Source organism: Rattus norvegicus, chromosome 5 (assembly GCF_021556685.1).
Source record: "Rattus norvegicus strain SHRSP/BbbUtx chromosome 5, alternate assembly SHRSP_T2T, whole genome shotgun sequence".
Taxonomy (NCBI): Eukaryota; Metazoa; Chordata; class Mammalia; order Rodentia; family Muridae; genus Rattus; species Rattus norvegicus.
Window position 1 is genome coordinate 156,963,330 of NC_141538.1, and position 141,088 is coordinate 157,104,417.

General features: G+C 49.7%; 6 protein-coding genes across 41 annotated transcripts in view; 3 read left to right on the forward strand and 3 right to left on the reverse strand.

The window, feature by feature from the left end:
- Positions 1-2,134: 2,134 nt before the first annotated feature.
- Ubxn10 (UBX domain protein 10) lies at positions 2,135-7,972 on the reverse strand. The gene is given in 2 exon segments (NM_001013093.1): positions 2,135-3,770; positions 7,956-7,972. A coding segment is annotated over 1 exon segment (849 nt). The 5' UTR covers positions 3,756-3,770; positions 7,956-7,972; the 3' UTR covers positions 2,135-2,906.
- Positions 7,445-29,801, forward strand: Pla2g2c (phospholipase A2, group IIC). 6 transcript variants are annotated; one of them, XM_087547768.1, is made up of 7 exons: positions 7,550-7,713; positions 7,815-8,003; positions 8,514-8,640; positions 14,259-14,359; positions 17,249-17,393; positions 18,967-19,070; positions 26,451-29,801. In XM_087547768.1, the coding sequence occupies exons 4-7, from the start codon at positions 14,296-14,298 to the stop codon at positions 26,612-26,614; spliced, it is 477 nt and encodes a 158-aa protein (XP_087403894.1). In that variant the 5' UTR covers positions 7,550-7,713; positions 7,815-8,003; positions 8,514-8,640; positions 14,259-14,295; the 3' UTR covers positions 26,615-29,801.
- Positions 29,802-34,195: 4,394 nt separating this feature from the next.
- On the reverse strand, positions 34,196-58,845 carry Pla2g2f (phospholipase A2, group IIF). 4 transcript variants are annotated; one of them, XM_087551224.1, is made up of 8 exons: positions 58,534-58,744; positions 48,936-49,172; positions 41,886-42,094; positions 41,344-41,584; positions 40,639-40,691; positions 37,882-38,026; positions 36,975-37,084; positions 34,196-36,087 (listed from the first exon to the last, which is right to left on the reverse strand). In XM_087551224.1, the coding sequence occupies exons 3-8, from the start codon at positions 41,974-41,976 to the stop codon at positions 35,876-35,878; spliced, it is 852 nt and encodes a 283-aa protein (XP_087407350.1). In that variant the 5' UTR covers positions 41,977-42,094; positions 48,936-49,172; positions 58,534-58,744; the 3' UTR covers positions 34,196-35,875.
- Positions 58,846-61,252: 2,407 nt separating this feature from the next.
- Positions 61,253-70,901, forward strand: Pla2g2d (phospholipase A2, group IID). 10 transcript variants are annotated; one of them, XM_087548473.1, is made up of 7 exons: positions 61,455-61,740; positions 62,838-62,936; positions 63,033-63,173; positions 64,376-64,460; positions 67,643-67,787; positions 68,381-68,487; positions 69,325-70,901. In XM_087548473.1, exons 5-7 carry the CDS (start codon positions 67,684-67,686, stop codon positions 69,468-69,470), a joined length of 357 nt encoding a protein of 118 aa, XP_087404599.1. In that variant the 5' UTR covers positions 61,455-61,740; positions 62,838-62,936; positions 63,033-63,173; positions 64,376-64,460; positions 67,643-67,683; the 3' UTR covers positions 69,471-70,901.
- Positions 70,902-89,212: 18,311 nt separating this feature from the next.
- Pla2g5 (phospholipase A2, group V) overlaps positions 89,213-141,088 on the reverse strand; it is a 68,472-nt gene continuing 16,596 nt past the window's right edge. The window contains exons 1-11 of one of the 18 annotated variants that reach the window (XM_087547743.1): positions 131,421-131,472; positions 130,925-131,162; positions 130,225-130,282; positions 110,336-110,451; positions 105,551-105,664; positions 104,658-104,737; positions 102,840-103,541; positions 97,171-97,220; positions 95,383-95,527; positions 91,314-91,420; positions 89,213-90,550 (exon numbers count right to left, since the gene is read on the reverse strand). In XM_087547743.1, the coding sequence (XP_087403869.1) occupies positions 90,429-90,550; positions 91,314-91,420; positions 95,383-95,527; positions 97,171-97,210 (414 nt within the window). In that variant the 5' untranslated portion in view covers positions 97,211-97,220; positions 102,840-103,541; positions 104,658-104,737; ... (3 more) ...; positions 130,925-131,162; positions 131,421-131,472 and the 3' untranslated portion in view covers positions 89,213-90,428. 18 annotated transcript variants of the gene reach the window in all.
- Pla2g2a (phospholipase A2 group IIA) lies at positions 124,344-126,921 on the forward strand. 2 transcript variants are annotated; one of them, NM_031598.3, is made up of 5 exons: positions 124,344-124,390; positions 125,167-125,219; positions 125,436-125,580; positions 125,829-125,938; positions 126,511-126,921. In NM_031598.3, the coding sequence occupies exons 2-5, from the start codon at positions 125,177-125,179 to the stop codon at positions 126,651-126,653; spliced, it is 441 nt and encodes a 146-aa protein (NP_113786.3). In that variant the 5' UTR covers positions 124,344-124,390; positions 125,167-125,176; the 3' UTR covers positions 126,654-126,921. The 2 variants fall into 2 exon arrangements, with proteins under 2 accessions (NP_113786.3, XP_087403917.1); XM_087547791.1 differs by lacking the exon at positions 124,344-124,390 and adding an exon at positions 124,893-124,990.

Consider the following 141,088-nt stretch of genomic DNA (forward strand, 5'->3'; position numbering starts at 1 on the left):
CCCCTGGAAGGGTGGAGGTGATGTGTTTGGTGGTGGCGAGAATAGGACAAAGACACAGAGGGACGACAGTGTGACCTCTCCCCTGACTCTGGACCTGTCGTAGAGCCACTGAACCGGCCTCAGGAGGAGTGTTCAGCTGTGGGTTTGTATTCTTTTGCTAACGGTCTCTTGGGGTGTCTTGGTTGGATTTTCGTTGCTGTGAAGAGACACCATGACCAAGGCAACTCTTATAAAGGCAAACATTGGATCGGGGCTGGCTTACAGTCTCAGAGGTTCAGTCCATTAGCATCGTGGCGGGAAGCATGGCAGCCTCCAGGCAGACAGGTGCTGGAGAAGGAGCTGAGAGTTCTACGTCTTCATCTGAAGGCAGCCTGGAGGAGGGTCTCTTCCACACTGGTTGGAGGCCTGAGTGAGCATAGGAGGCCTCAAAGCCCGCCTCCACAGTGAAACTCTTCCTCCAAGGCCACGCCTTCTTCAGTAAGGCCACACCTCCTAGTAGTACCTCTCCCTGTGGCCACATATTCAAACCACCCCATGGGGGTTGCTCTTGCCAACCACTATGTTGTTCTAGGGGGAGACCCCCTCAAATGACTCTTGGTTCAACAAACAATAGTGACCACAAACCGAGTAAAGACAGTCAACCAAAGGCCACCAAGATGAATGTACAACGGGGCAGGTCCCATTAGACCAGAGCACCCCGGATGCCACACATGCTGGTCAGAAGCAGAGGCACTTCTGAGGGGGCGTCCACGGTGGATGTGCGCGCGCGTGCGTGCATGCATGCGTACGCACGTGGCCTTGGCTGCAGTGGCCTGCAGGATGCATGGCTTCTCGGGGAGACACCTGAAGCTGAGATTCATGTGCTGCTCTGTGTACTCTTGTCTGGTGGCTCAAGTCTTAGGCTAAAACATGAGATTTCCGCCTCCACACAGTGTTACACACAAATCAGCTTTTATTGTTCGTATCATTCTTTTGTCCAAGAAGGAAAAGGGAGAGGTTGTTGTGATGGTTCAAATCTAGCTTTAATCATGTCTCCTGGAAGATCCTAAAATATTCTTATGCTTTGTGCCTCTCCCCCTTTCCCCACACCACCCCCAAATTCTAAGCCATATAGCAGCAGCAAACCCCTAAATCCAGGAGCTTCTCGCTCCACTGAGCATGCTCTATGTCTCTCTGGAGCATTCTAAAGCTTCGAATCACCAAGCTGAGGGTGGGTGGGATTTTATTCTTACCATAGAGTAGGTGTGATTTTTATAGGCTCCTAGATCGGGGGCAGAATTGTACACTTGCGGGTAAGTGTATGGGAGGGTCCCGAGCTCAAGTCACCAGTCCCCTATGTCGTGGTCACTGGGTAGCTGAGGAGGCCAGCTGCATGGGCTGCCCGTGTCCAAGTCAAGTCCCGGCTGACCTTCCCCGTCAAGTGCCTGCTAACCTAGGTAGGATAGTATATCTTGCAAGTGTTCAGGAATATCCTAGTTGAGGGTGATCTGTGTGGTGTGGGAGGTGTCTGGGGTAGGATGACTCTGTTCAGAGTAATCATTGCTGTCACCAAGGGAGAATGTGCTAGAAGGAACACCTGTAACTGCTGGTGTTGTCTCATGCACAAGACGCCCCTGTTGCTGAGGTAGTGATGCTTTGAGATGCTCCGACACTCCTAAACCCTGCCTTGTCTGGGAACTGAGGGGGTGGGGGCATGTATCAGTCAGTACCCAGGACATGTGGCACTTAGGCTCCAAGTGGGGGACAAAGTGCCCAGAAGGTCTCAGTGTTCCTGACTCTAAATGGGGATTTGGCCGTCAAGGGATGCAGATGACTTGTGGGTGTCTGGTTGAACCTGCAGTACGAGATTGCTTTGGCAAATGGTCTGTATCCCCAGAAAAACAAGACTCTACAGTGCTTGTGACAGCTCTGGTTAAGACGGGCAGGGGCATCCCATGCCAGTCAGCCAGCTGCACAGCATGGTCTCAACGGGGGCACAGGAAAGAAACCTCAATGAGCTGCCTCCTACTTTGGGGCACTGACCTTCCACGTTTGACATGGGTGAGTGAGGCACTGAGACTGGGGTGATAGAACAATTTACCTGTGCTCAAGTAGGCCGAGGGGTTGTTAGTACAAACTCGTACAGACCTGTAGCTGTGTGCATCTTAAAAACAGCGTACTGCATATTTTACTTCCCTTTTGCAAGGATTCTGCACTTAGACAGGAGTTACCAGGCTCCAACCGTCAGTCCACTCAAAAGTAGCCCAGGCTAGTCCATGGCTGTAGAGGCAATTTATACGGGCTAGCTCTAGGACGTTTCAGAGATGTGTGCTGGGGGATTTTCGACAGCAGAGGACAGTTCTACCCCTTGCTGCCACCTCATACCAACAGGGATCCTCATGGATCTCTGCTGGTGTAGCTCGGGAGGGAGGTTGCGTCCAAACACAGGATCGCCAGCCTGTCTCTCACAATAGTGCAAGAAATACCAATGCCAGTGCTGCGATTCCTAAACCCTGGTTCTTTGCTAGACTAGAATCCTCTCTGGGAAGAGTTTAATCTGGTATCCAGTACAGAAAGGCAGAGTTTTGGCTTTGAGAGATTCAGAATTCACTGCACTGGCAGTAGATTCTGGAAGGAGCCAGCAGGGGAAAGGAGATATCCTGGCTGCAGCCACTGTCTTAGGGACAGATGTAGACTTCCCTGTGGCTGCAGGAGAGAATGTGGGGGCTACAAGGGAGTTTTCCAGAGGGCTCTTCCCCGGTGGAGATTCGTCCCCGCCTTCACAAACATGCTATCCAGACAAGGCCCTAGGATCTTTGCTGCATTGGGCTCGTGTGGCACCTGAAACCAAGGTTGTGTTGGAGGCTTCAGGCTGTCCAACATTCTCTTTGCTCAAAGACCTGGGACCCCAGCCTGGTGCTGAGTGCTCAGGGCCAGCCTTCCCCCTCCTCCTGGGAGATGCCCAGTACAGATTTATGAAGGATGCCGCACTCCTGCAGGGACTTGGTGAGGTCAGAGAAACGTCTCCTGGGCACCTCCATTGTTTCAACGATGCAGTGTTGGTAGGTGGCTTTGTTTTTCTGCTCGGCCACCTCGAGGACAGTCTGTAGGTCGTCACTGGGCCTGAAGTAGCGCACGAACCGTTGGCCCGAGGGTGACCTGACGGCCAGCAGCAGCCTCGGCTCTTCGTCCGACGGCTCCTCCATGTTTGAGGCCCTGGAGGAACTCTGTCTTTTGGTTCGGATGATGAATTTCTTCTCTAAGGCACAGACTTGTGTTCTGGAGTCTTCCTGGCTTGACTTTACGGCGGCGCGGGCCTCCTCTTGGTAAAGCGCCTGGACGCTGCTCAGCTGCAGAGAACTGGTCTTGCTGGACACAGTGTCCACAGCCCCGTCCTCCGAGCTCCTCCTGTTGATGGACGGGAGGACTGGGTACCTATTGAGGGATGAAGCTGTCCTTATGGGCGCCTGCTGCAGCAGCTCCGGCATCTCATCGGGAGCTCCCTGAGACGCAGGGGCAGTTGCGCAGACCTCGCGTTTCTGGTTGCTTGGCGACCCGGAGGAGCGTGGTGGAGATGAAGAGGTGAGTCCGCTGTGGGAGCCATCCCCTATGCCTTGTGGTAGGTGCAAATTTGGCCGCTTCCGGCCCTTGGCAGACTTGGGCCTGATGACGTGCATCCTGAGTGAGCTGGGCTGCCAGGTGTAGCTGTCCGCTGCGGTGCTGACCACAGTGCTGTGCTCAGGTGGTGCAAAGTTCACAGGGGCTTCTATGGCCATTGCTTCTCAGGCCCCCTAAGGAAGCAGGCAGAAACAGAGAAGGCCATGGGTTAAGCTTCCTGAGACACTGGGGCTCACTCTTCTGTCATTTATGTCTCACTGGGAGAGTAAGCGCCCCTGGACCAGAGAGTGGGACATATCTCTGGTTTTCTGACATGGGGGAGCAGCTGTGACTCGCCCATTGGAACTCAAATCCTTAAAGTGAGTGAACGGCACAGATCTGCAGGTATTTTCAGGGAATGGTAAGTACTATGAAGAGAAGGAGTGATGCACACTCGTGGGGAAGGGCCTGCATGCTGAAAAACCAGTCTGAGAAGGAACAAGCCATGTGACAAGCCAGAGTCAGGGTCAGACAACTTTCTCCATGGATGCGTTTGTTTACAACAACTGAGTTCTGACTGCTGCGCTGGGACATAACCAGCATGGTCACACGCTCAGGAGAGTGAGCTGTGTTCTGGTGAAATCTGATTGGGTCCAACCCAGAAAAGTGTCCAAGGGACAGAAGGGCCCCAGGGAAGCCCTACAACAGGCAGAACGTACTGGGTTCCAGAGTCCTCGCTGGCTCCCAGGGCGGGAAGCCCCCTTAGGAAGTGGCCAACGCAGACCTCAGACGCAAGGTTGAGAGTGTCAGAGGGACACTGTGTTTGCTCAGAGAGGGGACGGTGACTTTGTTTAGACTCTCCATTGGGCAAGCAGGCTCAGCTGGTAGCAGGGTCACTCACTTCTCCAGACTAGGGGCACTGTCTGCCTTGACATCATTCACTTATGGGCACGCCACCCTCTGGGATTCGCATCTTCCCCCTGCCACGGGCCTTCTTAAGACTCCTTCCCTGGCTGCCTGCACTTTGCCCTCACACACAGGTCACGTGGAACGTGGGTCCCCAGCTCAGTCAGTGTCAAGAGGACAGGGACTGTTCTGATCACTCACTGTGGCTACTCAGGTTCTGGACAAGGGTCTGCAAAGCCTCCACCGGAAGCCCTAGAGAGCATCTATTTTGATTTTTCGGTCTGCACCGTCCTTAGACACCAGGCAGCTCTGCCTCTCTCTGCAGGACAGTCCTGGGCAGGATCCAATGGATGGGTGTGACTTTGTGTTGGTTACAGGCCTGTCTCGTGTGCTTCTGTTATTCTAGGTCAGTGCTGCGCACCTGTTGCTATCCAACGGGAGTTGGCAGCTTTTGACACTGCAATAGGACGCCATCCACAGGTATACAGGCCACATTTGTAACCAGCCCTGGACACGCGTGACCCGTGGGTTCACATGCCTGCTTTACATTTCCCTAAGGTATTGGTTTTGGTTCTTCTACATTTCCCTAAGGTATTGGTTTTGGTTCTTCTCTCTCTTTTTTTTTTTTTTTGGTTCTTTTTTTTTTCGGAGCTGGGGACCGAACCCAGGGCCTTGCGCTTCCTAGGTAAGCGCTCTACCACTGAGCTAAATCCCCAGCCTCTTTTAAATTCTATTTTTTTTTTCGGGGCTGGGGATCGAACCCAGGACCTTGCGCTTCCTAGCCAAGCGCTCTACCACTGAGCCAAATCCCCAACCCCTTGGTTCTTCTCTTACTTAGTGCCACACAGCTGAGAGACCCCAGCTCCTAAATGTGCCCTGTCCGCTGCACAGGCTGACTTCAGAGCTCCCCCAGACCCGCCCCATGCAGTTGCCTCAAGAGGACCAAACGTTTCCTGGGTTGATAGTTTCCTTCTTCCGGCACACTGTTGCTCACCTCAGAATTGACTTCCTCCAAGCTCCTCCATCACGCAGCCCTCAGGGGCGCTAGTCCAGGTCCGTGGGCTTATGGTGACCCCCACTGATCTACATTGTTCTCTTCTGTACTAGGTCACCAGGAGCCAAACCACAAGGAACCAAAACACACTACTTCTATGAATCCAGGGCAGCCTGCTGTTCAAAATCTCTGACCAGGTTCCCCCTCCCCCTTTCATGTGTCCATGCTCTTTATCCATGTGTCCTGTGTGTCTGTGTGTCTTGCATGTTCATGGGCATGCATGTAGGCAGGTACACACGCATAGATGGAGACCTAAGGTTGATGTCAGCGGAAATCATCCTCCATGGCTCTTAGGCCTTATTCACTGAGGCAGGACCTCTCAATCAAACCCAGAGCTCATCCATATGGCTAGTCTTGCTTGATTACTATGGGGATCCTGTCTCTGCCTTCCAGGGCTGGAATTACAGGTGAGCTGACAAACCAGGCATTTACACGGATTGTAGGGATCCAATTCTCGTCCTCAGGCAAGTGCTATGCCCACTGATCCGTCACCAAAGCCCCGTCACGCGTTAAAAGGCTTTGTGGCTGCCCCGTTCTATACAGAACCCAAACCCTCCTCCCCTTCTCTGTTCTCCATGCCCAGTCGGGCTGCAGGCAGCTCAGAAACTTCTTCCTGAGCAAGAAGTTTTGACGCCCAAGAAGAAATGCCTGCCCATTTCCTTGTTCATTTATTTTCTGATCAACCATAAAGAACATTTTTTTTCTTCCCTAGGAGTTTCTCGTTCCGAGTGGCAGGAGAAAGTGATAGCTGTCCAGTTAGGTGGAGAGAAGCATCTAAGTTTCCATCCTTCTCGCTTGGGAATGGCTATTAATTTGCCACAGCTTCTACAGAATTATCACAGGCTTGGCTTCCAACACCCACACATGCCTGGGGAAGGTTTGGCTGTCAGGAAGTTTGGTAACTTAGAAACCTCTCCCTAACAACTTCGATGAGAAAAGTCATGTGTTCTCCTAGGCACTCTGCTGGGTTATTTTTAACAGTCAAACTTGAGTGTGTGTGTGTGTAGTTGCCATACCTTTTGGTGCTCTATATAATTAGCCGTGTTCAGGGGGTGTCATATTCAAGACACCCTGGTCATAAGATAACATGACTGCGAGCTATCTCAAGAGAAAAAAAAAACCTCAATTATGACTAATTCGCATAAGCCCACTCATGGCTATTTAGAGACTAACACCTCCTTCAGGTAAAGCCGTTACACCCAACCTGCTTTTATAACCCACCACCTCCTCCCCAGCTTAGCGACCATCTGTTAACCAGAGGGAACACCAGCTCCCACCCCCACCCAGAACAAGGACAGGATGCTGCAGGAAAACAGGTGTTTGGAGCACTGCATGCACGGTGTCTTCACAGACACACCCGGCGCCCCAAACTCTGCCTTTGCCCTCAGTCCAGGCTCCTGGGCCAGCATAATCCCTGCCTGGCTCATTTTACCACCTCTAGGGCCTGGCAGACACTCAACCACAAAGTGATTTGACAACATCTAGGCTGCCAGCAGAAGAGGCAAGTGGCCTGTTTACTTAAACACAATAGCTAGGAAGCAGGAAACAAAACACTGGCCACCATTTTCAAGATGTTGCCAGAAGCGCAGGTGCCCATTCCTTAGGATTATCACCGCATGAACAGGAAGGAAGGGACATTGGGTAGAAATGAAATCAAGATTCCCGTTGTTTTCCAATGGTGCCCACAAGCCACCACGGGGTCAGACCATGCTACTTCACAGTCCAAATCTAAACCTACAGCGAAAGCAGTCAAATACAACCTCCTACGAACCATCTGCTGGCATATACCGGGACACGTACACGTGCATTGGTCTTTTAAAATTGTTTATCAGTTACTACCGCCCACTGCCGCCACCCCATAGTCCCCAGCCTGGCTTACAAAATTAAACTCTGTAAAGGAACCAAGCCGGGGGATGGAGAGAGAGAGAGAAGACTGAAACCATTCGCAGCTCTACCCCAAACCAGAGATTAGAATGTGGGAAACCACAAGCCACTGAGAGAGCGAAGCTTTGCGAAGAGAACCGGGGTTGATTCCAGGATAGAAGGGCGGGCGAGGGGGTTGGAGGAGAGGCCTCTATTATTTCCGCGGTCTGGCAGGCCTGGAAGCAAAGCTTCAAGTGCAGAAGGAGGAGTGTCGGGGAATGGCAGAAAAGGCTGGAACAGCAATGCAGACCTAGGTAAAGGGCACAGAGCTGAGGGAAGCTCCTGGGAGGCTCCCTGCAGCTCCTGCCTCTGCACATGACCCGGACTCCTTTTCTCTCTTTGGATCTGCGTCCAGGGACTGGCTTGTACACACCCCTCCCAGGAGACCCCTTGGCAGCTGCACACTCAGGCTCCATCCAAGTTGGCTCTGCCCCTGGGGAAGGCTGCTCAAAAGGCCTGGCTCCCAGTTTCTGGGGACCCACAGAGAGCCTCTCACCTCGCAGCTCAGCTCCATCCGCCTCCTGTGCCTGGCTGCGACCAGCTGGTAAACAGCCCCGTCTCCCTGGCAACCGCCAAGGGGTGGGGGCCACGTGCTTCCGGTGGGACCGGAACCTGCCTGACCTGGACCACAAGCTGATTTGGACTAGCTTGGGCACCGAGGTCGGAGGGCCGAGGGCTACAGGCTGTGGTTCACGGATTCCAGGCTCGGGACCTTGGTGTGGCCCTGCCCCATGGAGGCCACAGGGCCCTGGGCCTGGGTCCCTGACACCGGAACTCTTCTTCCTAACCTGGCCTGACTCTGTCTCCCGGGGAGTGTGCGTTCAGGGGAAAGGGAGCCCCGCCCTGGATTGGGGGGTAGGGACCAGAATCAAATCCCTGTCTGTCTTTGGCCTAACCCTGTCATTGCCCTCATTTTTAAAACGGGGTTGTGCAACTCAATCCCGAGACCCTTAGAATCTGAGTGGTGATTTTTTTTTAGGGTTGTCATGGGGGTTCCCACTCCGGGGTCACCAGTCTTGTGATCACCACCCCTGCCTCCTATTTCCTCCTTAAGGGTCTAACTATAGACAGTCAGCAACTTCAGCCACTTCACCGAGTTTCCCAACAGCTTTGAGATTTGGAAGCCGGAAGCCTGACTGCCTTCTCAGAAGCTACGGTCCACTACCTCAGCCATTCTGTTGGTAAGAGTCCTCCTGGCCCTACAGTCATCCCATCCATGTGATGGAGCCTAAGATGAAATCTGTCCACCCACACCAAGCCATGACCTGTCACACACATGGATGGGCTCTGGCGTGAGACCCTCAGTCCTCCCTGGCCAGCCTTCTGTTTCCTGCCCTCTCTCTCCAAAGGCTGTTTCAAATCCTATCTGTCCTTCAAAAACCTGCCACGTGCAGTCTTCCTTCCTCCCTGTGGGAGTCACAGTCTCCTGCCCTCTGCAGAGGAAAATAGAAACCATTGGAAACGAACCTTCTTGGTTGTCTGCTGCGAGCCCCAGGCCTTAGCACACTTGCCTCTGATTTGTTGGAGTGGAACAAGAGGCTGTCCCTGTTAACTGCCTTTGGATGGTTTGTGAGGACACACACACACACACACACACACACACACACACACACACACACCCTCGCGCGCGCACACACACACTCACTCTCCCTAGACTCAACACCCTTGCTCCTGTTGAATCCATAGCTTGAATGAAGGTTCTCCCCTAGGCTAGCCTGTCCCTTCATTTGCCCAATTCCCCCTCATCTTTGTTCCAAGCTAACAAAGTCTTCCTTCCATGCTGGCAGTCAGATGACTTTAAAGCTGGGTGGTGGTGGCACACTCTTTTAATCCCTCCTTTAATCGGGAGGAAGAGGTAGGCGGATCTCTGAGTTCAAGACCAGCCTGGTCTACAGAGCGACTTCAAGGGCAGTCAGTCATGACTACATAGGGAGACCCTGTCTCGGAGGAAAAAAAAAAAAGAGCAAAGAATGCTTTAAAAGGGGTCCCTTTGGGCTCTGCTCTAGACAGACCCTTAGAGGACCTTACTGATTGAACTAGGTACTAATAGACAATTAAGAACCACAGATTCATTACCTAACATTATGGCCACATATTTGTTACCTGCTTTGATCTGCAGGGATGATTTTTCTGAGCACAACTCTAAGACCTTGTCAGCACATTCACAGTTGGGTCAGAAAGACACATGGCTCATGGATCGAGTTATAAATAACACTGTTTTCAGTATGGTTTGAGCCAAGGGTAGGAGAGCTGGCTGGGTGTGATCACCTACGCTGTGACTGGTACCAATGGTACATTCTTTGGGAGCTGGCAATGGAGGCTACTAGCCCGTCTCAGAGAGGAAGCTGCTGACCCCGGGAGAGCACCTGGCCTTGGATAGAAGCCTGGGCTAGGCTGGCCTCCTTTCTGGGAATTCTGTTTCTAGATATCCAGGAGGGATCTATGGCCCCAGGAAGGTACAGCTGGTACTTTTAGAAGCTGGTTGTTTTGAGGCTCGGAATTGCCGGCTCACATCCTGTTAATGATTCTGTCAGAAGTCTCCAGGCAAGGATGCTCTTCAGCCCTTCGGCGCCCACTCAGATTAAAGTAGATCCTTTGTTAGTTATTTTTACGTCACCTAAGAATTATGCGGTCCTTTGAGAGAACCGAGCTGGTTTCAATCCTTGCTCCCCAGCTGCGTGCGAGAGTGGTGTATGTGCCCTCGATGGAGCGTGGCGAAACGCTGCTCCCGCCCGTGGTCCATTGCATGTTCAGTGGCACATGAGTCTTTGTTCTCTGGCGAGGCGTGATGCAGCCCCGTGGGGAAGAAGAGGCAGCCAGCTAGTCTCTGCCTGCCTTTATCTCCTGGCCTGCCCCACAGAGAGTCGCTTCAAAGACTGTCCCCTCTGATGCCTGCGCTGAACACGCACACACACTTCCTAGATTCTCGGAAGATGGCTGGAGGCTACTCTCCTGTCTGCTTCCGTGCCAACTCAGATTCCTTTGTACCACGCCTCCATTACGCCACCCCCCCCCCCTGCTCTCTCCTGGGCTCTAGCCAGCTTGTTCTCCAAATGGGCCTTTGATGTTTTCATCTCCAGTGTCCTGCTTGTCCATCTCCAAGGTGAAACTAAACTGCTTGATCCTTCAGGACCCTTCTTAAAAGTCACCCGTTCTGCCAAGGCTTCTCCTGAGCAACTGTGTCCCCCCTGATCCCTCCCAATGGTCTATCTTAGGTCACTTCTGTAATAACATGCCCAAGATGGCACCATGTACCATTCCCAGGTCAGCTCCTCAGATGTCCACAAATCTCCTCCACAGAGACACCATCCATTGGGGGCGTCTTTGCCTTTAAAAAACCAAACAAAACTGAGTTCGGGGCCTTTTGCCAACGAATAGGAGAACAGTTAGGGAACTTAGAATGGCTGGTCTGACAGCCCACTGTGTACCACCCCACTCCCCGATTTCCAAGTGGCACTTCATCTGGGTCTGCCTGCTATGCTGGTTGTAGGACCTGTGGGTGTGGCCTCTGGAGTTGAAGCAGCAGTTCGAATCCTTTCTCCAGCACTTTCCCAGGAGATGCCTTGAGGGTGCCATTAACTTCTTCCCTAGACTAGTTACATCTATAGAATGGGCATTTTAGACTGGTTGCTCTGAGAGTGAATGAGGTAATCCATTATTGGTCTCGGCCTGGCGCCTGGCACAGGGAAGTACTTTAGTTTCAGCTAACCCTGACACTCACCTTCAGTGAGCGGATACGATGCCTAAGGGCAGGAACTTGCTTGTCCTCCCACGCTTAAAGCGCTCACACAGCCTGCTCGTGGCAGATGCCCAGCACATGAGAAATTGCTGGTGACATTGATTCTAACGACAGTCCCACAGGCCACTAGTTAGCATCCCAAGGCTAACTAGTTTGGGATGTAAATGGCCTTCCTTTGGGGCTGGTTGAAGGCAAGTCCTCCTGGTTTGGGGTTTTGTTTTGTTTTTAGTTTAGTTTAATTTTGTTTTTTCAGCTTGTTTCCAGAGAGTCCTCAGGCCTGTTTAGATCTGGTGACTTCTAGATTTCAGTCCGTAGCCAGTGTTTTTCTCTGTTGATTTTGATCCTGCCAGGCCCCTAGATGGAGAGCACAGCTAGCATTTAAGAAACACATGCATAGGGGTTGGGGATTTAGCTCATTGGTAGAGCGCTTGCCTAGCAAGCGCAAGGCCCTGGGTTCGGTCCCCGGCTCCGAAAAAAAAGAAAAAAAAAAGAAAGAAAGAAACACATGCATAATCCAGTCACAAGGCTAACAGGCCGTACAGCTATGCACAGCTCCTTAGACATCAGCTTCCTGAGAGACCCTCAACAGAGAAATTTCTGGATAATAAAATGGAGCCAGCGAAGAGACACAGTGTTTCATTGTTTCCTGCATCTCTCTGGAACATATACAAGTGTGTCTCGACACTTCCTGTCCGGTTAAAGGGAATCTATCAAACCGTCACTCACCTTAGCCCCTATGTTAACCAAGCGCTTTCACACCAGGAACATCTAGAATCTTCCTGGCGCCACATAAGACAAAGGTCATTGGCTCCACTTCTCAGACGGGAAGCTCGGGATCCTGCAGCTTAGGTCCACTGACAGGAAACATTGGGTCTGCTCCAACTCTCTCTGACATAGACTCAGAGTTCATCGCTCCCCGCCATTGCTGCCTCTTGCACAAAGCCAAAGTCAGCAGTTGTGCTTGGGCACAGTGTTGTTGACGGAAGTCAAGGCCCATATGGGGCTCTTGGTCTATGCCTGGGCTCTGTTCATCTGCAGTCACCTCTGCAGCCTCCTCTGGCCCTTCTTTGAGATCTCGTTAGCTGAGTACACAGTTGCTACTTCAGTTGGATTTCATTACCAGGAACGCAGTCCCGGCCCGTTTGTATCTGAAGTCCCATCACCCGCTGGTTCAAAAGACGCGAGCCCTTTCTTTGTAGCCCAAACCTGGGCCTGGTTTTGTCAGGTTCCCATGGAGACAGAACCTAACTAGAAAAGCCTGTACAGCTGTTGAAATGATGATTGGCCAGGACCAGCCTGGTCAGGACCCCCCTACCTCTCAGCGTCCACCAACATTGTACCAAAGAAGGCAAAGCAACCGGGACACCAGGTGGGCTCTCCCAAAGCTCTTGCCATAGGTCTGGCATTTTGACATTTTCCTGGGAAAGTTGACCACAAAATGAAAACCTATCGGAGGCTTTGGACCCACCAAGTTATCAGGGCTCCACTGAGCCGGTGTGCTGTCTTCAGGACCTTGACAGTCAGATGTAGCCCGATGTTTCACGGGGCTGGTGGCGAACACTTGGACTGGAAGTCATCTGTGTGCAGATGGTAGGGCCAGTCCGTAGAGGGGCAGATGCCCACATTCTCCCCATTGCCTCATGGGAAATGTACCTTACAGTCTTGCTCTCTCATTACAGGTCTAATGACAATGTCACATCTCTGTGTGAGGTTGGTTCTGGTCCCAAGCGTCTTTGTCATTTTCCAGCTGGTCCATTCCACCAGTTCATGGAAATAGACATCTATAGGAATGTGTTCGTTCTCTCTGGGCCTCTGTTATCTTTCTCTAGCCAGCTACCCACCCATCCACCTTTTTTTTTTTTTTTTTTTTTTTGAGACAGGATCCTTCAAACTTGCTAGGTAGACAGGGATGACCTTGAACTCCTGATCCTGCTGTCTCCATCTCCCGAATGCTGGGATTATAGGCATAGTTCACCATGACTAGACAGAGGCCAGGGTTTTGTGGTGTGAGGAAAGCACTCTGACAGCTGGGACATATTCCCAGGCCTACCCTATCTCTTAGACAGGGTTGACGGATTAGCATTATTCACAGAGGTTTGTCCCCGTGTGCCAGCAGGAGAAACTGAGCCTTAGTGGGGCTGAGTTTGTAACTCTGGTACCAGGAGATCAAAGGAGAAACCCCGTAAATGGCAGAGGACGCTGGCAACCCCGGCTTTCCTGAACCACACTCCCATGATAAACACCATACTTGCCGTTTAAACCTGGGATCCCAGGGGCTGCTGACTCCTCCAAAGAGAAAAACACAGGCAGCGATAGTGTTTCCAAGGAAATTAAAACTCCTATAGCACTCACTATTTCAAACAAGGGAGCCCTTCTTACGTTCGCATCTGGGTCAAAGTGGCAGGAAAGGGTGTCATATTCAGACATCACTAAAACCCTGGGCTGGCGGCATCCAAAGGTCTGTTTTGCAGGGGGGTGGTTTTGGTACTGTTATGTTTTCAAATGCTAAAGTCTGTACCCCAAGATCTGATTGCTCCCCCCCATGAGGAGATTCTCACGTATACCAGCTTTTGTTGTGTAAACCTTGCCCTCCAAGTTATCCCTGATTGATTAATAAAGATGCCTCCAGCCTGGGCTGGGCAGAAGAGGGAGCAGAGTGAAGGTTGCTCAACTTGGGGTCTCAGGCAGGGATCATGATGAGGAGAGACAGGAGGAAGAAGTCTCCATGGTAGGTGGATTGAGAGCATGTGACCAGGAGGGCGGGGCTTGTTGGAGGAGGAGTGGCCCAGGTGGAACACAGCAAGTAAATATCTCAGGGTTATTGACAGGGAAGTAGGCAAATAGCATAGAGGGTGGATATCTGCCCAGCTCCAGTGCTCTAAGGCTTTTTATAAATATAAATATAAAGGTTTTGTGTTTTTTATTTGGGATGGTCTCAGTAGGGTGCAAACCCTTAACAGATATTTAAAGGCAACCAGGGGGGTATAGCAAAGCCCCCAAATAAGAATGACCATGACAGTGGTTTGTACCTACATGACCTCTTACTTCCTCCCCAAACAGGAGCTGAACTGGCAGATGAAGGTGAGACCCAGGCACCATGGACCTCCTGGTCTCCTCAGGAATGAAGGGCATCGCTGTCTTCCTTGTCTTTATCTTCTGCTGTGAGTGAAAAACTCTGGGAGAGTGCAGGGAGCTGTGCCTGCCTCACAGGGGAGGCCCCTCCTGGGTAGCACTGAGTGAAGGGAGGGTACATGGAATCCAGGAGAGAACCAGGCTCCCTCCAGAGTTCTCCAGACCTCTAGACCTCTAGACCTCTGGTTGTGCCGTCTCATGGTCCGATGTGCCAGACCCTCAGAGAACACTTGGAATCCACTTGGAATTCACATACTGAAAACACTGACTATGGTGTCTGCACTCCCTGCCTGGGAGGCTTCCTTCCTTCCCGATCTGGTTGCCTTATTTAAAGCTGTGTGTGCTGCAATGCAAAAACAGCAGGCACGATTCTATCCAGCTGGAGTAACTCTCCTTCCGGGGAAGGCATCCTGGCGATGCCTGGATGCCTGGTGGGGTACTCAGTCAAACTGAGTCCCTGCCACCAGGGTTTCAGATTGCACACCTCTCCAAAGTGACCAAGGGCTTCCTGGGAGACGTCTGAGTCTGCTTAACAGATGAACAAAACAAAACAAAATCCCGTGTCTCTTACTGAGTGCCTGGGTGAGCTGCTGGTCCCAAACCAGTCTCATGCTGGTTTCTGCAGTGCCGCAGACATTCGGGGCTCTGTAAGTCAGACATATCAAAGTCAGGTCTCTCTCTTTCCCCAAGTTGCTGGTGAGCTTTGCAGTTTTCAAAACCACACTAAGGGAGGTGGCACAGGCCTGCAATCTTGGCAGGAGGTGGAGGCAGGAGGATGGAGAGTTCGAGTCAGGGCATCTAAGTCAGGGATGGGAAGATGGGAGGGAGCTAGAGAAAACCTCCCTGTCACTCTTACTGTTCTCCTTTGAGTTCATGCCTTTGCTGTATTTGTATTGAAAACCGAATATAAACCTGTAATTATGGAATCAAATGAAGGGCTGGGGACATAGCCCAGTCGGTAGAGTGCTTGCCTACCATATACAAAACCCCGGGTTCGATTCCCACCACTGAATAGAGCCTGGCGGAATGGCACACACCTGTGATGGCGGTAGAGGCAGCAGAGTTAGAAGTTCAAGGCCGTCCTTAGCCACATATGAATTTAAGGCCAGCCTCTCCTGTGAGACTCCAACCTCCTGATGCTGCCTAGAGCAGAGACTGACTGGAACGTCAACCTCTCTGTTGAGGTCTCTCGGGAAGCTGATTTCAAGGATCTGTGCATAGCCATGGGGGCCTGGTGGCCTTGTGGCTAGATTATGCATGTTGTTGATGTTGTTATGTATATACTCTAAAATGAACAGTAATGAGGTACAGCCTTCTTAGAAACCAGCACTTTTCTACACCTAGACATAGCAACTGCTTTGGAGACAGCCCATGCACTCACACATGCACTCACTTGTATAAGCACACACACACTCATGTGCATACAGACACTCATGAGCATACATACTCACACAGTCAGAATACTGTAACAAAATAAAAAGTCCCCTAATGACTGTTCAATTGCTGTGAAGAGACACCAGACCAAGGCGACCTTATAAAGGAAAACATTTAACTGGGGCCGGCTTACAGGTTCAGAGGCTTGTCCATTATCATCGAGACAGGAGCTGGAGAATTGGCTGAGAGCTACATTCTGATCAGCAAGCCGAGTCCTCGGCAGGACTAGGCCTGGTATGGGCTTTTGAAACCTCAAAGCTCACCCCCTCACAGTGACCTCTGACAAGGCCACACCCACTAATCCTTCCCTAACAGTTCCACTTCCTGGTGACCACACATGTAAATATGGTCTGTGGGGACATTCTTATTCAAACAACATGCATGTATATATATATATATATATATATATATATATATATATATATATATATATACACATACATACATATATATATACATACATACACACACATATATGTATATATACATATATATACATACACATATATGTATATATACATATATACATACATATATATGTATATATATATATATATATAAAAGATACATGAAACTATGCAAAATGCACGTGTCCTGGTTCTTTCTCCATCTGCTCCAGTCTTGCTGCCTGGAGCTGTTAAAAAGTGATATATCCCCAAGACACGTGCTTCGGTGACCATCCTCCTGTGGGTGGACATATGGCCTTTCCAGTGTTCTGATCTTACAAACCACACTATCAGCAAACACCCTTGTATATGCATCTCTGTGTGTTGTGTGAGCATTTTGTAAAAGGGGAAAAGCCTACTGATGCCTGCCTGTGAAGTCCAGCACCTCGAAGGCAGAGAGGACAAGTTCGAGACTAGGCCTTCCTGACCAGCCAGAGTTATGTAGTAAGACAAGACCCTGTCTATGAAAACAAAACAAGAGTTGGTGGGTCTGTGTGTATTTGCTGTTTTATAGACTGGATTTAGGGTGTTTTCCTATGTCTTATCCCTGTTTCCTGCTTCTCCTGTGAGACTCTATAATCGCCTGAAGCTGCCTAGAGGAGAGACTGACTGGAATATCGACCTCTCTGTTGAGGGTCTCTAAGGAGCTATGCATAGCCATGCGACCTGTTGGTCTTGTGACTGGATTATGCATGTTCTTCTCAAATGCTAGCTGTCCTCTCCATCTAGAGGTCTGACAGGCTCAAAGTCAACAGAGATAACACTGGCTACAGACTGGAACCTGTGACTTTGAATTTCCCCAGTAAATGTTGATCAGACCTGGATAGTGGTAAAGCAGCCTCTGACAGTTGGGGAGCCCGGGCCCCATCCTGGATAGCAAGATGCTTTCTGAGTGACGGAGTAACACCGTTGATCCTATTTTCTCTCCCGTGAAGGAGGCCTCGTGGGAGGGCTCTGGACTGTCTGCCCCTCTGCAAACCCTCCAGCAAGGCCCGTGGGGCCTCAGACTTTTCTCGTTTGTTGTTTCCCCCTTTGCAGGGACAACCTCCACCCTCAGCAGCTTCTGGCAGTTCCAGAGGATGGTCAAACACATCACGGGGCGCAGTGCCTTCTTCTCCTATTACGGATATGGCTGCTACTGTGGGCTTGGGGGCCGAGGGATCCCTGTGGACGCCACAGACAGGTGATGCTGACGATCCGGGCTAACCCCTACTGCATTCTCGTCGAAGTACAGGCTTACAACCAGGGAAGAGGGGCTTGGGAATCCTGGAGAAACAATTACAAGGCAGCAGGAACCTGAAAAGGATCGCAGGGTCAGTCTTGAGGAAGCCAGAACTGAGCCACCTTCCTCTGCGTGACCTGTGACACTGCCCCGGGTCCCCTCCACCTAGGGTCCTTAGTATGGCTTGTGTGCTGTTGTCATCTTCTGACAGGGTCTTATCTTCCAACTCTGATTGGCTCCTAACTTATTATACAGTCCAGGTTGGACTTGAACTCTGGACCCTCCTGCCTCAGCCTCCCAAGGGTTCAGATTCCAGCATATGCCACCACGTACCGCTCGAACCCAGAGGCTCATCCCTGCTGGACAGTCATGCCACAGGGATTACCCCAAGCCCCATGCCATAGCCTCCGTGCAGAGCCCCAGTGTTACATAGTGTCCTGCCCAGAGCTCTGGAGGCCTTTCCTACTTGCCTAGCAAAGGTAATCTTTGCTCGTACGCTCCAATTTTTTTAGGATTACGAGCCCAGTGAGACTGCCCTGCCAGCTCCCAACCTAATTCCATATTTTAGGAGAGCGAAGCCAAGTGGCCCAGTTCGAAAAAGTTGTCCATCTGGAGGCAGTCACACGGTATACGGTTGGCTTCCAGGACAGCTCAAAGGATCCGAGGGTGGGCGGTGTGGACTTTTAGAAAAAGTGAAAGTTACTACAGTCTGGGTGAGGGCTCAGTGGGGAGACTGGATAGTGTGTGTCTTTTCCCACTTGAAGAAGGGAAACGTCCCTCAGCATGTCCTTACGGCAGGGCCTAGCACAGCGATTCTCAACCTTCTCAACGCTGTGACCCCTGAATACAATTCCTCATGTTGTGCTGACCACCCCCACCATGAAATTACTCCATTGCTACTTTATAACTGTAATTTTGCTACTATAAATATCCGATAGGTAGGATACCTGATATGTGACCCCGCCCCGCAGGGGTCACGACCCACAGGTTGAGAAACACTGGCCCAGCATATAAGACTGGAGTCCCCAGGCTTGTCCTGGCCGTGTGAACCACTAGCGCTTGTGAGATGTTGATTATGTGCCCAGTACTGAACTAGTGACCTGCACATGGGCTTCAACCCTCACGGTGACTATAGGAGGCAGCGTCCCCACTGTAACCCACCTCACAGCTGAGGACATAGAGGATCCCAGACTAAGAGTTGCTCAGCCCCCACCCCTAGGGAAAGCAGCAGAACCTGGCCTGGAACCAAGATCTACCCATTTCTAGGCCCACCCCTGTCATTTCCCTCCTCCTGTATCGTGTCAGTTGGAGACCAAAGGTAGAGTCAATACTGCACACCATTAGCCCAGCGTCACAAAGGGCCCAGAGCCCGCTCCTACATGGGGACAGCCATAAAAGAATAGACGTGTCCGTAACTCATCTCCCCTTCAGGCCTAGAGAAGGGGACAGGTAAGTCCCTCCCAGGTCTCTCCCAGTGTCCTTTTGCTCACCTACGCCTTGGCACAGTGCCTCACCTCTCTCTCCCCACTACTAGGTGCTGCTGGGCTCATGACTGTTGCTACCACAAGCTTAAGGAATATGGCTGCCAGCCCATCTTGAATGCCTATCAGTTTGCCATTGTCAACGGGACCGTGACCTGTGAGTAGCTCTCCTGACAAGGAAAGAATGTGACCTGGGCTGGTCCTTCATGGTCACCTCCTCATTAGCCCACTGACCGTCTTAGGGAATGAGACTGTCCCAAGTGCTTTGCGATCTAGAAAGCAGATGGCAGGGGGCAGGGGGAAGCAGGGTTAAGATATGTAAGTCTGAGAGTCTGATCTCCCCGGAGACCCCTTGCTTGAGTTTTCCTGGTCTCTTTTGCCCATCACTGAATTTCTGCTCCCACCAGGAACCCAGAGCCCACCCTTCATTGTGGGCCAACAAGACTTGTTGACTGTGGGTTCCGTTGACACTGCAGTTTCTCTAGGCAGCCGTGGCTGTTGAGAGCATTCCTCCCCGTCCCTTCCATTTTTCATGTGTGTGTAGTATGGTTTGGGTTTGCTTTGGTTTGGTTTTTTTGAGACAGGCTTTCTCTGTGCAGCCCCGGCTGTCCTGGGACTCTGTAGACCAGGCTGGCCTCAAACTCGGAGATCTTCCTGCCCCTGCCTCCCTCCCGAGTGCTGGGATTACTGGCATGTGCCACCATGTCCACCTAATGTGCATGTGTGTGGGTGTGTGCTTGCATGCCTGAATGTGTGTGCATGTGCATGCATGCACGTGTGCTTACCTGTGTGTGTTGATGTGTGTGAGCACATGTAATTGGAGACTTGAGATTGAGATTAGGGATTGTCCTCTCACTCTTCTACCTTATTCAATTGAGGCAGAGTCTCTCAGTCAAACTCTCAGCTGCCCAATGTGGCTAGTTTTCTGTGGGGATCCTTTAAGGGCTGGTATTATAGGCTGACCACACCCACCTAGCATTTGGTTTCTGGGTATCTGAACTCTGGTCCTTCTAGGTGCTTTAACCACTGAATTACCACCCCAGCCCCGACAATGTCCTTTATATGTCACATGTTAATAAGGCATTTTGGTTGCCTTTCGGTTGAACAAATATTTGCTAAGGGCGACTGCATGCTAGGCACCGTGACCAATGCGGTTAGGGACAGAAAAGTAACCAGTTGTGAGGCACTGGACAGGAGGGGGCTGGGAGAGTAGACACACAGAGTAACTACTGAAAATATGTCCTTGGCCTGAGGGTATGGGCTTGTGTGGGCAAGTTCAACTTAAACCCATGAGGCTGTGGGCATGAGCCTTTGTCTGGCCCTGTATTCCAGCTCAGTGGACCGTTTCTTTCTCCTCACAGAGAGCATAGACCAGCTCCTGCCAGGCCTTAGGGCATAGTGACCCACTTCAGCTGTGTTTCTGGGCATCCACCCACCTCCCCGAAGGTCAGAGGACTACCACTTGAGCCCCAACTCATCCCCGAGGATAGGGGACTTGTGACTCCATATTGGATGCCCAGTCCACCTCCCAGAGCATAGCAAGCAGCCAGAGTGAGGACTGTGATTTCTCTCCGGTATCAGCTTTGAGATAGGAAATGTGACCTTCTGGGAGCTCAGACCCCCACAATAGGAGATCAACGTCAGTTCAGCCTTGTCGCACAGCTGGCAAAGGAACCTGGCACACAAAGAGAGCCTTTGCCATTGAGGCCTGGGCCAACCCTCTGCCCTTCCTCTGCTCCCTGCTAGCTCAGGAGGGTGAGGTAGTCCTGGAAACTGTATGCCCCCACCCAGAACTCCAGGAGATAAGAAGAGTTTAAGAAGGTATCCAGCAACAGATGGCACATCCGCTGGTTGGCACATGCTAGCCAGCGGCAGGAGACAGAAGGGCAGGACCTGGGAGCTTCCCCACATGCAACCCATGAATTTTGCCTCATGCTCCCCAGATGAGAGGCCTGCCCAGAGCTCTGGAGACTGAGAAGACTTCCCCAGGTACCCCAGGGCATCAGTGTCACCCTCAGGGAGCCTAGAACCATGTGGCCTGGGTTCCGATGTCAAGCCTGCTGCTACTGAGGACTGACATACAGAAACAGCCTTTATTGACTAAGCATCTACTGCTGTTGTGGCCCCAAAGCCAAGCACAGAGTGAGGCAGGCCCAGCTCCTGCTCTCCTGAGATCAGTAGCTTAAGGAACTCCAGAGCATCTTAGAGACCATCCCAGCCAACCTCTTGATGATTCTCGCTGGGAGGACCAAGATCCATGGAGGGGAAGGGCTTGATCCAGGTGAGTGGTTGACCTGCAAGATCAAGACTTGCGTTGTGGGCCTTCCCAGTGCTCTAACCTTCTTGCCTGGCTTGAGCTGTGTGGGCCTCAGTTTTCTCACCTGTCACCTGAGAACATCGACTACCCCAGGATAAAGCTGATGCTAAGTGCTTTGCAGCCCTTACCTTGGCTCCCAGGATAGACCGCTGAGATACACACTTTTCTCCCCATCGTTGCATAGGATGTCAAGGCTCAGAGAGGTTAAGTGGGGTGTTCAAGGTCACCCAGCCAGGGAGAGGATGGAGATTTGGGCCCAGGAGGTTCTGCCTCCCTGACCCTGCCCAAAGGGTAGTCATCTACTTCATGGGAGGGTTATCATCCAAAGGCAAGCCTCTGGGCCTCTAACAACTGGTGAGGTGCTCTGTCCTGGCTGGGGAGCAGAGTGAACAGTCTAACCTCAGACCCCAGAACTTCCCATCCAGCCCCACCCTCCCAGCCAAGCCGGAGTCTCCTCATCCATGGAAAGGGATGGAATCACCCACACTGCACTAGGTGGCCAGGTGACCAACAGGAGTGCCCCTCTTGTGATGCCCCCCAGAGAGGCTGGCCCATGCAGGTGTTTAATTAGTGCCTGCCATTTGGACCTGGGGATTTCTGGTTTGGCCCAGCTGTGCTTTTTACTTTGTGGAAGAGCATCAGGACTATTTTTTAAAAAAATTTTAAATCGCATGTGTATAAGCATTCTGCCTGTGTGTGTCCGTGTACCACATGCATGCAGTGTCAATAGAAGCCAGAAGAGGGTGTCAGATCCCAGTCCACCCTCCCCTCGAGTTGTCTTAATTACAGCTCCTTTGACATCTGCCCCGTGCTTGCCCCTCTGGGGCTCAAGTCATTACCATGACCCCTATGGAGTAAGCGCCTTCTTTGCCCAGGCCACACCGCAGTTCAGAGAGCCGCTCTGAAAGAGTTCATGCCTCTAGCAGTTCTGGTCCCAGGTTGCCTAGCAACCAGTGCTGTGAGGCCTGTGGGGCAGGTGTGGTAGGTGATGGGTGGGGAGAGAGCTTGGGGTCCACAACTTAAAAGGCCACTCAGAGATGAGTACACAACAAAGTCTTTGAAGGTGCCCAGGGGCCAGTTTTCTTGAAGGGGACAGCTGCTTGGGCAGGGCTGACAGGGTGGCTGTCCCTCCTCTGAGGTGGTTTACATAAGCACTTGGCATTCACAGAGGGACTTTGAGATCAGCACACTGACACCCCCTTCCACCCACACATGCTTGCATATGTGTAGGGTGGAGCTGGCTGTGGGGGATAGAGACTGGTTCTGGCCATTGGTACCCGGGCCTCCTATATTCGAAGGCCTTTGACTCCCAGGGGCTTGCTTGCAGAAGTGTTAACTACTGGAAGTTTAGTTTGCAAAGGTCTTTCTCATTACCAAGCATATTCTATACACCAGCCTCTACTGCCTGGGACTCACCCTGAAATGTCCTTGTGCCTCCTTCTTTGACTTGTGCAGTGACCAATACCTCCCCCAGCCCCCCCAGCACCCCCAAAAGACTTGCTAAAAATGACCTAGTTCCTTCAGCTAGAACTGCCCCTCAGCTAAAGCCTCCATCACTTTCCAAACAGGCACTGCCAGCCAAGGCCTCGGATCTTCAACACACAGGCCTATGGGGGCCATTTCATACCCAGTCTATAACACTGCGCCTCTGCCCCCCAGAGCCTCAGGGCCTCAAACTCGTTTTTCTGTGTTAACTGGGTTTTCCCATTGGTATGACCCAGTATGAACTTAAATGCTGGGGAGGGTTGATTTTTGGCTCACAGTTTCACATACCTGGGTCCGCTGTCCTGTTGTTTGTGGGCTGGTGGTGAAGTGAATCAGTATAGCAGTGAGAACATAAGGCAGAGACTGTTCAGGGAGAAAGCCAGGGAGAAAGGCCAGGACCAAATTCAGCCTTCAGAATCCCCCTTCAGTGGCCGACCTCCTCCAGCAAGGGCTGCCTCTTAAGGTTTCCACTACTCCCCCCAGACAGTGCCTCCTTCTGGGCACCAAGTGTTTAATACATGCATCCGTTGGGGGAATATTCATATTTAAACATAGCAGGGGTGTGCTTGTCTTGTTATGGGGGCACTCATTATCAGGGTCCACATGGTATGGCGCTCTTGGGCCTGTGCGGTCTGAAGGCAGGCTTGCTTGTGTCTGTAACCCCAGCCTCTAGACAAAGACAAGTCCCGTGCTAGGAGTTTAATACCTGTTTGTTTAATGCATGGTTGGATGAAAACTCACTCAGTCGGCGACCTATTTAGCGACGCCGACATATTTATCTCATGTAAAAGCTAAGGAGACAAGCTTTTGGGGGGAGCAGCAACCTGCCTAAGATTGTAAAGTGTGTGAGTCAGAGACTTGGGTCAGAACTTGGCTTCCAGGGTCTGGGGATGGGCGCCTTTCTGTAGTCCACAGTCTGCATCATTACAGCCTCTAAAGGCTCCAGTAAATGGCGATGGACCTTTGACCAGCAATAGGGCTGGAGGTCAATAATAAGCAAGACACAGTGTCTGCCCTTCACATCCAGAGAAGATTCAGTCACACAGTAGAGAGGACCCAAAGGGAGCAGGGGGTGCATCTCATTTGATAGAATGCTTGCCTCGCACGGATGAAGCCCTGCGTGAAACAGCACGGGTGTCCATGCCTAGAGTCTCAGCACTCGGGAGATGGAGGCGGGGGTGGGGGTGGGGATCAGGAGTCGAGAGTCATCTTTGAGTGACATGGGAGAGAGTTAAGGACAGCCTGGGCTACATGAGACCATGTCTCAAGAAAGAAAAACTAAAAGTGGCTGGGGAGACGGTTCTGTGGTTAAGGACACTTGCTGCTTTGGTCCAGGACCTGCGTTCAGTTCCTAGCACCCAAATGGCAGTTCACGACCATCAACAACAGTAGTTTCAGGAGATCCGACATCCTTTGCTGATGGCCGTGGGCACCAGGCACGCACACGGCGCACAAACATTCATGTCGACAAAACCGCTCATCTACATAGTCCAAGGAGGGTGAGCGGAGAGAATTGAAAAGTAAGGGGAAAGGAATGAAAGGAATAAACAGGACAAGAGAGGAGACAAGTGGGGAAGACACAGGAGAGAACACCTTGCTTCAGGGTTAGGACTTCCTGGGAGGCAGCACCAGGTCCCCAGACCCCCTGTGGCCTTGGCAGCTCAGAGGTATGCTGTGGACAGGGAGGAAGAGGTTCCTGAATGGGGCTACGATAGGAGAGCCTCAGGGGGCTGGGACTTGATGGATCTGGGTAGACCTTCGCAGATGGAGAAGGGGATGTGCGAGCAGGAGGGCTCCACACCCTTGGCTCCTTCCTGAGGGAGTGTGAGGAGGGGCAGCTGAGGCATGGGGTGGGTGGTGTCTGCCCAGAAATCAAGTCCCTGGACAGGAGTGGGTGGACAGCACCAGTGGGATTGTGGGCTGCAGGGAGGGAGGACAGCAGAGAGAGGGAGAGGGAGGGGGGGAGGGAGAGAGGGAGAGGGAGAGAGAGAGAGAGAGAGGGAGAGAAGGAGAGGGGGAGAGAGAGGGAGAGGGAGAGGGGGAGAGAGAGAGGGAGAGGGAGAGAGGGAGAGGGAGAGGGGGAGAGGGAGAGGGGGGAGAGGGAGAGAGGGGGGGAGAGAGAGAGAGGGAGAGGGAGAGAGAGAGAGAGAGAGAGAGAGAGAGAGAGAGAGAGAGAGACTGACTGACTGTGCTGGTCCAGCAGACAGGGGCTCGCTTCTTTGTGTATGTGGAGCCCGAGCAGCAGATCCAAGGCACACGCTCCGTTGGTGAGCGACAGCCACAGTGCCCAGCATCCTAGCAGGGGGCCTTACTATGCTGTTCATTTTTGGACACGGTCAATGTTACTTTATCCAAAGGAGACTCGCAGATTAGCCAGCTGCACAATAACAAGCCCCAGGTCTGGCAGCCTCCTTCCTCACTCAGAGCAGACCTAGGTAGAGTTCTATAGAAGGGGGTTGTGTCTGCAGCGACCCTAGTACGCGCTCATGCATGCGCATGTAAACACACACACAAAGCATGAGGCCTGTGACTACTCAGCCTAAGGCCCCAATCTGCTTGTCCTTCAGCCTTGGGTCCAAAGTCTGCAGGCTTCATTTGCCTCAGGAGCTCCCATGGGCGGCCAAGGGAATCTGCCGTGATGCGGCAGCCTCTTGGAGCCTCACTCTGCAGGGTAGGGAAGGACACATCAGGATGCAAATGAAATCAGCAAGGGGACCTGGGAGGGAAGCTGGGGAGAGCTTTAGACCAGGTGACTTGGGCGAGCTGAACTCAGATCCCTCCCAGACCCAGACAGCCTATGGCTGCATCGTGGAAGACCCAGGAGAGCCGAGATTAGGAGAACAGCACATACAAAGGCCCTGGGACAGGCAGAGTGTGGTACCTATAACTCCCAGAGGCCTAGAGCAGACGAGGTGAGGCTGGCACATTCCAGCTATGACAGGTGGGCTGTGGAAGGCCACAAAGGGAGAGTCACCGTTTCCGCTCAAGCCAGGAAACCACAGCATGGCTTTAAACAGGAGAGTGGATGTGATTCAGGTGACATTTTGAGGCTGCTTGTTTGTCTCCCCTCCTTAAGGAAGGAGAAATGACAGGGACAGCAAGGGGTAGGGGAGCGAGTGTGGGGGGTGGTGCTGGGGTGGCCCAGGATGATGGACAACAGAGGGCAGAGCATAAAGTGGTTTAAATGCGGGGACATCTGTGAGATTTGCAGGCACATGGGAAATGGAGTCAAAGGAAGAGAGGTCTTCTAGAGAGCTGCTGGGGCCCACCAGTCATTCCTAGGGGTGGAGAGTGCAGGCTCGGTGGCCATGGAACATATGTGCAGGGTAGCTTTGAACATCTGCAGTTGGAGACTTTCCAGAAACCACCTGGGATGTCAAGCCAAGCCGGTGTCTGAAATAGGAGATGGGTCTGGGGGGTTGGGAAGTTGAGTCCTGCCTGTTGCCTTAGCCCCTGTGCTGCCTGGGTGCAGTAACCCATCCCCCAGTGTGCAGCCCACCTTCTTGCATCCCATTTGCCTCCTCCTAGATATCTGTTCATTGTGGCTTGGTAGGGTGCGATTGGGGAAGGGCTGTGAACAAAGGAAGAGCACCCCCACACTCCTTCCCTTCTTGTCCCCTGCCCTTGGCCCCTGTAGTTCCTCCTAGGCCCCCAGCCCTTCCTCCACCTTAAACGGAGCCACAAGCCCCGCTCCCCAGTGACGCTCCCCAGTGACTCCGCTGTGTGTCTCCACAGGTGGATGCACCATGGGTGGCGGCTGCTTGTGCGGGCAGAAAGCCTGTGAGTGTGACAAACTGTCTGTGTACTGCTTCAAGGAGAACCTGGCCACCTACGAGAAAACTTTCAAGCAGCTCTTCCCCACCAGGCCCCAGTGTGGCAGGGACAAACTCCATTGCTAGGCAGGCCACCGTCCCTCTGTCACCTGCTCTAGTCTGAGCCCTTCTGAAAAAAACTGTCTTCCCTTCCCCTCCAAGAGTCCCCAGGCTCCTGCAGCTCAGCCTTGCTGTCTAGGGAGTGTCTTCTCAGGCATTAGGGGACCGGAGGTGGAGAATTCCTGCCCTGGAATCAGACCATGGGTACCTGGCAATTAAGTGATACATTCCGGCAGCAGGAAGCAAGGACACAAGGGAGCAGGGGTGGGGGGACATCCTGCAATCCCAGCATTTGAGAGGTGGAGGCAAGAGGTGGGGGGTAGCCTCCACTATAGGGTAAGTTCAAGGCTAACCTGAGCTACCTGAGACCTTGCCTTGAAAAAACTTTTTTAAAAAACGTTTAAAGGAAAAGAAAACAGAAAGACACGGGGACTGGGCTGAAAGGTACTCTCAAACCGATTTCCCAGGAAGAGCGGAGAGCCCCAGGTTCAGCTCCAGCCTGAACTCCCCCATACCCTCAGTCCTGGTCAGGATGTGTGTCTGACTGGGGAACCAAGTCCTCCACCCCGGGTGGAGCTTAGCTGGGAACTACGCAGGTGTCCTAGAAAATACAGTCCTAAGAGCCTCACCCGGAGTCTCATCCCCATTTGCTCCAGGACTGACCTCTGTAAATCTTCCAGCAGGAAGCAGGCTGTACCCATCTCAGGAGGTGGGGTGCTGTTAGAACAATGGTGTGCACCAGTGACACAAAGATGTCATGGTTAAGATGGCATCAAGAAGTGGAAAGGACATTCGGAACAGTGGGTCCAAGGCACCCAAAGTCCTCACCCCAATTTAGAAGCCGTTGGTCCTGTAAGACTTAAATCTACTAAACAAGGAAGGTCTAACTGGGCTGGAATCTGAAGTTCATGGTGCCAGGCTGGGGCGGTGGGTGGGGGACGTGGCCGTGGCCATGACCATGATTGCCTCTCTGCATGGTGACACTTGCCTTTTGCACCCTAGCTCTCAGCACATCTGAAAAGGACAGACTCTCCTGTTCATTCCTTGAATCTGAGACTCTCCTCACTAATGTAGCAAAAATGGAGGTCTAAAGTGCAGGCTTCAGCCTCTGAGGTCCAGGGCAGGAGGAAGCTGGGGCTCAGCCTCCTGGAGGATGAGAGCTTGCCGGGTGAGCATCAGCGACAGCAGACCCTTGGGCTCAGAGAGTCCGCAAGCATGGGAGAGCCTGGCCGAGCCCTGACTGCAGCACACAGAGCCGTGAGCCTCATACAAGAAGCCACATTTTGGGGAAGCTTCAGGGTGGCTGATTCCACAGCTGTTGGGTTCAGAACGGAAGCCGGGAACACTCACTTCAGATATGGAAGCTTTGTTTTACGAGCGCTTAGCACCAGTTCAGGATCTGAACTTCGTCCTGACCGGAGAGTCCGTACCACATTTTTATAGGATGGGAACACAGAGCGAGAGGCGTGGAGTAAGCTGTTGAACGACCGATCATATTTTGACCTAAGAGGTTAAGTAAGGACGTTAACATGGGTGACTGGGCATTAGTCAGGTCACCTGGTTTTGGGGTCTTTGAATCAGCTTTCGTGGCCAGGTCCCTTCCTGGACTTTGGCTCGGAATTTAGAACGATAAGGGAACGAAGAGGTGGGCAAGCTTCGGGCAGTCAGTAAGAGGCAGCACATTCATGACCTGTGTGCCTTGTTTAGATAATGGGATAAGAGTATCTCCTCTCTTACACCCCTTACTGGTTAACAGACAAACACGAGACATCTGAAGAAGCAGGACAGGAGTTAGGTTCTGGGGCACAGGAACATGAACTCGGTTTTGATCCTGCCGGCAAGGTGGATCTTGTTCCTGAGAAGGCTGGACTCAGGAAACTTCCTCTTAACAAGTTAGTTGATGGCGCTGGTCCTTAGTCACCGATACTGTCAGGCTCTCAGCTCTTGGGCCAGACTTGGCGGCCATGGGAGTGTGGTCACTTGCCCCGTCCCCTTCTTCCAGGAGGTACTGGGGAAAATGGTTGGATTTGTGGAGTTGTAGGGCACACTCGTGGCTCCCTTCACTTAGTAGGTCAGCTAACATATGTGTATCGAGTCCATACTGTGTGCCGTGTGCAGTGCTGAGCAGCAGGGAGTCAGAGATTTAAAGAAACACAGACTTCAAGTCTGAGAATTTTGAATCCCAGGGAGAACGCTGAGAGCCATGGCGGCTTCTACCAATGCCAGAGGCTAACACCCGGGACTGAGAAAACTAAGCACGAGGAGACAGCAGGGTCAGCAGAGGGCCTGGGAGCTAGGGCCCTGAGCAGTACCTAGTTCAAATCACAGAGTCGTCTTTCTTCCTCCACCCTACCCAGATACAGCAAGTAGACACGGGTGGGGGCAGGGCAGGGATGCAGGAATCCGAGACCTAGGAACATTAGGGCACACCGATGTGGCTAGGCTAAGTGAGAGCATGTCACCTTCTCAGGGGTCCTGTCATGTCAGAGACTGGTTCCAACCTGGAAAGATGTCTGAGTGACAGCTGTGGTAGAAGAAGAGAGGCCAGGGTGATATCAGCATGAAGGGCTGGATTGCTATGTGAGATCCAGATCTCTTCTGCCACTGGGGTCAGCTTCTACACTGGAAATAGATGGGCTGCGTTATGGAGGGTGGTGTGAGTCCCTGTCTGCGTTGTGCCGGGAATCAGAGCAGAGTGTTAGCGCTGTAAAAGGACATGCTGGTGCTTGCAGGAAATCATCGATTTCTTGGAAGGGCAGCCATTCATCTACACCAGGGATTGACTTTATGCCAGGCTTGTGATGAGGGTAGAAAAGTAGAAATTCTGTCCGCTGCAAGGAGCAGTCAGAGGACACAAGGACCAAATAGCTTGGGAGTTGCGGAAGTAGGTGTCTGCTGAGGGAGCAGTGACCACTGGGGGAAAGGCTCCTTCAAGGAATTCAGGGACAGGGGTGAGGGCTGACATCTTGCCTGAGACCCTAAAGAAGAGAAGGAGTTGAGAGGGCTGAGTATGCTGTGTGGAGCCCCACCCCCACCCCCACCCCCACCCCAGGTATATGGATGGAGGATAATGCGGGGGTCGGGTTCCTCTCAAATCCATCATCCCACCTTCGAGCTGCTGGCACGGCCTTGCCAGCACAGCCCGATTCTGTGTTGACAAAATACTCGAACGAAATGATTACATGCAAATAAAATGCAAGAGGAAAAATCTAAACTCAGCCTCCTGGATTGTCCGCATCCATCGGCGCCTCCCACTCGGCTTCTCATCAGCGGGACACCTGGGCCCACTCTTCCCCCACCTTGCGGTGATTGGTTCCCTTGCAGCCCAGCTCTGTTACACGTGACCTATCAACACGACTAACCCCGCCCCCGGCTCTGCTCCAGCGGTTTTCGCCTCTCGCCCAATGCACCACGTCCACCATTCTTTATAGTCTTTGCCCCCATTAGAACGGAAGTTCACAAGGGCGATGGTTTTGTTGCCCTTGCTATCCCTGATGTGTATGTGAAGCCGGGTGGAGGGAAGAGGGCATCTGGAGAGGCTGGAGAGACAGCATGCGGTTAAAAGCGCTTGTTGCTTTTGTAGAGGACCTGTTTCTGGTTCTGGTGTTCACATGGCAACTCACAACCATCAGTAGCTTCAGTTCCAGGGGACCCAGCACCCTCTTCTTTTGCCCTCGGGCATCAGGCATTCACGTGATCCATATACACACAGACAAAACGTGTGTGTGTGTGTGTGTGTGTGTGTGTGTGTGTGTGTGTGTGTGTGTGTGTGTGTTTTAAAGAGGACAGTGGGATGTGAAAGAGTTTGCAAGTAGCTCTGAAGGGGGGATGGAAGGAGGGGTGTTTTGAGGATGTAATCCAGTCAAATCCAGGAGGGCTTACAGTCAGTGAAAAGTCTTGGTCCTGGGAGCTGCATGCCTGAGATGTTGGGAGCATAGTGTGGCAGCAAGTGATGTGACCCCAACTGCTGCTGGCACAGGTAGCCTCTGAGTGTTGATCCAGTGCACGCCAGCAACTCCTGACCTATCCCAAGGCACACACAGTCCAGTTCCCTTGTCTGCATCACCCAGCTAGCATGCTCCCACCAGCTTCAACCTGACTTCGTCCAAGAATTCCCCTCCTCAGGCTGGTCCCAGAAGAACCCAGAACTGGGAAGGAGAGAACTTAGAGGTCACTCTCAGGTTTAACGCTGCCCCTCTGGAAGCCTTGCTCCTGGTTCTGGCTGGACCCAAAAGAAGTAGCTCGTGATTCAGAGGTGGCCAGGAGAGAGGCTGGAATGAGGGGGACCCCCAGCCTCCTCTAGTTGCCTCAATGTAACTGGTGTTTGTGTAACCCCGTGTGCTTTTTCACGTGTGGTCGTACTGATCACTGGGGAGGTCCCAAGACGAAGGCCTGTGACTGCAGAGCTCCAGAAGGCAAGCCTCTCTTCTGATTTGAAATCTCCGTCACTTCCCGTGATGTCTCCTTTCTTACAGACCATCTGGATTTGGAATCACCTAGGAGACACACCTCACTTCCAAATGCTCCTTTGAGGGTGTTTCTGAGGTAGTTTGAGGAGATAAGAGCAACTCTAAATATGGTAAACACTATTTCATGGCTAGAGACCCAGATCGAATAAAAGGGGGTAAAGGAGAAATCAAATTGGTCACTAGCATTCCTCCCTCCTCCCTCTTCTCTCTTCCCTTCCTCATCCTCCCTCCCTCCTCTCTCCTACACCCTTCCTCCTTCCTCCCTCCTCCTTCCTCCCTAACTGTAAGTCAGTATACCCAGCTGCCACAGGCTCTGGCTCCCAGGCCTTCTCCATCATAATGGGCTGTTTTATGTGAGAGCTCCAAACAAACCCTTTCTTCCTTAAGTAGCTTTTGCCAGGAACTCTGTCCCAGAAAAATGAACTAAGACACATCTCACCCCCCTTTATAGGAGAGGGCTATCGGACCCGAAGCTTTCTGAGACTGAGTAGAGTCGGGGAAATTCTTGGGTGACAATGAATAACTTACGTGGCCTCTTTGGATGTATAAAGGCCTCCTCATTTATAAAGGAAACGGTGAAGTGTTCAAGTCAGGCAGCCGCCAGGCAGGAGGGAGGGATAAGGCAGCTTGGAGTACAGTGTTCGTGTAGTAGATGCTCACTTAATCCTTGACTGACATCCTGGGGCTGACTCCTGCTCCAGGAGGCTGCTCTTGCATGGCGTCCCTTACAGGGAGGTCTGGCTTGGTTTTTCCAAGATCCTGTCTCTGATTCTAGGAAGCTAAAGTATTTCTCTCCAGAACCTTGCTTGTCACCGTCTGTGGCATCAGCTACTCATTAGGAAGCCACAACTGGGGAGCCTGACAGCTGCTGTCGCCTGCCAGCCTCCAGGGAGGAAGGGCTGTGTTCATAGTCAAGGCTGGGCTGAGTAAATAGTGGTGCTCCAGCCCAGCACCTACTGTGTATACACTGAGCCTGGTTCAGTTCAGCCCAGCCCAGGGCAAAGGGGCTTATGGGATTGGGAAGTAAGTGTTCTCCCCTCTCCCTCCTCCTTAAGCTCCCTCCAACTCTCCCAATCAGGACCAGACTGGCTCACTAAACCACCTAGTCCGCAGTCTTCGCTTGAATGCCTGGTGGCTTTGAGAAGTAGTATTGGTGGCAGTGACAAGATGGTTGAGGTAACAGTGGCTGCCTGGGGTGAGATCTGTCTATGGGGTAGGGACCCCACTGTGGTCCCAAAACGGCCGACTTGGTGACTAGCATCAGATGTGAACCACACTGACCACCAGGTGTCACCCAAGTCCTAGAAAACAGTCATAAATCTGGCCTCAGTGGGAAAGGATGCACCTAGCCTCCCAGAGACTAGTGCTAGCTAGGATTAGGGATACCCCCTGAGGGCGGTGGGCATCTGCTCAGAGGAGAAGGGGCGGGAGAACGATTGTGGGAAGGAGTGGCCAGGAGTTGGGCAGTGAGCGGGATATAAGGTCAATAAGTAATAAAATGATAATGCATTTAAAAAACAAACAAACAAACAAACCCCTAAGGGTCCCAAAGCCTGTGACTAGGGGAAGGAGGAGAGAGGGGAGCTAGCTGGAGAAGGACTGGATCAGAGGGAGCAAGGACAGCATCATCGTCAAGCTTCAGTAGACAACCTCAGGGCTCAGAAAGCCTGAGCAGAAGTAACAGAGGAGAGATGGACTGTGGGAGCAAGGTCCTGGTTTTCCTGACCTTCCTTTCACCCCAGTCCCACCGGAATGGCCTCTGGGGCACCCCTGTATGTCCTCACCTGTACTGGCATGGTCCCATACGCCTCCCTCACCTGCCAGGCCTGGGATCTTGGGGAACAGAGGCCGTTCCTGGGGACACAGAGGATACAGAGACTCTGCCTTCTTCCAGCATCTCATGATGAGCTGGTTCTACTGTGCAGAAAGGCTGCTTTACTGAGGTCCGAGGCAGGGGACAGAAGCCATGAGTATCAGCCTCGCCTCCCTTGGGAGCTTCCTCCCCCATACCCTCAGGAACACTGGGCGTTTCGGTTTTGTCCACTTTACATTTCCTTGGGAAAGAAGGAGCTTCAACTGAGAAGCTGCCCCCATCAGATTGGCCTGTAGTCCTGCGAATGGGGCATTTTCTGATTACTGATGGATGTGGGAGGGTCCAGCCTCTGTGGGCGGGGCCATCGCTAGGCAGGGGCGGGTTTATAAGAAAGCTGAGCAAGCCATAGGGAGCGACCCCGGCGGGCGAGCTGCTGCCTTCTGTCTCCTGCCTCTGGTCCTGCTGAAAGCCCTACCCTGACTTCCCTCAATCATCAACCGTGACAGGCAGGGATGTGTAAGACAAATAAACCTTCTGCTCGCCGAGTTGCCTGTTGGTTTCAGCAATAGAAATCAAACTTGGACAAACACCCACGGCTCTGGACACTGTGCACATGGGGAAACAGACATGACGACGTGAAGGGACCTGAATGGGGGAGGAGGCGGGGGCTGGGACCTAGATGGGTTTCTTCTATGGCTTCCTGTGGCCGCCCCACTTTATCTGAGGTATCTGGCCTCGGAACTGGTACCAGGAGGACCCTGATTTCCTGCCTCTCTCTGACCCTCCCACACTCATTCATCTCACTAAGATAGTGGCCATTTTCCTGGCTGGCCTATCAAGCTGTGACCTTTAGGCCAGAGGTTCCACCACAGAAGGGACAACCAGAGACACAGCATTGAAAGAGGGTGGTGTCTGGACCTCAGCCACTCCTTGCTGCACATCAGTGTGGAGGCGCAAGGGAGGGGTAGTCGGATGCCATGTTCATGATTCGGAGCACACCCGTAGCTTCGGAGACGTTGGGACTCGGCTGCTGAACTCGCTGGATCCCAGCTCACTGTCACAAACGGGCAAGATGGATGTCTGAGACAGCCCACACAGGCTGTCATCATCAAAAGTGGTGGGTCCCTATGCCTTTGCCCATGACCTGGGCATCACTTTCCTACCTTCTCAGTCTGTGCCTTTAGCGCATAGGACCATATCTCCCCATAAGCAGGGAAAGGATGGAGCCAAGCCAGCCATGACACCACATGGAACCTTTCTTCCTCAGCCCTAGAGACCTAGGAATGCACCCCTATACCCACCCTGAACCTAAGAAGGACCCAGTAGTGGCAGCCAAGACAGGAGGGCTTTTATTAGTCTGAGGAAGGGATGTTGTATTCTGTGGAGACAGGGGGAGAGGAGGGCTGAGGTACAGGTGAGCTGGATCCCACAACAGTAGAGTCGCATTGGCCTAGCCCACTCTATAGGTATATACCTATGGAGGAGCCCACAAGTCTGAAGTCAAAACTCAGCAGGAAGCTCTCTGAATACCCATCCCAGCTCCACTCCTGGCTTGGTGGGACCAGTGAGGCAGGGAAGAGAAGGGAGGCTTGTTGGCTGAGCTTCTGAGAGGGTAGATGAGGAAAATCCCAAGGCCGGGTCAGTGCACATAGATGACCACTCAGTCACACCACAACCAGCATGAGGCAAGCTTCAGAGCGGTCCCTCTCTCACGCAGTGAGCCTTTCCTCCCAATGCTGCCATGGTAGACACCGACATCTGCACAAACATCTTTCCCTGCCTCTACCACCACCACCCTGCTTGGCTCTCTGTCCCCAGTGACAATGTCCCACATAGCCACCCAAGCCGACAGTGTCCTGACAGGGCCGGCATCCATGAGTCTTCAGCGTTAACATTGGATGAAGGCAGAAGACAGATATGAGGCAGGGATAGACTCTGCTGACCCTGAGATAGAAGGAGAGGTAGGAGATGTGGAGGTACACCTGGAGAAATACAAGGTTGGGGACAGCAGAGGTGACCTGCCAGCAGGAGCCCTCACCTCTGCCCAAGATTCCCAGACCTCTGGGACCCAGCGCCCTCAGTTACACTAGCCTGTTGACATCCTTTCTCTTGCTATCCCCATTGACATGTCTGGCAACTGGCACTACAACTTGCCACCATTCCCCGCTCCTTTCCTTACTACCCCACTTCCTTTCCCCCCAAGTTTTCCTCTATCACTCTCCTGATTTGACTGTCCCTTCCACATTACTGTCTTCCCCAGCAACAGTCTGAACTGGCCTCTCCCTGCTTAGAGAAAGAGGGCGAGCTCCCAGCAGCCCTGACTTGCCACTCTGAATTTGGGTGGGACAATGGCACAGGTGGGTACACACCGCTTCTGTGCAGGAGTCAGAGGGGCAGGAAGAACTGTGGACATGTGACCACCTCCCGCCAGTTCCTGTACATACAGCTACTGTCCACATGGGGTCCCTGTGCCCTCGGAGCCTGCCCGGAGGCACTCTGGATTACAGAGGTCAGGCTTTGGGCCTAGATGCATCCTGTTGACTGGGGACTGGATGGGGTCACCCACTCTGCTAATGAGACTGTAGAGAGCCACGAGTCCTTGAAGCAGAGTGACTCTTTATGTCAGCTTGTGGGGACTCCAGGGGTTCCCAGAACCAAGGTCTCAATGTAACCCTCTGCCTGCCTTACAGTGTAGTTCCAGGCCTGTGAAAAGTCTCAAAGGTTCTTGGAGTTGAGCTGAGGCCACATCATTTCCTTTCATATCCAGGAGAGACCCCAGCAGGTCATGTTTTTTCTGCTAAGACCTGCTCCAGATGCTTACTTAGTATTGAGGCTGGCAGAGTGATGCCACCAACAAGCCCTGACCTTCCAGAATCTTCTTGTACCAAGCTCACTACAGGACTAGGACAGAGCCACAGGACAGTCCTGCACCCTGTCTGGCCCCACACATCAGATGTAGACCCCAGCCGGGCAATCCACCCTCTTATCTCTCGGACCTCAGTTAGGCTAGGTTGAGACAGGGTTTGTTGAGAGGCCATGTCCACAGGTGACTTCCTCTGGGTACGGGTCGTAGATGCTGCAGTTGGGTGTGGGGCCGTGACAGTAGACATTGAGGTAGCCTCGGTACTTTTCGCTGTACGGATGGTCCTTGAGGCACAGAGTCAGGTTCTTGTCACAGTCACACGTCTGCTTATCACACTCGGTCTCATTGAGCTCAGCTGTCATGAAAAGGAGGTATGAGGTCTGGGTGATGCCAAGACAAGAGAAGTGGGAGGAAAGCTGACTCTGAGAACCCAGTAGCCTTTGGGATATGACTTCAAGCCAGTAGGTCTTGTCCCACCCTGACCCTGCTCTAGCTGGGGCCCCATAGCCTCATGAGTGCCTCTAGCACAGGGTAAAAGTGGAGAACCTCTGAAGTCAAGTGTGGCCATTGTATAGTTGGGACAACTGAGGCTACAAACAAGGAATAGGGGAGCTGGAAAGATGACTCAGCAGTGAAGAGCACTGGCTGCTCTGACAGAGAATCCAGATTCAGTTTTTGATGCCCACATCAAGTGCTCAAAACTGCCTGTAACTCTGACTACAGGGAATCTGTCGCCCTCTGCTGGCCTCTATGGGCATATGCACACACACAGTGCACATACAGACAGGCAGGTGCGCATGCACACACACACGCACGCACGCACGCACAGACACATAAGTAAAAATCAACAAAATTAAGAGGAAAGGAGAGGGATAAACCCACCCCTATCTGTCACCTCCTACTCTCCCAGACCCCTCCCTTCAGTGGAAAAGCCAGGCAAGCCCCCACTTTCCTAGGGGGCGATTGGACAGGGCCAAGTATCAAAAGGTAGTTCCCACCCAAATTCATGCTACCTTTTCTCATTCCTCATTTATGCTAATATGAATATGAAACCTACAGCTAGCTTTTAGTGTTTCATTTGAGATACACCCCCCACAAAGAGTGTGTTTCTCATGGTTTGTCTGAAACCTAATTTTAGAGGGGCATCCTGAGTTTGTGTTAGATTTCCTCCCACACCCATACCCCTGCCTCTTTGGGGGGCCAAGGCCCCATTCCAAGCCACGTGTCAGGGGAGGGACTCACTGCAGACAATCTCAGTGTCATTCTCGATCCTGTGGTCATAGTGGTCCACGTAGGGGCGGCAGCCCTGGTCGAAGAGCTTCTGGTAACAACAGTCATGGGCGTGACAGCACCTGACAGGGGCAGAGGTGAGCAGACAGCTGTGGGTAGCTGACCTGTCCTCCTCCCACCCCCAGCAGAGACCTCGAACCATCTGTTTTAGTCCCTGTGATCAGTCCTAAAGACTACAGTCCTGGGAAGAGGGGGGCAGAGTTACATGCCCAAGGTCACGAGGTAAAGCAGAGGTGCCGACGGCACCCTGGATTCTTGTCCTTAATCCTGCCTCTTTGTCAGGGCTCTAGGGCCAGAGTGGAGCTGCAAGAGGAGTCAGGTGTCCCAGCAACCCAGTCAGGGAGGGAAAGTAGGAAGAACGCCATGGCTTTCAGACCCGCAGGAAGTAAGTCAGACTCCATGCAGAGGTCTGATTGCGCTGGATGACCATGGAGGGGATGGGGTAGGGGTGGAGCCAACAGGTAATGGGACTGATGATGAAGGATAAATGCAGAGTGGTTATCCCCTCCTCTTCTAAAAGAGTGCAGCTGACTGCCAGCTCCTTGTGGTGCCAAACTTGGTGCTGGCTGCTGTTAGGGAAGTGTAAGCCGAAGCCATGGCTTCCAGGGTTTTTTAGTCTGAGGGAGGAAGCATGGTCTAATGGGGCGGGTTCCATTACCATTGTGGAGCACCAGCCACAAGACTGGCACCTCCTTGTCTGTAGGAGGACATAAAATGCCACACCTTCCTCGAGCAAGAAGGTTGAAATATGGACAACAAAGAGTGTCTAAGACATCGACAGTGAAGCTCCTGGCCCTTCCTCCTTAGCCTGTCTGTCAGCCATTCCCATCTCTCATCATGGGAGGCCTCCAGAACCTACCAGTCCATCTCATCCATGGGGTGGCCGCGTCCCCCCAGCCCGCAGTAGCAGCCGTAGCCCACAAAAGACAGGATGGAGTTTCTGTGTGTGATGGCTTCCACCATGGACTTCAGGTTGAACAAGCTGCTGTGGGCGGTAGTCACAACTGCAAGGAAGCTGAGAGTGTAAGTCCAGCCTGGTAGTTCCTCAGAGCCAAGACACGGAGACGGGAAAGGGAAGGAGGGATGGGAGGGAAAGAAACATACAAAATCCTGTAGGCTGGGGTGTTACTCACTCCAGCCCGGAGGACCAGATAGGGTTCACATTAGCTGCAGGCCAGGCAGTGTCCTAAGACCTTGCATTTGCTAGCTTGTTGCGTTCTCATTGTAACCCTGATGTTATCACAGATAAGCAAATTGAGGCTTGCCCAGGGTCACACTGTCCCATGATGTAAGAGAACCTGGACCCAGAGTTCCTCAACCCACACTCTCTGCCTCACATGCATGGCTTCTGATGGAGCCACTTCCTGATAAACAGAGAGTAGGGGCTGGAGAGATGGCTCAGAGGTTAAGAGCACTGACTGCTCTTTCAGAGGGTCCGGAGTTCCATTCTCAGCACCCAAACGGTGGCTCATAAACAGAGAGTGACGTAAAAATGCTAAAAGTCAGAATTACATTTCAGCTGGGTTTGATGATATGCGTTCCACCTACTCAGAAAATAGTCTGAGGCAGGAGGATTGAACATGCAAAGGCTGGGTTCAAGACCAGCCTGGGCAACTTAATGAGATCAGAGGCCACTCCTCCAAGAAGTCATTCTGAATGTCTGGTTCACCAGAGAGGCTCACAAATACCACACACTGTCAGGAGTTACACAAATTTGATTCTTTGCACTCTCTTCGTGACCTCCATCTGGTGTCTCTGTGGCTTAAGGGGAGCCAGGGTCCCTATCAGCACTCCTAGAGTGGGCGTGTCTCAGCACAGTGCACACACAGAGGAAGCAATGCTAAGTCACTTCTGTCACCAGCAGACATCAGCTTCCAGGCAGTGGCCAGGCCCTCTCTAGCCATTCACCCTTCCTTCCTCTGTCAACTGCTTCCCTCTCTTGTGGTCCCCTGTAGGGTGTGGCTCTCACTGAACAATCTGTCCCGAGTCTGTGCAGTGAGCCTGGGGCCTGCCGTCCCTACTTGGGTGAAGCTACTCGCCTTGCCCCCCCTCAGCAGGAGGGAGGTTTTATCTCCATTCGCAGGATGAGAAAACTAAGGCTTAAAAAAGTAAAAAGTCGGGGTTGGGGATTTAGCTCAGTGGTAGAGCGCTTGCCTAGCAAGCACAAGGCCCTGGGTTCGGTCCCCAGCTCCGAAAAACGAAGAGAAAAAAAAAAAAAAGTAAAAAGTCTTGCCCAGGTAGCATAGACTGGTAATGGCAAAGTTCAGGTAGGAACCTTGTCTGTTTTTCTTAGTTGGATGCCAAGTCGGACAACGGTGTGGAACCTTTGCACACGCAACCTCCACTCCGGCCTGCTCCGGTTGCACCTGGAGTTAGGCACCTAGCTCAGAACCTGTCCCTTGACCACCCTACATCCTCCGACCTCACAGACAAGGAAATGTTCTGAGAGACAGGAAGCCCAGGATCAGAAAGCTGGAGGCTGGATGGACCCCAGCGGGCCTCGAAGCACCTGGTTACCACTGTGAGGCCCTGGCTGTCTCTTCCCCTGACATGGAAGCTCCGCCTCCTATTGTAGCTATGGGCATTTTACCCTATGGGTAGGGTATATGTAGCACCAGGCCCTGGCTGCCAAATGTCAGCTCTCACAGGGTGAGAGCAAGAAACATATACGATTATGCACAGGATGGGCAAACCCCCTTACACATCCCACTTCAATCGCACGCGCACGCACACACACTTGCTGTGCCTCACAAAGCTATGGTACACGACACTGGGGAGAATCAGTATCCAGGACTAAGGCCGTGTCCACAGGCAGAAGAAATAGCTCATGTTTAGTCTCCTGGGACAGGTGGTTTGGGAGAGACATGACGGGTTGTTTTCAAAATGACAGGTCATTTTGTCTGATTGCAACAGTCCTTTCTTGTGTCCGGCCACAACGAACCCATCTTTGGGGATGCAAGATAGGGTCAGGCTTGTGTTAGAAGCCTCGCTCTGCCGGGCTTCTGACCCATGAAGACCTGGGTATCAGCCCTAGGAAAGAAGTTGACAGGCACACACAAACACACACACACACACTCATGTAAAGCTATGCCACCCCCCACTGTCGCTCACTCCGTGGACACAGACATCACAATGAACACGGACATACACCAAGGTGCCAGCCGTGAGCCTCGCTTTACTGACATGTGGGGCCTAGAGACATCATGTATGCTCAGACACGCCCACACTCAAGCACAGACATGCATCTAGCTGCACACAAACTCATTAACTCCTGCCAGCACGGAAAGTCGATAATACATATGCTCGGGCCCACGATGACAGCAAACACTGCCAGTTTACGAGGCTTGCTCAGCTCTCCCCACCTGCCCAGCATAGCTCATAAAAAGAGGGAGGCTCCTGGCTTGTTTACAGGTGTCCGGACCTAAACAGCCCCCAGAGGATAGGATGAAGCCTGACAGGGAAGTGGAGAGGCCCGGCCCAGAGAGAGGAAGGACCTGCTTGCCAGTGGCACAACACGGGCACCCGTGACATAGGCGTCCACGTTTCTAGGAAAAGACTGGGGGAGTTGGGGGTGGAGAGCAGGTAATCAGAAAGGTCTCCTGGGAGCCATGCTCACCACTGCCAGCCAGGACTGCGATGGCGAAGAATTTCTTCATACCCAGGCTGGACCTGAGAGAGAGGAATAGCCATTCTGAACCCTCCTTTCCAGTTGCCCATAGCCTGTCTCACCCAAGGCACCAACCCTGTTCCCCTCCAGCTGCCTGCAGCTGGTCTCATCCAAAGCCTCACCCATGCTTTCTCTTGACCTAGTTACTGTCACCCAGCCCTGTGATCAGCACCTCCCCACCTGGCCTGTGTCTCCTGGGAGGAACACACCCCAGAGTGGCAGAACCACCAGAAACAATTTCAGCTCCAACTTTGAGCTCCAAGATGGGAAGCCTTTGCCCCACACCAGGGCCAGTACTCTTGAGTCTATACTCCAAGGAGTCTTAGGACCCTAATCATGGGGACCCCCACCTGGCAACTGGATCTTAAAACCTAAAGCAAGAAAACCGGATCTCTAGAGTCTGGTTCCAGCTCTGCAAATGCTGAGTGACCACAGGCAGCTCTCTCAGCCTCTCTGGGCTTCAAGAACAGAGTCAAGTTGCCTAAATGGTCCCTAAGTCCTTCTAGCACTGGAATGCAGCTGGCCATGTCTGCTCAGCACACAGAAACTCAGAGATCTCCTTCCTGGAGAACCGACCCCAGGAGTAGATCCCTTCCTTATCCCTCCGCTGCCTCTCTCCACAGAATGGCCCTCTCCAGGGCAGCAAACACCTACCTGGAGGTTTTAGAAGGAGATGCCCTGAGTCTTGGGTCCTTCTGCCCGGTGGAGCGTTTAACCAACACCTTCTTCCTGAACCCTTTGGGGTTGGCCTGTGCCCCATCTGCCATGTCTTGGATTTTGTGAGGCCAGCGACATAGAGCTTGAGAGATCCTCGATATGCCCAGAAGTCTCTGGAGAGCAGGCCCCAGCTTCACGCTGTCTCGTACACTAGCAGAGTAGTGCTGGGGCGATGCCCCTGGGGAGGAGGCAGATGACAGATGTCCTAGAAACAGCTGGCTCCACCTCCTCCCTCCCACTGCCCTTCCCACACCTGGCTGGTGAGATTCCCACCCCACATCAGCCTCCCCACCCCCTTGGGCTTAGGAGTGGGGTGCATCGATCAAGAACTAGCCCCGCCCCCTGCACCCGAAGCGAGGGCTGAGCGCTCTCCATCCCCAGCTTTAAGATGCTAAGGAAAATGTTACCCAACAACACTGGTCCCAGAAACAAGAGGTAGTTTCTCCAAGGGACCTTTCTGCAGGGAATACCACACTTACGGCCTTGCAGTGAGCGCATGAGATTGGACTCTCTTCCGAATACAAGGCTAAGGGGGCTGAGTTCCCAGAATGCACAAGGGTCTGGATCCATCCGCCGCAGAGACCCATGATAATGCTGACACTTGGGGGATGGAGTCAGGAGAAGCAGGAGTTCAAGTCCATCTTCAGCTACATAGCAAGGTTTAGATTACCCTGACCAGGGTAAGACCCTGTCTCAAGAGAATGGAGGGGATGGGGTGGAGAAGAGCTGAAATGTCGAGTCAGTGGTTAAGAGCGCTTGATGGTCCTGTGGAGGACCTGGGTTCAGTTCCCAGCACACACACTGCAGCTCACAACTGCCTGTAACTCCAGCTTCATGGGATTCTGCTTCCTCAGGCACCAGCCATGCAAGTGGTCAAGACACACACGCGCGCACACACGCGCGCGCGCGCGCACACACACACACACACACACACACACGGAAAGCCTTCATACATATAAAAATAAAGAGGCTAGAGTGATTGCTCACCAGTTAAAGACACTTATTGCCCTTGTAGAGGACCCAGGTTCAGTTCCCAGCACCCACATGGTGTCTCACAACCATCTGTAACTCCCGTTCCTGGGCTCCCCTGCCTCTTCTGACTTTGTACGCAGTGCACATACATGCACTCAGGCACAAATACATAAAATAAAATATAATATATTTTTTTAAAAATCTGGGTGTGACAGTGTGGCTTTTAATCTCAACAACTTGGGTGGCAGAAGCAGGTGGATCTCTGAGTTCGAGGCCAGCCTGGTCTACAAAGTAAGTTTCAGGGCTACACAGAGAAACCCTGTTTCAAAACAAAAACAAAAAAACAACAAAAACACAAGCAAAAAACAAAGTAAACCAGTCAAACAAGTTTGTTTTCTTTCTTTTGTTTGTTTTTTTGTTAAAAAGAAGTCAATAAAATCAGGCACAGTGAAGGGTTCATGGATACAAAATCATGGAGAGAACGTGTCAGGGACAGAGAGAGGTTTCAGTTAAGCTGCCTGGATGGCTTTTCCTGGAGAAATCGGGGTGATCAGGCATTACCTCAGGGGATGCGAGAGCCTGAGGAGCTTCTCAGATACGGAAGATGTCAGAGAGGGACGACAGAGATCCCAGCTGAACCGTCCTAATAGGTCTGTAGCTAGAAGTGGACACTGCAGTTACACACGAAGAAGCCTAAATCATCAGAGCGCAGCTCAGAAGAGAGCTCAGAGGAACCCAAGTCTGTCCAAGTGAAGGAGACATGTTGATGAGGGGGGCTTTGTGGGGACACGTGCCTGTCCCTTGTCCAGATGGACAGAATTTCCCTCACATCTGAAGGGGCCCCAGTCATCCATGAGCATGTTGGTGGCCATCTCCTCCAGGCTGAGACTGGAGGGGCTCAAGTGATCTAGAAAACTTATATCATTAAGAGCAAGGCCTCTCGGGGTTCCTTTTAAACCTGTCCTAGCAGGTAGAGACCACACTCAATGCAGCCATCTAGTATACCCCAGGGCTTCAAATATCACCTCTGGCCTCCAGCAAAGAGCTCTCCTACCTCAGCCCTGAATATTCTCTCTCTCTCTGTCTCTCTTTCTGTCTCTCTCTCTCTCTCTGTCTCCCTCTCTGTGTCTCCATCTCTGTCTCTGTCTCCCTCTCTGTCTCTCTTTGTCTCTCTCCTCTCTCTGTCTCTCTCTGTCTCTGTCTCTCTGTCTCTCTCTCTCATACGCGCATGCGCACACAGACACACAGACACACAGACACACACACAGACACACACACAGACACACACACACACACACACACACACACACACACACACACAGAGCAAACTGTCTTTGAAAACCACTATAGGTTCCCTGAGCGGTACCATCGTCTCTGGTGGAGGGCCTAGTGAATCCGAGTGTTAGCCTCAGTTGTTTGTTTGTTTGTAGGGGGTGTGGTGTTGGTTGCTTGCTTGTAGTGGGCGCGGTATGGGTGGCTGGTCTCTGTCATTACTGTCTACTGTGTGGGCTCAGAAAAGAAGAGAGGGGGTTGGGGATTTAGCTCAGTGGTAGAGCGCTTGCCTAGGAAGCACAAGGCCCTGGGTTCGGTCCCCAGCTCCAAAAAAAAGAACCAAAAAGAAAAAAAAGAAAAGAAGAGAGGGCCTGAGATCCAGGAATTGTCTGAGCAGACTGAGCAGGAACCGATCCTCCATCACCAGGCTGAGCCTTGGCCAGTGGGCCTCCTTCCCTGTTCTGTGCTCCTTCAGCTGTGGGGTCAGGGTACCAAGGCCTCCTTTAAGAAACTCTAATTGCCAAGGGCAAGGACTCATGCTATGGGGTATGCGCAGGACTCAGGGTTAAAGGATGGACTGTGATGAGGGCCTGGAGTGAATTGGGTTGGGGAACCGGTCCTGTCAGAAACGGGTACTCAACGTGATCCCTCATCCACACATCTGTCCTTATCCAGTGTTTCCAATCCTATTGGCAAGGGTCCCCCAATGTGTCTCTTCCTCCTCAGGACTTCCAGACTTCCTCTTCTGGCTGCCCCAAGCCAGTGGGCCTATCTCAGGCATCCTTCATTATCCTCCACCCATCCCCCAACCCATCCTCTTCCAAGTATCCTGACTGTGGGGAGGTCCCTCCTCTCTCCAGGAAGTCCCTCGAAGCCTCCCATCACACATCCACACATAGGAAGGCTCTAATTTGTATTTGGACATTCGTTCCTTTGCAGGTTCCTGTATGTTTTGGTTTGTGGACCTTGACAACGGATTGGGGATCCCGGAGAGGAGGAGCCCTTATTTTTCTCAAAAAGCTCCAGGGTTTTCCCCGGAAACAACGGCTTGCTCTACTGTCTCAGACTGGCAGTGGCGAGGGTGGTATTGCCGTCTGTGTCTGCAGGGAGCTGAGTTCTAGTTTTACACCGGCGTTTGCAACTGCCTCTCACGAAGATCACTGAACTTTAAAGAAGATACAGCACCCAGGCTGCAGGAGCTGGGAATGCCTGTATTCAGGGTGTCACCAAGGCCTGGGACCCCAAAAAGCTACTTTGTGCCCCGCAGTTCTAGTGGAGGTGCAAGTCAAGCAGGTCCTCAGACAGGCCTGGCCCCTCCCTCCTGGGGAGGGGCAGGCTCCTCCACCCCCACCCTCCCCTTCCAAACTGCTAGTGCTCAGTAATGAACAATAAACAGGTCGACCCAGAAATTCCACTTGTGGGATAGCAACCCCAGGTGCAAACCTAAACTGTGTGGGGAAGATGTGTGCAAAGAGACACCGTGGGGGTGACTTTACGGCTTTTGTCTTTACGACAGTCGAGTGGATTAGGGTCCGCTCACGTTTTAACTGACGCACCGCCTTGAAGGCACTCTGCAAGTATAGACACATCCTGAGGCTCTAGGCTAGACTGCTTAGGCGTCTCCGCCCTGTGAATTTTGAGGGAGCACGATTCTGTCCAGAACAAGGATGGATAGGGTTCCCGAATGACCTTTAAGTGAAGAAATGTTGAGTGCCCTCCCCCCAGCCATGCTTATTTTGACCCCAAAGCCGCCACCACCTTAAAGAAAGAGGACAGACCAAAGACCCTCCTGACCACAGACACAGAACTTCTTAACAAAGCCCTGACAGGCAGAAGCTATAAGAAACAGGAACATGGGTACATAAGCCAGCACGGGAACCATAGCCAAGCTGGCTTCTTTCCAGGAATGAAAGGTTGATTTTCGCACTAAGAACCCAGCCCACCGTGTGCTATACCACATTAACATTTAAAAAGGAAAAGCGTACGATATCTCGGACGTAATCAAACCCACCAAGAAACACCGCGTGGCAAAATCCAGGTTCATTCCTGGCAAATAAATCAATAAATAAGTTAGGAAATTGAGATCTGAGTTCAACTTGAACTACGATCTGCAGACAATGCCTTGCTTGAGGCTGAAAAAGTGAATGGCCTTGCTGGGAAGGAGGCAAGATGTCTGCCCATGGCAGAGAGAGAGAGAGAGAGAGACAGGCAGACAGACAGAGACAGAGACAGACAGACAGACAGAGGCACAAAAAGAAATAAAACACACTAAAACCACAAAGGATCCAACTGCCCTTGAACCCGGTGACACATGTGCCCAATCTCAGTGCTCAGGAGGCAAAAGCAGATCTCCCATGAGTTTGAGGCCAGCCTGGGCTACATAGAGAGACAAAAAAAAAAAAAAAAAAAGCTATCACCACCACCAACAACAAAAGAATGCTTCTGTTAGCATTGGCACAATAGCCCCATGAGGATTCTTGACTGACCATTCTTACTGCCCGTCACATGCTTAAGGTCCTGTCCCATCAGGATAGTGTCTTCCCTTGGCTGAACTTGACCTCTGATGACAGGAGGAACATGTCTATAAACTGGCTAAGAAGGTCCCAGCCCCATCCCCAACCAGTGTGACCTCAAAGGACTCACAGGACACAGCACAGTATGCACTGTGGTCATTAAAGAAGCCTCGATCTAGTTGTGTCTGCCTGAAGTCCCAGCCCTCAGGAGGCAGAGACAGGAGGATCACGAGTTCAAGGTCAGTCAGAGCTACAGTGTGAGACCACGTCTGAAAAACAAAGCAAAACAATTTTTCCCAGTCCAAGAAACTCCTACCAGTAGGATGAGGGCACTAAGTTCTGCATGGTTCTGATAGAGAGATGAACCATCCATTGACCCAGTATCACTGGAGTCCTCCCCCATCCTCAGGAAGGTGAATCACCGTGAGCATTGTCCCAGTTGTACACACTCACCTCTGTGCTCGAGTAATGATACCACTGCTTAACATTTTAGAAGAAGTGGTGTCTCACACTGTGATCTCAGCACTTAGGGAGGGGAAAGCAGGAGGAAGGTTCAGTGTTCAGGACCAGGCTAGACTGGCACTGCGTTCCCAAACAGCCAGGGAATGTAAGACTCAAAAAAAAAAGGGGGGTGGGGGATAACCCTGGAGAATCTACACATAGTGAATTCATACTCTGAGTTCAGCCAGGTTGCAGAGTAGAATAAGAAAATTCAAATGAATAACAATTGTTATTTCTTTTTAATTATATATATATATATATATACATGTAAGTATGTAAGTATGTATGTATGTATGTGTGTGTGTGTGTATGTATGAGTACACTGTAGCTGTCTTCAGACACACCAGAAGAGGGTATTGGATCTCATTACAGATGGTTGTGAGCCACCATGTGGTTGCTGGGAATTGAACTCAGGACCTCTGGAAGAGTAGTCAGTGCTCTTAACCACTGAGCCATCTCTCCAGGCCCAATGGTTGTTATTTCTGCATGCTGGAGATGAGTGTTTTAAAAGCCAAAAACCTAAAAGCACATTTATTAAAAAAAAAAAACAACACCCCAAGTATCAAAGATGTATGGACGAAGCTGATAAAGCTATGCAAGACGTATACATGGAAAATTCAAGCAAGTGTGTACATGGAAATCTCAAGCACACGGGTTAATACAACAAAGAGAAAACACTCTTTTTAACAAGTCTACGGAGAGAGCTGGGTAGTTACAGTCCAAAGAATGAGGCCGAACCCCTTCTTCTTGTCACCCACAAAAGATAGCTCCAAGTGGGGGCTGGAGGTACGGCTCAGCAGCAAGGAGTGCATGAGGCTCTTGTGAGGGAACCTAAGTTTGATCTCAGCACCTGAGTCTGTTACATCAGTTAATTAGAGTGTGTGGCAAAGAGGGCCAGGGAGCGACTGTTGTTGGTCGAGCTCATTTGGGGCATCTAAAATTAGATCACGATCATGGTTACATAAACGTGATTTTTCACTAATTGGAGCTGAGCTTGGTGGCACGCACCTCCCATCCCAAAACTTGGGAAGTAGATGTAGGAAGATCAAGGCTTTGAGGCCAGCCTGGACTACAGGAGCCCCTGCTCAGAAAACAAAAAAGAAAATTGAGTTAAAGGCTAGAGACAAAGCTCAGTTGCTAGAGTGTTTGCCCAGCACGCAGGAAGCCCTGAGTTCCGTTCACCACACAAACTGAGGATGCTGGCTCCCATCTGCAGTCTTGGTACTTGAAAGATGGAGACAGGAGGATTAGAAATTCTGTTACAATTGCTTGTAGCCTAACTCCAGCTCCAGGGCATCCACCAGACGCCCTCTTCTGGCCTCTGAGGGCACTGCACTCATGTGTATATAACCACATACAGATACCCACACATGCACGTAATTAAAGACAAAATAAATCTTATTTTTTTAAGGTTAGCTCAAAATGGATCAGAAACCTAAATGTAAAGTATAAGGCTTTAGAAAAGATTCAGGTGGGGCTGGGGATTTAGCTCAGTGGTAGAGCGCTTACCTCAGAAGCGCAAGGCCCTGGGTTCGGTCCCCAGCTCCGAAAAAAAAAAAAACCCCCCCCCCAAAAAAAAAGAAAAGATTCAGGTATAGTGGTTGTGACCCCAGCACTGGGGAAGCAAAGGCAGGAGATTCGCCAATGAGTGGAGACCGGCCTGGGTTGCATAGCAAAATCTTGTGTCAAACAAACAAACAAAACTAGAAAGAAAAAAATGCTTAGAAGAAAGTGTGGGAGTAAATCTCTGTAGTATTGGGTTATGTAATGGTTTCCTAAGTCATGTAACAATAACACAAGAGACATCAAAACTAAATCGAATTGTCACCAGATTTTAAACCCCTGTGCTGCAAACTGTACTATCCAAAAAGTAGAAAGGTAACTAGCCCACAGGGTGAGAGAAAATCACGTGTGTCGTAGAACATACAAGGACTCTCGCAAGTCAGCAGCAAACCGAAAACAACCCGGTTTCAAAATGACAAGGAACTTGAACTGTAGTTTCCCCACATAAGATAAACCAACAGGCACACGGGAAGGTGTTTAGCATCGTTAGTCACTAGAGAAATACAAGTTAAAGCCACCATGAGAAAACACCTCACACCCACTAAGACAACCCTCACGAAAAGGGATGGAGAGAACTTCGCACCCGGGAACCCTCGCGTGGCTGTGAAAAGGAGTCCGGCTCTTCCTCAAAGCCTTAGGTGTGGAGTTTTCCACATGAAACAGAAGTTCCAACCTGGGATCTACACCCAAAGAAACAAAACCAGGTACCCATTGGATGTGGACACTGGAACAGGCACACTGTGCAATATGACCAAGAATGAGGCAGACGTCTCAGGATGGGCCAGGGGATATGTGACATGCAGGCCAGCTACACGAGCACATCTTATCCAGCAATACGGAGGCTGCAATCTTAGGACTCTGCTGGCAAATGATTTCCACACGAGCGTTAAGACCCGAGTTAGACCTTGCCACTCGGCACAGCGGTGCATGTCTGTTGCTCCGGCCCTGAAAGGTAGAAACAGGAGGACCTCTAGCATACACACATGTGCAAATACACACACAGACACACACGCACGCACACACACACACACCTGCATACCCATACACACCTACATACACACTTGCATAAGTACATACCTGAGTACAATACACACCTGCATACACACACTTGCATAAATACACACATGTATACATATGTACATGTGTGCATATACACACGTGTATACATCATGTATACATACACACATGTGTATACATGCATGCATGCATACATACATATAAGAATACACACAGAGATGCATGAAACAAAAAAAAGCAATTCAATGTCAATAAATGCCACAGTATGGGTGGAAAATGTCAGGAAGGGGAAGCAATCATTGAACACTGAACACCGTTGAGTGATTCCTTCACATACAGGTCTGAGATAGGCAGCAGAGACAGAAAACAGGTTAGTTAGCTAGAGCTGAGAGGAGCGGCTGTGTGGCAGAGCCGATCAGGGAGTGACTATTGCCATGGGTAGAGTTAAACTGAGGGCCTCGAATGTTAGATCATGGTCACAGTTACATAAATGTGATTGTAAAAGAGTCGAGGCTGGGCACGGAGTTGCACATCTACAACCCCAAACACTTGGGAAGTAGACGTAGGAAGATCAAGGCTTTGAGGCCAGCCTGGGCTACATAAGCTCTTGCTTAGAAAACAAAAAGGAAATTGAGTTAAGAGGTAGCACACGTGCAGGAAGCCCCAGGTTCACTGCCCATAAAGTGAGGATGGCGGTACACAGTTTCGGTCTTAGTACTTAAGAGGTGGAGACGGGAGGGTCAGAAATTCAGGGTCATCCTGTCCTACATCTTGAGTTTGAAGCCATTCTGGGTCATTTGAAACCTTATCTCAAAAAGAAAAAATAATAGTAAGTTATAGACTTGAAAGAACATTGTATGGGCTCATATATATAGTGCCCTTTGAGGAAGGATCATTTTGCTTGGCCTCAAGGAAGGAAGTCCTAACCCATCTCCCAACATGAACAAACATAAGGCCCTTAATCTCATAATGAAACACTCGAGCTGTCAGTCATAGAGACAAACACCATAGAGTCCAGCTTCTGTGAGGTTCAAATTTACAGAAGCCAGAAGGGGAGAGAAGTGCTCTCCAGGGGCTGGGAGGGGAGCGGGAACTCTCGATGCTCTCGCTGGGTCAGAGTTTCAGTTTTGCAAGATGGAAAGTTCTGTGGGCGGATGGCGGGACAGTTGAGCAACGCTGTGAATATGCTGACGGCCGGGAGGCTGCACAGCTGAAAGGACTATGATGAGAGTTACGTGCATTTTCATATATGTTAAGGGAAAAAGTTGTTTTAAATGGTGTGTGGGCCTACATGTAAGATTTGACTTTAGGGAAAGGTCTGGGCGTGGCGATGCCCACGTGTAGTCTGTCTTTGGGGGTTGGGAGTTCACGGATAAAGAGCTTGTGGCCAGCCTGGGATACATGCCACCCTGTCTCAAAACGAAACAAAACAAAAGCAAAGATGGCTGGAGAGATGGCTCAGTGGTTAAGAGCACCGGTTGCTCTTGTAGAAGCCTCAGGTCTGAGTCCCAGCACCCACACGGAAGCCGTAACTCCAGTCCCAGAGCATCCAATGACCCCTACTGGCTATATGGGCACTATAAACGCACAGTACAGAGACATACATACAGGCACAGTGCCTTACACATAAAATAAATGGAAAAAAAGAAAGAAACCCAGTTCCTGCAGAGGCCCTGGGTTGTGGGGGTTGGGCCCCAACATCCACATCACGTGCCTCATGATCTCTTGTAATGTCAGTTCCAAGGGAGTTGATCTCTCTCTCTCTCTCTCTCTCTCTCTCTCTCTCTCGCTCTCGCTCTCGCTCTCGCTCTCTCTCTCTTTCTCTCTTTCCCTCTCCCTCTCCCCCTCCCCCTCTCCCTCCTCCTCCCCCCCCACAGAGCTAATAAGTTAAATCTTTCAGACAAATGAGGAATACTGGAGGATTTCAGCACGTGTCAGGGAAAATCGCCAGCACATTAGACATCAGGAGCCTTTGACTCCTTGGCCTCTCCAAGATCCCCTCATGAAGATGGACTAGCTTGGTGTGTAGCTGGATGGTAGGGGACTCTCCTCCTATGCTTGATGCCTGGATTCAATCTCCAGCATGGAGAAACAAAAAGAAGGGAAGAGGAGCGGGAAGAGGTGGGGGAGGGGGAGGGAGGGTCGCATTTAAAAATGAACAAGGTATTTGAACAGGCACTTTACCAAAGAAGGTGCATCAATAGTAAATTAGTTAATACATGGGGAAGGTGCTGAGAATATTTTAATACACTTTTCTCTTCCTCCTCTTCCTCCTCCCCTCCTCCCCTTCTCCCCCTCCTCTTCTTTCCCTCCCTCTCTTCCCCTCCTTTCCCTCCTCCTCTCCCTCCTCCTCTTCTCCCTCCTTTCCCTCCTTGTCTCCCTCTTCCTCTCCTTCCACCTCTCCCTCCTCTTCCTCCTCCTCTCCCTCCTCCTCTCTCCTCCTCCTCTCCCTCCTCTTCTCCCTCTCTCCCACCTCCTCTCCCTCCTCTTCTCCTTCCTCCTCTTTCCCTCCTCTTTTCCCTCCTCTTCTCCCTCCTCTTCATCAGCCTTTTCTTTTCCCTCTCTGTTCTTCTAGAGGTCCCCCTCCCCCCGGAGGCACACATGCAAAGCACTTCTAAGTAACATCCCCAGCCCAGAAACTTCCTTGAAATGACAATGACCCGGCCATTTCATTCCTAAACACTTTGCCAAGAGAAATGAAAACCTTTATTCCAAACAGCCCAGTGTCTGGAGACTGGTAAATAGTTAAAGAATCCCATACAGCTGCACCGTGGACTATTACGCGGCGGTGAAAAAGCAGCACGAAGCAGCAAAGATCAGTCTTCAGATAACTCTGCAGACTAAAACCAGACAAAGCATGTAAATGCTGTGAGTGTGTTCCTGCATGATTTCCAGAAAATGCAAATCAACTGTGCTAATAAGCCAATGAGTGGGCACCTGGGAGCCCAGTGGGGGTTGGGGGAGGAATGTGGTCACCGTCTTCATTGTGATGGCCATTTCACAGGTTCATGCAGGCATCACTGACCAAGTGGTATATTATACATTTTTAAATTATGTGTTATGTGTTTGGGGGCAGGGGTGCATGTGAATGTGATACCCATAGAGGTCATAAGGAGGACCCAACCCCTGGGACTGGAGTTGCAGGCTGTGGTGAGCCACCTGACATGGATGCTGGGAAGCCAACTCAGGTCCTCTACTAAAGCCTCAAATACTCTCAACCACTGAGTCATCCCTCCAGCCCTAAACTGGACGTTTTAAATAGACTTTTACTATCCTTGGAGGGATACCAAATACCAATACCAAAACCCATAGGTACTCAAGTTCACTATACTTACATAAAATGGCTTCGTGCTTGCATACAATCTGCATGCATCTGGCCATCTTTAAAAATGCCTTTAAATCTGCTCTAGAAGCTGGGCATGGTGGTGCATGCCCATAAGCCACACACTCAGGAGGCAGAGGGAGGAAGATCACAGCCTGTTCCAGCCAGGCTCAGCTACATAGTGAGGCTCTGCCTCAAAATTCTAAAAATAAATAACTTAATTAATTACCTTTAGATCATGTATAATGTAAATGGTTTTCTGTGTATACATCATATATACATGCATATATATACATATATATATATATATATATTTGCATGCACAGATGTGCTTATCTCTGCAAGTGGGAAGCCAGAGGTATATTTCTCTATCACACTCCATCTAAAAGACAAGGTCTGTCAGTGAGCCTGGAGATTGCTGTGTTGGTGAGACCAGCCGGCCAGTGAGGCTTCAGGACCCGCCTCTGTCATCCACACCCACAGCACTGGGGCTACAGGCATGCACAGCCATTCCTGGCTTTTACGTGAGTTCTAGGGATCTGAACTTGGGCCCTCAAGGTTGACCAGCCAGTACTTTATCCCCTGGGCTATCTCTCCTGCCTCATAAATAGTTACTTTAGGGACTAATAACAAAAAAAGAAAATCTGTTGACTGGAGGCATAGCTCAGTGGTAGAGCACTTCTTAGCGTGCATGAGGCCCTGGGTTCAATCCCCAGCACTGCCAAGAAGAAAAAAATAGGACGAAAGGGGTAAAAATGAGAATATCTGTATGCGCTCAGCACACACACAAACTTTCCTTAAATATCTTGTTTCGTTTTCAATTATAAGTATAGGTGTGTATGTGTGTGTGTGTGTGTGTGTGTGTGTGTGTGTATGTGTGTGTGTGTGTGTGTGTGCTGGTGAGTGCAGTTGCCCATGGAGGCCAGAAGAGGGCGTTGGGTCTCCTAGATCTGGACGTGACAGACAGTTGTGAGCTGTTGACGTGGGTGCTGGGAACTAAAGTCAGGTCCTCAGGAAAAGTCCTACATGCTCTTAATCACAGAGCCATCTCTCCAGGCTCTCCCCAAATATCCCTGATCTGTCGTTGGCCATCGGAGTAAAACTCACAATATGGGAGCTGCCATTAATTTTATCTCAGTTGTACTTCAATGTTGTTATAATGAAGAAAGGAGACAGAGAAAGAAAGGAGGGAGAGAGGCTTCTGTTAGCGTATCTGTGGTTTAAGAATGATGCACAGGGGTGAGCAGGTCAGGCAACTGGAACACACACTTCCAGAGGGAACAGAAATTGAGCAGCCTTTGAAGACGGTGTGGCAATTTCCTACAAAGGTGAACACATACTAAGCACATAACACAGTCCTTCCACTCCCTGGTGCTTACACAGAGAGCAGACCGCATACGCGTGTGCAATCTGGAACCCTACTCACAAGTGTCCCTTGTGACCGTCTAAGTAGGGGAATCTAAACACCCATCCCCTAAGGAAAGGACAGAGGGATGGTGGTATGTCCATATGACAAGACGATGCTCCTCAGAGACACAATTCACAACCCATACATACAACATGGTGGTGAAACTCAGGATTATGTAAAGGAACATTCTATGATCCTACGGGAAGGTGGGCACAGGCAAAGTCCCCAAACTGGATAATTCCATGTCTGAAACTCAACCTATCTAAGGACGGTCAGGTGACACAAGCCTATAGTCCCAATACTTGCGAAGCTAAGGCAAGATCACAGATTGATAATCTGTCCAAGTGACAGAGCCAGTTCAAACCAGCCTGGCCAACTTAGTGAAGCTGGAGGCTGACAGTGACAGCGATGGTGACTGGTGTGTACCTGGTCTTAATCCCTTGTGCTACACACACACACACACACACACACACACACACACACACACACACACACAGGTTCACACACTTGTATGCACACATGTGCACACACACTCACAAACATACACACACACAAGGGGTTTATCAGAGCTCAGCGGTTTGGCAAAATTGGCCAGCAATCCGTCTCCTACCCCACACCTCCCGGGTCTGCCTTGTCTCTGCCTCCTCGTGCTGGGATTATAGACATACTGAGAGAACTTTGCAGGACAACGCCTTCCATAGGTTGGTGGCTGTCCTGCACTGGAGGAGGGAAGATTTGACTTCTCAGGGACTCGAAGGAAACTCTGGCACTTTGGCAGGTGATGTTGAGAGGCAGTGGGGGTAGGAAGTGGGGCAGGAGCAGGGAGGAGTGGGTTCGGGGAAAGGTTAATGCAAATGTTAATGATTATGGAAGTTCCCCAGTTTGGAAGTGTCTTCGTTGGAATTAGCCAAACCACTAGTGGATACATTTTATCGTATACAAATTATAGTCCAAAAGAGGACTCCGTAGCTGTAGATCGGTAAATCCCATGGACCACGCAAAAGGCTCTGAATTCAATACCCAACACTAGGAGAAACCAGGCGTGATGGTACACCCTTGTAATTCCAGCATTTAGGAGGTAGAGGCCAGAAGGTAACAAGCTCAAGGTCATCCTCAGCTACTTAAGTTTTAGGTCAACCAGGAATAAATAAAAACCTGTCTCAAAAATTTTCTTTTAAAAAAACAAATGAAAGGAAGAAAGAAAGAAAGGAAGAAAGAAAGAAAGAAAGGGAATTATACCTTAATAAAACCTATTTTCAAAAACCATTTTGTATTTCTACAGCTAAGTGATTTCTAGTCCTTATCTCTGGAGGAAGGCAGTCTCAAAGGTCATTATTCCCACTTTGTGGGGGTAGAAACTGAGGCAGTGAGCTAGATATGCATCTCCGCCCTACACAGGTAGCTCCCTGAGGGCCAGGCTGCCTCAGACCTGTCTGTCGCTCTGTGGGGACCATGTTGTGCTTTGTGAGGGGGGGTCAAGTGAAAAAAATCAACAATCTACCAGAGCCAAACTCCTCCAGAGGACCTCCTTACATTTACACTGTTTCCTTGGGGCTCCCTAATGTCTGCGTGAGCTTTCTAGAGCTACCATTACCACAAGCCATCAGACTAAACAGGAAACGAGAGCAAAAGAGAGAGAACATGCAATCCACGTGTGTGTGCATGTGTGTATTCATGTGTGTACAGGCAGAGGCCAGAGGTTTCTCCCCCTTCAATTTTTGAGACAGGGTCTCTCACTGAACCCTGGAGCCAAGCACTTCCACTAGCCAACAAGTGGCTAGTGGTCTGGCCAGCAGCCCCTGGGATCTTCTCTGCCCCCACCCCTACCCAGTGACAGGATTACATGTGTGCCACCATGTGGACTCTGTGGATCTCAACACAGGCTTTCTCTAGGGCTTGTGCAGCAAACACGATACTGACTAGATCATCTCCCCAAACCTGGGAATTTCTTTTTTCACAGTTGTACAAGCTGAAAGTCTGAGCTAAAAGGAGGGCAGGGATTGGTTCCTTCTGAGGTCTCTCTCCAGGGCTTGCTTCCTTCCTGGGCCCTTGTACAGTCATTCTCCTGTGTCCTTTGAGGTGTTTTTGATCCTTACAGGAAGAGTCTAGCTACTGGCTGAGACTTAAGAGGTACAGCGGGCTAGCCTGGAACGTGTGATCCTTCTGCCTCAGCCTCTCGTGTGCTGGGATCGCAGGTTCAAATCACTCATGCTCACCTCCAATTCATCTCTCTACTAGAAGGACACCGTCAGCAGGCCAGCCTTCCTATGAGGAACAAGTGGTGCTGGTATAGGCAGAAGCCCAAGAATGCAATAAAAACACAGATGGGCTTCCTGGGGGAAGGGGAAGTTTGTGCATGCCAGAGGGCTGTCATTTCCTATAGACTTAATAGCATGTCCCTCAGCAAGAACCTTGCCTCTAGGTCATAGGCCACTGTGGGATTTGATTAATGATTTTAAACTATTGCCTCTGCTTTCTTGTCCTACATGCGTAAGTTGGCACCCTCTCTGTATCCTCAGGACAAAAACAAACAAAGCAAGCCCTATCATTATTTCTTTATGGTGCTAGTAGCTGTCTGTAGGCCTCAGTCTGACAGTCTGTCCACTCTGGGGCCCTGGCAGACAGGGACTTTTCTATTCTTCCTTGTCTCCCCCCTGCACACAGTAGATGCTCAAGAAATATCCTCCAGGGCTGGAGAGATGGCTCAGTGGTTAAGAGCACTGACTGCTCTTCCAGAGGTCCTGAGTTCAAATCCCAGCAACCACATGGTGGCTCACAACCATCTGTAATGGGATCCGATGCCCTCTTCTGGTGTGTCTGAAGACAGCTACAGTGTACTTATATAGATAAATAAATCTTAAGAAAGAAAGAAAGAAAGAAAGAAAGAAAGGAAGAAAGAAAGAAAGAAAGGGAGGGAGGGAAGGAGGGAGGGAGGGAAGAGGGAGAGAGAGAGAGAGAGAGAGAGAGAGAGAGAGAGAGAGAGAGAGAGAGAGAGAGAGAGCAAGCAAGCCCCACCAAATGGATTCTTCTGCTTGGCTCCTGGGAAATTTCTTGAAAGTGTTCTTACTTCCCATCGGCCAAACCATTAACAACTCTGACTTCTTGTGTACCAGGCACATCGACTACTGTCCCCAGCCCACGGCATGGGACCCTCAGAATGGCCGCCCCACTTCATAAACAAAATGGCAGAAAGGGAACGACCTGGTGTGGTGGCACACACCTTCAATCCCAGCACTAGGGAGTCAGACACAGGAGAATCTCTGTGAGTTCGAGGCCAGCCTGGTCTACAAACCGAGTCCAGGACAGCCAGGATTATTACACAGGGAAACCCTGTCTCCAAAACACCAAAACCAAACCAAAACAAAAGAAGGCAGGAAGGAGTCAGGGTCTGTGGCTGTCAAGGTCAGGGCCTGAGGGACAGCAGAGACTTGACAGGGGCTGCAAAAAAGCAAGAACAGCCCAGCAAGACCACCTCCCAGCTTCTGGCCATGGGGAGTACCAGGATTCTGAAGGAGCGTGGGTTGTTATTATTATTAATTATCTTTGTGTGGGGTGGGCACACACGTGCCAACATAAGCATGTGGAGATCTAACGACAGCTTTCAGGAGATAGTTCTCACCTCCACTGTACTAAGGTAGGATCTCTCTTCTGTTGCCCAGCGTCCCCACTCCTGGCCTGCAAGCTTCTGACTGATTGTCCTGTCTCCATCCCCCATTGACTGGAAGAGCGCCGGGATTACAGATGAGTACCTCCGAGCCTGGATTTTTTTTTTTTTTTAATCGTTTCTGAGAAATAAACTCAGGTTACCAGGTTTGCATGGTTAGCATTTTTACCCACTGATCCAACCCCCCACGAGCAACTGAGAAGTCCCATGGAAATCCCCTTGCGTGCGACCAGCTCTCGTCTAGAAATGAGGCTGGAACCTGGGTGTCACAGCCCTCTCCAGGGGTCAGTCCTAAACCTCATTCCTGGGAAGGAGGGGTCGCCAGGTGACCTCACTAATTTACCAGCTATTATGTGTCGATCACGCCACCAGTAACCTTTCCTACAGAGCCTCCGGGACCCCACTTTTCACACAGGAAACTGGAGGCTCTGAGAACTGAAGCGGCATTGTCGAGATGGTTGTGCGACGAGCCTATCTGCTGATGGAGCAGTGGCTGTTTGCAAGCTAAGACACCTGGCCATTAGGCTAGGCTGACTGTCCGGTGAGCCCGTCTCTGCTTTCCCAGGTCTGAGATTACAAACACAGCCGCCACACTTTTTTTTATGAAGTTACTGGGAACCCAATCTCAAGCCCTTGTGCCTGTACAAGAACTCTGCTGACTGAACCCTCCCCCTAGATAATCTCCCCCCCCCCCCATTTTTTCAGTCATTATTATTCGGATGCACGAGAGACGCATGCTCAGGATAGAGCACAAACCATGCCTGCTTTACAAATTTTGACAGTGCGAACACCCACATAACCATAGCGCCTACCAAGCACCTCAGGCCAGCCCTTGAGACGTCACCACACATACCTGCGGGACAGTGTCATCCTAATTCATACAAGTGTGCATTACCTGTGCCGTTCTGGAATATCACAGAGCTGGAGTCTCTCCCCTGAGCTGACCTCCTTCCTGTCCTTATGTTTGGGAGACTCATCAGGTCCCCGTGTGTCATGGTTCGCTGACCCGGTGTCTCCGTGAGAGGCTGGGTTGACAGACATCCACACACTCTGCAGTAACAGCCACGAGAGTGGCTCCTGTGGGTTGACCCAGTTCCTCAGGTTCTGCTTGGTGGGGATGGGTGACACTGTCACACTCCCACCAAAGGCAAACTCAACCTCCTTCATCTCGGTCTGCCCCACCCCAGGGAGCTCAGCTGCTGTGTCCTCTCTGCTGTTTGCACCTGCTGTGTCTCTGAGTGGCACCTCTGATGCTCTACCAGAAGCTCTTGTCAGGGAAAGAATTAATCAATGGGACCGTCTGGCAAATGGAGCTATGGAAGGAGTTTCTTGGAGGGAAAAACTCTGACCCTGGCTGGGAGGACATGTCTTCGTCCTGTGGGAGGATCTTAGGAGAAGGTCCCCTTGCTTTGCTGCAGTGAATGGAGCAGGCAGCAACTGGGCTCTGCTGGTTCTTCCTATCTCCGCCCCTGTGCATGCTGGGAGGACTAGGAAGCTCCTTCGAGCTGTGACACACACCCACTTGCATCACACTCCGATGAGACATGCTAAACCATTCCCTACACATATAGTAGGGACACCTGGAAGTCTGCGTCTAACCCCAACTCTGCCATGTGACTGGGCTATGTCCCACACATCTCTGAGTCTCAGTGTTCCCTGCTTGCGAAATGGGGATAATAGTTTTCCCGGTGTGGCTGTGAGAGCTAAATCAGGTAACAATACAGCACTTGGTGAAAAGGAAGGCCCAGGCAATGGTAACTTTTTTTCCTATTCTTACTTTCTTTTCTGTTTTGTATGTGCACGTGTGTATGTGTGCATGTTCATGTATGTGGGCACATGCCTGTGAACGTGTGTGGAAGGAGAGGCTGGCATCAGGGGCCTTCCTTAATCTTTCCTAACCTTTTCTTGAGACAGCATCTCATACTGAAAACCTGGATCTCTCCACTTTGTGCTTTATTGGCTGGCCAATAGGACAGGGGGCCTCCCGTGGCCATCTCCCCAGTGCCGGGAATGCAGGTATACACCACTATGTCCGCCATTTTGTGTGGGTGTCTGGGGATTAAATTCAAATCCCCATGCTCTCATGACAAGCCGTCTCACAGCCCCCAGTGGTAAGCGTTCTGTAGACTCTTTTCTCTGACTGACACCCAGGCTCCTTCCTCTTCCCTTCCTCCCACCAACCCTGGAGAGGCTGCTGGACTGTAGCCTAACAGTCTTCGTGAGAGTCTCCCTGGCCGTGACCAGGACAGCAAGGTTTTTTGGCTTTCTGAGAGTGTGCAATGTCAGGAAACACCCAAGGACACCTCAGCCGCAGCAGATGCAGTGGGAGGGGAGTGGCTAAAACTTCGCAGATTTTCAATGAAACCTTTGCACCTTCTGGGTCTGCTACTGACTTTCTCAAAATCTACTCTACAGAAACCGGCAAGCAACAGAAAACGCTACTGAAGCAACCCAGAGGGTAGAATTGGAGTTTGTCACTAAACCTTGTCTGCTCCCAAAGATTAAAAAAAAAGAAAAGCTTAAACACAGTGAAATCACAGAAGGCATAAAAAATAGACCAGATCAATGTATATGAAGAAAAACACATTGAACTAAGACAGACATTGGATAAAATTAACGGATCAGCATATGACTGAAGGATCTAGTGTGCTGCTGCGGATTAGACAATACAAAGGGGAGGTTAACTTTTACTCTGGGTACCTTAAGCAGTGAGGATAAAGAAGATAATACAGGGGTTGGGGATTTAGCTCAGTGGTAGGGCGCTTGCCTAGCAAGCACAAGGTCCTGGGTTTGGTCCCCAGCTCCGATAAAAAGAAAAAGAAAAAAAAAAGAAGATAATACAACAAAGGGGATAACCTCAGCTAACATTTCTTTACCTTTAGCTGGGGACCCAAGCCTGTTCCTGTCCCAGATTAGTTTATTTGTTGTCCGATGAAAGAGCCGAGGCTGGACCCTTTCTAAAGAAAGAGGTGACTGTAGCTCGCACTTCCGAAGACTAAAAGTTCAAGACTGGGTGGCCAGGTGGATTCTTTTATGGCGGAGGCCTGCTTGGCTGGGTCACACCTCCGTGACTGGTGCCATGGAGGAGCGTGGAGAAGTACCCGTGAGAGGGAGAGATAACTTGGCAAGATAAGCAGCCAGAAACAGGGAGGGGTAATAATGACTTCCCACGAGACTTCACCACTTTTTGTTTTGTTTTTGAAATAGGTCTTGCTCTCAGAGCTCATGCTAGCCTAGGTCTTGTTATATAGACTACACGGGCCTCAAGCTTACATTACAACCCCTGCCTCTGCCTCCCTCGTACTGAGGTTACAGGTCTGCACCACAATGCTCTACCCTACCTCTTTTTTTTTTCCTTTTCTTTTTTTCAGAGCTGGGGACCGAACCCAGGGCCTTGCACTTACTAGGCAAGCACTCTACCACTGAGCTAAATCCCCAACCCCTCTACCCTACCTCTTAAAGGCCAGCCTCACTTCTCAATATCTCTGTACAGAAGACCAAACATGAGCTGATGGGGGTATGCTCAAATGCACATACGACACCCCTATTCCGAGGGTACCATCCTCAGTCTGTCACACGCAGGAGCAATGGATGGGCCGAGGGAAGCAACCTGCTCCAGGTTGAGGTTCTGTAACAATGAGAAGACCGGGATCCTTCACCCAGGTAGCCTGGGTTTGAATCAACCTAATCTCCCTCGCCCTCACCCACTCCACATGTCACCACAGTCTGCACACGGCTTCAGCGCGTAGATAAGTGTGGTGTGTTTCAATCGTTTACCTCAGAATCGCCCAGCAACCACAACAGGGAGGAACTCTTGGCTCTGGATTGCAAATGAAGCCTCATGGCAGCCAAGTCTTTTCCCAGCACCCTAGAGCTAGTAAAAGAAAGAGGTAGACTGTGAGCCAGGCGTCTCTGCCAGGCATATCCTGACTCGGCTAAATGGATCAGGAACAACCGTGAAGCAGGAGCTTTGAAGGTTTCTCTGTGGCCTCCTGGAATCAACAGAGAACTATTGGGTCCAGCTACTGGGCCTCCTGCCCAAGATGGGTCAGAGGGGGAGGTGGCCACTATCAAGAACCCAGATCTGGAAGGCTGCTTTCCGGTAAGGACGCTTGTGGGCAGGAGCAGAGGCCTAGTGTTGAGCATGTGCCAAGAGGCAGACAGTCACAGGAAATGCTGGGAGCTATGGGCATGTCTGCAGCCTCCACATGGGCGATGGTTTCACAGGAGTGCTCGTGCCCACACCACCAAGTTTATTATAATTCCCAGAGTGCCCGTCGCCCTTCCGCCAAGTGACTTTCACGAGCAAGACTATGACTGAAGGATCTAGTGTGTCTGCTGCTGACTATTCTTATCATTTTTTTTTAAATTATCATTGGGAGGGGAGCAGTTTTATTTTATTTTGTTCTGCTTCTGGGAAAACTGTGATAGCCCGACACCCTTGAAATGTCTATGCAGCACAGATTGGCTTTGAGCTTGCAGCCACCCTCCTGCCTCAGTCTCCCGGGTGCTGGCGTGAACTGTGTGAACCACTATGCCTGGCTATGCGCACATGCATGGCTCTCTCTCTCTCTCTCTTTTTTTTTTTTTTTTCCGGAGCTGGGGACTGAACCCATGGCCTTGCGCTTGCTAGGCAAGCGCTCTACCACTGAGCTAAATCCCCAACCCCGCATGACTCTCTCATAAAGGAGTATTGGTTTGTTGACTGAGTCAAGAAACGGAAGGGCTGCAGGTGGGGTGCTGGGTGATTCTAGCGCTGGTGAGGCAGGGGCTGGGGGCAGGGGTGCAACTTTGAAACCAGACTGGACCACAGAGTGAGATTCTGTGTGAAACAAAGGAAAAGAGGGAAGGAGGAATGGAGGGAGGGAAGGCGGGAGGAAAGAAAGGGGGAGAGAGAAAGAAGGAGCAAGGGAGAAACAGAGGGAAGGAAGGAGGGAGAGAGGGAGAGAGGGAGGGAGGGAGGGAGGAAGGAAGGAAGGAGGGAGAAAGAAGGAGCAAGGGAGAAACAGAGGGAAGGAAGGAGGAAGAGAGAGAGGGAGGGAGGGAAAGGATCAAGAATAATGACACAAGTGTCTCTCAGCAGTAACTTGTGCTGGCATACTTTTTGGGTGAACTGATCGGCCTGGATCAGGGAGCACTATTGGGCATTGTGTCCCCAGCGGTCACCAACAAGCACCACCTCTGCTCCACCCTCATCAGCTAGGTCCCAGCCACTTGTCCCACTGGGATCCTGCCAAGTAAACTGGGGCAGATCATCTGCAGACTGAGCTGTGAACGCAAGCCAGTTACCTTCTGACGGTAGGTGTTCTCGAGTCAGTGAACCCACAAGGGGCAATCGCTGGGTGTGAGCTGGGCTATCGGAACATCTCTTTCCCTGAACCTGAATGGCAGCAGATGGTCAGCAGCAGCCTATGTGTCCGTCCTCGAGAGACTCATCATACAAGCAGTACAGTGGTAAGGCCGGCTGCAAAGCTGCTCTCCAAACCGCCTGCTGAAGAGCACCGGACAACAGAGAGGCGTGCTCCGCTTGCACCAGTAAGTCAAAGACAAGACTAAGGCCGACCATGGGGCTCAGTTGCTAGACTGCTGGTCTGGTGTGCGTGAGGCCCCGGGTGCCCAACCTGGCACCACACAAACTGGGCATGACGGTGTACATCTGTAATCTGGAGCTTGGGAGGTGGAGGAGGACTGGAAATTCAAGGTCATCTTTGACTAACTGAAGAGTTTGAGGCCAGCCTGGGTTCCATGTGATCTTGTCTGGCTGGCCTGGGGGATGAGCTCTTTAGTACTGCATAGACCATTTCCCTGGTTTGGTAGGGTGAATCTGTGGAGGCGGAAAGACAAAAGCTATATACAGAAGCAAGTAATAGATGGATAGTAGGTAAGTAGAGAGATTGATAGATGCTAAAATGGTAGAGGATAGAAAGATGATAAATGTTAGATTGGTTGGCAATAAATAGACAGACAGATAATAATTACATAGATGGTAAACGATTGATGATAAATTATTGATAATAGATGTTTATGATATTAGATATACAATAGATTATTGAAGATAGATGGTAAGTAGATACAAGGTAGATAGATAGATAGATAGACAGAAGGTAGATGATAGATAAATAGATAGATAGATAGACAGACAGAAGGTAGATGATTGGTTGGCAATAAATAGACAGACAGATAATAATTACATAGATGGTAAATGATTGATGATAAATTATTGATAATAGATGTTTATGATATTAGATATACAATAGATTATTGAAGATAGATGGTAAGTAGATAGAAGGTAGATAGATAGATAGACAGAAGGTAGATGATAGATAAATAGATAGATAGACAGAAGGTAGATGATAGATAGATAGACAGACAGACAGACAGGAGATAGATGATAAATAGATAGACAGACAGGCAGACAGAAGATAGATGATAGATAGAAGATAGATGATCAATAGAGATACATAGGTAGTAGATAGATAGATAGATAGATAGATAGATAGATAGACAGACAGAAGGTAGATGATAGATAGATAGACAGACAGAAGATAGATGATAAATAGACAGACAGGCAGACAGAAGATAGATGATAGATAGAAGATAGATGATTAATAGAGATACATAGGTAGTAGATAGATAGATAGATAGGAAGAAAGAAAGAAAGAAAGGAAGGAAGGAAGGAAGAAAGAAAGAGATAGTACCACAAACCAAAGTGCTAATCATGTTTCCTGTCTTCACAGATGATCTTAAATTTCAGGTTCCATGTTTTTTCAACTTTTCTTCTATGAAGCTGCATTGTGGCTCAGTGACAGAGCGATTGCCTAGGTTGGTGGAGGCTTTGGTTATCATCCCCTAGACCTTGAAGCTGCTTGCCAAATCTCCCATTCTAGATACACGGTTCTTTTTTTATTATTATTAAAAAAATTGGGGCAGGGCCAATACTTCAAAAATAAAAAACAAAAAACCATAACCCAAGAATTCTAAAAAAGAGGAAGCAGGAGGCACGTGGGTTGATTCTGCAGGGGCTGGGAAGATTTGGGTAGCATGGGTGGGGACCTAATACAAGGGACTGCCTATGTAACGGGACCTCTAACAGCTGCCTGCCTTGCTCTGTGCTGGAACCATGAGACTTGCCCTGCTGTGTGGGCTGCTGCTGGCTGGTGAGTGGGGGCAGATGTGGGGCTGAGGAGGAAGTGGGACCGGAGGTAGATCCTGAATTTTCCACTCTAGACTGGGCTGCTCTGATCCTGGGGACACTGGAGCTCCAGTCCCCACCACTTCCACCACCAGTCAGGAGGCATCAGTGGTTACCAGGCATCTAGGACACTGGCTCTGGCTTCAGTCAAAGAGCTGGAGGAGATTGGACTATGTTGCATTCTGGGAAGAGGTCCCCCTCCTACTGGCAGAGAGGGGTCTGGGGACAGTTTCTGCTCACTCTCTAGACAATCAGATGTAAAAATATGGCTGCTTGCAAATTGGCTTTCATTTTCTTAGTCCATCTTCAAGTACACAATTTTTATAAAGATCTTTCATGTTTTTAAAACCGATTTTATATCTGGGCAGTGGTGATGCATGGCCTTTTAATCCCCGCACTCAGGAGGCAGAAGCAGACGGATCTCTGAGTTTGATGCCAGCCTAGTCTGCACAGTGAGTTCCAGGACAGCCAGGGCTCCCACACCCTTAAGGGAGTCACTTCCCTATGTTACAGTGAAGCCACTTAGCAAAAAGGGAGCTACATAAATTCATCCTTCACCCTGGAGACATTGTAACACAGAGGCACTCTTCTTGGTGGATACATCCCCGACCAAGCCCTGGCAGCCAGGGCATCCTAAGCCAAGCCCTATCTCTTCATGTCCTCACCTGCTCAGTGGACCACAGCATCCTCTCTGTACCCCCGAAGAATCCCTAGTGAGAAAACAGTTACCAGGTGTTGCATGAGAGCCGAGCACCAAAATGCCAGTGGTGTCTCTTCTGGTCACTTATTCCTCACCCCTGGGCATGAAGGATGGGGGAATCCAAGACTGGGAAGAGCTATTGAGACAGGAGGCTCTAACAAGCTCTGGTACACACCACTGCTGTTTATTTCCTCAAGCTTGGTTTTCCTTGCTACGGAATGACGAGCAGGGAGCCCACACAAAAGCATACCGACTCTAAACTGAATGCATTCCTTGCCTGCTCCCTTCAGGGAGGGAGTTGAGTGCCTCTTTGTGAGTTGAAATCGCAAGGGCTAGCTTTGAAACAAAGAAATAGAGGGCCAGCCTGGTGTACTATAGCTGACACCTGTAATCCCAGCACTCGGGAGACTGAGACAAGAGGATAACCATGAGTTCAAGTCTAACTTGCAATCTTACCGAGGGAAAAAATTGTCCGGGGTGGAGGGGAATGGAGACACAGAGACAGAGAGGCCGAGAAAAGCAACATTCTGCATTCAGATCTCCAACTGGTACTCAAGGTGGATCCCATCTTTGCAGTTAGTAGCTTTGGGGTTCTTCATCGTGGAATCTGAGATTTTCCTCTAATCCCAGATGGGAATTCTAGGTGATTTTCAGGGATCTGGGGTGACTTAGCACAGTCAAGGAGTAGCAAGGACTCCCTTTAACGTTCCCCATCCAGGAACGCTGTGCTGAACAGGAGCATGTACACAGATTCACACACGGGGGGACACCTCTACCCACACAACAGCCAGTCGCTTCTAATCGCAGCCCATGGCCACCTGATTATAATCTCGTCCTTGTCCACTGCACTAATGCCTTCCAGAGCCCATGCATCACACCTCGTGGCCGCACCCAGCCTACATTCCCTGTGTTTTTGAAGAGTTGTCTTCATCTTGTCTGTTTCTCCCAACTTTCCCCTGAACCCATCGACTCCGTGTGTTTTATTTCTCCTAATTTAACATAATGTGTTCCTCTCTCCCAATAAAGCAGATTTCCCATAAGATCAATTCTAGCCAGAAGCTACCAGGTCTGAAATGAGCAACATTGATTTCTAAATCACCCCGCCTCCCTGGAGACCTAGGGCAGCTGTAAAGCTCTGATTTCTCTGGAGAGGAAGGGTGGGAGGGACATGGGAGAGAGGGTGAGTCAGGCTTCCTCGTCCCATTCCTAGTGGGAAATCAAGGCTCAGAAACAGAGAGAAACCAGACGGCATGGCTTTTGAATCTGGCTCGATTTTCTTCCGTCCAGGACCTTGAGTGAGTCAGAGGCCTCCGCTTGCTCATGTGTAAAATGGGGATTACAAATGGAACTCCTGGGCTTAGGGAACAGTCCAGTTGGTAAAGCTCTTGCCTGGCAAACATAAGAGTCCGAATTTGATCCTCCAAACTGGAGCGGGAAGTACCAGGTGTGGAGACTCCCTCAGGAAGATCCCTGGGCTCACAGGTTAGCCAGTCTAGCTTAGTTGGTGAGCTTCACGCTGAGCATAGACCATGTCTCTGAAGGCACCTGCACTCACAAGCACATGCCTGCCCATGTATACTCGTGTCACACACACACACACACACACACACACACGCACACACGCACACACACACACACACACACAATTTAAAAGTAATAGTAAATCTCATAAAAGGGATGGAATTGGAAACTAATACATGAAAGGCCTGTACTAAGGACTCAGTTCCAGTCGCTGTGGTTTTTTTTTTCATTTAACCTTCTTAGTCTGGGCACAGAACTCTGGGCTGACACATGTTAAAAACGTATGTACTCTCATCACTAAGCTACATTACCTAAGCCAACACCTTTTTTTTTTTTGGTTCTTTTTTTCGGAGCTGGGGACCGAACCCAGGGCCTTGTGCTTCCTAGGTAAGCGCTCTACCACTGAGTTAAATCCCCAGCCCCAAGCCAACACCTTTTAAATAGCGGGAGCAATGGCCGCTGTTTGATAATGCTACCGTGTCAAGTCCCTTGCTTGGCCCAGCACAGATGCCCCGCCCTCCCCTCCCTGACACCCCCGTAGGACCTGGGACCCTACTTCACCTCTTTCCTTGTTGTCTGGCTGCTTGGCAGGTATAACTGCAACCCAGGGAGGGCTCCTGAACCTGAACAAGATGGTTAACCATATGACTGGGAAGAAAGCCTTCTTCAGCTACTGGCCCTACGGCTGTCACTGTGGATTTGGTGGCAAAGGACAACCCAAGGATGCCACCGACTGGTAAACTCCCTCCCTGGCTTACCTGGGACTCTCTTTCCTTCTATATTCACTGATTCAGTTAGCAAATGCACTTTGGTGAGCGTGTACCACATGCTAGGAACTCCGATAAGTGCTAATCTGGTCCTGAGCCTCCCGGAGCTGGCCTTCAAGAAGATTCCACAGAACACCAGAAGCCCGCTTCCTACCTGAGCTCTAATCGCCCATAACCCCTGTTACCATTACACATGTATTCTGAAGCCCAAACTCTTTGCCTGTTCTGGTCTGGTTTTTCACAACCATCTTGAGAGCCAGCCAGAGAAGTGGCATGACCTTGGCCAAGTGTCTCAACCCCCCAGAATTTTGTTTCCTCATCTGTGCTAAGGGGATGATGCCGGCAACCCCATCATGGGGTAGTCAGTCACAAGAGAGATAAAAGAGAGTATGTGGCTGGAACAAGTATGGGAACGCTTAACCAACGGCAGCCCTCACAACCTCAAGGGAACCCCAATGTCTTTGATTGCCCCTGGTGAGCACGGGGGGTTGGGGGGGGAGACAGAGACCAGTGTTGACTAACGGTTCCTACAGCTGTGCTCCCTGCCCACCTCTCCCTGTAGGTGCTGTCAAAAGCACGATTGTTGCTATGCCCACCTGAAGATCGATGGATGCAAAAGCCTGACAGACAATTACAAATACAGCATCTCTGAGGGCGTTATCCAATGCTGTGAGTGCCCGGGGCTATGGACTAAGGGCTAGACCTGGGAAGTCCCATTCTCCCCTGCCTCCATAGACCCAGTGTGGTTCTACACTACATGAAGCAATTGACACCTGATACTATCCCTCTCTCAGTGGGAGTGAGGAAGAGTGAGGTGAAGGTATAGAGAGAACCAAGGGGACACCCCCAGCCTTTTGGCATCCAGAAAGCAGGTCCATCACCGCACAGCCGTGTTCGCAACACTAACCCCACTGAAATTTCACGCCCTCCTCAGCAGTCTGCCTAACCAAGCCAACAGGAAGAACTTCAGAAGGTGCTGGCCACTCCCATTCTCATGGGGGAACACAGTTACCCCTAACATGGTTTTTGACTTTTACTATGATCAGACCCCGTAACACCTCACCTTAAGGTAAATGGAACTGTGGAAGCTAACACAGACACTCGCCTTGTGGTCACATTTGCTCGCTACTCCAGCTTTCACTAGGAGCAGTGGTGTGGGCTGGGGATGGCTCCTTGACATGCCCAGCCCTCTTACACATCTATATCTCCCACACTTCTGCTTGGCCCTGTTCATTCACTCTGTGGCCCTCTGCCACCTGCCTTCCCACCTGTCCGGCTCAGCTTCCTTCCCTCCAGGATGAGCCCCCGAACAGTGCTCAACGGTGGTTCCGTGAACGGATGGGATAATAGGTAGCAGACTAAGAACCCAGAGAGGTGGAGGACATGTGCACCATCCAGTCAAAAACAAGTGGGGACCATGTTGGTTTCAGGGCCCCTTCTGCATCCCACAGGCAGTCTCAGAAAGGGACAGGGGCTGAGAGCTATTCCTGTTGCTTTTGCCCACAGCTGACCAAGGGAGCTGGTGCGAAAGGCAACTGTGTGCTTGTGACAAGGAGGTGGCCTTGTGCCTGAAGCAAAACCTGGAGAGCTACAACAAGCGACTGCGGTACTACTGGAGGCCCCGCTGCAAAGGCCAGACTCCCACATGCTAGGGGAATCCACTCTCTCTGTCCCCTGGATTCCACCCTGTTCCCGGGCATGTCAAGCATTTAAGTCCTGCAGCTGCTGCCTCCTGCCTTGGTGTCTAGTCTCTTGGACCTGCTGGTTTTTAAAGTCCTCCTTGCAAAAGAGCCTGGCCTTGATGATGTCCTCTTGGTGCCTCTCTGCTGTAAAGGACCTTTCTGATCTTTCTATAAGTGACTCTCCTCTCCCTTCAAACTCTGGTCTTTCTGGGCCTAGGATGAAATCTCTTTTATCTGTTCAGAGCCCAGCCCTCTGGCCCTGTGTCCTTCTCCTCAACTAAGCTGTGAGACCCTCCTGGTTGAGCCCTGCCTCATCTCAGATTCAGTGGTACCCTGGTGTCCAGGTAGTTTCCTAGAACCAAGCCCATTGTGGGCGCCAACAACAACAGGACTTACGGGTGGGGGAAACTGCAGCCTTGTTGCTATGGGTGCTAGAACTCGGCCTTCTGTTTCTTGTCTATTATGCTTTCTGTTGGATCTCTTGTGGCATAAAGTTCAGGCCTGGGGCCCATCCTTTAGAAGCCTCTCTTGGCTAGCGCTTCTCCCCAGCACTAAGGACATCATTGTGTTGGACTGTCTGGGTGGCCCAACACCCCACAATTCTTCTGAGACCAGGATACTGACATGTTCTAATACTTTGTCTCATTCCAGGCCTGGTTTCTTTCTCTGCAAACTTTCTCCACAGAGTCCTCTCAATAAACAACTTTCATAAGAGTCCCTGACTCAGGCTCCACCTCTGGGGAGACACATTGTAGCAACATTTATAAATTCTGTGACTTCCCTCTCTCCCAGAACCAAGGGCCTAATTGCAAACCTCAGAAGTGATGCTACAGCTAAGGAAAGAGTGCTCAGGGGCGGCAGATTCAGAGCCAGAATCCATGGAAGATCAGCTTCCCATATGAAGAAGGGGAGGGGAGGGTTTGGGGGTGGCTTCGCTGGCTCTCTTTTTTGGCTCAAACTGACCCCGCCTACCTACATTCTTGCAGCTATAGGCATTGAAGGGACTCTAGCCACCCTGGACCTGACAGACATGGCTGTAGCAGGCCGTGCCCTTCTCTCTCATTCTTTCGGCCTTGCCTAAAACCACTAGACTGCATTTCTAAAGCTAGTTCCCACAGTCTCTTCCCTTATTTAGCCAATTCCTTCCTCCTCCTGAGGCTGACTACCAAGGTCCAGCTGTCAAAGTATTAAAGTCTAGCAATCAAAAGCCCGCTTTGGTTCACCTAATATGCCCAGTCAAAACACACCATTGCCCCCAGCCCATTCTAACACAGACCTCCCCCCTTCCCCCTTCTTATGAATTATGCCTGCAAGGTCCTTTGCTGATGTTTTTCTGTCTGAGTCAGAAAGCAGCCACTTCAACTTTTCTTCCCTGCTTAATAAAAGATCTTTCTGTGAAAACAGGTCTTTGGATGTGATTTGTGACTAATCCAGGGTCCAAGAGGGAGCCCCATCATGAGAGGGTCTCCTTTAGGGATCGCCAAGGCTCCCGAGGTTAGCTGAGCTGATGCAACATCTGAAACAGAACACACCTTGGCAAAAGGTATCATCTGGCAGGGTCCAGGATGGTTTTTTGCCTAGCAACAACTGTTTCAGAGAACATCTGTTATTCTTGTCTGACTAGCTGTGTTTCCAACCTCAGGGCTGCAGTAAACAGAATTGCCCACACCCTCCAGTATGTGGCACACCACAGCAAGACAGAGAAGTTTTCTCAAAACCCCAGTGAGGCAGAGTACAAAGAAGTCCCAGCTATGGGCTTTGGGTTCAAATTCCCGCAGTTGAAATGCTCGTTTTAGTAAGGGACCACGAGAGCAGGAAGCTGTGTGTACTGGAGACAGGGCTTATAATGGGCTTAAAACCACCGCTTTATTTTTAAAGTCTTCTGAAAAAGAATTCCAGGCTGGGCATGATGGTGTCTAAGCCTGAGACAAGAAAATTGCTAAGAAAAAGAAAAGAGAAAAAAAGAAAAGAGAAAAGAAGAAAGGGAGACTGGAAATTAGGGGTGTGGTGGGAGTTGGGTGAGGGGAGCTTGGTTCTCAGCTTGGCTCTTTGGTGGCTTGAAGATGTCTTCAGAGCCTGGTTTCTTTCCTGCCCCTGGCTGGGCTATCCTTACTCACTCTGCCAGTTTCCCTCCTGGGCAGGCTCTCCATGGCTCCAATAGCAGCCATGGTTCTCCAGACCTCTTTGTGATTTTGTCTCTTCCACCACGAAGCTAACTTCCACTAGGGACTAGACCCCTGAGCCTGAGCTGCCTTAAGAGAGCAGGGGTGCCCTGGTTGGTATAGAGTACCTTGAATTTCCTTGTCCTGAGAAGATGCGCAGATTGGGCTTGTGATCTGCACTGGATGGGTCTGCGGACAGCAGCTTTGAAAGACTGCGTCTTTTGTAACGTACTCTAGGTTACAAAGTAGCAGCTCCCTCTATTTTGAGCAAATGCTGAAGCCAGAGTGATACAATCTTGCTGTGGGCCGCCTGTTAAGCAAGAGCCACGAGACACAGAATGATAAACACTTTTCTCATGCTCGGGAGAGAGTCTCGCAGAGGAACTGCAAGGTAAATCAGACAGGGCTAAGACATCGGCAATATTAACATCAGAGAGGCCAGAGATGTTCTCAGACAACAGAATGCTTGCCTAGCATGTGTGAGGACCTGGGTTCAGTCCTCACCGACAAATAAAATGGGGTATTGCAGTGCACGACCGTAATCCAAGCACTCTGGAGGTAGAGGCAGGAAGATTAGAAGGTCAAGGTTCAAGGTTATCCAGTGTTGGTGGTGGTGGTGTGGTGCACACCTTTAATCCCGGTACTTGGGAGACAGAGGCAGGTGTATCTCTGTAAGTTGAGGCCATCCTGGTGTACAGAGTGAGTTCCAGGACAGCCAGGGCTACATAGAGAAAGCCTGTCTTGGAAAACAGGAAGGAGGAGGAGGAGGAGAAGGAAGAAGAGGAGGAGGAGGAGGAAGAAGAGGAAGAGGAAGAGGAGGAGGAAGAGTTATTCGAAGTCATCCTGAACTACTTACTGGTTAAAACTAATTTGGACTACAAACTCAAAGGGGAAAAAAATCACAACAAAACAGAAAATGGCCATGCGCTTATAGAACACATCTGGAAAAGACGAAACGACAACACTCTCCATTGGACCTCACAGAAGGAAGGTCACCTAATACTACAGCCCTTGTCTGGCCATCTTGGTGAGTAACTCAAGAGAACTTATGGCCAGGTCTTTTTGTCTTGCCTCTGCCTCAACTTGTCTTGACCGAGCTCTGTGGCTTAGCTGGCCTCCAACGCCCCCTCTCATCAGCTTCTGAATATTTTAGCGGCCCACCGTCAATGCCTCTGCCACTGTACAAGTGCTCACCCCCACCTCCAGTGAGGCCATTGAGCTCCCAGCTTCTTTGAAGCCTTTCCCAGCCATCTGAACCCTGTTTGAAGTGTGGAGTATAACCCAAGAGTACTTAAGATTGGAATAAAAAGACCCATGATGGCCACCGTCCATTCTACCAAGGGAAATTAGAATTACTTGACAAGTTATAGCCAATGAGCCCAAAGCTGCTGATGTTGCTTGGGAATCTATTGTGGAAAGGCACACATGTCTGTTTGTGACACCGTGACTCACTATTGAGAGGGTGTCAGTGTCTCAGAAGATGAGTAGCTGATAGACTCAGGATAGTGTGTGTGTGTTTGTGTGTGTGTGTGTGTGTGTGTGTGTGTGTGTGTGTGTGTTTTGCCAGAGTGATAAGCCCGGGCTATGGACTAAATTATGCTGATGGGGAAGACAGAGCATGGACCAGAGCTGTGCTTCCCTTGTGTCTATATGGTCACAACTCAGGTACGCAGGACTCAGGGCCAGGAGAGGCAGATGGGGCCTCAGGCAGCCACATCTATGGGCCTCAAGCTAAGAGGAGGCCCACATGTCTGAGGGTTCTCCTGAGCAAATTTTCTATTACTGAAACTGGGCAAAAAGCAGAAAAGAGGGAGAGAATCCAGGGTATGTTTGCCCTCCACTAACTTGTCCTTTAGGTGGATCAGTGATGAAGCCAGAACAAACTATCTCCTAGGTTCCTGATCTCTCCAGTCTGGGTCTACCAAGGAGTGCCCTGTGGGTAAGGGGTGGGCAGCTCTGAATACCTGTCAATCATCCAGGAGCCCACTCCTTCCGCCTCAGACCTGGGGTTGTTACTTGTGCTACTGAAACCTCAGGACTGAGTCAGCTGCTGATATGCACAGGGACTGGAATTCGAACCCAGAGTGCTCTGGCTGCAGGGCCCTGTCCCACCCTTACTCCTACGCTCTTAACTGGGGCAGCTTCTGACTCAGCCCAGACATCCCCACAGTGGATTACCCATGCCTGTGGACCATGCAGTGAGGGTGGGGTGGAGTAACACAAAGGGACCAGGGAAATGGTTATGAGTACACAGCAGTGGTAACGATGTTCAAGCCAAGCCTGGTGTCAATACTAGATTGATGGAGAACACTCGAATGCTGTCTTCTAGCTTCTGCTCTCACTCCCAGACATGCATGCTAGTGTGTGTGTGCATGTACGCACGCTTGTGTGTGTGTGTGTGTGTGTTTGTATGTGAAAGAGAAAGAGAGATGGAGACAGAGACAGAGACAGACAGAGAGAGAGAGTGTGGGGGAGAGAGAGGAAGGAGAGAAAGGGAGAGAAAAACAGAGAAACAGAGACAGACAGACAGACAGACAGACAGAGACAGAGACAGAAAGACCGTGGGGGAGAGAGAGGAAGGAGAGAAAGGGAAAGACAGACAGAGACAGAGAGTGTGGGAGAGAGAGAGGAAGGAGAGAAAGGGAGAGAGAGACAGAGACAGAGACAGAGACAGAGAGTGTGGGAGAGAGAGAGGATGGAGAGAAAGGGAGAGAGAGAGACAGAGAGACAGATAGACAGAGACAGAGAGTGTGGGGGAGAGAGGAAGGAGGGAGGAGGGAGGGAGAGAAAGAAACAGAAACAGAGACAGACAGAGAGACAGAGGCAGAGAGTGTGGGGGAGAGAGTGACAGAGTAAGAGAGCGAGTGAGAGAATGAAAGAGAAACAGAGAGAGAGAGACAGAGAAACAGAGAGAGAGAGACAGAGAGAGATAAAATGTGGGGGGAGAGAGAGGGGAGAGAGCAAGAGAGAGCAAGAGAGAGACAGAGTATGGGGGAGAGGGATGGGAGTCGGGGGAAGATCTGGGTTCCATCAGCAGCCCTTGGCTGATGTAGTCCTTTGGCCTTGTGGATTCAGGGATCCACCTCCAGACCAACTCAAAGTGAGGCGAGGTGCCTGGTGATGGCTTTGACCTGTCCCTGCCTGTTTTTCTAGCTGGATCCAGTCCCAAATACCTGTGTTCCTTCCATGCATCTTCTCCTCCTTAGGACATGCTATATGTGACGGGGCTGCTGTTATCCCGCGCCCTTTACCACAGCGCCCCCTTGAGGCACAGTGGAGTACAGGAGCATTTTCACTTACAATTTCTGTCTTCATTCCTGAGAGTTAGCCAATGCCTCCTCTTCCCAGACTGTCCAGAAAGGCAGAGTCAAGGGCCTGGCTGTTGGGTGACTCAGGTTGCTCTCTGTAGAGTCCTGTGTTGTTCACTGGTTAGTTTCTTTGTGACAGGGACTCAAGGAGCCTTCTCTGGCTTTGAAGTTGCTATGTCACGGAAGATGACCTTGAACTCTAGATCCTGTTTCCCCTTAGTGTGGGGTTTGCTAGTGTGTACCAGCACACCAGCTTATGCCTAGGGTGGTGGGGAATCTATCTCAGGGCCTCCTGAATGTTGGGCAAGCATTCTACCAACTGACCTGCATGGCCATCCCTTCCTACAAATTTTTAAAAACATGGAGATGACGGGGGTTTGCGGAGTATTTTGAGAAAACTCACAACTGGCTAGGAGAAGCAGGCTGAGGCTTCTTCTTGGTTCCTTTCCAGTTTCTGCTTCTTCCGTGAGGGCTGAAGTTATGTTTTAAGCTTAAACGACTGTGCTTAAGAGATCTACAAAACAAAAATGCCTCTAATCGGTAAAGCCCCACTGGCCGAGGACAGACAGCTTCCTGGGATATCAGGGCTTTTGGTCATGTAAGATAACAAACCATGTGTTTTTGCTTCTGTAAACAATCTTGGTGGCCCCAAATGTGCAGGATGTGTTTGATCACACGTAGGTGGGCGATATGTGGACGGGAAGTGTGTCAGGAGGGATGCTTGTCCCTGATTGGACAAAAGCCGGAAGTATGTAGCAGTGTGGGGTTTGCCTTTATAAGTCTCTAACTAATGGAATTTGGGGCGAGCCATTCTCTGGGAAGCCCAGTATGGAGCCGGCCGGTGCCCACTGTCCCAGCCAGTATTTTATAAAGCTTGCTTCAATTTGGCTCAAAAAAATTGTGGTGGTGGTCTTATCCTTGCCCTGTGAGATTAACACTCCATTTTAGGTCTCTCTTGGAAGTGCTTCCAGCTCTACGAGCTCATCCCCCATCCCTACCCTTGACCTCCCAGAGCTCAGCTGTCTCTTGAGAAAATAATCAGATGCCTCCCAGTCCTGGGATGTCCCCTTCTCTACTGTCACTCCTCCTTGCACTCCCTCCTCCTGTCTCTCTCCTCTTCCCTCCTTCCTCCTCCCACTTCCTTCTGCCTCCCTCTTTCCCTCCTTCCCTTCTTCCTCTTCCTCATTTTTCTTTCCTCCCTTCCCTCTCTCATTTATTTCTTCTTTTCTCTTTCCCCTCCCATCTTCCCTTCATCTTTTCAAACAGGGCCTCTAGCTAAGCCTGGGTTGGATGGTTCTGGCCAGGATCTCACCTCGGCGCCCAGGCTGACCTTGAACTTGCTGACTCCATCTTTCTGTTCTCCACTTTCTAATTGTTCCTGGTCCCTCACTCACTCAGCCCCATCCCTTCCCCATCCCCGGCACTCAACTAGAGTATAAAGGCAAGGCAAGGGTGGCCTGCAACATCCCAGCAACCCCAGCAGCTGGGAGAAGGGCTAGGGAATTCTAACACCAGATGAAGCAGTAAATGAATACAGCGTAAGGCCTGCTTGGAAAGCCCAACAGGACCAGGTCCTTGCTGTGTGGGCTTGGGTTACTGGCTTTACTTCCCTGGTCCTCAGTTTGTGACAGAATGATGGAGTGATGGAAGCAAGGTGGAGGGTCTAGCTGAGATGGACTTTTGAGTACATCCCCATCTCTCTTTGGGTGAGCACTTCCCACTGACAGGAAGGGAGGACTAGAGGCCAGGATCAGCTCTGTTCTATGTGGGGTTTTCAGGCTGTGCTGATGGGCTGAGGGCCAGACAGACAGACTCCAGGTAGAGAAGTGACCCTTTCCCTTAAACACTGAACATGGCTGGCTCTGGCTTCTTCTCCCTCTCCACAAAGTTGTGGTGGATTTTCCTCTCTCTTCGCTAGAGGAAAACTGTGGAACTTTCAAATCTCCCACGTGGGGACAGGTTCCTGGGGTGAGAAGTAGACCGCTTCCTTTGTTTTGTGTAGGTTACACATTGCCCTCAATTGCCCAAGGCAGCCAATCTAGGGTAGAGAAAGATCCCCCATCCTCAAACATATGGCAGTTTTGGCTTGCCAGATGAACTCAGATTCCAGACCTAGGTACATGGCCCCTACTGAAGAGTCTGCCTATGAGTGTGCACATCCGTGCATGCGTGTGTGTGTGTGTATGTGTGTGTGTGTGTGTGTCCATGAGCACATGCCTTCAGCTAGTGCCAAAATCATTTTGTTCTTTAAGTTGGAGGAGGAAGAGTCTATATCTGCAACCCTAGACAACATCGCCCTGACAGCCCCCATATCTTGCTCTGAGAGACTCCATGCACACAGCTGTGACCCCATTTGGAGGGTGGATGATGATTGGGCTCCTGGGTGGACCAAATGAATAGCTCCATTTCGGTCACCACCCATGCAGCAGACTGACAAACGGCTCACTCTTGGTAGTTGAAAGGGAGCCACCCTGCACATTTACAGGGCTGAACTGAGACTGAAGGGTCACATGGATGTATTAAAATCATATCAGAGAAATCAGGCCCAGGAATTCACTTAACATACCAGGCTGTGGGAAGGTTGTAACTCCTTCTTCTGTACCCCATAAAGAGGTGGACACCTAGCCCTGCTAACCCATCTTCTGATACTTGCCTATGTGTCCAGGACCAAGAAGCAGAGAACTACTGTGTGGTCCCTGAGGCTTCAGTTTAGCTCAGCCCTGACCGTACATCCAAGGCACTGACAAGGCCAGCTCAGTTGCAGTGCCCATACACCGGCTTGCTCACCCAGACCTGGTCCTTCTGGTCATGCTCCCTTACTGTGACTAATTTGGGGTTCTTCCTCTTATCAATGCAGACTCTACTTGAACTTCTGTCTGCCCAATTCTGAGTCCTCTAAGGTCTGTTGCAGCCTTTCAAACTTGCATTCAATCTGTAAGCCACATATATCCAGATCGATAGCTAGACAGATAGAAGAGTGATAGACAATAGATATATAGACATTGGCATTGGTGGATTATACAAGATGATTGGTCAAAGAAAGCGAGCCACTACAGGATGAACTTAGGCTTCTTAGCAACAGGGAGGAGAATCAGCCTCTGAAGGACTGGACACTGACAGCCTCCTTGAAGCTCTTTTTATTGTTACACAAAAGGCACTTTTACCAAGTCCATTTCCACATACCAAAATTTCTTATGGGACCTATCTTGAAAGACCCATCACCTAAGCAATTCCCAGCCACAGGAGACTTCCTGGCTGGCCGGGCCTGTCTCCACACTAAGATATGCAAAGACTTTCAAAGGAATAACCTCATTAGTCTCAGATAACAATCACTGACAGAGAGCTGCTTCAGATTTAAGCAAGACACAAAGGTTCTGCTAAAATTCTGCAACAGGTAGATAGGTAGGTAGGTAGATAGATAGATAGATACATAGATACATAGATACATAGATAGATACATAGAATAGGTAGATAGAAAGAAAGAAGGAAAGAAGGAAAGGAAAGGAAGGAAGGAACAAAGAAAGAAAGAAAGAAAGAAAGAAAGGAAGGAAGGAAGGTGGGTAGATGGATGGATGGGTAGATAAAAGATAGATAATAGATAGATAGATAGATAGATAGATAGATAGATAGATAGATAGATAGATGGGAGGGTAGGTGGGTAGATGGATAGATAGATAGATAGATAGATAGATAGATAGATAGATAGATAGATAGATAGATAAATAGATAGATAGATAGATAGATAGATGAGTAGATAGGTGTAGGTGGATGGATGGATGGATGGATGGATGGATGGATGGATGGATGGATGGATGGATGGATGGACGGACAGACTGGAGTGCTGTGTGATTTGAGACTTAATATTAGTCATTAAAATTGGAAAACGGGGATGGAGAGATGACTCAGAGGTTAAGAGCACTGACTGCTCTTCCAGAGGTTCTGAGTTCAATTCCCAGCATCCACATGGTGGCTTACAACCATCTGTAATGAAATCTGTTGTCTTTTTCTGGCAGAAAAAAAAGCTGTATGCATAATAAATAAATCTAAAAAAACGAAAACCAAAACCCAAACTAACAAACCTATTTTTTTAAAAAAAATCCCTGTATACATAATAAATACATCTAAAAACTAAAGTTGGAGTAAAAATACCTGCATTTGCCTCAGCCAGATTACCAGAGTAGGTGGGGATTACACAACAAACTGCTGTCACTGAATCTTCTGCACCCTGTGAATTCTGCACCCTGTGAACAAGACACAAGTGTGCTCGTCCTGTGTTTCCGGCCAGCGCACACAGGACAGGCCATGTGTATCATTTCCCATGGTCCATGCTCTGCAGACTGACAGAGGGGCCCAGCACCCCTCCTCCCCCACCCGTGAAGCTTGAAGAGAGGAGGGCTCAAGTCTTCTTAGTTCCCCCAGCCTTGTTTTCAAAACCCTCTTCCTGGGCTGGTGTAGGTTCAGCAGGTAGAAAGATGACGGTGTTGCCTTCAAACCTGACAACCTGAATTCAATCTCTGGATGTACAGAGTAGGAAAAGAATTGACTCCTGCAAGATGTCCTGTGACCTCCACCCGTGTCATGGCATGTGAGGGCCCCCAATAATCAATTCATCAATTAATTAACAAGTCCTCATCCCGTATTGCTTTTGCTGGATTGTCCCTTTTATTTCCACAATCAGGATCCTCATCCTCTAGATCTGAAGTAGATGACAAGAAAATCTCCCTCCCTCCTTCCCTACTTCTCCCCCTCTCTCTCTCCCTCCTCCCATTTCCTCTCACCCTCCTCCCCTCTCTCTCCTTCCTCTCTCGCTCCTTCTCCTCTCCCTCTTTCTTCCCTTCCTCCCTCTCTCCCTCCCTCCCTCTTTTTCTCCCTCCATCTCTCCATCCTTTCCTCCCTCCTCTCCCTCCTCTCCCTCTCTCCCTCCTTCTCACCTCTCTCTCCTTCCTCCCTCTTCTCCCTCCGCTCTCCCTGCTTCTCCTCCTCCCTCCCTCCCTCTCTTCCTCTGCTGTCCCTTCTTTCTCCCGTCCTGGTTTCTGCTTTGTTCTCCTGTACTAAGGATCGGACACTGGGCCTCATACATGCTGGACAATCACCTCATCACTGAGCTATACCGCGCCCTTCACCTCTGAGGGTCAAGACAGGGTCTCAGGCAGCACACGCCTTGAGCTTGACTTGCTGTTGAGGCAGCACTTAAACTCCTGAACCTTCTCCCTCTATCTCCCTTGTGCTGAGATTTCAAGCGTATACCACCACGCCTGGCTTCCCAGCCAACAGTCGTTGGGTAGAGATTCCGTTGTGCCTGGCCTGGACTCACCCTCCGAAGGGATGCTTCTCCTCTAACACTCTGCCTCAACCAGCACTAATCCCACCTTCCTCCCCTGAACACCTAAACACCAAAGATCCAGCTTCTCATCAGTCCAAGACTAATAACATCTATCCCATGAGCCAAGACACAGCCACTGGGCCAAAAGACAAGACACATTCTAGACTAAACTCTAGCCCAGTGGACTCCACAGGCCTCTACCACTCACCAACAGCTCATCTGGCGAGCCTCAGCCTATTGTAGGACCTTCCCAGGGACCACGGAATATTTGCTTCCTTTATTTTATTTTGAGCCTCTCATTTATTTATTTATTTATTTATTTATTTATTTATTTATTTATTTATCCAGGAGATGATCCATACTCACCGGCTACCTTTGTCCTCTCCGCTGGTGCTGTGGTTGAATACACTTACAAAAATAACTTCCGGGAGAAAGGATTTGCTTTAGCACAGTTCAGCGGTACAGTCCGTCATGGTGGGAGAATCGAGGCAGCAGGAGCTTAAAGTGGCTGGTTACACCCCACACACAACCAGGAAATGAGGGAGGGGCATGTGTACTTGCTAAGCCCAGATGGCTTTCCCCATTTCACACGGCCCAGGGTCCCCTGCCTAGGAACAGCTGTCCCACAGTCAAGATGGGTTTTTCCCCCATCTATCTACACAATCAAGATAATCAGAGGTAAGCTCAGGGTCCCACCCCCTGGGTGATTCCAGATTCTGGCAGGTTGACAATCAGCTCTAACCATCACAGTAGTGAGGGGGAGCAGAACACGCTACCCCAACACGTGCTAGGACTGTTTAGCGCTGACAGCAGCTCAGAGCCGATTGTTGTAGGCAGAGAGCTCTCGGCCTCCCCTTATCAGACCAGGAAGGTGTAATATATACATTTCCCTCTAAAGAACAAGATCCCTTTTCTCCAGCGCTGCTGAGACTACGTGGACACCAAGATGACTTTACACAAATCCACCTAAACTGAAAGCCTTTTATCTTTCACCACACTTTCTGACAGTTTCCTCTTCTGTCCATCTTCCCTTAAAACCCAAACTCTTTATTAAAAGGATACACGAGTTAAACTTCACTTCACTTTTCCATACATGTCCATGCACACGGAAACGTGCGTGTGTGTGTGTGTATCTCTGTGTGTGTGTGTGTGTGTGTGTGTGTGTGTGTGTGTGTGTGTGTCCCCTCCCCAACCCCTGGAATCTGCCCTCTGCTATATCAATCGACCAACATAAGGAGGCAGAGAACATTTTCTCTCCAACAATGGCCTGCAATTTCTTCTCAGCATTCAAATGACTAAGAATAAAAAGGACACAAAAACAAAAACAAAAAAAACCTAAAAAACAAAAAAACCCCACAAGCCTCATACTAATTAAAAAAAAAAAAAGATCAATAAACCCTAACGCACAATCTAATACTGGGAGACACGCAGCACAGAAGGCTGGCAGAGAACACCAATGTCATGGCTGTGTCTGGGGGCTCCGAGCCCCACGGGCAGGATTGTCAGTGACCTCCTGATTTCCAGGCTGCAGTCTCTTGAGTGCACGGACCTGGCACTCTCTGAGCCTCGGTTACTCCCATGAACAGGAATTACGGTCCTGCCCCCACCAGTTTCCAATCGTGATGATGAAACGTTCTATGCTGTACCGTGTGGAACCCAGCATTTGCGGCCACCATGGTGATTGTCAGCATCGGAGACGCTGTTTATGACTGTGTCCTTCTGTCTCTCCCCACGGCTCATTGTCATCCAGGGCGGCTTACTTGAGCCCTATGAAATGATCTAGCAAGCCGCAGAGAAGTGATCTCTCTGCCGTCACTGTGACTTGGGGAACCAAGAGTAGTTCATGGATACCACCAAGACATAACTCTGCTCCTGGGACAATGGCCTCCCAGAAGAGCTCTGGGGCACTGTCCTGGTCCCTTGAGTTGCCTTTTGAGTTGGCTACAGGGATGTTTGAATTGCTTAGACTGCCCCAAAATCCAGAGTCAGAGAACCTGTTTGGAGTCCTACGGCCATCACAGATTGGAGTACAACCTTCCCAAAGACTCTTTTCAGTTCTCAGGTTCCCTCTCAGTCCATTGGGCTTCTGGGAGATTCCGCCTGGGTCGGAATTGGAATGAATCTTTGGATCTTCCAATGTTCAATGAAGCAGCAAGCCTGTCCAGCCTGAGACACAGTCTGGAAGGTAATGGCAGCCTCACAGTTCACAGCCCACAGGTTTATTAGAAACCTGAGTAAGCTTGGCCCAGCAGCTGGCTCGCTTTGATTCATGGGAAACCAGTCGTGCAACATTCTGAGCTCGCTAGGTCAGCAGTTCACGACAGATGACTCAACGAATTTTAGACACTGAGGCAAACAATCCTCACTCAGTCCGAGTTGGGTGCTCAGACCTGACTCCGAGTCTTTGCATAGATGAGTGGGTGACTCCGAAATATAACCTTTCTCCCTCTCAGGGTCTCTTGTGTTTTCCTAAGCTCTTCACTGGGCTAGGAAAAGATCAGTGAGTCGGTGGCTGTAGATTGGTGCAGGGGGATTGACCTGATGACCCAGAACCATTTAGAAAGGACAGGAAAGGCTGGGTGAAACAACTTAGTCTGTAAAGTGCTTGCTGCACGTACATGAGGATTTAAGTTTGATGCCCTAAACCCTTCACAGCATCGAACCGCTGTGACCCCAGCTAAGGAGGCAGGAATGGGTGGGTGCTTGGTGCTGGCTGGCTGGTTCGTATAGCTGGACTGAGAGCTTCAGGTTCAATGAGAACCTCCTAGTATTACCTACCCTTTGGCCATTTATGTGTACACACACACACACACACACACACACACACAGAGAGAGAGAGAGAGAGAGAGAGAGAGAGAGAGAGAGAGAGAGAGAGAGAGAAATGTGTGTTCGCATGCATGAACACATGCACAAATACACACACAGAGGGGGGATTGACTGGGAGAGGGAGAAAGGGAGGAAGGAGGGAGGGAGGGAGGGAGAGAGAAAGAGAGAGAGAGAGAGAGAGAGAGAGAGAGAGAGAGAGATCATGAGAGACCAGAAGAGGAAGGAGGACCCCTGCTGGGGAGGACGGAGATGACACACTGTCTTGGAGAGGAAGGAGCAGAGTCTTGGTGCAGAAGACTGGCTGCTTAGGTGGAGTTGGTGCATAGGGCCTGATCCACCACACAGGCGAAGGGTGGGGAGTGGGAATGGGCAGCCTTTGGGACCAGTTGCAGGATTGTTTGCCCGGTGTTTAACTAGAGTCTCCCTGCAGGCACTGCCTTGCTCACAACTGCCTTCTTCCTCCTGGAAGCTCACTGCTGCTTCCCTAAGGGAGAACTATACCCTTTGGCCTCATCCACTGAGTTGCTCCATGAGGGTGAGGGCTGGGAAGAGGAGAGGGGCTCCTCCCCTCTGGCTCGCAGCTGCCTCGACTCTCCTTCCTTGTGTTTAGGGACTGACATTGCAGTTCGAGTGTGCAGGCTTGGTACGGTGATCCACTCCCATGACATACACCATTTACCAAGTGCTGACTGGATGCCAGGCAACAGAATGCGCGCTTCATACCGCTCTCTATCAGACAGACACTCCCAGCAAACCCGCGAGGCTGTTTATGTGCTCGCTAAGCCGTAGAACCGAGGCCCAGAGAATAGAAATCAAAGGCCTGAGGTCACCCAGGGAGACTGTATGCCACGTTCTGGTTTTTGGATGGTTTTTAAGGTTGCTTTTTTGAAAGTGTGTGTATACATGTATACCTGTGCACATGTGCGCATGAGTACGGGAGCCTGAGAAGCCCAGAAGAGGTCAGGCACTGGATCTCCTAGAGTGGCAGTTATGACAGTCATGAGCTTATTGTGGGGACCAAGGTCATCTCTCTAGCCCCACCCCCTTTTAGACAGAGACTCAAGTAGCCTAGGCTGTCCCTGAACACTGAACTCAAGGTCAGCCGAGGATGACCTTGAACCCCTGAGCATTCTGCCTTCACCTCTCAAGTGTTGGGAATGCAGACATGTACCACCACGCCCTGCAATTGTCTGCTTTTGTTAACTATTGATGGAAGCTTTAAGACTGAAGGCCATGGGGTTGGGGGTTTAGCTCAGTGGTAGAGCGCTTGCCTAGCAAGCGCAAGGCCCTGGGTTTGGTCCCCAGCTCCGAAAAAGAAAAAAAAAGAAGAAAGAGAAAAAAAAAAAAAGACTGAAGGTCAACCACTGGACCACATCCTATTCAAACAGCCAGGCCCTGCCGAGTGACAGTGGACAGCTTGCAGAAAGTATCAGTGAACATTAGCAAGACAGGCCTGGACCTTCCGGCACCGTCCACCAATCACTTGTAAGTTCTATGGCAGGTGTGGGGGTAAAGGCATCTGTGCTCTCTGCCTGCATTCCCAGCCCTTTGTCCTATGTGTCACTACTGTCCTTCAATGGTGGAACCCCATGTGGCTTTATGACTTGATAGATACAGCAATGCCCACCAAAAGTCAGCTAATCCCATCAAAAGGAGTGTCTCAATACAGTCCAGGCCACTAGACCCCTGGAGTTGCCTCTGAGACAGCGGGCCTTGTGTTATTGTGGGCTTGCCGTCTCCTAAGGTACCTTGTATCTTATTGTAAAACGCATTTCAGTGGGATGTGGTAGTGGACACCTATAATCCCAGCCTGGCCTACATGATGAATTGCTGGCCAGCCAGGGCTATATGTCAGCACCCTGTCCCCACAAACTCCAGGACAGATAAAAAGAAGGAAAGACAAAGTAGACAGAAGACAGACAGACAGATGGTCAGTCAGAAAGAAGGGAGAGAAGAAGGAAGTGAGGAAGGGAGGGAGGGAAGGAGGAAAGAAAAGAAGGAAGGAAGAAAAGAAGGGAGGAAGGAAGGAAAGAAGGGAGGAAGGAAGGAAGGGGTAGGAAATTCTCCCTAGTCATCAGGTCTGTCCAGCACAACAAGACCTGTGGGACAGACAGGGTGATGTCTTGTGAACTGAGAAATGTTCCTGTTTGGGTCCCTCTGACCAGGCCATGGCCAGGACAGAGTCCCTGCTGCTGGCTCATTGCAAAGCAAGGTGCAGTTCTGACAGCTAAAGCCAGTGTTTGTGACTTGACACAGTTTCATGACAGAACAAGTCACACAACCAACATCTGGACACAGGACAGCACTGATCTTCTCTAAACACTTCTGACCAGCTGCCCCATCTGGAGGCTCCAGGGCTCTCCCGCTCCAACCTCTCTGTGCATCCCTGTGCCCCGCCCAGGCATCAAGAAAACACACATGTTCCATGTGGGTCTTGAGTGCGAATTTAAAACCTCGAATCCATGGTTTCTTCCTATAAGATCTATATAACCCATAAGCTCTCCTACTCCCTGTTTTTAATTTCACTAAAATGCTCTGTGGCACCAATTACTTGGCCATCCAAGGACTACGTGTTCGAATGGGGTATGCATAGTCACCGCTGAGGTCACAACTTGAGCCCTGCAAGCTGAGGAAAAACGTACGTCACTTTTACCACTGAAATCCAGTCATAGCCAGGGGAGGGTGGCACACTCCTTTTGTCCCAGAACCCGGGAGGCAGAGGCAGGTCTGAATTTGAGGCCAGTCTGATCTACAGGGCTACCTCTAGGATAGCCAGAGCTGCCCAGAGAAACTCTGTCTTGAAAAACAAAAACAAAAAAGAAAGCCGGCCATAAATGCATTTTAAGAAAAGCCAATCCCAGACAATCCTGAAGCAAGCCGCAAAGCTTCCTTCCGGTTCTGTTCCTTGAGAATTACAGCTGGTAACAACATCTACGCCATCCAGGGACCAAGCAGAGGCAGGACAGTACTCTGCAATGATCCACTGGAGCAGGGATCCGACTGGTTTTATATGGAAGGGAGAGGCATTCCTTCTAGGCTCCGCCCCCAGTTACCTGGCAACAGCCAGGTGTGCTTGACTCACTGTAAAGGAGGCTGCTCGCCCCCTCCTCTCTCTCTCTTGCTATCTTGCCCTTGCTGCCTTAACCCTCTTCCTCCTCTCTCCACATGCTCATGGCTGGTCTCTTCTCTTATCCTTCTCTTCTCTCTCTCTCTCTCTCTCTCCTCTTCTCTTCCCTTCTCTGTTCTTCTCTTTCTCAACTCTCCTCCCTATGCCCTAATAAACTCTATTCTATACTATACCATCAGCATGTGGCTGGTCCCTCAGGGGGAAGGGATGCCTTAGCATGGGCCTGCAGAGGCACCCGTTTCCCCTACACCGTTCCTAGCCTCCAATAAACACATCCCTGGCTTCCCTATCTTTTTATAAAACACAACAGGGAAGGCCATTTCCTTTGTGCCTGATGCTACAACTGGAAGTTAGGAGGCCAGACAGCCAGGAAGGGAAGATGGCTGTGAAGTGGATGGAGCGGTCAGATTGGAAGCCAGGAGGGTGAGAGCTCCCCATAGGAAAGACCATGCAAGTCTTACCATCCTCAGCCTTACTTGCAGAAGCCCCCTCGCCCTTCCCCCTCTCTCTCACTGAGTTAAAAACACACCTGGTCCCAGTGTGGAAAGAGTGTCCCAGAAGATTCCCACCTGCCAGGTGAGTCAGCCCGCACAGCAGGTCTGAGGTGCAAGCAGATTTGACCTTCCTAAACTCAGCCCTTCCAGGTGCAGAGCAAGAAATATGTGTGACTTCCCTTCTGCTTTCTAGACAAACTACAAAACCACCTCCCCACCCCGACTCCACTCCCTTGCAAACCCAGTGCTTGCAGAGAAAGGAACTCTGGGAAGCGCCACTCAAGTTCAGCTTACCACACTCACCCCAGGGAAAACAAAATCTGTCTTCCTCCAGACTTGTTGCAAGACCTGTCCCTCACTCCCAGCTTCCGAGGCAGGAGGATACCATCTGTTCCAGTTCGAGCATCAGGCAGCTGGCTGCTTCCTTCCTGCCTAACTTCCTGGGAACCTGTGTGGCCTCAGGCAAAGCACTCTACCTCCCTGAGTTTCTGGTGGCAGTCTCAGTATGAGAGGAGGGCATCTGCCTCTCAGTAAATGCTTGGGGCTCACTAGCACACAGCACGGCCGAGCTCTTATGCCTGCTACCACACCAGCATGGCTTGCTTTGCCCTCTCTTCCTATTCAGTCACCACTTGGAGGCTTCCCCATTACCTCCTTTTCAGTCTGCGGACAGCTGTGAGCATGTGAACACAAACACACACACATGCACACACGCACGCACGCACGCATGCATGCACAAACATGTGCACATGCATGCACACACTGGCATCCACATGTTCATGCATTTGGCCAATATTGGTGTCACATTTAAATCCAAAGACCAATTTCAGATGCTGGCATGGGTCCTGTGGTCCCAGGGGCCTGTCAAGTGGGTATTCCTGGTCTCCACTGACTTTTATACCCCACATACTTCCAGATCTCTGAAAGCGTAGCCATGGAATTTCAGGGAGTTCTCTGACAGTGTTTCTGCTAGAGATTCGGCAGATCACATGTGACATTTCCTTACAGGCTTGAGAGTTCACTCAAGTGCTTCCTCAGAGCTGGTCACAACAGCAAAGTTGGGTCCAAGCTGGCAAAGACCCTGGATTCGGCTCCACAGAGGCAGGATGAATCCTAGAGGCCCGCCAGGCTGACCACCATGGATTCAGAGCAGTTACGGCAGAGAAGAAAAGTACCTGGCGCTTGACTTGGGTCTAGGGTTACCTCCTGGGAAGCCCCAGAGTGGGGGGTTACTGAAGCACCCTGCATTCTGTTTTCTCCCTGGCTGACCTAGAGTTGAAGATAGCGTGTGACGTTGGCCAAGTGAGGGCTTAGAGTCAAGCCTTCCGGTCTGATTCTGTGCTGGTGTTGCCATGCTGTATTTGAGATCAGTCTCCCAACCTCTCCTGGACGTAATGGATAAATTAAGGCTCCACACGGTCCTTTCCAGCTCAGGGCCTCCATGTTGGGCTCCTCTTTTTCTAACCTCACAGCATCCCTGACCTGTGAGCTTCTTTAGATGCTGGGGCTTGGAGCTAGGAGACGCAGAGAGAGAGAGAGACCTGATCATCCGCCCTTCTGTGGAGTTTGCCAGCAACATCACACCTCGCCTGACTCTTGACCCTGACAGGAGAAGCAGGGATCCCAGTCTCTTCATGCATCTCAACTGAAGACACCAGGGATCAGAGGGACACTTGAGAATCTCCCACAAACCCACTCAAGGCTGAGCTTGGGGGGCAAAAATTGTTTTTGTTTGTTTGGTTGCTTGTTTGCTTTTTTTTTTCTTTTTTCTTTTTTTCGGAGCTGGGGACCGAACCCAGGGCCTTCCGCTTGCTAGGCAAGCTCTCTATCACTGAGCTAAATCCCCAACCCCACTTGTTTGCTTTTTAATGTGTGTGAGTATATGTGCTTGTGTTCATTCTCCTGCACGGGGAAGTACATGCATGTGTGTGTGCATGCATGCATATGTGTGCGTGTGTGTGTGTGTACATGTGCATGTGAGTGTGTCTATGCATGTGTGTGTGCCAGTATAACGTGTGTGTGTGTGTGTGTGTGTGTGTGTGTGTGTGTGTGTGTGTGTAACAGCTTCAGGTGCCATTCTCCAGGTGTGGTCCTCCTTCTTGTTTGCAGTTTTCATTGTCGTTTGCTTTATTTGAGACAGGGTCTCTCACTGGCCCGGGACTCACTAAGTCTGTAAACCTGGCTGATTATTGAGACCAAGAATCTGCCTGTCTCACCCCCCTGCTACTGAGATTGCAAGCAGGCACCACCATGCCCAGCTCTTTTGACTTTTGGTTTGTTTGTTATTGGTTTTTCCTGGCGATCCATTCGAGGTCCTTATGCTTGCCTGAGGCGGGCTCTTAACCAACAGAGCCATCTCCCCAGCAGCCCCCTGATTTTGAAATTTTCATGAGTGAAACCAGCATGGGAGCCCCACTCCGGTATTGTTTAAATATAGCTGCTAGCATACGCCAAAAACGTGTGAATTCGGGGTAATCTCAATATAATTAACTTTATTTAGAAAACGTTCGAACACGAAAGGTCTCTAAATATGGATCTCCTATGTCCTGTGCATGTTCTGGAGAAGAAGGAGCCTAGACCCTTCCTTGGAAAGGCCACTCCTTTACTGTAGAGTGCCTTGCTTCCTCCCGTCAGGTTGCTATGGGAAAGCTCTATCTTCTATAAAGCGATAGATGAGCTGAGATTTTCAGTGCCCTTAACTCGGCACAGACAGTCATTCTGCCATTGATCTGTTCCCCTCCTTGAATCTTTTCCCGCACTGAGTGACATCTCAGAATCCCAGCATCCCTGTACCCGCACCAGGTGGTTCTTTCTGAGACACACTCTCATGCAGCCTACCATCCCTGCTAGGGGGCAGGAGCTGGCCTTGAACTCCTGATGCTCCTGCCGCCTCCTCCTCCCAGGTGCTGGGATTAGGGGTGTGCACCAATATGCTATTGGAAGGAGGCTTGTTTTATATTTTGAGGAGAGCCAGAGGGATTCGGACTATACGGAGGTTCAAGACCACACAGTTGCAGAAGCCAGGGCTAGGGGCTGTCCCTTTCTAGCCTGGAGCTCAAGGTGGCATAGGGCTGTGTCTCACCTTCCTCCAGAAGAATCTTGAGCTCCAGGTCTGGCTTGAAAGACCCTAAGGTTTAAGAAAATAAACTCAAGACAAACCATGAAAGGCATGTAAGGCCCCCACCTGTTTCCTGACCTCCATCCTAGAGGGTGCACAGATGCCTCAGGGGTTAGAGAAGCATTGGCACTCCTACCCCAGCCCTGTCAGAGGGAGTGCTGGGGTGGTGTTCTTCTCGCCTCGTGAATGGGTTTTATTTAATAGCTACATGGCAGATTTATAGAGTTAATTTGGCTTCTCCTCTAGTAAGAGGTCTCTGGAGGGTGGTAATGGCAGTTGGGTTCCAGAAATTGAAAGGAAAGTCAACACGACACTGGCCTGGAGCTGAGGGAGCTCCGGGGCCCAGCGCCAAATTCTGCAAGTGCAGGCTCAGCTATCCAGAGTCCGCAGACTCTACATCAGAGTCCCTCTCTAGGATTCTGGAGGGTAGAGTGTAACCCTGGGGCTCTGTCCAGCCCAGTGGTACACAGAGGAAGGCAGATCCAAGACCTTGGGTGGACGGATCAGGAATACAGCAGAGGGGGGCCGCCACTGTGGGAGGCACTCCCGGGGCAGAGCCCGCAGAGGACATTAGCAGAGGAAGTTGGGGTAATACTGGTAAAGACGGTTGTAACTCCAGAGGTTTCTCCTCAGGCAGTAGACCAGCTTCCGGTCACAAGCACAAAGCCTCACTGGACAGAAGGAGTCGTGTTCTGCAAAAGGGGATACCAAGTGCAGAATGAACAGGGGAAGATCACGCCAACCAACGCTGTCTCGTTCAAAGTCATACCAGAGGATGGCTTCTTTTTTTTTTTTTTTTTTTTTTGGTTCTTTTTTTTTGGGAGCCGGGGACCGAACCCAGGGCCTTGCGCTTCCTAGGTAAGCGCTCTACCACTGAGCTAAATCCCCAGCCCCCAGAGGATGGCTTCTATTCTGCTCTGAGGGATCTCATGGCGTCTGAGGGAGGACTCTGAATCAGGGTCATACATAAGCTGATAGAAGAGCGTCAGGTCCTGAACTGAGATGTGTAATCTGAACTGGATGCACAGCTCGCAATCCTGGTTGAAGTTTCTATTCAGGGAGTCCCTAGTCTGATGGAGTAGACACACCCCCCCTTTGGGTAGAGTGCCCAGCTTGAGGGCGGAGCCAGTTTCTGTGGGAGGCATTAAATAGAGATGCACCTGGATGCGACTGGCTTTGAACTCAGGGATCTGGGCATGGATCCTACTGCACGCTGGCAAACCTCTGAGCTTCCATTACACGTGTGAAGTAAGGAGAATGAAACCAACCCTATCTAGGAAGAGGAAGTCTATGAACCCGCAGTACTAGTGAATATTGAGTCTGAACTGGGACTTCCTTTCCCTGGAAGATTAAAGAGGCTGCCACAGCCCTCAGTCTCACTCTGCCTCACAAGATACAGGCAGGCCCACCTCTTGGGCAGCCGAACTCCCAGCCTGAATGGGAAGCCACCCTTACCGCAGATGACTAAGTCCTGTGTGAATCTGTAGTCATAGGACTGGGTCCGGATGGCACAGTGTTTCTCCTCCAGTAGCCCATAACAACGGTCGTGCATCCGACAGCACCTGTCAAAGTGAGAGATGGGGACGCTGGGTCGAGACCCACCCTCCTGACCCCTCCACCTGTGAGAGAGTCCAAGGCGAGAGAGTTCAAGTCAAATCTAAACAAAATTAGAGCCAAAGGTACCTGGAGGGACACTGTGAACCGATGGTTAAGCTAAATTCCCTCTGAAGAATTTTCTAACCTCACACCCTGACCAGAGGTTCTCTCTTTGTCCTGTATGTACTCCAAACTTTATGTATCTTGTCTGTGAGCACAGAGGCCTGGGACAAAGTTTGACTTTCTCTAAGACTGCGACAGTTCGGGGCAAGATGCTCTACATTGAGGGCTTGCCTAGCAACAGCGCCTCCACCAATAAGCAGCTTTTGTCTCTGGTCGCCACAACCAATGAGCTTGGTATCTAAAGCAGCTTATGTGAAAGTGTTGGCTCTCCTGCTAATTTAAACTTCCCCTTAGCTCACCCTCCTTGAATAGACCCAGGGTTTCCACAGCGTTCATAATCTTATTGCAATAGCTGTTCTTCGATGATTCTGAATGCTATTTAGGCCAGAATCCCTAGTATCCCAGTATGAAACTAGAGCCACATCCCTCTGGTAGAACCTGTGGCAAATGGGTGTGAGCCAACAGGGATGGTGTCTAGTAAGTTAGCTCCTCTCGCCCACTAGAACTGCCACTGGTCAGAAGTTCACAGACCTGTTTTTGCCTCCTAATGGCTAGACAGAGTGTAGGTTTGGTGGTTTGAATGAAAATGCCCTCCCCCCACCTCCCATAGGCTCATGGGGATTGGCACTATTAGGAGGTGTGTTCTTGTTGACGTAGGTATGGTCCTGGAGGAAGCGTGTCACTGGGGGGTGGGCTTTGAAGTCTCAGGTGCTCAAGCCTGGCCTAAAGTGGCATTCCCTCCCTGCTGCCTGCGGATCTGGATGTAGACCTCTGAGCTACCTCTCCAGCACTTCATCTGCCTGCATGACACTCTACTTCCCGCCATGGTGATAATGGACTAAACCTTTGACCTGTAAGCCACCCCCAATTGCACGGTTTCCTTTACAAGAGTCGCTGTGGTCACGGTGTCTCTTCACAGAAATAGAACACTGACTAAGGCAGAAGTTGTTCCCCGGGACTGGGGTAATCCCGAGACAGGCCTGTCCATGCTTTTGTATGGAGGGTTGTGGAACATTTGGGGACTTTGGATGAGAAAAATGATTGGATACTGTAACTGGGGCTTAAGGGACCATGCCAGCAGGAGCACAGAAGACAATGGTGCTGAGAGGGTGACCTTAACTGTGGGGGCTCGGCTCAAGACGTCTCAGAGAAAAAAACTTTTGGAGACAGGAAAAAATGTGGCTGCTTTCTGCCCTTGTCCAACACAATCCCCCCGAAGCTAAATTGAACAGTTCTGGATTAACAGCTTGGGCAGAGGGCATTTCAAAGCAATCTAGTATTGGCTGTGTTGTGTTGCTAGGCTATTAGTGGCCAATCTTCCTCAGAGCCGAAATAAAAAGGGGCCTGCTGATCACATATACAGCTGTGGAATGGCACTAAACCCTGGGTTTCACCGAGATACACAGATTAAAGAAAAGCCTGAAGTGGGCTGGAATAAAGGAAACGGTGACCTCAGGGCACGATCCCACCCTGCTTGTGAGAAGGAATTCAGGAGCAGTTTAGGGCCAGGCAAGGTGGAGCGAGCGTCCCTTTAATCCCAGCACTGGGGAGGCAGAGGCGGGTGGATCTGAGTTCAAGGCCAGCCTGGTCTACACAGGAGATAGATCCAGGACAGTCGGGCCTAGGTAGTGAGGGAAACAATAAAAAAGAGAAAACTGGTGAAAATATATTTGAACGAAGGGACCAGGTTCTGGCTCTAGGAAGCAGCAGAACTTGGCAGCTTCGGCCACGTGGGTCTGGCTTTAGAGTTAAGGATCTGAGAAAGGAGCTGTAGATCTCCCTCCGTGACTAAGGAAAGCTGATGAGGCCAGGCCTGTGTCGGCGGTGTCCCTGCACTCACATGGAGGTCAGAGGTCAGTGTCACGTGTCTCCATCAACCACCCTCTCTCCACCTTACTCTTCGAGATATGGTCTCTCACTGGAACCTGAGCCTCACTGATTCAGCCAGACTGGCTCACCACCAAGCCCCAGGGATACGCCTGTCCCCACCACCTCAATAGCATCCGAGCACAGGCCCGCATGCTTGTAGAGCGAGACCTTACTGACCAAGCCATCACTCCAGCCCCATGTCTATAAACCTCTATACATCATCACATACTGAGCTACATAGGAGTTTATTATAATGATGTGCTCATCTACAACCCATTTCCTCATAGTCACTCTAGCCCTCCCCTTGCTTATCCATAGAGCCCCACTTCAGCGTGGCCCCCAACCCCCCAAAGTCCATTCGATGGCCTCCATCTTGGCACCCACTGGCATCGAAACTGTTACCCCTGTACGCTGAGCCTCCCAAGGAACACCATGCCCCAACTCGCAGTCTTCTAGAATGGCTACACTGCTCTAGCAAAAATCCAGATCCTCTCTTGCTCTTTGAACGCTGAGACACAGTATCTAGACATGTTGGTGGGCACAACGCGGTCCTACACATCATACCACTGAAATCGTTGACTTTGACCGTCAACTTGACTGGACTAATAGCGGCCTGGGAAATTATAAAATCCCACCCTCGGATGTGTCTCTGAGGGCTTTTCCAGAGACAGATTGTCAGAGCTGATAACTGGCTTCATCAATGGTGGGATTCCTGATGCAGCCACGATAATTCTGCAACCATCAAAACGGATGGAAATCACTTATCCGTCACCCTGAACATGCACTTCATTGTGGTGAGGCCATTAAAAATCTCTCTTGAGATGCTCACTGCAGATTAACTGCTGTCATAGAACATCCAAGCTTATTCCTCCGCTGATTGTAGCTGTACCCTCGTGGACTAACCTACGACTCTTCTCTCTTAAGCTTGTGTGGCTGAACCAACTAAGAGGGGCGCGTAAGCGACACTGTGGAGTTCCTGAGACAGAGTTTTGCCATGCAGCTGAGGCTGACCTGGGACTTGCTATCTAGCCCACAGCAACATCCAACCCTTGCTCTCCCTGCCTCGACTTCCCCGGTATTGAAGGTCACACTTCTACATCCAACTAGCTATCCTCTTTTGCCTTGTCGTTTGAGAATACGTGGTCATAACCCCCGAGAGTCACCATGCTGTAAGAAAGTCTACACGACCCTGCAAAGGACCCATAGGAAGGGCCCGACATCTCCCCACAGACAGTGACAACCTGAGTCACAGCCATGAGCCAGCCGTGGGTCATCCGACTTCAGCCAGGCTTTGCAAAAAGAAACTGAGCAAACAGGGGTCATTTGTCATATTTCAACAAAGCAAGTGACCCATCAGGCCACTGAGATCACGTGACACACCTTTAAAAGCTGCTTACTTCCTCAGAGTCTTAGCTTACTTATCTTAAACATTTATTATAGAAGCCAGGCAGCGGTGGCACACGCCTTGAGTCCCAGCACTCAGGAGGCAGAGGCAGGTGAAGCTGTGAGTTTAAAGCCAGCCTGGTTTACAGAGTGAGTTCCAGGACAGTCACAGCTACACCGTGAGACCCCGTCTCGAAAAAATTTAAATAAAAATTCATTTTAGTTTTGATTGTGCGTGAGTGTGCACATGCACACACAGCACATGTGTGACCACATGTCTAACACCAGTTACAGTGACATTGGTGCCCAAGGTGGCCTAAGGTATCAGGTTCCCTGGAGCTGGAGTTACAGGTGGTTGTGAGCTGACCAACATGGGTGCTGGGAACCGAACTCAGGTCGCCTGCAGGAGCGGTGTGCACTCCGACCATTGAGCTACCTCTCAGGCCCTGAGTCTCAGTTGTAATTCTCATCCTTTAGAATAGGCATGGAGTCAGGGGAGGGGAGGAGGGTGGAGCCCAGAACATGAAGAGTGGTGGTGATGATGTCAGCTCACCAATCAGTGCCATCCTTAGGGGTCCCGTGGCCGCCCCAGCCACAGTAGCAGCCGTAGAAGCCATAGTTCTTTACGGCATTCTTCCCAGTCACCTTCTCAATCATGGACTTCAGTTCTAGCAAGCCCCCTGGGACTGCAGGCACACCTGGAAAACAGCCCAAGCCTGCAGGTGACACCAGGCACTTTGCTGCAGCTCTGCTTGCTACCCGCCACCCTCCCAGCCCTCTCTTATTCAACCGGTTAATGGGAGGAGGACCAGGCAGATGACCGCATGCAAGTTGGAAAAGAAATTAAGTGTTGGCACTTGGGTGCCGAGGGACTGTGGCTCAGTTCACAGAGAACTCACCTATCGTGCGTGAAGCCCTGGCTTTGATCGTCAGTCAGCACTGTGTAAACTCAGTGTAGCACATCTACACTTAGGAGGTTAAGAAGTTTGTGTTCATCCTTGGTTATGCAAATTCAGGGCTAGCCTGGGCTACACACGCTGCTATGTAAAATGAACCCATTTCTTTTTATTTAAATTTCAAAGCAGAGTAGGCCGTAGCTTGAAGCCGGCTCCCTCATATCACAAGTTGGGAAACTGAGGCTCCTTTAAGTCCAGAAGGAAGTAGCTTGCCTAGGATTTTGGATGCAAGGAGCCAGGGGCTTTTTGCCTGTTTCAGGTCTCAAGTTTCTCCTAGTTCTCCAGATAACTGGCAGGACATCAAAGAGTGGAGTAGCTCATCAGGGGTTTGTATGGCAGGCTAGGGGGCTTCAGAGAAACCTAAAGCCAGATATACTGTAACGGGCTCCCAGACCTTAGCACAACTGACTCCATGACGGAAGTCATGTAGACATCACGGCCAGCCAAAATGAAAACAAAGACCTAATCCATCAAAGTCCAGAGTTCTGGGAAAGTCTCTGAACGTACTAACCTTGCCTTTTGGCTTAGATAGTTCGACTTTTGGCTAATTGTTCTTGTTAACTGAAGCACGTCAACCTGGAATATGTTTGTGTGTGTGTGTGTGTGTGTGTGTGTGTGTGTGTGTGTGTGTGTGTCTAAAAGCTCACCCTGAGAAAGGCTCGGGGCTACACTGCGATCACCCAGTCAGCTAATAAAAACTTTCTATCAGCTTAAACCGATAGAAGACATCCACAGTCTTCTCTGGTGGCAACCCCACCACATTTCAGACACGTCCTGGATGGGGTGGTATGCAGAGAATGACTCTGGTGTTATCTATTGGAGTCTCTGTCTGTCCATCTGTCTGTCCATCCATTTGTCCATCCATCTGTCCATCCATCCATCCATCCATCCAACCATCCATCCATCCATCCATCCATCCATCCATCCATCCATCCATCCATCCATCCATCCATTTCTCCCTTCCTTAAACCTAATGCATCACCATGCTGTTCTACTACTGAGATGCCCCCAGCCCTGAGCTGGGATATATTTCCTAAGGGTTTGGTGTTCTACTTTGCTCCCACTGATTGACCTTATTCTATACTTACACGTCAGGGAAATATCTGCCTCCCACATTCACAAGCTATCTTCGTGTTCTCAGCCTTCGCACCTCGGCCTGCAGTATTTAAAATGGACCACAGCACCATGCCCACCAGCGCCAGACGAGGGCCTATGGAGGCCACAGCCTTTGCTGATATCTTCGAGTGCACCGTGAGGGCAGAGCAGAGACGGAGACACAGGTCTCCTCACCTCAAAGGCTAATGACTGCCTTCTTTTCCACTGCCCAGTCATTCCCAAGGTTGTGGGGAGGGGAGCATATTCAGAGGTCACAAGCCAACACTTACTGCAAGCCAGGAACCAAGCCAGCGTGAGGAGGCGCTTCATTTCTTGGGTTCTGGAAAACAAAACACATCTCATGGCGTCTTTGAAATTGTCACTGCCAAGGCCTGTTCGGACCCCACCCGGCTCCAAACTAGGTCTGCCTGTTCCCTCCCTCATTGGGTAATCCATCGGCTGCTCCAGCTGGAAAAGACAAGGCAAGGACAAGAGGCAAAACCTCAAGGCTTGATCCACGGAATTCCCTGGAGTCATGACTGTCTCCACCAGAAGTGGCAGTGGCATGCGCCCTCTACTTCTGTCCCCTTCATGGGCCTGATTTCCCTGTGTTCCCCGATGGTTAGTTGAGGACTTTAGCTGTTGGTGTCCCCACTAGTCCTGCACTGTCTGGCCAGAATCGGTGCTCCAGAATGGAGTCTAGCACTCCTAGTGAGTCATAGCCATTGGGACCTTTGTGGTCCCCAAGGCACACTGCAGGCTTTTTGACAGCCCTACAGGTGTCACTGTCCCCATTTGCTAAGGGGAAAGATGAGGCTCAGAGACTGCCCAGAATATGCCAGAAGTCACTCAGCCAATATCGTGGAAGCAGGATGTGAACCCAGATCCTTGGTCCCTCACTGGACCATGCCAACCCTCCTAGAGGAGAAAATGCTCTCAACCCTGGGGTTCTGTCTTTCCTGAAGTTTATCTTCTTGGGCTCCCACCTTAGTGTCTTGCTGGAAACTTAGAAACAGTTGTGGCCATAGGCAGAGAAAACGCAAGGTTTCCAATGTGGCCTCTATGAGGTCCCTCTGGTGGTAGCTGCCTGTATTCCTCCCCTCCGAGGATCCCCAAATCCCTGCATAGCCACAGCTGTTTAGCTGGTCTGTGGTTAGCTAGGACTTCCTCCCTGGAGCCACACTGACTCCAAGCCCCTGCGTGGATGGCTCTCCGTGCCGTGTTCTCTACCCAGATCCCGGCACCTCCAAAGGCCTGGCCTCCAAACACAACATTTCAGAGTCCCAGGACTCCTGGCTGCTGAGCTGGCCGTTGTCCAAGAGCACCTCTGAGTTCCAAGAACATTCCTGAGAGTTCTGTCCCCACACTACCTCTGCTCTGAAGACTCCAGACACCCAGGTTAAATGGCCCTGGATGTTACTTCCCCCCCGAATCTCGCTGTTTGCTTTCATGGCTACACACTGGGCACCTTCTGTGTGCCAGACACCATCCACGTCACTCCCAAACCACCCGTGACCTTGACAGGTACACACTGGCAAGCCGCTGTATGTCCCCTTCAGTGGGGATCTGTCAGATGAACGGATGAATGGATAATAGTTATTGATTTTACAGACTGAGGATCCGTCAGGCTCGGGCAAGGGGATGGGGAGGTGGCTCGGTGAGTTAAATCCCTCACTGTGCAAGCACATTCTGAGTTCGCCTTTTAGAGCCCACATGAAGCAAGCTGAGTGTGTATTTGCGTCTGCCTCTAACCCCAGGGGTGTGGGGCACAGACAGGAGGTTCACTGGGACTGGGTCTCTGTCAGCCTGACTCCAGATTCTTCAGATTCAACTTCTGTGCACGCGCGCGCGCACACACACACACACACACACACACACACACACACACGTTCCTGTTTTCTTTTTGTCTTTCTTTCCCTCCCTTTTCTTTTCCTTCCTTTCTTCTTTCTTCTTTTTTCTTCCTTTCTTGTCTTTTAGACAGGGTCTCACGGAGCCCAGACTGACCTTGAACTAGGTTAGTCAAATTCTGGATCCTCCTGCCTCCACCCCTCAAGAAAGAGCCCGGGTTACAGGTATGCACCGCCAGGCCCAATTTCCACGGTGCTGGGTGGAACCCAGAGCCTCATGCGTGCTAGGCAGGCACTCTGCCAACTGAGCTACACTCCCAGCCCGTGTATTTGACATCTCAAAGCAAGCTACAATCCCAGCCCATACAGTTTATTTCTTAAAGCTTTGACATCTCAGGGACCCTGATAAAGAGGTACCTGTAGGCTAGCCAATTCCTACAGCTAAGACCTGGGTCTCCTGTGGGGTATGCTTTTCATATACCAGTCAGGCAAGTCAAAACCATCAAAATCCCACCACCCACATACTTAACTCTTTCAGGCCAGGCCGATCAACGTTAGCCTAATGGCCCCTAGAAGGACCCTCTTCTCCTGAAGACCTTGAATAGGCTGATCTTAAATAGTCATTTTCTTTTTTTTCCTTTTCTTTCTTTTTTTTTTTTTTTAAATTTGGCCTATTGTTCTTACACAGACCTGGGCTATTGCTGTGTGGGTACAAAGGGAGTCCCTACAAAAGGAGTTGCAAAAGTAAGACAAGTTCAGGGGAGTTGTCGGCAGTGGCTGGGCCAAGAAACAGCTGTCCAGGAGTCCAGAGCATCTCTAGAACCTAAGGCAGCCCTGAGACAAAACTATGGTTCTGTCTGCTTTTATCCGATGAGCACAAGGGCACAGGGACACCGACAGATAATTTCAGGGTGGAGCCGAGCTATGATAATGAAAGGTGGGGAGAGCCGATTTGGACGGGAGAATAGAGGGTGGTGTGGAAGCCAGGGAGCTGCCAAGATCATGTGAGGAACGGGCCTTTCAAGGCCACATGAGGAAGGCCCGTATGCCTTGGAACTCCATTCTCATCTCCTGCCTAGGAAAGAATCTAGCAGTCCAGTCAGCTTTGAGACATCCCCATGCTGTGCTGGCTCTGAGGGCAGGACCCCACTTGCCCCCAACGGGCAGCCCCCCAAATGAGTCTCACCTGATTGCTAGTCTCTGTCCTCAGTCCCGGAGGAGAAGAAGCAGCAGCTGTGCCTGCTTGGTTTAAAACCAGTCCTGGTCGCCTCCCACACCGCTGCCTGGGCCACCTCCAAGATTCCTGGGAACTCAGGGAGGCCCACTTCAAGACCCCCTGTTGTTTTTCCTTCTCTAGATTCTTGATACAGGCCTCAGGGCTGGGGAGCTCTCAGGGGAGATATCCAGAAAAGGCTAGCTTGAGTTGACCTGGGTCTGAGACTATTACCCGACTAGAGACAGAGTCCTGAAATCCCCTCCCAGGCACAGTCTCCACTTCCGCTGCCACAGTGGGCCTTTGTGGAATGATCCAGTCTTTGGTTCCTTGTGGTTTCCCAGCCCACAGAACCGCTTCTATTTTGTTCTGTCTTCTTCAGCCTCAGCTCGAGAGCAGCCATGGGTACAGGTGGTAATCTTCCTCCTCCCCTTTCTAACTTGCCTGCCCCGACTTTCTCAGAAGCATGTAGAGCCCCTCTGGAGATGCTGCAAGATGCCACCTCCCAAGTCCTAGCATCTGGTACCACCTGTTGACATCCGACTCACTCACTACTGAATCCCAGCTTTTCTCCCGGAGCCACTTCGTAGCTGTGTGACCCTGGGCGAATAGCTGTACCTCTCTGTTTCTTCATATGAAACTTGAACACGGTGACCCTCCCCCAATAAGCCCAGTGAGAAGAGTACCAGACAAACTGCAAAATAATGTCGCACAGAAGAGTGTATGGCTCAGTGGGTAGCGTCATAGGTTCTGTATCCTGGGTTCAAATCTCGACGTCCTCACTAACTGAAAATATCATCCGCTTTGAGGAGCCGTCATGAGCTTTAATGACTCAATGCACGTATTAACGCTTATAATAATGGTAAAGTCTGAACAATGCTAATAAATGAATGGTGGAATGTTCTAGAAGTTGGACGTTATGCACTTGGGTGAATCCTCATACTTGTTGCTTCACAAAGAAGCTTTGGAATGAGTTATCTTCACCTCTCTCTGTGTCTCTTTCTGTCTGTCCCTCTGTCTCTGTCTCTCTCTCGCTCTCCCTTTCTCCCTCTCTCCCCCCCCCCATAATGCACTGCTCTCTTTGTTTTTTTGGAGTGGGTTTCTGATTTGATCCGGAGCTCCCAATGCAGCTAAATTGGCTGGCCAGCAAGCCAAGAGATACCTAGGACTATTGGTGCATGCCACTGGGCCTGGCTCTCTTCTAATTCTAAGGATCAAGGCCAGAGGTTTGTGTGACAAGCACTGTACTTCCTGAGATAGCTCCCCTGCACTGCTGGCCTTCTCTCCTCTTTCCCTCCCATCTCTCCCAGCAGCGACAGCAGCAGCAGCAGCAGCGAGAAGCCCTCATGACTACTTCTCTCCCTAGGACCTAACCACGTTGCCCTGGGAACTCAACTCAATACACAATACCTGTCCACTGTGTGCCAGACACTAGAGGGGATCCAGCGGTGAACGAGACAGAGCCCCTGCTCTCTGGTGAGGAGAGACAGCTAGGAGAGGCGCATACACTGAACTGTCTATTCTTCTATCTCGGTTCTCCTTCTTGGCCAATGGTCTTCTCCTTGGGGACAGCGGGGTGGTGGTGGAGAGGTGGTCACGTGACATGCAAAGGTCGGAGGACAGCTCATAGGAGTCAGTTCTCTCCCTCTCCCAGGTGGGCTCAGACATAGGGTTTGTGGAAGCAGGCTTAGCAGTGTCTACCTGCCAAGCTAACTTGCCAGCTCCCCAAATTGTCCCTTCTGTCACAAATGCCTGCTGACCTTGCCATCCTAAATGGGAGGCCAGGAGCTGTGCTCGAGGACTCGGTTGATAGAGTGTCTGCCTGACATGCAGGAGACTCTAGGTTCGATCCCCAGCACCAGTACATAGTGGGTGTGGTGTCCTGTAATCCCAGCCTGGGATACATGAAACTCCGCCTCAAAACCCAAAAACCAAAAGTGTCACCTTCCTTTTTGCCTCCAGTGGCTTCCTGAAACTTTCATTTTCCTCTAAAACTCACATTTCCATGTAGAGACCTCCATGTCACCTCGCTGTCACCCCTTCTGTGCCACGAGCCTGGCAACCTGTGCTTCGTGTTCACCCTGAGTCTCACATGGTATTGCCATCTGTCTCCAGGCTCTTTCTCTACCAGCACAGGCCCGACTGAGTCAGCCTCAACTGTGACAGCCCCAACTACATCAACCCCCTTTCCAGCCCCTAAACACACACACACACACACACACACACACACACTCACTCACTCACACATACTCACACACACTCACACTTGCATACACTCACACACACACTCACATACACACAGACTCACACAGGCTCACACACATGTTCATACACACACACTCACACACGCTCACACACTCACCCACACATACACACACACTCACTCACATACACAGACTCACACACACTCACACACGCTCACACACACTCACACACTCACTCACACATACACACACTCACACTTGCATACACACACACACACTCACTCACATACACACACAGACTCACACACTCACACATACTCACACACACTCACACTTGCATACACTCACACACACACTCACACACACACAGACTCACACAGGCTCACACACATGCTCATACACACACAGACTCACACACACACTCACTCACACATACTCACACACACTCACACTTGCATACACCCACACCCACACTCACTCACATACACACACACCCTGACTTGCCCTCAGGAGTATTCCTCTCCACCCATCCCTGGGTGAGCCTTTCAGCGTTCAGATATCCGGATATCCACTCTTAGTACTGAGCAGGTGTCTAGGTGAATGCGGGAGCTGGGCAGACTTTGGTAGGAGTCTTGACTGGGCAAGACAAACTCAATGACAACAGGACAGAATGTAGGAATGAGAAGGCACAGTACCAGCCTCGGAACACAAGCTTCCAGTCACACTAGCAGTGGTGTGGAGTGGTAGGGCGGGAGGGTTCGAAGGTCCCCTGTAGAGGAGTTGCAGCTGTCCCCAGCTGTGGCAAGGAAAGCCTGGTGAGATAGGCTGGGCTCCTGAAGGCAGAGTTCCTATGTAATGGTGTCTAATCTCAGTTCCAAGAACAGCTTCTCACGTCAAACGGGCCTCAGGAAATCCCCACGGGATGAGTTAAACATCTCATAACTTATTTGCTCTCTGGGTGTAAGAGGAGCAGGCTAGTGCCTAGGCCAAAGCAAGGCCTGGCCACTCCTGCACCAAAAAACCCAAGTTTTCACAATAACTCCGGCCTTGGACTAGGGCTTTATGGTCCCTGGGGAGCATCTAGAACAGTTCATCCAAGGGTCTCTGAGAAATTAAAAAAAAAAAAAACCGCTTGGAGCCCTTGCAGATAATTCTCTTGCAAGATTTAATTCCAGCAGGGAGTTGGCTGGTCTCGGGATCATGCTCTGTCACCTCATACAACTGTCCTCTTGGGCACTTCCTATCAGAGGGGTTCCTACAGACGATGGTTCAGGAAGGAAGGAGAGAGTTCAGCATTCTCTGAGCCCCCACTAGGTCCAAGGCCACATCAGCATCCACAAGCATCCATTAAGTCTTCTTAAACTCCTCAGGGTACTGGGATGCCTGGTGAGTCCACTCTATAAGTAAAGAAATGAAAACTGAGGGGCGGGTGTTAGAGAGCCTGTGGAGGTCACATAGCTTGTGAAAGGCTTCAGAGCCATCAGTCTGACCTGTCCCCCAAATGCCCAGTGTTTTCCTCACAGGCAAATGGGGGCTTCCAAGCTGAGCCCCTCTGCCACATAGCCTACCATCCCGGAGTTGCCAAGTGGCTGGCCCAGGACCCTTGCTTGTTTGCTTTCAGCCAAGGGTAAGGTGGAAGCTTGGCTTCTTAGATCAGGAGTGGCCAGGTCTCCTTGCTCTGGCCTAGGCACCAGCCTGCTCCTTTTAGGCCCAGCAAGCTCCAGAAAGCAAGTGCATCATGGGTTCTCCTATAAGAGGCCTGACAGCCCACATGGTGGTTTTTCAAACCCATAACCAAGACGGGGAGAAAGCTCAGTCAGGATTGCTGGCAATGCAGTCAATGAGGACGTGCGTTTGAGCCCCAGAACCCACATTTAAAAGAAATGGGCCTGGTGACTTGGCCTTGTCATCCAAGCACTAGGGAGGCAGAGACAGGAGGTCCCCAGGGCTTGCTGGCTGGTCAGCCTATCCTATTTCCAGACCAGTGGGAGAGCTTGTCTCAAAAGAGAAAGGACGGACAGAGCTTTAGGACCAACAGCCAAAGTGTTCCTCTGTTCTCTACATACAGAAGCCCTCATGTGCCCATTCACACGTGAGCACACAAGTGTGTGCACGCACGAACAGAGAGCGTGTAGTCAGCTCCCAATAGAGCAGTGTCAAAATCTTAAAACAAAACTCTCTATTTCCAACCTCTCTTAAGACATCTGGCATTCTGTGCTGGCTCCAGTTTCCCTTATGGCGGGCCTCACCGATCTGTATCATCTTGAGCCCAACTTGACTCACTGTGGCCCACCGCTTTGGTGTGGAAGCAATTAGTGACCTATCTCAGGGTTTGAAGGACAAGGATGCTCTCTCAGACCATCTTAGAGTTCAAGTGCCTAGCTCTGCGTTCAGGATCCAGTACTTGCTCAGTCAGCCCCGGGTAAGCCTAGTAAGGGGTACTCGCCCCGGCAGGAAGAGGTGATGCCTGTACTTAAACCTACAGGATGAGTTGATGGGTTGGCAGACCTTACCTAGTGTGCTCGCATCCCCGAGTTCGATCCCTAGCACTGCAAACACCAGGCATGGTGGCGCGTGCCTGGATTCCCAGCACCTGAGACGGAACCAGGCAGATGCAAAGTTTGAGGTCACAGGCGGCTGCGTATCAAGTACCAGGCTAGCCTGGAATACGTGAAATGCTCTTTCCAAGGGCAGGAGTGGGGGCGGAGGGCAGCTAAACTGAAGGCAGAATGAACAGCCTATGCCAGACTCACAGGCACCTTCGGGGAACTGAAAGTAGCCGCAGTGGGTCAGGTGTTTAATAACTGTAAGGAAAGAAAACTCTCCTTTATTACCTTCTGGCTTCTGCAGCCAGCCGTTCCCACGGGGGACCATCCCCTGCTACCAGCACAAGGTCCCTGAACATAGAGCTGAGAAGGCATGTAACCTCAGACAAATTACTCCAACCGTTCCACATTTCTGCATCGCGATTTTTTTTTTTCCCATGATTTTTTTTCTCCCGTTCTGAGTTGACGTAACCAGCTGTTTAGGCACACGGAAGGTGTCGATGAATGTTGGCTTTTGTTTGTTTCTTCCTTCCTTCTTTTCATTCATTCATTCATTCATTCATTCATTCACACATTACAGAAAGGAACATCTTTAAATAGTGGGTTGGAATTCTGGGAGAGATTTGGGAAGGGCAGACCTAATATGCAGCCAGGACATCTGAAGGAACCCAGGAAAACAGGCAAAGGAGTTCAGTCTGGTGTCTTTCCTTTTGGGAGACCTTGACCAATGTCCAAGTGACCCAAGTCAGTAGGAAGAGACCCTGATTATTCTGGGGTTGAAATGCACAAGGGAAGGGAGGTGGCTTAGCTCAACCATCACAGGTGTAACATCACCTCCAAACCAACTTCCATGACATCACCTGCAGGGGGCTCCTTGACCACTGGATGGGAGAACCTCCTCTCAAGAATTCCAGCAGACCACAGACCATGCCTGGAGGGCAGGAAGGAACCCCAGCCTGGAGCTGAACCGGCTTCTGGAAGAGCAGGGGACATCTGAGTCACAGGACACAAGTTAGAGGAAGTGGCCTTGTGAAGGTGGATCGGGGAGCCATTGTCTCCAAATCTCTGTCAGGCTAAGGGAGTCAGGGAGATCCTAGAAAACACCATGGGGCTCGGATGGATGAACCAACACCAGGCCCCCAGCTCTAAGGAGCTGGAGTTTGGCTTAGGTCAAGACATCTCACAGATCTTGGGAAAAGAATGAGGTGTCATGGGAGACTTCTCATCTCTATAGGGCACTTTCTACCTGCCATTTCTCAGGACAGGCAATACCAGGAAAAGGAATGGTACGGACCCAGATGGTGGGACACGCCCTGCTTCCTTTTCCAGCAAAGGGAGTTTTTCTTCAAGGGTTAGAAACAGGGCACAGCACTCCTCCATGTAAATTGAAGACCCAGGGTGCGGCTCAGCTGGCAGGAGAGTGTTTAGCAACCCAAAGCTCCACCATCAAAGAGATGCGGTCTGCATGCCTATGATCTCCCGTGGGAGGTGGGAGCAAGAGGAGCTGGAGTTTAAGCTGTTTAGCCAATAGACCTCAAGTTGAAGTCCAGCCTGGGCTACAGGAGACAATGTCTTGAACAAGATAAAGGAGAGGGGGAGGGGTGATCTTAAAACAAAAAACGTTTTAGTAGTTTGGATTTTGTTTGTTGTTCTTTGGGTATGTTGTTGTCCTTCTGATTTTTTTTTTTTAGGGTCTGGTTTTGTAGCCCAGGCTGGCCCACTCAATGTGGCTCAGGCTAGCCCTGAACTCACAGCAATCCTCCTGCTTGAGGCTCTTGAGTGTTGGGAACACTAGCTTATGCCACCACACCTGGCTTCTGAACATTTTTATTATTATTTTATTTTAAATGCACGGGAGTTTTGGCTGCGTGCATAGCATGCAGAGTATGCAGAGTGCCTATTGAGGCTGTCAGGAAAGTGCCCGGTCCCCTGGAACTGAAGTTACAGTTGGTTGTGAGTCACCGTGTGGGTGATAGGGATCAAACCCACGCCCTCTGGAAGAGCAACCGTGTTCTCAACCCCTGAGCCATCTCTCCTGTCTCAGGATTTCCTTTTGCTTTTTGTTTTAAAAAGAAAAAATCATGTACTAATACCTAATTTTCTCGACACCCAGAAACCCCTCCCCTTTTTTTCTTCAGTCCTGCTGAGTGACAAGACAGCCTCCGTGCGTGAAGTGGGAGCCAGACTGGGCAGCAGGCCCCTCCATGTCTGCTGTTTCACCAGCATCTGGTTTGTTCTAGAACCCTCCAGCACTTTCCACTCAGATTTCTTCACACACTGCCCTCTAGAACACTCGGCAGTCGAGCTGCTCTGGGTTCATTAATCTCAGGGGTCCTACCTTAAACACCACCTCTTCCAGGCTGCCTTCTCTGACTACCTACCTGAGGTCGTCATGCTTTTTCTTTCTCTCAAATACTGTGTGCCTCCTTGGCTGTGACATGGCTTGAGAACCCCTCCCTCCAGAGCATGACTCTCAGAGGACAAAGGCATATCTGTCTCCTTCACTGTACTGGATAAAATCTTGGAGTCTGGAGGAAACACTGGATCCACTTGTTTTGAAGGCCAGTGCAGGCCTGGCAGCCTGTCTTACAGATATACATGGCTAGTCCTCCCTCCAGTCCTCCCTCCTGGCGGTTCATGTCAAGTCATCAAGGCCACACCTAATCACCATTGTACCTGTTCTGGGAGGAATGTGGAAGCATTCATACCCTTCCCTTTGGCTAGCTGACTGCTGAAGCAATGGATCCCACACAATTGAAATTTCCCCAGAAATCTTATGCTAGAAGAAAGAAAGACCCAGGGTGTACCTTTCTAGGTACGACACCCTCATCCTTCAATAACTACTTAGTGAGAACTTAAACAAGGCTACGAGGGGCTGGGGATTTAGCTCAGTGGTAAAGCGCTTACCTAGGAAGCGCAAGGCCCTGGGTTCGGTCCCCAGCTCCGAAAAAAAGAACCAAAAAAAAAAAAAAAAAAAAAAAAAACAAGGCTACGAGGAGACAGGCATGGGGCTATTTTAAGGGTAGTCCAGGCAGGGAGAACAAGTGCAAAGACCCTGGAGTAGGAGCCTGCCTGCAAGGTGGAGAAATGAGCAAACCAGGTCTTCCTTTGCCAAACGCCTTCTTGTGAATCCACTTTACCCTTCACTGAAAAGCCCCCAACTCCAAACACCCTCTGAGCACCCTGGAATCTCATTAGTTTATGCTGTGATGCGTGCCCCACCAAAATCCCTAGACCAGGATTGTGTGTTGTTTTGACATCTCTGTGCCCAGAGTGGGGCACATCCTTTTTCTATAGGATAGATTCTCTCATGCTGGTAAATCAAAGGTTCTGTCCAAGGATGCCCCCGTAAAGTTTGGATCAAAGACTTCTCTGTAAGTAGTAGACCAAACCTCAACTTGACACATAAATGAAATACATCCACAAAGAGTAGTAGCTCACCCCACAAGTTATGGCGCCTGGCTAGATGCCCACCAATAGAAGAATGGCAGATAGGCACAATGCAGAGATATTCAGACATAAAGAAGCTTCCTGCAGGGAAGCTGACGGAGTTGGAAATTATCACATCAAGTGAAAGTGACAGGGACACAGAGATAGATATGACATTTTCTCCTGTATATGGGATCTATTGATCCTTCTCTCTATCAATCAGAATTTACCTATAACTATCTGTATTACACGAAACAGGAAGAGGGACTATTTGAGACCAGATAAGAGACCAGTAGAGGAAGAAAGACAGACAAGAACAGCTACTGGGTGGTGAGTACCTACAGAGCATGTGACATCTCTAAGAATGTCATAGCGAGGGGTTGGGGATTTAGCTCAGTGGTAGAGCACTTGCCTAGCAAGCGCAAGGCCCTGGGTTCAGTCCCCAGCTCCAAAAAAAAAAAAGAAAAAAGAAAAAAAGAAAGAATGTCATAGTGAGAGCTGGTGAGATGGCTCAGTGAGTGAAGGTGCTTGCCACCAAATCTGATGTCCTGAGTTCAATCCCCAGGACCCCATGGAGAGTACTGACTCCCACACGTTGCCCTCAGATCTACACACACACACACACAGTAGCTTGTGAAAGTCTCCACACTCCCACAAAAATAAATAAGGCAATAAATAAATCAGTGTGCTATTATGAAACCCACCATTTTGTCCAACGAATACGTGGTAGTGGAAAAATTAAAAGATACTCTCAATGCAAGAAGCCAAAAGACATTGCCTATTGAATATCCGGGCTGAAGGTTTGGGGGTTTTGTTGTTTGGTTGGTTTGGTTTGGTTTTAATATCCAGTACTTGGGCCATCATCACAATCTCCCTACTGTTCCAACCAGACGCTCACAACACAGTGAGTTCTAGCCAATCAGGCTGCCCCTCCCTGACTTTCCACACCACACACCACTTCCTTTCCTCTGGCTATAAATACAGCCTGCCCTTGAGAGGGTGGGGCACCCTGAACCACTTCTGGTCTGGAGTGTTGCCTGACTCAAATCACCACCACAGCGAAGGCCTGTGGCGAGCTGCTACCCTAGGCTGGTCATTTCTCCCTTAGCAGTATTCCCCCTTGCGGGTCAGAACTGGCTCCTCTGAGTCACACAGCACTCGGGCTGTGAACTGAACTCTGGTGACTCCAAGGTCAAGGCCAAATACCTTCCAGAGTGGACTGTTCTGGGAATGGAGGGAGACACGTGAAGGATGCTGGAGGGAGGAGAAACAGCTCCTTGTATGGGCCAGCAGTGGCATGGCGCCCTTCTCGGGATTGTTTGGTTTTTGCCCTAGGTGACTGACACACAGGAGTTAGGGAGGGTGGGGTTAATTAGATGTGAACAAACTCTCTGCCCAAAGGGGAATTTGTTTCCCTTTTCCCAAAAGGGAATGTTTTCTCGTGGTCTTGGCTTTAAAAAAATCCAGGGACTGAAGAGATGGTTTATCCATCTCTGCAAGCACATAAGTATATAGACCTAAGGGCCCATGTAAAGAAAACAAAACTCAGGCACGAGGTATGTGCCTGCCATCCCAGCCCTGGGAAGACCAGGAGCCTTCTAGGGGGCAGTGTACTCCATCAGTGAGCTCCAGGTTCAATGGGAGCCTCTTGCCTCAAAACATGAGTTGGGGGGCTGGGGATTTAGCTCAGTGGTAGAGCGCTTACCTAGGAAGCGCAAGGCCCTGGGTTCGGTCCCCAGCTCCAAAAAAAAGAACCAAAAAAAAAAAAAAAAAAAAAAAAAAAAAAAAAAAAAAACATGAGTTGGAGAAGCAAACCTCTGGCCTCCACAGGCATACGCATACGTGCACTTGTACACCTGTTAACATGTGTGTGTATACACACAGACATGTCCATAAACATGAGAAAGTCGGACAAGCCTTTAGATGGCGGTAAGCAGGAGTCATACCCACCCCATTCATAGCCCTGTTCTGGCTTAGTTCGTTTTAAGAATGACCAGATGAGCATCCTTACTTTAGACACAACTGTCCTCAGGAACTACCCAGCCCTGACAAAAGGCTTATAAGGGATCCTGAAGTCCTAGGAGATTCCTCTGGCAGAATTTGTGTCCATTGCTCCCCAAACCTCTCTTGGGTTCTCCAGACTCCACCTGCCCTGATTCTCTCTCTGTAGCCCATTGCTTCTCCCTCTTTCGGGATCTTCACACCCAATCACTGACCTTTTTAGCCTGGTCTCAGCTCCTCTTCCCAGGGCCTGTCCCTATGGGCAGCCTCGGTAGACAGAGTCTGGATCCCCACGTTTATGGCTGGCAGCCCAAGCATCAGGGTCTACAAGCTGCAACACAGGAAGGATGGATTCCGTGCGTGATGCTGATCGTGAGAGTGCTCAATGAACGATAGCCAGTCAACATCCTGCTCAGCCCCCAACAGCCTTCATGGTGGCAGAAAGTCCTGCAAAAGCAGAGGCTGGCACAGCACTGGCCCTTCTGTAACAGGGCCCTGGGCAATTACCCAGCACATTCCAGTGGGGAGGGCAGTGGAAGAGTGGTAAGCTATCCAGGTCACAGACTTATCCACTTCAGAAGCCTTCGATAATCCCTCGGCCCTGACTAACCCCCACAGGGCCTGCATTGGAACCTTCTTAATTATCTGAGAGGCTAAGTGTCTTGACTACCTGAGGACTCAGGTGCCTCAGTGTTGTCCCAGCTAGGAGCACGAACACAGAGCCGGTGTTTGGACTGGCCCAGGATGGTGGAGAAGTGGTGCAGCCGACCACTGGAGAGACAAAGAGTGTCTTTGGAGGCTAGAACAGAGCCTGGAGAGCAGCGGCTGAGAAGCATGGCTTTCAATAATCCTGAGTTCTTTTCTGAATTACAAGGGAAAGCTTCTGTGAGTCTTTGGCTGGAGGTCAGGTTCACATGACAAAGCTGTGGACCCTAGGGAGGGAGGGAGGGAGGGAGGGAGGGAGAAAATGAACAGAGATACTCGATGATCAGGCAGTCACAGGTCTCCCAAATTTTCATTTTGAAAAATTTGAAATCTGCTGAAAGTTATGAGACTTATCCATAAATTCTTAATATTTTGTTGTTCTATGTCTCTGTCTCTGTGTGTCTCTGTGTCTTCTTTCTCTCTCTCTCTCTCTCTCTCTGTGTGTGTGTGTGTGTGTGTGTGTGTGTGTGTGTGTGTGTGTCTGTGTGTCTGTGTCTCTCCCTCCCTCCCTCATTTGCGGACAAACGGAAGAAACTTACCCCTCCATCATTCCCAGTTTCTCTCCAAGGAGAAGATAATGTTTTACACAAACAAGCAAACTTACAACCATGAAGATTTTTTTAACTTGTTTATTTTTAGTTTTGTACTGCCTGCATGTGTGTGTGTGTGTGTGTGTGTGTGTGTGTGTGTGTGTGTGAAAGAGCGTCAGGTCCCCCAGAAATGGGGAACTGGAACTACAGACATTTGTGAGCTGCTGTGTGGGTGCTGAGAATTGAGCCCTGGGTCCTTTAGGAAGAGCATTCAGTGCTCTTAACTAGTGAGCCATCTCTCTAGCCCTGACCATAAAGAAATTTAACACTAGGGAAGATACCCAGAGGCTTGCCCATGGCATTGCCCAACCACATGTTGGGAACCACTGTGATGCACATGTATGTGATATATGTGGTGGAGAGAGAGAGAGAGAGAGAGAGACAGAGACAGAGACAGAGATAGACACAGAGAGACACAGAGAGAGAGAGACAGAGAGAGACACGGAGAGACACAGAGAGACACACAGACAGAGAGAGACAGAGAGAGACAGAGAGAAGAAGAAGAAGAAGAAGAAGAAGAAGAAGAAGAAGAAGAAGAAGAAGGAAGAAGAAGAAGAAGAAGAGGAAGAGGAAGAGGAAGAGGAAGAAGAGGAAGAAGAAGAAGAAGGAAGAAGAAGAAGAAGAAGGAAGAAGAAGAGGAAGAGGAAGAGGAAGAGGAAGAAGAGGAAGAAGAAGAAGGAAGAAGGAAGAAGAAGAAGAAGAAGAAGAAGAAGAAGAAGAAGAAGAAGAAGAAGAAGAAGAAGAAGAAGAAGAAGAAGAAGCTGAATAATTTGAGCACTGCGAAGAAAGGTAGAACTGGAGGAACAGCCTGATGTGAGTGGCCTGCCCTGCCATCTGAGGCTATGGTGACATCCCACTCCATGCTGCCACTGAGGGACGTGTCTGGGTCTGTGGCCATGCAGCAGCAGGAGTCAATGTCCCTGGCTCATAGTACTACACATTACTGGGTCAAAGGTCATGCAGATAGCGCTGATCTGGGCTGTCACCTGGGACCTTGTTGATGTCCACGGACTGTGTAGAGTTGGTCCTGCCCCTCAGTGGCTGCAGCACTCTGGAGAGCAGACCCTGTACCTTGCTTGGGCAGCACAGTAGAACTGGCCCCGATGTTGTGGGCAATGAAAGACTGGCTCTGAGGTTATGAGAGCGGGAGAGCTGGCCCAGCCCTTTGCTGGCTGTGGAATTGGGTGAGCTAGCTGGGGCAGTTCTGGAGAGCTTGCCCTGGTGGTATAGGTGCAGGAGAGCTGTGGGCTGACCAACTCAGCTACCACCCAGGCCCACATCCAGGGCTCGGAGTTGGCCCACTCCAACAGCTATACCATCCATAAACTACTAGAGCATATGAAGGGGATGATCCTGCAAAACCAAAGCTTCAAGATCTCCATGACACAGGGCAACAACAGGATATCTGTGAGGAGTCCCAGTGAGGATTCCTCATTGATCATGTAGCAGAAGCCAGAGGCCTCAAACCAAACCAATGACTCATTGTAATGGACATTTGCAGGTAAAGGTGTGTGGATAAGGACTGGAGAGATGCCTCAGCGGTTACGAGCACTGATTGCTCTTCCAGAGGCCCCGAGTTCAAATCACAGCAACCACATGGCGGCTCACAACCATCTGTAGTGGGATCCAATGCCCTCTTCTGGTGTGTCTGAAGACAGCCACAGTGCACTCATATAAATAAAATAAGTAAATTTAATAATTAAAAAAATGTGTGAACCAAAGAGTATACTGTGGAACACGCTGCAGTTTCCACAAGATGCTTTTTGTTTGCTTATTTTTGCCTTGTTTTTATTTACTTATGTTTTTATTTTCCTTTGGGGGAGAAGTTGCAAGGATGAAGGGCAGACAGAAAGTCACAGAGGGATGAGTGGGATTGGGGAGCATGGTGTGAAATCACAAAGAATCAGTAAAAAGCTTTAAAAAAACCAAATGTAACAGTAACATCATTTTGTTATCTGGTGTGTCCATTAACTATCTAACAATCAAAAGTTCCCTATTATAAAGGCAACAATCGGGGTTGGGGATTTAGCTCAGTGGTAGAGCGCTTGCCTAGCAAGCACAAGGCCCTGGGTTTGGTCCCCAGCTCCAAAAAAAAAAAAAAAAAAAAAAAAAAAAAAAGAAAGAAAGAAAGAAAGAAAGGCAGCAATCCCCTTAATATCATTTTGCTTCATTTTTGTCTTTGCTTTTTCCCCAGAGAATCCACATAATGGTCATTGACTTGTTACACACACACACACACACACACACACACACACCCGGCCCAACCTGGAGTGCCTTCTTGATTCTGTACAGGATACTGATATTTGAAGCCAGAGCATTTGTTCAGCAGAAATCCCTCAGTGTGGATTTGCCCATTTTCTCACAAGAATGGCACTAACCTATTTTTAGTAAGACTATCACATAGGCCAAGGTTGGGGGCCCATGTGTTTTCAACCTTGCTAGCCATTCTCTCAATTTGCGTCACTGTGATAAAGTATCTGGCAGAACCAATTTAAGGCAGGAAGTTTAGCCCACCATGGAGGAAGGGGCTTCCTGGGTCTCCATGAATCAGGAAGCAAAAAGCTCAGACAAGAACCAGAAATTTAGGGGCTGGGGATTTAGCTCAGTGGTAGAGCGCTTACCTAGGAAGCACAAGGCCCTGGGTTCGGTCCCCAGCTCCGAAAAAAAGAACCAAAAAAAAAAAAAAAAAAAAAAAAAAGAACCAGAAATTTACAGCAGTTTCAAGGCCTGCCGCCCTCAGTGACAACTTTTAACTAGGCTACTAAAGCCCCAAAGCTCCACAAACCCTGCCTAACAGCGCCCCCATCTGGAGACCAAGCATTCAAACACATGAGCCTGTGGGAAATAGTTCAGAGTCAAGCAATAATATCTTTCCAATGTTTCTCTCAGGTGACGGGATTGGTTTCTGTTGCTATGATATGAACACCATGACCAAAAAAGTATCTTGGAGAGGAATGCATTTATTTTACCTCACAGTTTATAGCCTATTATAGAGGGAAATGAAGGCAGAAACTCAAGGCAGGAACCCAGAAGCAGGAACTGAAGCAGAGGCCATGGACGAATGCAGCATTACTGGCTTGTTCTCATGACCTGGTCAGGTCACTTTCTTCTTTTATCCGAACCCACCTGTCCAGGGCGTCACCATCAATCTCCCATATCCCAACCTCCCATAATAATCATTAATCAAGAAAATAACCTGCAGATAGGCTCAGGGCCAAGCTGAGGAAGGGAATTCCTTCAGTTGACAGTCTCTCTTTGCAGGTGGATCCAGTTTGTTTCAAAGTGACACAAACTAACCAGTGCACCATCCAAGCTTATTAGATGCCCAGCGGCAGCAACTGCAGCAATTTTGGCAGTAACTGTAGCAAATACACTTCTCAGTGCTGTGACCAAATACCAACAAAAGCAGCATAAGGAGGCGAAGGCTTTATTTTGGCTCCTGGTTTGAAGGCATACAGTCCATTATGGCAAGAAAAGTGGGGAGGCAGCTCTGTGCCATGGGGGTATGATGCTGCCTGCTCACACCTCAGAAGATCAAGTGCACATGCCAACAACTCAGCTGGTTCTCATCTTTCCCCTCTTTAGTCATAGGGACTTCAGCCTAAGGAATTGTCTCCACCGTTAGATAATTCTCTTTCGACTATTTATTTATTTATTTATTTATTTATTTATTTATTCATTCATTCATTCATTCATTCATTTAGTGAGTGTGTGTGTGTGTGTGTGGGTGTGTGTGTGTGTGTGAGGTACCATGGCACGCGTGTGAAGATCAAAGAACAACTTGGAATTGGATCTCTCCTAGCATCCTAGGGATCGAACTCAGGTCATCGGGGCTTGGCTGCAAGCTCTATAAAGAGTGGAGGAAGCCCTTAATGAGTAAAGTCCTCAGACCCATGAGAAAACCTCAAAGTTTAACCCTGCCCTAGGGGTTGAGGTTCAGAGGGAAATAGCAAAGTCTTCCTCTGGTCCATGTCATAACTGGGAAAAGGGGATCTCAGCTTAGGAGTTGCCTCCATCGGACTGGCCTGTGAGAAAGGAAGGCCGTGGGAGCATTTTCATGATGAATGGTTGATGTGAGAGGGCCATAGCCCGCTGCGGGCGGTGTTATCCCTGAGCAAGTGGTCCTGGGCTATATAAGAAGGCAGGCTGAGCAAGCCATGGTGAGCAAACAAGTTAGCAGCATTCATTCCTGCATGGTCTCTGCTTCAGTTCCTGTCTCTAGGTTCCTGCTTTGAGCTCGGGCTTCTCTCAATAACGGACCGCAACTTGTAAGTCAAACAAATCCTTTCCTCCTCAAGTTGCTTTTGGTCAGTGTTTTATCACAGCAACAGAGAAACAAACTATGTGATATATACACACCAAACTGTGTTATACTAGCATTTATATAAAGAGAGAGTTGAATCCAGATACAATAGTAGTGGGAGCATTAATACCCTGCTTTCATCCATGCACAGATCATTCAGGAGAAAGAAAACAACCGAAGAAACTCCAGGCTTAGCCTGACAAGAGCTATTGCAATCTCCATCAAAATTCCAGAGGGAGTCGGCACCGAAATAGAAAACAAAATCCAGAAGGTCAAGCAACGGAGACACAAAACTGTCAGGGCCAGAAGGACTTCACAGCACCTTAAGTTGTGAGACTGCAACAATGCGGAAAGTCTTAACTAAGCTCTTGAAAAGACTAAGCATTCGAGAAAATTCTGTAGACAGTGGAGGAGGTGCTGGTGTAATGGTTTTGGAACATAGCTGTCCATTAAAAGCCATACAGATAAAGGCCTGGTCCCCGGCCTGGGGTGTATTGAGAAGAGCTGGAAGCTTAAGAAGGCAGTGGGACACAGCCAAACACTTGGAGGAGCCAGGGGAACCTAGAAAGAAGGAGATGAAGGGTTGTAAAAGCCAGAGGGAGGTCAGCTACACCACAAGAACATGGCCCACGCAATCAACTAGGCAGAGCTCACAGGGACTCACAAAGACTAAAGCTACAGTCATGGACCCTGGATGAGCTAGGTCCTCTGCTTATGGGTGGACAGCTCAGTGTTCTTGAGGAACTCTTAACGGTGGGGTACGGGGATGCCTCTGACTCTTCTGCCTGGTTTTGGAACCCTTTTCTCCTACTGGGTAGCTTTGTCCAGCCTTCATAAGAGAGTTTGTGCCTGTCTTTTTTTTTTTCTTTTATATTTTTCGGAGCTGGGGACCGAACCCAGGGCCTTGCGCTTGCTAAATCCCCAACCCCCGTTTGCACCTTGTTAGGTGGGTGTCCCTGGGAGGCCTGCTCTGTTTGTTTTTTCCGGGGTGGGGGATGGGGGAGGAGATCTTGGGGAGAGGGAGGAAGTGGGGGGGGATGAAGGGAGGGGAAACGGCAATTAGGCTGTAATATATGAGAAAAGAATACAAAAACAAAAAAAGAAAGAAAAAGAAAGCTTACTTTCAGCCATACTCAGAAAGGTCCAGTTAAGTGGCTGAAGCTCTAACTCGGCGGGAGAGCTCAAGGCCCTGGGTTTGGTCCTCAGCACTAAACTAACACTCAACACTCAATGCTCCGCACTCAACACTCAACGCTCAACACTCAGCACTCAACACTCAGCACTCAACACTCAGCGCTCAACACTCAGCGCTCAACACTCAGCACTCAACACTCAATGCTCAACACTCAACACTCAACACTCAGCACTCAGCACTCAACACTCAACACTCAACACTCAGCACTCAACACTCAACACCCAACACTTAGCACTCAACACTCAACACTCAGCGCTCAACACTCAGCACTCATCACTCAATGCTCAACACTCAACACTCAGCACTCAACACTCAACACTCAACACTCAGCACTCAGCACTCAACACTCAACAGCTACTCTTACAACTGATATAACCTAATTGGATTAGAACTATCTGAGGTCATAGAAAAATAAACTAATTCAATAAAACCAAGAAGAAGAAAAAAATTAGTGGATGAATGAGAGATTATTGGGGCCATGCCCTGGAGGGGGTATCTGAATCGTTAATATTAATATTCTCTCTCTGTCTCTGTCTCTGTCTCTGTCTCTCTCTCTCTCTCTCTCTCTCTCTCTCTCTCACACACACACACACACACACACACACACACACACACACTATTACTTCTCTCTAGTGTTTATGTTCTGGTAACAGCAGCCTAACTTAGCCAGCTGTGGCTGGCAGAGCACGGCCTTTTATCTTCTGTCACACTAGCACATACATCACCATAACAAGTGGACGGTTGGCCTGAGGCATTCCTCCCCCCACTCCCATCCCCCGGGACTTCCGCTCAAGTAAAATCATATTCCTAGACACATGATAGAAAAGAATTTCAAAATAAGGTAGAGTCGGAGTTCATTAAAAGGCATTTGGGGCATAGATTTTAAGCACAGAGAGGTGCCCAGGGGACAGTGAGACACACCCAAGTATAGGTGTGGACTTCTCAAGGGAGAGGCAAGGCATGAGTTTTCTCGGCAATGGCTGCACATACGATCCATGGCTTTCTGTTCCCATTGCTCAGTGAATGTCACTCACGGCAAGTTGAAAGGTTAAAGAGTTTGCTTTTCCAGAAAGCTGTAAAGTGGATTTATGAGGGGTGTTGTCAGGAACGAGAAGTGCCAAAAGTTGGCGTTTGCTCGAAGTCGCCTGAGACCTGAGTAGGCACAGTTTACTAGGTTTACTTAGCGTCTGTAATCCCCTACCCCACCCGCATCTTACGGAAAACGCCAGTAATTCCAGCATTATCAGTGCTGTGTGGAGTTTCCTGACTCAGCCAGCAGGAAGGACAAACCAACCAGATCTTGGGGTGAAGGCCTTTCTTAGTCAAGGTATTGGCTAGGGGTTTTCTGCACATAGCCTTTAAGATTTTGAGGTATATTCTTTTTTCTGTCTAACTTATGAATTTCCTAATCACAAAAATAGATTGTATCGGGCTGGAGAGATGGCTCAGCGGTTAAGAGCACTGACTGCTCTTCCAGAGGTCCTGAGTTCAATTCCCAGGAACCACATGGTGGCTCACAACCATCTATAACAGATTCTGGCGTATCTGAAGACAGCTACAATGTACTCATATATACTAAATAAATAAATTATTTAAAAAAAATAGATTGTATCTTTTGAAATGCCTGTTCTACATCTGTTGAGATGTCCAAATGGCTTTGGCTTCTCTGTTGGCACATGATGAATTTGCAAATACCAAAGCACGGTGGCATCCTGGGCAACGAATCCCACTTAAACCTTCTATGATCTTTTTAACTTACGGTTGCCTCTGGTTTGGGTTGAGGATTTCATCAGAGAACACAGTTAGGTCTTCCTCAACGTCAACCAGCACATGATTCCCATGTGAGTAGACACCTTGTCTTGGTCAATGACATCTAAGACATCGGTGGAAGGAACACAACCAAGTGGCCAGAACTTTGAGAGAAAGAGAAAAATATCCTAAAGAAATGAAGAAATCGGGGCTGGAGAGATGGCTCAGCGGTTAAGAGCACTGACTGCTCTTCCAGAGGTCCTGAGTTCAAATCCCATCTACCACATGGTGGCTCACAACCATCTGTAATGGGATCTGATGCCCTCCTCTGGTGTGTCTGAAGACAGCTACAGTGTACTCATATATAATAATAAATAAAATCTTAAAAAAAAAAGAAATGAAGAAATCCTGTCTGGGGACATCAGGGTCCTTAGAATTGATGCAATCTTAAAACCTGGACCCACAGAGCCACCAGGATGTACGGAGGGAAGGCAGCTTCTGCCTATTTTGTAGTAAGCATTCCACAGGCTGAGAGGCTAGACTGTAGGGGGTGAGAGCTCTGAAGGGGGACAAGATCACCCTGAATCTTGTTGTAGGCCTCACACCAGCTGCTCAGGGGAGTGCCCTAGGCCGAGAGTCACACAGGGGCTGGGGGACAGCTTTGGAGGCTGCATGTCTTCTCTGTGCTGTCCTTTTTGTTTTTTTTAAGGGGAGAGCACAACGTCCCCCTCTACCACCTATTATAGCCCAGTTCCCCACATTTGGGGGAAATACAGGGATCAGCCAATCCAGAGTACAATAATGGATAAGCCTCGGCACCGGAAAACCACCTTCATGACCATGGTATCTCCCCTGCCCAGTATAACATCAGAGCTCCCCAAAATCAGTCGTCTAGTGAGATAGATAGATCAACAACCGGGAGGATGAGGGACGGAGACCTTTCATCCTGACATCTGGTTGGTCTGTCTTTCCTGCTGGTACTGCCAGGAACCTCCACACACCCCTGATAACACCAAAACTGCCCACATGAATGATGGGCGTTTTCCTAAAGAGAGCTCAACGGAAAACATTAAAGGCAAATTAAGCCATGCCTACTTAGGGCCAAAATGACTCCTAGCCTTGGTTTTTTTTTTTTCTATCACTTCTTATTCCTTGACAACACCTCCTATAAATTCATCTTTCATGAACGTACAACTCTGTTGATGAAAGGAAATTCTTTAGCCTATCAACTTGCCATGAATTACACAGTTCTCAAGGAGTAACTGTCCCTTGGGAAGCCTTCCTGGGGGATATCTCAATCTTCCCCATGACACCTCTCTGTTAAGCTCTGTTAAGCTCTAGCTTAAGGTCTACCCTTTAAAAGGGCTTTAGTGAGCTCTGTTCCGTGTTGGTTTATCTGAGTCGTTTTTCTAAGGCAAAGCCAACAATCCAGTCTTGTCTGAGTGCAAGACTCTAAGTGGAGAAGGGATCTCCCCTTGGGTACACTTCCTGGAGTGCTGACTCTACCCCCTCCCTGATACCCTTAAGTAACAGAAATTGATTGGTTCAAGGCTCTGAGGCAGAGACAAGAGCCCCACTCTGCTGGGAGTAAGGGGCATTGGGTCCTCATGAGAGTTGACAGTCTGTCCAGGACTCTCCTGCCTTCTGTACTTCTGACTTTGTAGCTGTCATCCTGGACACCAGGAGTAGTAGAAACGTCACCCTGTGAGCACCTCTCTGAACCCTCATTTCCCTTTTGTGTAAAGGCCACAAGATATATAGGGCCAGGGTCCTAATGACCTCATCTCAACTATTAGCATCTGCAATGACCCTATTTCCAAATAAGATCATATTCTAAGGCCCCAAGACTTGAATAGGAAACGGAGTCATGAAAGGGGAAGACCATTCAACCAATAACATACTAGGAAAGATTCTGCTTTCCACCCCCAGCCCTCCACCTTGGTTTTTCTGCTTCAGGGTTTCTCTGGGTAGCCTTGGCTGTTCTAGAACTTGCTCTGTAGACCAGGCTGGCCTCAAATGCACAGAGATCCACCTGCCTCTGCCTCCTGAGTGCTGGGACTTAAAGGAGTATGCCACCACTGCCCAGCTGAAAACTCTAAATTCTAATATAACGAACGAAGTTTGAATTTTTCAGGACATCTTGAATGACTCACAGTGTAAACTTATCGATAGCTTAATATAAAAATATGCCACTTCTTACTCATACTAGGTTCCCTGAGGGGAGCAGAATATTCCAGAATGGCTGGCTTTCATCCCATGGCTCAGTGTCCCAGGAGACAGTGTCCCAGGAGACAGCGTCCACCTTCATGATCCTCCAAGAGGACCTTAGAGAGGGCATGGGTTGTATCTGCTTGGCGTTGGTCCCTGCCTGGATGTGACCATTGAACTGACCCTTTAAATTGATGGCTCATCTGCCACAGGTTGAACAAGTGAGGAACCAATGGGGTGTCTGGGAACCCCACAGCCTCTACTTCGGGAACGTCTGAAGGACTCATGTTGGATGGTTTACTTAAGGCTGTGGAAGCCAAATTCTTAGCCTGGGTTGAAGAGGGGGGCAGGGGGAAATGTTTACTTTAGGAACTGAAGCTGAGTCACTGTATCCCTGAAGACTGGAGAACCAGAATGTCATGGAGCCAGGAAGCATTAGCAGGCTCATCACCAAACAAGCAAGGACTAGGGACTACTGCGGCAAATCTACAATCGCACCCTTCCCATGGACACCTCTCCATTGAGCTCCATGAGGAGCCATTTAGGAAAGACTAAGGCTAACAGGTGACCTGCTCGGAAGTGGCCTGCCATTTTGCATGTCTTTTGATGGGTGAGCTCTGAGAGGCAAGGTTCCAAGAGACTTCTTCCCAGGATGGTTTCTTGATGCTGATATGCCTTTCCCACCACTGTCGCCTAATGATTCCTGGGCATCGACCCACCCTATTGAGCAGGTTTATTGCAGATTAACCTGAAGGGGAACTTTCATGAATTAATGCTGTCTAGATGAATTCATGGTTTTAAAAGAAAATCCCTGACTTGATTCAAATAATTTTATGAAGACATTTAAGGGGATGGCTTTAGTTGTTTTGTCAGAAAGAAGTAATAAAGTTAGAATCAAGAACAGAATGTGCCCACTCCTCATAATAGTAAGTAAAGGCTGCATAATGAGGAATACAATGAGCCTTCACAATTACACTAAAAAGGGAAACAGGCTTGGGACAGATTTGTGATCAAGGGAAAATGTCCATTCTAGGTCAGATCAAAGGATGAAGCCACAGGTGTGCACCATGGTAAAGTAAAGTCATATAAACACTGCTCCTTTGAACTTACAATGAGCTTACAGAATGAAACACTGCTTTGAACTTGGTACTGATATCCTTCTGTTACTCCCCTTCTATGTAACATTTTATCTATGAGGTAATTCTTTCCTACGTAGAGACTTTTTCTCTAATAGTGTCTTAATTCGGGTCTTATTGCTGTGAACAGACACCATGACCAACGTGAGTTCTATGAAGGACAACATTTAATTGGGGCCGGCTTACAGGTTCAGAGGTTCAATCCATTATCATCAAGGTGGGAACATGGCAGCATCCAGGCAGGCATGGTGCAGGAGGAGCTGAGAGTTCTACATCTTCACCAAAGGAAGCCAGGAACAGACTGAGCATCCCCAGGCAGCTAGGAGGAGGGTCTCCAAGCCCACCCCCACAGTGACACACTTCCTCCAACAAGGCCATACCTTCTAATAGTGCCACTCCCTGGGTCAAGCATATGCAAACCATCAGACAGCTGTAAAGGACCAAGAGCAATTGTTAAAAGTTGTGTGGCTGTTTCTTCTTCACCCGAGGTGCGAGGTGCATATGGTCTGTGTGAGTGACTTCTTCCCTTTCCTTTCTTTTTCTTTTGGCCAGTGAGGGGCTCCTGGCTGAGTCACCAGAGAAAAGAGCTCTAGCAATAAATCCTTATACTCAAGCCCCAGCTGCTAAACGGCATGTGTTAATTCTCCAGAAATTAGCACTCAGTTAACCACAAATAATAAGAAATTACAAGGTAAGAGACCAGTGTTTATTTAAGCTTAAAGAGTTAAGGTTTTTGTGCTTATTTAAGCACAGAACAGTAAGGAAGAGTTAAGTTTCCAGTGCTTAATAAAGCACAGAGAGTCAAAAAGTAACGATGCGGTGTTTAATTAAAAAAAAATCTAGAGAGTTATAAAATAAAGATATAGCGCGTACTAAATAAAGCACAGAGAGTTACAGAGGAAAGAAGCCAGAGGTTTTCAGCCACAGAATAAGCAAGAGACTATTAAGTTTCCAGAAGTCGTCAGCTTCTAGCCCCAAATACAGTTAGAGGAGGTTATTAGGCCAGGAATCAGTCAGTCTTTAGCCTTGACCAACTGTGTTCCACCTCAGCTCCATCCCCTAAAGGCTGGGCCAGGCCCTTGTCTGCGCTCTAGAACAGTTTTAGAGAATAGCTGCTGGATTTTTCCAGGTTTAGAAGTTCCTATGGGACTGGTAAGGTGGCTCAGTAGTAAAGGGCTTGCCGTGCAGTCCCAAGGACTTGATATCAGTTCCCAGAACCCACATGAAAAAGAAGCAGGTGAGGAGTACACATTTGTAACCCCAATGGGGTGGGGTGGGGGTCAAGAGAGCCAGATTCCTAGGACTTGCTAGGCAGTAAGCTTAGCTTACTTTGTGAGCTCTGCGTTTCAAAAAACAAACAAACAAACAAACAAACAAACAAAAACAGAGCAGACAGCTCCTGAAGAACAGTATCTAAGGTTGTCCTCTGAACTCCACATGCATGCATACACCTGCACACACACACACACACACACACACACACACACACACACACACCTGCACACACACCTGCACACACACCTGCACACACACCTGCACTCGAGCTCGTGTACACACACACACACACACACACACACACACACACACACAAACAACCACAGACAAACACACACAGAAGAAATCATAGAAGGAGAGAGGAGGAGGTGGAGGAGGAGGAGGAAGAGGAGGAGGAGGAGGAGAGTGAAGAGGAGGAAGGAGAAAGCATGAAGGTGCTGGCCCTTTGGTTGACAGAGACTCCACATCATCCAATCCTTCCCATGCTGGAGTGGACAGCAAGGGTCCCAAGAACTCAACCTTATCACCTGCCGAGAAGTCTGTGTGGCCTTGAAACTTCACAGAAGCTTCTGTGATGGAATGAATGACTGACACGTGAATTAAGCAGCGTACAGAACCAGCGTTCCCTTTCCTATCCCCCAAAGTCACAGTTTATCAGAAGAAAGAAACATCCCAGACTTTCAAACACTCATTCCCTCCCCTGTATACAGTCCTTGCATGCTCCTGGAAGTGGCTGCCAGGAGGCTGCAGGCGGTCACACCCAGATGGGCTTTTGGAAAGTTCTCCAGTCAGGAGCTGCACCCTGTTTCTCATCAACCGAATGAACTTTCGAAATCAGCTAAAGTTTATGATGGCCACAACCCATGGTATGAGGGCTTTTCCGGCCCTCAAGGCTGTTCTGCCAGCTGTTGGGGGGAAAAGGGGAAATTACCCAGGGCGTTGGGTATGCCCGTCTGTGAATCCATTATTTGGCCACACCCACCTCCCCATCCCTGTGGCTCTCCGATCCCCAGCCCTGCAGAGGGAAGAGCTATTTAAGAGCATTGGGAGTACAGGAAAAACAAGGCAGGCCCTTGAACAAGAAGCCATACCACCATCCCATCCAAGAGGTACATGCCCAGAAACTCCTGCCCTTTGGATGCATTTGAGTGATTGTGCATGTGAGCATGTGTGTGCGTATGGACGTGCCTGTGGATGTGAATTCCCATCAGGTAAACATGTACAAGACCGCATTCCTGGGCAAGTATGTTATATGGGATTGTGAGAGTGCTGGGGGAGAATTTGAGAATGTGTGTGTTTACATGTCATCCGTCGTGGGTTAGAAAGGAGGCATCATATGTATAAATATGTAATCGTCACAGGCTTACAAGGGCAGCATGTGTGCATGTCATTTGCATAGTGTTAGAATAGAAAGGCATCATGTATGTATACACGTAGTGGGCAGAGTCAGAAAGGCTTGCAAAGAGAATGTGCAGTTTTAGTTGGAGAGGAGACTGTCAGGATCGGACCCTGTGGATGGAATTCCTAAGCCTTGAATCTAACTTGAGGATGTAGGTGAAGTATATAGTGGAGGCAGACATTGCCTTCAACCCCTCCACCCCAATTCTGCAGAACGAGTCCCAGGAGGACTAGAGGAAGTGCAGGGGTGGTCCCATCACCACATCATTCCTGTGTGAGGGACAGTTCCACGGAGCCAGGAGGGACAAGAGGTGACATTCGAAATGCACGGTCGGAAGCCACTCTATGTGTACTCTGTGACTTAGCCCCATGCAAGTGCACATCTGTGCTCTGGGATTGCTAAGTCAGACAGCTGAGCAGGGGCTGGGGTAAAGGGTAAGCTGTCCTGGAAGGAAGTGACCAGGCTGTGTGTACCTGTCCTTCACAGAGCTGACAGCATGAAGGTCCTCCTGTTGCTAGCAGTTGTGATCATGGCCTTTGGTAAGAGTGGACCCTGAACTCAGCACAATGAGAGAGGTAACCTGAGGAGGGAGGCACCCTATCCCCTGGCTTTCCTTCCTGTGGGCCTGGCCCTCTCTTAGTGTGAGGAGGAAGAAGCCATTTGTGGGGAGAGAAAGTAGCAGAGAGATGCCATGTGGAGTTGGGGCACAGAGGTTCACCACCCTTGACCGGCTTATTTCCCCCATTTCCTTTCAGGCTCAATTCAGGTCCAGGGGAGCCTTCTGGAGTTTGGGCAAATGATTCTGTTTAAGACAGGAAAGAGAGCTGATGTTAGCTATGGCTTCTACGGTTGCCATTGTGGTGTGGGTGGCAGAGGATCCCCCAAGGATGCCACAGATTGGTAAGACCACCCCAGTCCCCCTATCCTCTGTCACTCCAGCTGGACGGGACTAAGAGGGAGCTGGTACTCACTACCTCAGTGTCCCACCGAATCCCAGCCAGCCGATGTTAGCAGATTGGGAGCTCTGCCCTGGACCACTCTAAAGTTCTTGAGTCTCTGCTCAGAACCAAAGGTCAAAGGAAGTGCTGGGGTACCAGGACTCAAGGGCCGTGAGAAGGCAGCCTCAGTAAGGTCTGTCCTCCAACCAGGTGCTGTGTGACTCATGACTGTTGTTACAACCGTCTGGAGAAACGTGGATGTGGCACAAAGTTTCTGACCTACAAGTTCTCCTACCGAGGGGGCCAAATCTCCTGCTCTAGTAAGATACCCTGAGATACCTGCCCGCTTTCTTCACGGGGCTGTTGAGCACACACATGCATGCTGGGAACTTTACTGGTGCAGGCTTACTTACACAAGCAGGCCTGTTAGCAGGACGGCAGGGCCAAAGATGTAGCTCAGCTGGCTGGGTGCTAGCCTAGCATACGTGAGGGCCTGGGTTCCACCCTCAGCAGTGTATGAAATGCACAAAATTTGGCATGACCTGAATCCCAGTGCTCATGTGCAGGCAGGAGGATCAGAAGTTCAAGGCCATCTTCAGCTACTTAGAGAACTCAAAGGCAGCCTAAGCTATAAAGACCCTGTCCCCTCACCCCTCGTCCCTCGCCCCTCGCTCCTCCCCCTTCCCCCTCTCCCTCCCCTCCCCCCCCCCAAAAACCCTAGAAGAGGGTGGCTAGGGATCGAGGCAAACCTCTGGCAGCGCCATGTGTGGCCACTGTGTGTCCCCATCAGATGGTCAGATGGGGTTCTGCCTTCCCAGGAAGCAGACAGTTCCCCACGAGCAGCCATGAGACAGTAGCCATCAGCTCTGTGTCCGTTTCCCCCTAATTGCAGCAAACCAGGACTCCTGCCGGAAACAGCTGTGCCAGTGCGATAAAGCTGCCGCTGAATGTTTTGCCCGGAACAAGAAAAGCTACAGTTTAAAGTACCAGTTCTACCCCAACAAGTTTTGCAAAGGGAAGACGCCCAGTTGCTGAAAGAGACATCTTCTGAAACATCCAGACATCCTCTAACACCTCTCCTAGCCCAACCAAGTTCCCCAGTGATCAAGAAAACACCCCTCTCCAACCCTAGAAGCAGGCGGGCCCTTCTGTCTTCACCCAGAAGGAGCCGCTGAAGCCTGATCTTTCCCCAACACTCCACAGCCTTGGATCCGCCCACTTTTCCCTTGGCATCCAACTTCCTGCTGCGTAGTACCTAAGAGGGTCCTGAGAGGCTCTCGCAAGTAAAGCAATTCATCAACAACCACGTGTGTGTTCTCATAACTCGAAACGAGACAGATATAAAATATGCATGCTCAAAGTATAGGCCTTGAGGCTGGGGAGGTGGCTCAGTCCATAAAGTGCTTGCCAAAAAAAAAAAAAAAAAAAAAACACGAGGGCCTATGTTCAACCCCCAGAACCCAGGGACATCAAGGGCATTCTTGTTTGCAATCCTAGAGTTGGGGAAAGAAAGAAAGTGGACCCCTGGGGCTCAATGGCCAGCCAGGCTAGCTGAATCAGCAAATTCCCAGGTCAGTGAGAGACCCTGCCTCCATAAACAGGGAACATGGTGCCCCAAGAAGACACCTGAGCTTGATCCGTGGCCTCCACACACATATGCACGCATTTTCCTGGATGCATGGGCCCACATGGAGAGACATACATACACTTGATTACAAAAGAACAAGGTTCTGGCTCAGTCCAGTTGGGTCTGACCCTTGGTACCCACCAAATGGAGATTCAAATGGAGATGCCTGCCACAGTCTCTGGCTAAGGCTTGCTTGAGAATCAAGAGGGGGAAGAGTATACTGCAAGCAGTGTCCAAACTGCCTGCGGCTGCCACCCCTCATAAAGGCAGACCTCCCTCTCCAGCCTCCCAATCCAGAGCCTCCTGGCCTGTCTGAGGATGCAGAAGCCATCAGAATAAAGTGGAGTGGTTTCTGTCAAGGCGCCACCACACTGAACTTAAAGAAAACAGAGGGTAGCTTGTGCTCACACGCCTAACACAGACCTCACCCAGAAGACAGACGGAGCCATTGTGTGTGCAAAGCTGGCTATCGAGCAAAAATAGAACCCTGTTGGCGCACATGTCAAACCCAGGGGCTTTGCACAGATCCTTAAAATGCACTGACAGCTCAGCGGATTCTCTTTGCCTGGGAAAGAGCAGTCAGAAACCAGGGAGATCTCCCAATTCTAGGCACAGGCCAAGTAAATGCTTTCAGTTGTCTGTCTCTGCTATGTCCTTCTGTCTATCTCAAATATGCTAACTTTTTCATCTCTATTAAAATTAAGACAAACTGCCATTTAAAAAAAATGCCAATCCCCAGATAAGAGTTTTGGATATTTTAGCCAGTGGAAGAATAGATGTCTACTCCCTCTCATCCTCAAATAGTGGTTTTGCAACTTACAGCAACTCGTTAGAAACCCGGACACCTGAGGAACCCTTCTTGGAACTGGAAACGTGGGGTTCGAGGCTTGAGCTAATGAGCTTCGTGAAGTTGTTCTGACCCTGGAGTCTGAGCCTTGTGCAATACCGAGATCCCCATCTGGCAAGAGAAATCACTTCGGTGCACCACACCTCCACAGACACTGCCAAGGACCTTTAAAACTCACTCCCAAAAGTGCTTCCTGTCTTAACTGATGAGTCAAGTAAACCGTCCTAGCAAAAGGACGAAAAGAAATCTTACTAATCAAGGGAAACTCTTACTAGTCTTACTAATCAAGCCTGCCAACCCGCATTTGGAGCCCCAGAAGTCCCATGGTGGAAGGGGAGAAACTGTCCTCCGGTCCACACATGGGTGCAATGGCAGACACTTGGGTGCTCACACTGACATATATCATAATATGTATTTGTACAGTAATACAAATAATTTTAAAAGATAATTTCACCATCACCACCACTACCACCACCACCACCATCATCATCATCATTAAATTCAGGATGTTTGGGCAGTGTGTTTTCTTCTCTAGTGCTAGCTGACTCGGAACCACCTGAGCACTCACCCCCAAACTCATTCAAGGCTGAGCAGACTCCAGAAAAGGAGACATTCTTTAGCACCAACTGTTCTAGAAATAGCTTTACCCAAAAGTTTGGTCCTCAAACGTCAGAAGACTACCTATGGGAGCAAATATGATAGTGTGTGTGTGTGTGTGTGTGTGTGTGTGTGTGTGTGTGTGTGTGTGTGTGTGTGCGCAGACAGAAAGCAGAGAAGGGTCCATATGTGTGTATTGCAGACATGCTCACCCACGCCTAGACATGTAGAAGCCAGAAGCTGATATTCTCAGTCACTCTGCACCGTACTTTCGGAGACAGGATCTTTCACTGAACCAGAAACTCAGTGAACTTCAGCTCCACCAGCCAGAGCTCCACAGAATCCTCCTGTCTCCGATTACCCAGCACTGGGGTTAAGATGTGTACCATCGGCACCCGGCTATGTCCTGGGTGCTGATGACCTAAACTCAGGTCCTCAAACTCCCACAGAAAGTCATTTCCACACCACAGATATAAGATCTTTGTACATGTTTTCAAGTGTGTCCACATACATGCATGTTACATGTTGGGCCTACAGACTGACATAATTTTCTAATTGGCTTATAGATAGGTAATCACTTAGATTGAGACTATATGGATCAAAGTAATTAACACAATGCTTTGAACTCACATGGCTTTAGCGAGCTATTGATAAATGGCTTTTAATATTTTGGTAAGATGAAAACATTGCCACCCTGGCAATTGTGTGCATGCATTTTTGCCTGGGTTTGCTGGCAGGAATGTTCCTATTTCTCTACTAGATATTTAAGATCACAAGCATGCGAGTTGGACCTAGAAACAGTATCTGTTGCTTCCCATGTGACAAGCCCAGCAATTTAACTGTTCGTGTCTCTCCTTCACCCTGGAATAACTGTGAGTAGTGTTATTGCCTACTGTCTTCTGGTTTCAGAAGAAGCCTAGGTATAACTGTTAAAAAATAAAATGTTAGGGCGCTGGAGAGATGGCTCAGCGGTTAAGAGCACTGGCAGTTCTTTTAGAGGTCCTGAGTTCAATTCCCAGCAACCACATGGTGGCTCACAACCATCTGTAATGGGATCTGATGCCCTCTTCTGGTGTGTCTGAAGATACATAAAATAAAATAAATATTTTAAAAAAATAAAATGTTAGTCAGGCATGGTGGCCCACACTTTTAATCCCAGCACTCAGGAGGCAGAGGCAGGTGCATCTCTGAATTTGAGGCCAACCGGGTCTCTAGAGTGAGTTCCAGGGCAGCCAGGGATACACAAAGATACCCTGTCTTGGGGGTGGGGAACTGGAGTCATCCTCACTCTGTCAACTGGACAGAGTCTAGACTCAGCTTAGCAAAAGGGCTCTGCGCATGTCTGTGTAGATTATCTTGACTCAATTAATTTATGTCACAAGACCCATCCTCATGGTGGTCGGCACCACTCCCCGGACTAGGGGCCGTGAAGTCTGTAAAACAGAGAAAGGGAACTGAGTCCTAGAGAGCATTTCTTACTCTCTTCCGTGGTTCAAATGACCAGGTACCTTGACTTCCCCACCACGACGGCTTACCTTGAACTGTGAACCGAAACAAACGCTGTGTCTCCTCAGTTGCTTCCGTCCACGAATTCTGTCATGGCAAAAGGAAAAGAAATGAAGCCAGCCATGGAGACGCTAACCTGCTGAGCTCCGTTACAATGGGATTACAGGCATGCTCCCTCATGCCCAGCAAGCTGGCCTCTGTCAGTAATTACATTCTTTATAATTAGTGTTTGCACTCATGGGTTTTCTGGCAGATCCTTGCCCTTTCCTTGTCCGACTGATACTTTCTCTTATGTGGTGGGCCTGAATCGGCCATTCTATGCTGTCCAGTAAATGTGCTGTTACCTGGTGACTGTCACTCTGGGTAGGAGACAGAGAGGTGACAGCTACTCTGCTCAAACCTTGTCACCAAGCGCCTGAAGAGGCAGCACTGGCTGAGATCCACACCCTGAGGTGTGGCCTGCCCTTCTGGGTGTCCCCAGGTACAAGGATAGGAGAAGAGGAAGGAAAGAACTCTGAGGGCACGAGACTGCCTGTGTTGGTTTTCATCAGTTCTCACCAGGTAGTGATTTGGGACTGACGTGACTCTGACAGAAATGAAGATCTAGACAGACACTGAACCCTGCCCTTCAACAACCGACCTAAGAACCTGAAATCCCCCCCCCCAGGAGTGCCACACTTCGAGTAGGAAGGAGCCAAAGCCTGGTGCCAGCCAGAGGAAGAGTCTGACCTTCGAAGGTCTGACAGCTCACCAGACGACCCTGCAGGGTGTTAGAGCAGAGACGAGTGAGTGACACTCAGGACCACATGTTGGCCGAGGCTGCTCCTCCTGTCCTCTTCATGCCAAGACCTATGTCGTGTGAAGGAGATGAATTTGGGGTTCACGGGATCTCTCTGCCACCCCTTCCACCATGGCTATGTTGAACACGTCCTTCTCTGCTTTTCTCTGTTGCTTCTGTTTAATTGGCCTGTTGAGGTCAAGCCTGACTTGTCAGAGTTTCCAGGGCCCAGCCTCTGACCCAAAGGGTTCCAGGGCAGGAAATCAAGGAGCAAACAGAAGGAAAACACAGTGTAGAAAATCTCCTAGCTAAGCATAGGAGCCTGAACCTGTAATTCCTACACTCAGGAAGCTGAAGAGGAACCTTAATTTGAGACTAGCCTGGGCTACATAATGAGAGAGAAGAAAGGAAAGAGAACAGTTCCCTCCATCCCGCCCACTGTCTGACCCTGCTCTGTCTGCTCCAGCATCCACCGGCTCAGCTCCTCACAACTACATCTGCTGTCCAGGTTGCCCTAGCTTCCCACAAGGCTTGGCAAAGGCTCTTTTCTTATTTCCTCAGATCCAAGCTCCTCTCTTAGCTGTCACTCTGCCAGACTGGTTTTGGCAAAGGAGCTGGGAGTCTCTGCTAATTTGCAGGCTTGGCACACAAAGGGGAGGGGACGTACGGTGCAGGATCCTGTGTATCATTTAAAAGCACACACAGAGTTACATAAACATTGAGTCCTTTTCAAGGAACCATACATCTAAATAAACACAGAGAACAGCTCCAATGGTGGATGCAGGACGGGAAGGGAAATTTAATTCAATAAACAGAAGCACTGTCTTCCCCCAGCCAGTGGTAGTGGCTTATTGTGAGGAGAGACCACTGGCAGGGATGTTAAGATTTGGTCAGCTAGGTGTTTATGGGCCAACTAGATGGCTTAATAGGTAAAGGTGTATGAAGGAGTGGCATTATTAGGAGGTGTGACCTTGTTGGAGTGGGTGTGGCCCAACTGGGGTGGTTGTGACCTTGGAGTAGGTGTGGCCACCTACTTTTTGAAGGATGAGTGTCATTGTGAGCATGATACCCTTGTCCTAGATGCCTAGAAGTCAGTCTTCTCCTAGGGGCCTTCAGATAAAGATGTAGAGCTTTCAGCTCCTCCTGCCTGGGTGCTGCTATGCTCCCACCTTGATGATAATGAACTAAACCTCTGAGCCTGTAAGCCAACTCCAATTAAATGCTGTCCTTATAAGACTTGCCTTGGTCATGGTATCTGTTCACAGCAGTAAAACCCTACAACAGAAGTTGATACCAGAAGTGGGGTATTGATGTGATAGACTTGCCCATGCTTTCGTTTGGAAGAATGTGGATTTTGGAACTTTGGATTTGGAAAGCAGTGGGATGCTTTGAGTGGGGCTTAATGGGCTGTCCTAGTATGAATATGGAAGACTTTGTTGCTATGAGTGATTTGAACTGTGAGGACCTGGCCCAAGAGGTTTTCGTGGAGAACTTCAGTAAGTAGCTTAGAGACTCTGTTTTTGTGGTACTTTGGTAAAGAATGTGTCTGCCTTTTGCCCTTGTCCAAAGAGTCTACCTGAGGCTAAGCAAAAGAGATTTACATTAATTGCATTGACAAAGGGAGTCTCAAAAAAGGCTCAGCAGAGACTTTGTTCTCTGGTTTAGTCTTATAAAGTGTGTTTTAAGGAAAAGGAGCATGCTGAGAAAGGAAAAATATAAAATGTATAATAATATATTTTTAAATGTTAATAATATAAATATATAAAATATGGAATAATAAAGGAACACCAGGAAGTGAAATGGAGCTGAGTCCTGTATTCAGAGATTAAGGGAGTGATAAGCTCAGGGCAGGATCCCACCCAGCTAAGCTTATTATTCGTGTTTGAAGTTGAACAGGAGTAGTTGGGACCATTAATCTGGAATGAACTACAATCCAGAAATGGAGGGCACACTTGTGATCGAGATCTTGAAGCTGGAAGACACAGGCTGTTGATCTGGATCTTGAGGAACAGTAGCCACGAAGAGCTTAGGCTCAGGCAAGGTAGCACACACCTTTAATCCCAGGAGAGTGAGGCAAACGGATCTGTGAGATCAAGGCCAGTCTGGGACAGAGCAAGTTCTAGGAGAAGAAAAGCTTAAGTCCAGGGGTGTTTTGACATGTCTTTAATCCCAGCATTCAGGAGACAGAGCCATGCAGGTCTCTGAGTTCAAGGTCAATCTACAGAGCAAGTTCCAGGACAGCCAAGCATAGACAGTGAAGGAGTTGGAAAATAAAAAGTTGGTAATAGAATAAAAGGGGCCATGTTCTAGCCCCAGCAAGCAGCGGAACTCAACAGCTTCAGCCATGCAGCTCTGGTTTTAGAGTCAAGAGTAGAAGGGACTACTGGAACAATTGATACTGTTAGCTGGAGGTAAGAAATTAATGGTGATTAAGAAGAGACCAGCATCAGAGATGTGATATCTGAGAAGTGTTTTCTGGGAGCACAAAGAAGCTGCATTCCACAGATAGCCAAGATTGTACCTCATGCTGCAGCTGGATTTGGTAATGTGTAAGAGTCACCCAGGTGTTACTGGTTTTGAAGGTATGAAGGGATTGAGGAGAGCAGCTGAGGCTTGGCACTGTGAGAGGCCAGGGAAGGCCACTGGTAAAGGTGCAGTCAGCTGCAGCTGATGCCCCAGTTCTGAAGGGGTCATGTTGAGGCCTGGCACCATGAAGAGAGCCTATGAGAGGCTATTGGTGAAGCCTAGTTGCACTTGAGGACCCCAGAATACTGGAAATGCCAGTACCACGGGATGACCACCAAGAACAGCAGCAGCAGTGGAGTGGAGTCAACCAGAGCCTCAAGTTCTACAGAGGGCAGAGCTGGAGAAATGACACAAGCCCTTTGGAGGAGCCCAGAAGATCATGTGTAGATCCCAGACATTGGAACAAGAAGCTGTGAAGCTGACTTGGAGATTCTAACACGTTAAAGATGCCAGAATCATGGGACACCTTCTGAGGAAAGCTGCTAACAGGGAGGGGAAGCAGCCCAGGAGAATGAAGTTTGTTACCGTCAACAAAAATGAAAAAGGAGTTGGAGATCTGAAGATCACTTGACATCAGACATGGAGGTACAGAGTTTGGCGTTTGCCCAACTGGTCTCCTGACTTGCTTTGGGGATTACAGTTAAGTGATTGAATGAATCTCAGAAGAGACTTTGAACTTTGGACTTTTAACATTGTTGCGACTGTCGTAGACTATGGAGACTTTGGAAATTGAAATAAATATACATTTTTATTATGCTATGGCTAGGTATGGCCCCCTAGACTTATGTGTTTGAACAAGCATATGAGGGCCAGGGAATAGAATGTGATGGTTTGTATATGCTTGGCCCAGGGAATGGCACTATTAGTAGGTGTGGCCTTGTTGAAGTAGGTGTGGCCTTGTGGCCTTGTTGGAGGATATGTGTCACTGTGGGCATGAGCTTTAATACCCTCATCCTAGCTGCCTGGAAGCCAGTCTTCTCCAAGTGGCCTTCAGATGAAGATGTGGAACTCTCAGCTCCTTCTGTATCATGTTTTCCTGGATGCTGCCATGTTCCCACCTTGATGCTGCCGTGTTCCCGCCTTGATGATAATGGACTGAACCTCTGAACCTCTAAGCCAGCCCTAATTAAATTCTGTCCTTATAAGACTTGCCTTGGTCATGGTGTCTGTTCACAGCAGTAAAACCCAAACTAAGACAAGGTGTCTGCTGCCCACCCTGGGCCTGAGCTCGATCCCTGGGACTCACATAATAGAAGGAGAGAAACAACTTCTGAAAACTGGCCTCTGGCTTCCATAACCATACCAGAGCTCAGGGACATGCACACTCACATGAACAAATAAACTAACAAACAAATTTAGTTATGTTTTTTTTTTTAAAGAAAAGAAGTCATTTATCTCTGGTAGTAGCAACCATCTTTGTAGAAAACGGCTGTAGGGATGCAGTCACACACAGGCAGAAAAAGACACAATGACACCTGCAGAGTGTCAGAAAGAGTTACGGTCAGAACCAGAGCCCTCTGGAGTGATGGCTAGTCTCTGAGTGTCCCCTCCTAAAGCAACGGGATGGGCAGCTGAGGAGTTCATACCGTCTCGCCATCTCGCTGCCATCTCAGCTATGAGCTCACTGGTAACACAGAGTCCATTTAATTTCACTCCCGTGCCCAATTTTAGGACAAAGGCAACCTAGTCACAGGTAGAACCAAGCCAGGTTCACTCACAACAATACGCAGATGGCTTTCCCACCTGAGAGCTTTCTCTCTAACTGCTAAGGAGACACGAGAGGCTGGAAAAACCTATGTGACAGACCCACTCCTGTCCCTCCCTTCCACACAGCATCCATAACACATGCTACACAGGGTAGACCACGGATTGACACTGAGACAAGGTGTGGTGACACGGATTGGCACTGAGACAAATGTGTTGCACTGTGTTCGTAGCTGTCCTGGGACACACATGGTCCAGCGCCCACAGGTTGGATGTCCCTGAGACAGCTTTTGCAGTCTCTCAGGATGCTGACATCTCGAAGGAGCATGGACAGTGGGCAACACCAAGCCCCAGACCTCATCTGGAGTAGCTTAAAAGATAAACTTAGGCAATTAAAATCTAGCATATTTCATTGGTGCACAATTCAGGCAGCTCAAGACTATGAGAGATGGATTTAGAACATTGCTGAGGAGGACAAGGGAGGGAGGGGAGTTTATAAAATATTTGAGAAAGTCAAAAATGAAAATACATGTGTCAAAATGGAAAGCTACAGTGAGAGACTGGCTAAACTTAAGGGTCTCTTTACCATTTATCTGGAGCTACTTTTTATTTATGGAGGATCTCAAAGTCCCGGCATTATCTTAGCTCCATCACCACAATTTCAAAAAACAAAGCAAAAAACAGCAAAACATTCAACACTTCAAATCCAGACCTTCAGATAAAGCATCGGCCCCAATTTAAATATTTTAGCAGAGCTGGGAGTGTGGCTCACTTGGTAGGAGGCTTGCCTACCATGCACAAAGCCCGGTGTTCAAGATCCAACACCACATTAAAACCAGGCACGGTGGTTCATGTCAGCACTTGGGAGGCAGAGGCAGTGGGATCAGAAGTTCACGGTCATCTTCAGATAAATACAGAGTTGAGGCCAACCCCGGCTACGGGAAACTTCTGTCTCTAGAAACACTATGTTGGCAGACAAATCAAAAGAACTTAGTGGATATCACAAGCTTGTTTCAAGCAACAGCTACTTGGAGTGTTTATCAAAACGCAGAGAGAACAGAGGGAAACATACTAATTCTATCGGAAAGTGACATTATTTTCTCTCATCTATGTTCACAGGCATGCTCTGTTGCTTTGGTTCCAAAACAGCTTGTCCTGATCAAAGGAAGCTTTTGGCAAGCCTTGTGGTCATGATTGGGTAAAACACATGATGGTCTCAGTACAAAATAACAATCGAAAGTTCAAGACAGTCCCTCAGGTAACTACACAAGGCATTCAAAGCAGGACAAAGACAGTGCGATGGTCAAACTGTCAATACGACCATGCCATGCTCTTCTGGATGGAAATCCTCGAGGACTCCACCAAAAAAAAAAAAAAAAAAAAAAAAAATTTAAGTTTCAGGATTGTTACGGTTTGGTCTTTTGCTGTGTACTGTAATTCTAAGTGCAGGGCCCCAAGACCTGGTTGCCCCAGAGACAAGAGAGTCTGCACCTAGACCCAGCTGATGTTGTGTGACCTTGCCCCCCAAGTTATTTCCGAATGGTAAATAAAGGTGCCTATGGCCTTTGTTGAGCACCAGGACTGAGATGGGCGGGGCTTAGTGTTCTCTGCCTGGAGGTCAGAGGAGACCACAAGAGGAAGAAGAAGGTAAAGGAGGAAGAGGAAGGCTCCATGGTTTAGGAAGTCTGGCCAATTGGAGTTAGAGTCTAACAGCATGGAGGGTGGATATCTGCACAGCTCTTGTGAGGTTTAAGGCTTATTGTAAATAACAAAATCTGTGTGTCTTTTCTCCAGGAATTGAATGATCAAAGGCGGGGTAGAAACCCTGGACTGGGTTTGAATAATTTCTACAACACAGGATACAAAGTTAAGACAGAAAAAACATAGTTTAAAAAACATCCCCAGTGACAGGCTGGAGAGATGGCTCAGCGGTTAAGAGCACTGGCTGCTCTTCCAGAGGTCCTGAGTTCAACTCCCAGGAACCACATGGTGGCTCACACCTATCTCTAACTCCTGTTCCAGAGGATACAACACAGACTCCTCCCTCCAGCTGCCTTCCCTAGGCTCCTCCCAGGGACCTAGCAATGTCACCAGCAGCTGCCAGCATTCCTGTACTGGCAGCATAGAAAAGGACTGTTTGTCACCCTAGCTCTCTCTCTCTCCCCCTCCTCCTCCTCCTCCTCTTCCTCCTTCCTCTCTCTCTCTCTCTCTCTCTCTCTCTCTCTCTCTCTCTCTCTCCCTTCCCTCCCCCCCTCTTTCTGTGTGTGCCCCCATGTGTTTCCAGCCCATTTCTCCCTCTCTCCCTTTTTCTGTCCTCTGATCTCCTCTGGATCCCCCATTTTCTCTGCCTTCACGGCTCTGCTCCCACCTGTCTGCCTGTCTACATGTCCACTTGGTTACCTACCCCTTATCCAGGTCCTTACTCCCTTCCCTTCCCCTAAATAAACCATCTTTTACACCAGACCAGTGATTTCTCAGGGGACATCTGCATGGGGCCACCAGGTACCCCCTCCCCGCATTATATTTCACAATATTGGTGTCGCAAGACTCGGTAGGCTCTCCTTGTGCTTGTGTTTCTCGCAGGTCTAAGCCTCACACTGGGACCCTAATCCCAATCCACTGCCCCCTGCAACAAATCTGTTCTCGGCCTTCCCACGTGGACCCGTGCGCCTCCCACCCCTCTCCCTGGCTCCTACAGCCAGCCTGTACACACTAAGCTAAGCTTGCTCTCCCTCCAGAGACTCAGAATATTATCACAAATTGGTGTTCTGCTCTCAAAGGAAATAATATCTTTTTTTTTCTTTTTTTCGGAGCTGGGGATCGAACCCAGGGCCTTGCGCTTGCTAGGCAAGCGCTCTACCACTGAGCTAAATCCCCAACCCCAGGAAATAATATCTTAAGCTTATGCTGTAAACTCCTGTAAGTTGCTCATTGGCTATAGGTTGGCTTCTATACAATCTGCAACAATATTTGGCTTTCTTCAGCTCTTGCTAAGGATGTGTGTGTGTGTGTGTGTGTGTGTGTGTGTGTGTGTGTGTAACCAAAATTCAACTCTATTTAAAAACATTTGTGTTTGCATATATATACATATATATATATATACATACATATGCAAACACAGATGTTTGCGTGTGTGTGTGTAAACACAAATGGTTTTTTTAGATAGCGGCCATGTTGACCACATGGTCTTGCAACCTGTCATGTAACACTCCACCTTGAGATGAACACATGGTCTGAAGCATCAATTTAAAGCTTCTTAGTCCTAATCAACTCTCTGGTTGTTGTTTTACTTCCTTTCAGAATAAGAAGCAAACAAGCCTCCTATTTTAAGTTGGTGGGAATCTTCGTATGGTGACAGAAATCCAAACTTACATTTTTACAACCCACTGTGCATGCGATTCCATCCTGGTTTAAAATATTCCTTATAAGACAATGACGTTTCAAGGCTATAAAGGTTTATTTGGATTACCAAATGTTAAAATAAAGTGTATGTCTAGCCACTTGTGTCTTTGCTGGTCTGTGGTCACTGCGAGCTTGTCTCTGATGGGTCTCGATTGTGCGAATGAATGCTGTTTCTTTCTCCTGCCCCCAGTCACCTAGGCCCAATTCACCTCCTGGTTTTCTGGCCACTGGATCTAATATAATAGATATTCAGATTTTATTTAAATATGGATAATTTTAAAGTTGTTTTATACTGTTCCATGTCATAGATACCTCTTGGTTTTCTGGCCACTGGATCTAATATAATAGGTATCCAGATTTTATTTAAATATGGATAATTTTGAAGTTGTTTTATACTGTTTCATATCATAGATACCTCTGAAAAATGGATTATTACAAACACACAGACACAAACTAACCACCAACATAAACACATAAGCACACATGCATATTCAAACGCCAACACATATATACATGCACAAACACACCTAAATGCATACACAAACTCACAAGCAGAAGTACAAGGCATATGAAAACATGCACAGAAACATGTATACATATATGAGCACACACAAAAACTCACATGCGAAGTACAAATACAAAATCACACAAACACATAAAATACACATTCCTAAGCGTGCACACACACACACACACACACACACACACACAGAGAGAGAAACCAGCATACAGATGTTAACAAAAACCACACAGATGCATGCAAAAGAAACCCACACATACATACAAAATACACAAACGTGTACACACGCACACCGAGAACACACAAGTATACAAATGCACACATACAAACACATATATGCATGTATACACACAAATGCCTACACATGTGCACAAACATAAGCTCACACACACATTAGTACATGAGAGATGTGCACAAGCACACAAATACAATGTGTGCACATGCAAGTACAACACACACACAATGTGCATGCACGCATATGCACACATACAGAGGCATAGAGACACCAACACACAGATATCCACCAAACACACATGTGCAGATTTGCAAACACATGCATTCTCACACACACACACACACACACACACACACACAAGACATAAACAGACCGATGCACACTCACATGAAATTCTTGTAAATAAACACACACACACAAACAGAAGCACATACAAACTCCCACTAGAGTAGACTGTCCCTCCCCCACACCATTCCTGAACCCCAGACACCTGACTCAGACACACTTGCTGTCAGTTACTAAGTCTGCTGCTTCCTGATGTGGGATCCGCCCTGTTTCTCAGAATCCTTTAAGAATGATGCCTCATTGTGTCTGAGGCTTGCACTTGCTCTCTCATGACCTCTCCCTCTCCCTCTCCCTCTCCCTCTCCCTCTCCCTCTCCCTCTCCCTCTCCCTCTCCCTCTCCCTCTCCCTCTCCCTCTCCCTCTCCCTCTCCCTCTCCCTCTCCCCCTCCCTTTCCCTCTCTCCCTCCTCCTGCCCCTGCCCCCTCCCCTCTCCCTCCCTCCCTCTCTCTCTCTTCAGACCGTAGCTACACTGTGCTCCTGTCTGCCTATGACACTAATCACTGTCCAAATAAAACTCTCTCCTTCCTCCTTTTTCTGTTTCCTTCAAAATCCCACCCTGTAGTCCAGGCAGACGAGGTTGGCCATGACTCTCCCACCTCAACCCCCTGAGGGCTGGAATTTCAGACATGAGCCATTATACCTAGATTTCCATTTTCTCTGACCAACAAGTTTAAACCAACTTGTGTGTTAAATATTCAGTTTTGGCTGGGGTAGAGGTCCACACTCCAATCTCGGCACCAGGAAGCAGAGGCGGGCAGATGAGAATCGCCTCAAAATACAACAAACCCAAGGAATTAAACCTAGGAGACTCCTTTACAAATGAAAATGGACTGTTTTAAGTGAGCCATTTTGAACTGAAAAGGGTTGTGGGCTCTTCTGAACCCTTTACCACTCACCACTTCTGGAAAGATTTACTAACCTAAGAACCGGGGAGACATAGATGTGGCTGCGGTCCTCAGACCTCAGCAGACAAGTCTCGGTGTACGGTGGGGCAGTGGTTAGCACACAGATTCACACTGGCCAGAGAGCACCTGCCTGCTTCCCAGAGGCAAACCAGCCCATCGAGTTCTGCCTGTCTCCTTCTTTGTATCTGCCACAGAGCCCCAGACCACCCGCCCCTTCCTTTGTGGAATAAACCTGATTGTTGAATTGCGGTGTGGTTTAAGTGTCCATAGTTGGGACGAGTTTCTTCTTTTCCTCTCCACACAGCGAACAAACATCCTTATTATATAAAGTGATGATTAGCTGGGTTTTTTTTTTCCCTTTGTGCCTGAGTTTAAAAGTGGTAAAATGCCATCTTGAAGGTTTGTTCTTGGGAAAAGATATTTGGTCACCCAGAGCTTTGAACTGTCCCTCTGTTGTTGGCCTGTGTAACTTTAAAAAC

What these genes read in the sequence shown, in the direction of transcription:
- Pla2g2c (XM_087547767.1), top strand. Translation starts at nt 14,296, where the DNA reads ATGGACCTCCTGGTCTCCTCAGGAATGAAGGGCATCGCTGTCTTCCTT. An exon ending in CCTGTGGACGCCACAGACAG is followed by an intron (nt 17,394 to 18,966) that starts GTGATGCTGACG and finishes CCCCACTACTAG; the next exon opens with GTGCTGCTGGGCTCATGACT. An exon ending in TGTCAACGGGACCGTGACCT is followed by an intron (nt 19,071 to 26,450) that starts GTGAGTAGCTCT and finishes GTGTCTCCACAG; the next exon opens with GTGGATGCACCATGGGTGGC.
- Pla2g2f (XM_087551223.1), bottom strand. Translation starts at nt 41,976, where the DNA reads ATGGATCCAGACCCTTGTGCATTCTGGGAACTCAGCCCCCTTAGCCTT. An exon ending in CGCAGTCCTGGCTGGCAGTG is followed by an intron (nt 38,027 to 40,638) that starts GTGAGCATGGCT and finishes GCTTCCTTGCAG; the next exon opens with TTGTGACTACCGCCCACAGC. An exon ending in TGACACTGAGATTGTCTGCA is followed by an intron (nt 36,088 to 36,974) that starts GTGAGTCCCTCC and finishes TTTTCATGACAG; the next exon opens with CTGAGCTCAATGAGACCGAG.
- Pla2g2d (XM_087548470.1), top strand. Translation starts at nt 67,684, where the DNA reads ATGGTTAACCATATGACTGGGAAGAAAGCCTTCTTCAGCTACTGGCCC. An exon ending in CCCAAGGATGCCACCGACTG is followed by an intron (nt 67,788 to 68,380) that starts GTAAACTCCCTC and finishes CTCTCCCTGTAG; the next exon opens with GTGCTGTCAAAAGCACGATT. An exon ending in TGAGGGCGTTATCCAATGCT is followed by an intron (nt 68,488 to 69,324) that starts GTGAGTGCCCGG and finishes TTTTGCCCACAG; the next exon opens with CTGACCAAGGGAGCTGGTGC.
- Pla2g2a (NM_031598.3), top strand. Translation starts at nt 125,177, where the DNA reads ATGAAGGTCCTCCTGTTGCTAGCAGTTGTGATCATGGCCTTTG. An exon ending in CCCAAGGATGCCACAGATTG is followed by an intron (nt 125,581 to 125,828) that starts GTAAGACCACCC and finishes TCCTCCAACCAG; the next exon opens with GTGCTGTGTGACTCATGACT. An exon ending in GGGCCAAATCTCCTGCTCTA is followed by an intron (nt 125,939 to 126,510) that starts GTAAGATACCCT and finishes CCCTAATTGCAG; the next exon opens with CAAACCAGGACTCCTGCCGG.